Source organism: Neofelis nebulosa, chromosome 14 (assembly GCF_028018385.1).
Source record: "Neofelis nebulosa isolate mNeoNeb1 chromosome 14, mNeoNeb1.pri, whole genome shotgun sequence".
Classification (NCBI taxonomy): Eukaryota; Metazoa; Chordata; class Mammalia; order Carnivora; family Felidae; genus Neofelis; species Neofelis nebulosa.
In genome coordinates this window covers 82,505,487-82,610,260 of record NC_080795.1, presented here as the reverse complement: position 1 = coordinate 82,610,260, position 104,774 = coordinate 82,505,487, and the positions used below count along the sequence as shown (strand labels likewise).

Sequence of the window (104,774 nt, the reverse complement as noted above, 5' to 3'; positions counted from 1 at the left end):
ACAGCCCCAAAGCGGAGCACAGACGACAGACTGGGACTCGCCCCACAGCTGCGGCCTCGGCAGCCGGCACAGGTGAACGAGGGGCCACTGGGAGCCTGACGCTCCCACCGTCCCACTGCCACGAAGCGCCAAGGTGGCCCACTGGGATCGGCCCATAGCTGTTGTCAGAGGGAATGTAGCTAATCGCATAATTCTGCGTTGTTCGTATTTAATTCCACACCATCGCATCATGAAGTGAAAGACGAAAAACCAGAAACCGGTGACCCCGACACACAGCCAGCCGGTTTCTGCAGGATACAGCTCAAGTCCGTAGCACGCCTGCCTTAGCGCTTACTGCCCAAAGATGGGGAACGGGCCAGTAGAACCTGCACTTGGATGTCCCGTGAAGGCCCTTACAGCTCCACAGGTCGGGGGCAAGAAACCGGGCACTCCCCTGCCCGACTGCGCTGAACTGGAAAAGAAATACAAACGCTGCTACAAACGTTTGGATTCTATGAACAAGAGACACCCACGCACTCCGCTGGGCGGATTTCCATTCATTCTGGGGGCCTCAGGACCCAGGCCCTATGCTTCAGTAGCCATGCTGCGCCTGTCCTGCAGGAGCAAGGCCTTCCCCAGCTGGTCTGCGGGCCAGGACTGACCCAGGGAAGATTCTGCTATGGAATGAGTTGTCTCCCCCCCCCCCCCCCCCCCGCCAAATTCCTACACTGAAGCCCTAACCCCAATGGGATGGTACTTGGAGGTGGGGCTTTGGGGGTGATTAGATTAGATGAGGTCATGAGGGTGGGGCACCCCCGACGGGCTAAGTGCCCTCATAAGATCAGACACCAGAGCTCCCCCCACCCCCTGAGCCCACAGCGGGGAGGCGGCCGTCTGCACACCAGCAAGGGGGCCTCCCCCGCACCCGACCGTGCCGACGCCCCGCTCTCAGACTCCCAGCCTCCAGAGCCGCGAGAAACAAACGTGTGGCTTACAGCACCCGGTCTGTGGTGCTGTGTTCGGGCCGCTGACCGAGCCGAATGGCCCAGCACTGTCACTTAAGGACTTAACGGCTGTTTTCGATCATCTTCAGTACATACTAATGAACTGAAAATATAAACATCCAGTAAAAGAAGAAAAAAGAAGAAACTTTTCAGACACAACTAGTTTCAACAGCTCATACTGCCAATATGGTTTTGTCTGTCTTCTTTTTATTAGAATTTTAAAGCAAATCCCCGACACCTTGTCATTTCACCCACAAATAGGTCAACATGCAAATGCGTCCCTAATACGGATTTTTTTTTTTTTTTTTTTTTTTTTTTTTTTTTTAGGTAGGCTCCACACCCAGCATGGAGCCCAATGTGGGGTTTGAACTCACGACCTGAGATCAAGACTTGGAGGTTTACCCGCCAGAACCACCCAGGCTCCTGCCCACACAGGCCTTTCTGACCACCTGCCAGCGTCTGGCCACATAGCACTGGGAACAAATGTTCCCAAAGCGCACACAGTGTGACTGTAGACGAGTAAAGGCATGACGCGGTGCCCATGAGTGAATTCAGTTGGGGAGGTTGCATGGCACGACGGCACTGTCAGCACAGGGTTCTAAGACACCGATGGGGACGCGTGGCCGGCGTGGGCACCAGATGGGATGCCCTGTCCTCATGTGGAGACAGGACCAGGACAGCCCGAACCCTGCGCCCTGCACATGTGAATGTTCTCACGCACCTTCCCATAGACAGGGACCCGTCACTGCCTTCTCCCAAAGCAGGGGTGGGGCAGCCTGTCACTCTTCACTATTCTTCCTCTAGAACTTGTCTGTTGCTCACTGGATTTGGGACTCAGCCACAGCCTCCCCTAAGCTGTGCAGCCAGGGTCTGCTCAGTGCCAGCCTCTGCCCCCAGCTCTGTTGACAGCCATCCTCCTCGGAGTCACCGAGTTTCCTGCTGCCGTGTGCGCCTGTGTCTTTGCTAAGTAAAGGACAGAGCCCCAAGATGCAGGAGAGGTCAGTCCCAAAGATACCCTGAGAAAAGACAAACCACCTGGAGGAAAATGCCTAGTTACCCACCAGGGATGAAAGGAAGAGATCTCACTATAGATCGTACAGACATTAACAGTATCATAAAGAGCCACGAGGAGTAAAAGTATGCCAACAAGTTCCCTTAAAAACACAACATTTGGGGTGCCTGGGTGGCTCAATCGATTAAGCCTCCAACTTCAGCTCAGGCCATGATCTTGTGGTCTGTGAGTCTGAGCCCCATGTCTGACTCTGTGCTGACAGCTCAGAGCCTGGAGCCTGCTTCGGATTCTGTTTCTCCCTCTCTCTGCCCGTCCCCTGTCCGCACTCTGTCTCTCTCAAAAATAAATAAACAAAGAAATTTTTTAATTTTCTGCCTATCAAAAGACAGTTCAATGAAAAAGCAAGTCGCAGCCTGGGAGAAAATAGTCTCAATACACGTATCTTAGAAAAGGCTCCTATCCAGGGGCGCCTGGGTGGCGCAGTCGGTTAAGCGTTCGACTTCAGCCAGGTCACGATCTCGCGGTCTGTGAGTTCGAGCCCCGCGTCAGGCTCTGGGCTGATGGCTCGGAGCCTGGAGCCTGTTTCCGATTCTGTGTCTCCCTCTCTCTCTGCCCCTCCCCCGTTCATGCCCGTTCATGCCCGTTCATGCTCGTTCATGCTCTGTCTCTCTCTGTCCCAAAAATAAATAAAAAACGTTGAAAAAAAAAAAAAAGAAAAGGCTCCTATCCAGAACTAGAAATCCTACAAATGAATAACAGAAATAAAAAGAAAGCTTAAAATGAGCAAAATATTTGAAGGTTTCACTAAAAGACCCACGACGGTCTCTAAACGCCCAACACGCGTCCCCAAGAACTTAGAGGAGAGGAGACACTGAGCTCCCCTCGGGGCTTAATGACCATCCCCGCGAAGTACTGAGCGCAGCCCCACCAACAGGGCGCCCAGGGCGCGCCACCACCGGTGAGACCCCGTGAGCTGAAAACAGGGGGAAGGGGATGCACCGCACGAACGACGGCCGGAACCGCAGCCAAGGCCCCCCGCACCGCAGCCGTCCAGGCCGCGGCGTGGCGAGGAGCGCGGAGAGGGAGGAGCCCCGGAGAGCACCGAGAGAAGTTCCATTTCGGAAAGGTCCCTCGGGGTGGACAACTCGGAGGGCAGCGGGTCGGGTGGGGAAGACGGTGAGGCGCCGGCCGCCGATCCCGAGGGCGGGAACGGGGCGCGCCAGCCGCGAGGACACTAGGCGTCTGCGGTGGCGGAGCGCGGGCGGGAGGAAAGGGCTCCCACCTGGGGACAGCCACCTTCCCGGTGGGGCCGCCGGGAGGAGCAGAGAGCTGGGCGTGGAGAGCCGGGGACTTGGGACACTGCGCCCTTGGCGCGACAGTCGCGGTCCCGGCGGAGCCGTTCGGGCACGCCCTCTGTCCGCGCCCGAGGAGCGCCCCGCCCCGCCGAGGCCACCGCCCACTTCCCCAGCGGAAGTGCTCCTCCCGCCGCCGGAAGCGGCGCTCCCGCCCTGCTCGGAAGCGCGTCTCGGTGGTGCGCGCGGGCGGCCAGGCGGGCGAGGTGGCCGCTCAGTGGGCCGCAGCGACCGTACCCCGGGCCCCCTCCCCGTCCCCCAGCTGTCCCCACCCCCCGGCGGAGCCCCTCCACCTTCCAGCCTCGCTCCCCGCCGCGTCTCTACAGTGGCTGGCGCTCCGGCGTCTCCGGCCCCTTCGCCAGGTGTGCGTGGTGCTGTGTGGACCCGCGACTAATACAGCCATGGCGCCGCTTCTCGAAGCTTTCAGTACCGGGTGTCCCCCCCCCCACCCCCCCCCCCCCGCTCATGTCCAGCCGCTCAGGCCGCGTCTTTCCCCCTGGGTCCTGCGGTGTCCATCAGTCACCCACTGGAGCCCGGGGCCCGTCTCCAGAGCCCGCAGTCCCTCTGGGACCCTCGTGGTGGGCAGGTGGCCGCCTCCCTTGGGGCCACCTGGACGCCCGCTCCGCCGCCCACCGCGCCCTGCGGTGCGCGCTCCCAACCCGCCCGGCCAGTTAGCCTTATTTTTAACTGAAACACACGTAACTTAGAATTGACCGTCTTAACTAGTTTTGACTGCACAGTGCACTAGTATTAGGTACGCCACAGTGTTTTGCATTTAAGCTCCAAACTCCGGATCTCGCAAAAGAGGAACTGTGTATCCATAAAACAGCCACTACCCCCCACTCAGTCCCTGGCAACCATTATTCGCCCTCTGGTCTTAATGGTTAAATGCCTCACATTAAGTGGAATCGTGCAATATTGGGCTCTTCGTGACTGGCTTCTTTCACCCGGCAGAAGTCCTCCCCTCTCATGTTGCAGCCTGTGCCTGGAATTTTGTTAAGATTGAGTAGTGTTCCATTGTATGGATAAGCCACCCTTTGTTTATCCACTCATCCCTTGAGGACAGCTGGATGGCTTCCGTCGTTCGGCTGTTGTGAATAACGGTGCCGTGGACCTGGGTGTGCAAGTATCTCCGCACGTCCCTCCTTTCGCTTCCGTATGTACCCAGAGGTGGAACTGCTGGGTCGAATGGTAGTTCTATTTAAACATTTTTGAGGACCAGCCATACTGTTTTCCAAAGGGGCCGCACCTTTATATTCCCCCAGCAGCGCACGAGGATTCCGATTTCTCCACATCCTCGCCAGCACTTGTTACTTATTTTTCTCACTAGCCATCCCAGTGGGTGTGAGGTAGCATCTCATTGTGATTTTGATGTTCATTCACATAGTGATTAAGGATATCAAATGTCTTCTCGAGTGATTATTGGCCGTTCAAGTATCTTCTTTGAGGCGCTCTTGGGTGGCTCATTTGGGTAAGTGTCCAACTCTTGATTTCAGCTCAGGTCAAGATCTCACGGCTTCTTCACTTGATCTTAGCCAAAAGGTCGAGAAGCGGTAAGATCTCACGGCTTCTTGAGTTCGAGCCCACATTGGCTTCTGGTGCTGACGGCGCAGAGCCTGCTAGGGATTTTCTTCTCTCCCTCTCTCTGCCCCTCCTCTGCTGGCACTCACGCTTTCTCAAAATAAATAAGTAAACTTTAAAAAAAGCCCCACAAATATCTTCTTTGGAGAGATGTTTGTTGAAGTCCTTTGCCCATTTTCAAATTCGGTTTTGTTGTTGCTGTTTTTAGGAGTTCCTTATATATTCTGGGTATTAATCTTTTATTAGATATGTGATGTGCAAATATTTTTCTCCCATTCGGTTGCCTTTTTATTTGTTGATAGTGCCCTTTGATGCACAAGTTTTTAGTTTTGATGAAGTACCATAGATCTATTTTTGTTTTTGTTGCCTGTGCTTTTTGGTGGCGTATCCAGAAGTCATCACCAGATTCAGTGTCGTCAAGCTTCTCCCCTATGTCTTCCAGGAGTTTTATGGCTTTAGCTCTTAAGTTTAGGTGTTTGATTCATTTGCAATTAATTTTGATGTTTATTTTTATTATTTATTTTACTAGTTAAGAGACTTTAGTAGCTATAATTACAGTGCTTGTTTGTCGAAATGAAAACTGGAAATGAGTATACAAAACAGTTGATTACCGATCGTGTATTGAAAGCAGTAAGAGGTTCCACGACACCAAATAAACCAGTTCTGAGGATTTCCCCAAGATAAAGTTGAGCGGCTCCAGCTTCTTCAGTGTTTATCAAAATAAGAGAGAAAAAAGTAGAGGTCGTTGTTTCGTTGGCAAACCTGACCCTTGCAGGCTGAGGGAGTGAAAGCACATGGGGGGGGGGGGGGGCTGCCTTCTGGTTCTGGAGCTGATTGGATAGCCAGTCCAGTCCCTCATAGAGCCTGTCCCTGCTGGTGGCACAGGTGGCCCGAATGTACCGGTTCCTGTGGCACAGCGAGTGCAGGCCCAGCTTGTCCATAGACTCAGCCGCCTTCATGGCCTTAGGGAGGTCCTGGTGGGCGAGGCCCGGCGACCTCGGGTCAGCGGTCCACGGGGACCACCCCTCCCCACCTCCCACCCCGCATGGCCGGGGCACACGGGCGCACACACCTGCTTGCTGGTGAACACCAGCCGGACGGCATCCCTGAGCTCGTCCCCCGCCAGCATCGTCACGAGCTCCTCACAGGCCTCCTTCACGCCCTCTCTGACCTTGCTGTCCACCAGGAGGATGAGGCCTTGTGTGTTCCGGAAATAGTGGCGCCACAGGGGCCGATCTTGTCCTGGCCGCCCACGTCGCGCACGGTGAAGCGGATGTTCTCGTACTCCACGGTCTCCACGTGGAAGCCTGTGGTGGGAATGGTGGTCCCCATCTCACCCAGCTTCAGTTTGTACAGGATGGTGGTCTTCCCTGCAGCGTCCAAGCCCACCATGAGAATGCACGTCTCTCTTTTGGCCAAAAAGGCCCTTGAAGAGGTTTGCGAAGATACTTCCCATGCTGGAGACTGGGGTGGGGGCAACACTGGCTGGAGGACCCCTCGAAGGCCACTGCGAGGCTACTGCTCCGAGCCAGCCGTTGCTTTTGCCCCCACCCGCAGTTAATTTTTACATAGTGTTAGATAAGGGCCCAATGTCCCTTCTTCGGCATGTGGATGTCCAGTACTCCCAGCACCATTTGTTGAAAAGACTGTCCTTTCCCCACGGAATGTTCTTGGCACCCATGGTAAAAATCATCTGACTATATATAGAAGAGTTTATTTCTGGGCTTTGCTCTACTCCAATAAATGTCTGTTTATGCTACTACCTACACCAGATTTTATACCCATGGAAGCTGGAGGTAACCTGGCCCCAACAGGTCAAGTCCATAATACTGTATGGTTCCATTTATATAACATTGTTGCAATGACAAAATCATAGACACAGAAAACCTTAATGGTTGCTAGCTGAGAAGGACGGGTTGAAGGCAGAAAGGAAGTGAGTACGGATATAAAATAGTGAGAGTTCTTCCTGGAAAGCAACTCTTCTGTATCTTGAAGATGTCCATGTCAATCTCCTGGCTGTACTGTTGCACTGTGGTCTTCAAGATGCCGCCATTGCCATTGGGGTAAACAGAACACGGAAACTCTGTATTACGTCTTACACACGGGCATGAATCTACCGTTATCACAAAAAGTAGAAGATTAAAAACGTGACTGTGGAGGATGCCTGAGCTAATTACATCAGCCTGGGCTCCAGTAGGGCCACCCCAGGGGCTGTTAAAGCCCCCCAGGTGATGCTGAACCAGAGCCAGGGCCAATCTTATTTCTCCTGAGGTCTCTACCTCATTCCCTCTGCACGGGACACAGCTGCCGTTATCCCAGTACTTGCCAAACGTCAGGCAGCTGGGGAGACCTAGCCCACCAAGTGGGAGTGGGGGACCCCCAGAGGGCTGACCTAGAGGGCTAGAGCCATCCCAGGAAGAGCTGGGAGAGGGTACAGACCCCACACAGAAAGCACAGCGGACCCGGTTCACAGACCGGAGACCCTCCCCAGGAGGGCACACGCTCAGGCATGTGCCTTTGGCTCCTTCCCTTGGTGCGGGGACAGTGGCATAAGGAATGACTGGATTCCAGCGGTCCAGCGCAGTGGGAGACCTCTTAGCCCAAGTCCTGATCAAAGTCCCTGTATACCCTGGGGTCCGTAGACTCTAGCCCCAACCCCCTCTTTCCCCACCTAGGACTACATGCGCTCAGCTCCCCCCTTGTGCCACTTCCCAACAACTTGGTCCATAGCACGTGCCCACCACCACCACCCCCCAGTGCAGGAAAGACTTAGCTGCTGTACCACCCAACCCCACCCACCACCACACGGAGCCTGTAACGGAAAACATTCAAATTTGACGACAATAATAAATCCAAAGCCAACAAATTCGAAACCAATAAACTCCAATCCGGATAGTAACAAAAACACAGCAAGGCACATCATAACCAAATGGCTGAAAGCCACTGATGAAACCTTTTTTTTTTTTTTTTCCTTTTTTAAGTTTATTTATTTTGAGAAAGAAGCCCAAGCTGGGGAGGGGCAGAGTGAGAGGGAGAGAGAGGGAATCCCAAGCAGGCAAGGCACAGTCAATGCAGAGCCCGACCCACGAACCAGGAGATCATGACCTGAGCCAAAGTCAGACAGTTAACCACCCGAACCACCCAGGCACCCCTCGTTGATAAAAACTTAAAAGCACTTAGAGGCAAAAAAGACATTATGAAAAGAACAAAGGCAGAACGACTGCAACATTTTCATCAGAAATAATGCAAGCCCGGGGCGCCTGGGGGCTCAGTTGGTAGAGTGTCTGAGCTTGGCTCAGGGCATGACCTCATGGTTTGTGAGTTCGAGACCCGTGTTGGGCTCTGTGCTGACAGCTAGGAGCCTGGAGCCTGCTTCGGATTCTGTGTCTCCCTCTCTCTCTTCCCCTCCCTCACTCATGCTCTGTCTCAAAAATAAATAAGCATTAAAAATTTTTTTAATACACTTTATTTTTAAAAAATGTTTATTACTTTATTGAAAGAGAGAGAGAGAGAGAGAGCACACATGTGGGAGGGGCAGAGAGAGAGAGAGAGAAACCCAAGCAGGCTCTGTACTGTCAGTGCAGAACCCAATGCAGGGATCAAAGTCACAAACCATGAGATCATAACCTGAGCCAAAACCAAGCATTGGACACTTAACCAACTGAGCAACTCAGGCATCCCTCCAAGAAATACACTTTAAATACGCTGACATACATAGATTAAAAGAAAAAAGTACAACTGTATCCTAGAAGCACTAATCATAAGCGTAAAACAGCTGCATTAGCATCAAATTTTGGGTTTTTAAAAAACACCAAAGATGGATACTTTTATTTTTATTTTTTATTAAAAAAAAAAAATTGGGGGGCGCCTGGGTGGCTCAGTCGGTTAAGCGTCCGACTTCGGCTCAGGTCATGATCTCACAGTTCTTGAATTTGAGCCCCACATCGGGCTCTGTGCCGACAGCTCAGAGCCTGGAGCCTGCTTCGGATTCTGTGTCTCCCTCTCTCCTTGCCCCTCCCCCGTTCACACTCTGTCTCTCTCTCTCTCTCTCTCTCTCTCTCAAAAATAAAGATTTAAAAAATTTTTAAAAACTCGGCAAATCTAAATGTTTATGTAACTGAAACCAGAGGTGCAAAATACATAAAATTTGACAACATCAAAGGAGAAAGACAAATCCACAATTATAACTGGCGAGTCCAACATACCTCTCTCAGTGACAGAAAAGTAGAAAGAAAATCAGGAAAGATACAGAACACATGAACAAGCCTATCAGACAGACTGACCTGACGTGCACAGAATCCTAACATCTGACACCAGCAGGATGCAAGTGTGTCACAGGGGCACGTGGGGCACTCAGCAAGATAAGCCACCATCTGGGCTGTAAGACAAGTATTAAATCGAAAAGAGTTAATACATGGAACATGTTGTCTGATTAGACAATGGAATTAAACTAGAAATCAGTAATAAAAATAACTGGAAAATGCCCCGAGTATTTGGAAGTTAAACAGACTTCTACATAAGTCATAGTCAAAGAAAAACTCCCAAGAGAAATAGGAAACTAGGAATGACGACGAAAACAACGTGTCAAAATTGACGGAGTGCAGCTGGTACAGTATTTAGAGGAAAACCGCTCTCGGTGTTCACATGAGAAAAGAAGAACGACCTAAAACGAATGCTGTAAGCTTCCACTTCCATAAGCCAGAAAAGGGGAAATTAGTTCAAAGCGGAAGGAAACAAATAACGATTCTATTTCGATGACACACAAAACGGACAAACAATAGAGAAAGATCAAGGAAAACAAAAGCTGTTTCTTTGAAAGCAGCAATAACATTGGTAAATATCTAGCCACGTTGGTCAAAAAGTGGAAGATACCAATCACCAATACCAGGAAGGAGGGAAATCATTTAAAATGTAACTAATTCTCTCCCTCTGCCCCTCTCCCCTGCTCATGCACTCTCAAAAAAAAAAAAAAAAAAAAATTTGAATTTCTAATGTTCTCAGAAAGAAATCCCCAGGGTTTCACTGGTGAAACCTATCACACATTATTTAAGGAAAAAATAAATTACTATGCAAACGACTTCAGAAAATAGATGTGGGTAGGATGCTTCACCACTCTTTGAAAGCAACATTATCCTGATATCAAGACAAGACCAAACAAGGATGTCTTCTCATCACTTCTAACGCAAATCGTACAAGACGCTGTAGTCAGCGAAATAAAGCAGGGGGGATAAGGTCTATAAAAATTATACAGGAGGAAGGAAAATTCTTTGATTATCTGCATAAGAAATGCCAGAGAATCTAGAAAATCATTCATGGAACCAGTACGTGAATCCACCTGGGTTGCAGGATGCAAGGTCAGCATAGCAAAATCAAATGTATTTCCACACACTAACAAGAACAATTGGAAAATAGATTTTTCAAAACCGAGACAGAACTCAAGAAACATAAACAAGAGATGCATTTTCCATAGTGGCAGTTCGAGTGGCCAAAGCAAGATAGGTCAGTCAGAGTGGTGGTCATGGCCCTGGAGGTGGCAAGAAGGATGACAGGGACAAGAAAAAGAAACACAAACCTCCTGTGCCAACTAGAGTGGGGAAAAAGAAGGGACCAGATGCTGCCAGCAAGCTGCCACCGGTGACACATCACACTCAGTGCCGCTTAAAACTACCGAGGTTAGAGAGAGAATGACTCTCTTCTCAGGGAGAATGAGTTCATTAGAGATCAGGAACAAACGAAGCCTTTAGAAGAAAAGCAAGAGGAAAAAAGGTCAAAGGTGGACGACCTGAGGGGGACCCCAGGGTTGGTAGGAACACTGGAAGAGATCATCAAGGGCAATCGTGCCACTGTGTCCACATCTGTGGGCTCAGAACACTGCATCAGTATTCTTTCCTTTGTAGACAAGGACCTCCTGGAACCAGGCTGCTCAGTCCTGCTCAACCACAAGGTACAGGTCATCGATGACACAGATCCCTTGGTCACAGTGATGAAGGTAGCAAAGGCCCCCCAGGAAACCTGTGCTGACACTGGGGGGTTGGACAACCAAACTCAGGAAATTAAGGAATCTGTGGAGCTTCCTCTCACTCATCCTGAATATTATGGAGGGATGGGTATAAAGCCCCCAAAGGGGGTCATTCTCTATGGACCACCTGGCACAGGTAAAACCTTATCGGCCAAAGCAGTAGCAAACCAAACCTCAGCCACTTTCCTCAGAGTGGTTGGCTCTGAACTTACTCAGAAGCACCTGGGTGATGGGCCCAAACTCGTTCGGGAATTGTTTTGAGCCGCAGAACAACACGTCATCCATCGTGTTTATTGATGAAATCGACACCATTGGAACAAAAAGATAGGACTCAAATTCCGGTGGTGAAAGAGAAATTCAACGAACAATGTTGGAACTGCTGAACCAGTTGGGTGCATTTGATTCAAGGGGTCACATGAAAGTGATCATGGCCACAGAGCAAACAGAAACTTTGGATCCAGCACTTATCAGACCAGGCCGCACTGACAGGAAAACTGAGTTCCCCTCGCCTCATGAAAAGACTATGAAGTGCATCTTTCAGATCCACACGAGCAGGAGGACGCCGGCCGATGATGTGACCCTGGACGACTTGATCATGGCTAAAGATGACCTCTCCAGGGTTGACATCAAGGCAATCTGCACGGAGGGTGGTCTGATGGCCTAGAGAGAATGCAGAATGGAAGTAACAAATGAAGACTTCAAGAAGTCTAAAGAAAATGCTCTTTATAAAAAACAAGAAGGCCGGGGCGCCCAGGTGGCTCAGTCGGTTAAGCGTCCAACTTCAGCTCAGGTTTGTGAGTTCAAGCCCCGCGCGTTGGGCTCTGGGCTGACAGCTCAGAGCCTGGAGCCTGTTTCAGATTCTGTGTCTGCCTCTCTCTCTGCCTCTCCCATGCTCGTGCTCTCTCTCTCTCTCAAAAATAAACATTAAAAAAAATTTAAAAAAGAGAATCAGGAAAAAAAAAAAAAAGGCCCTCGAGGGGCTCTACCTGTAGTGACCATATTTGCCTTCAAGGAAACGGTCGGGAGTGTCCCGACTCCTCAGAGGGATGAGGCTGGGAAGCCGCCCAGAGGAACCCACGTTCCAGTTGATCTTTCTTAGCAGAACTTCCCGTGTCCCTTTCTGAGCTGACGTGTAGGGTGCCTACTGGGCTGCCTTCATTTGTTGGCCACGTGCTGTGCTCCCCCCCCAATAAAGCAAGCTCCTCCTCCTCCTCCTCAAAAAAAAAAAAAATAAAAGCACAAACTAGAAAAGTTTGGTAAACTGTAGACTTAATAAAATGGTTTTTAAATCTGATCTTTAAAAGATACCATTTGGGGCGCCTGGGTGGCGCAGTCGGTTAAGCGTCCGACTTCAGCCAGGTCACGATCTCGCGGTCCGTGAGTTCGAGCCCCGCGTCAGGCTCTGGGCCGATGGCTCGGAGCCTGGAGCCTGCTTCCGATTCTGTGTCTCCCTCTCTCTCTGCCCCTCCCCCGTTCATGCTCTGTCTCTCTCTGTCCCAAAAATAAATTAAAAACGTTGGAAAAAAAAAATTAAAAAAAAAAAAATAAAAGATACCATTTGGGCTAAATGAGTGGTGGCGATTAAGGAGGGCACTTGTTTTGAGCACTGGGTGTTACATGTGAGTAATGAATCACTAAATTCTACTCCTGAAACCAATTGTCACACTACATGTTAACTAACTAGAATTTAAATACAAATTTGAAGGAAAAGAAAAAAAGATACCATTAAGAAAATGAAAAGGCAAGCCAAAGATTAAAAGTATTTGTAATGAATATATATTTGGAAAAAAGACTCTTGCCTACAATATAGAAAAGACTCTTACAAGTCAGTAATAAGACAAACTACCCAATTTAAAAAATGGGCAAAAGGTGGGGCACCTGGGTGGCTCAGTCGGTTAAGCACGTGACTTCAGTTCAGGTCACGATCTCGTGGTGAGTTTGCGTCCCGTGTCCAGCTCTGTGCTGACGGTTCAGTGCCTGGAGCCCACTTTGGACGCTGTGTCTTCCTCTCGCTCTGCCCCCCCTCCCCCCAAAAAATAAATAAAACATTAAATGAAGTTTTTAAAAACGGACAAAAGGTGTGTAGACACATCACAAAAGATGATAGGTAATGGCAACACGTACACGAAAAGATGCTCAATGCTATCACTGAGCGGACAAATACAAGTTAGGAACACAAATACACCATCACACACAACTAGGATGGATTACATTTCAGAGGAGTGTGGCAGGAGTACGAAATGGTATAATCACTATTGAGAACTTTTTGGCAATTTCTCATAAAGTTAAAAACACACTGGAGCTTCTGGGTGGCTCAGTCGGTGAAGCGTCCGACTTCGACTCAGGTCATGATCTCACGGTTCATGAGTTTGAGCCCCGCGTCGGGCTCTGTGCTGACAGCTCAGGGCCTGGAGCCCGCTTGGAGCTGTGTCTCCCTCTCTCTGCCCCTCCCCCACTCACGCTCTGTCTCTCTCTCTCTCTCTCTCAAAAACACACATTAAAAAAATAAATAAAAATAAATAAAGTTAAAAATACACTTATAACTCAGAAAGTAAATTCCTAGGCATTCACTGAAGAGAAATAAAGAGGCATTTCCAAATAAATACTTTTACACAAATGCTCATAGCAGTTTTATTCGTAAGAAATCTGGAAACCCAAATTTCTATCAACATGTGGATGAGAACAAATGGTTTGTCCACACAACGGAACACTACTCGGCAGAGAGATACCGAAACACATAACTACTTGGTCGAGTCCTTAAAACATGCTAAAGCAAAGGAAGTGAAGACACGCGGTATTATATACTGTTCGGGTCCATTTAACGTGAAGCCCTACAACAAGCAAAACTAATCTACACTGACGGAAAGCGGTTACTTGGGACCAGGGTAGGATTAACCGGGAAAGGGCAAGAGGGAACAATGCTGTGTGATAAAAATGTTATTTTTCTTTATTCTAACGGTGGTTACACAGGTATACGGTTTCTCAAAACCCTGTACACTTTAAATAGGCGTTTTACTGTCTGCAGACTGGACCTCACCAAAGGTTACGCGAGTGGTCCGGGACTCTCTTCTGTACCACGTGAAACATCTCTAGTGATGAGGAGTTTTCCAGAAGATGCAGCGCTGTATGCCCCCCTTGATCACTTACCCCTGGAGGCTTCTAGGGTTGCTGGAATTTAAGAACTCAAAATCTGCCCTCACAGGCAAAACAAAATTGGTTTAGGTCATTTCAAAACCGGTCGTTTTGGTTCATGTCAGAGAAAAGAAATTCAGAGGCAAACAACCGTCAAGTTCTGCGCTGTTAACTACCGTGCCACGAAAGCTGCGAAAAGAGGAGTCCACCGCCTCCCTGTCCTGCAGGGTCCTCTCCAGGTCACTCTCTTTCTCGAGCTGCCACGGTTCTTTCAGTCCCGGCATCACCTCTTCTGTGAAGCTGTCCCAGACCCTCCATGCCCAACTAGTCCCCTCCTTACCTGCGTCCTACACAACCGGGGACTTCTACTTCAAACTTAACGCTGTGTGTGATCTGTCTTCCCCAGCAGACTGAACAGCTTCATCTGTTTTCCTAGGGTTCGGCACTGGTCCTTCTAAATCACTACATTTTCAAATAAATGCCAAAGTGAGCCACAAAGCAGGTGGAGAGACCAGAAGCGATGAGGTCAATCACGGAACTGAGACAAAACCTCGTGCGGTGCGTTGGATCAGAGCGGATCAGAGCGGATCAGAAAGATACACAGGCAACCAAGTGAAGACAGCACTCCCCAAAACCAAGTGGACAAGTCAAGGGTGAGCTCTAAAGGCAATAAATATGAGGTGTGCTAGTCTTACACTAGCTGTTGCTTACCACTTCTAAGGACAAGCAGAAGGTATCAACAGGGCTGAGAGACAAGATACTTCCTGTAGACCAGCGAACTATGCTGTTACGAAACAAGAACTAAAAATTTCAAACATAGCAGTACAGAAAGGACAAAGCAAGAGGGGTGCCAATCACACACAGATGTGGGGTGTGCTCTTTATTGTCCTGCACCAGATACAGGGACACATAAGTCAGTCAGCTACGGTCATGTCCTTAAGGAGCCAACAGGGTAAGGATGACACAGATAGTAGATAAACAACGTAACTTTGACAGAACAAAGGGCAGTAACAGAAGTGCTCCCAGCAACACAAGCACAGAGGGAGAGTGGCTGGCTGAGCCTGACGCGATACCTGAGGAGTCAGTCAGGTGGGGGGCAGGGAGCACTCAAACAAGGACAAAGACGAGGAGCAGCTAGGCCCAGTGGGAGCGTCGAGCAGTTAGCGTCGCCACAACACCAATCACGTGGCAGGTGGTTACACAGTGGATGCAACTTCAGGAAGCAAAAAGGTCTTAGAAAGCAGGAGTGGGAGCTTGGGAAGTATCCTAAGGACGACAGGGAGCCAGTTTGTGGTTGTAAAGAAGAAAGATCTTTCTCAACTTGCCTTTTTAATAGATCAAAATTTACTATGTAATATTCTCTTAAGTATTGAGATTAGATTCAGAATTCTGCCTTAAAAAGGCTTTAACTCGGGGGTGACCTGTAATTGTGCAATAAAATACAGAACCTTCTCTGAGACCCAGCTCCTCCCCCAGCACCGTTCCAGGCCAGAGTCACTTGTGCAGTCTCGTGGCTCTCCTGAGGTCACACATTCCTAGCTGAGGACAGCAGCCCAGCACCGCTGCACGCCAGCAGGGGACAGCCCACTCTGAAAGCAGCCCCGCCTAGGACTTTGGAAAATGCTGACACATCCCGAGTCACATGAACGGAATCACGTGACCTTGTGCCGCTCCCTTCTAAACATCACCCAGTGAGTTGGAGAATGGCTATTTTATAAGTCAGCTGTACATTCCCCGTGACCTGCAGACTTCTCACCCAAGTGTATGGTGGTCTTATTCAAGGGAAGTCCCTCCTGGTGAACACTTTGATTATTTTTAAAGTTTGGGGTCGAGCTGAAATCTTTCCCATACTGACTACATTCATAGAGTTTCTCTTCAGTATGAATTTTCTGGTGTTGAAGGAAGTTTGACCTCTGAATAAAGCCTTTCCCACAATAACTACATACATAGGGCTTCTCTCCAGTATGAATAATCTGATGTAGAAGCAGTTTGGAGCTCTGAATGAAAGCCTTCCCACAGTCCTTACATTCAAAGGGCCTATCCCCAGTGTGGATTTTCTGATGTTCAGTGAGATGGGCTTTCTGGAGAAAGGCCTTCCCACATTCCTTACATTCATACACTCTCTCTCCAGTGTGGATTTTCTGGTGTCGAATAAGGTACGAACTCAGAAAGAAAGCTTTCCCACATTCATTACATTCATAGAGTTTCTCTCCAGTGTGAATTCTCTGATGCTGAGTAAAGTTTGACGTCTGGCTGAAGCGCTTCCCACACTCATTGCATACATAAGGCCTTTCCCCAGTATGGATTCGCTGATGCTGAATAAGCTTTGAGCTTCGAATGAAGGCTTTCCCACACTCGTTACATTCAAAGGGCCTCTCTCCAGTGTGAATTCTCTGATGTTCAATGAGGTCTGAGCGATGACGGAAAGCCTTCCCACACTCCTTACATTCGTACTGTTTCACCTCTGTGTGGATCTGATAATGTCGAATAAGGCTTGAGCTCCTAATGAAGGACTTTCCACACTCGTTACATTCATAGGGTCTTTCTCCTGTGTGAATTCTCTGATGGCGAATAAGCAAGGAGCTCTGACTGAAGCCTTTCCCACACTCCTTACATTCGAAAGGCCTCTCCCGGGTGTGAACTCGCTGGTGCCGAACCAGGTCTGAGCTGTGATGGAAGGCTCTCCCACACTGCACGCATCGGAACGGCTTTCCTCCCACATGTGCCCTCTGGTGCTCAGCGAGTTCTGCGTAGTGAATGAAGTCCTTCCCACACATGTTGCACACATAGAGTCTTTCTCCAGTGTGAGCTCTCTGATGCTCAGCAAGGTGGGAGCTCTGGCTGAAGCTTTTCCCACAGTGCTCACACCTGCAAGATTTCTCCCCAGAATGAGCAATCTGATGTCCTACAAGGTCTGCGTTAAATGGGAAGGTCTGGCCGCAAGTCTCACACTGGTGGGCTTCCCGTTCCACAAGCTCTCTCTGGAGGAGGAGGAGGTTTGAGCCCAGAACTGGGCTTTCTCCTGATTTACTGCCCACCCGAGCTGTCTCTCCTGCTTGGATCTTCCAGTGGGTAACTGTCACCTGCCTGAAACCTCCCTCCTGAGGGGGACAGCTCCGCAGGCTCTGCCCTTCTGGGTTTCCTAACAGCTCCCCCAATCCGGGTTCGGGGAGTGTCTGAGACTCAGTGGCAGGGGGCTCCATCACTGTGAGTGTTTCTGCCATTGTCTTAGGCAGATTTCCATCCTCAGAAATTCGGGCTCCAGAGTCACCTTCTTTGTCACAAGTTCCTAGGTCAGAATCTGAAATAAAGGAGAAAAGATCATCTTTTCCCTTTATCAACAGACAGGAATCTGCTGGAGCAGTGGACGATAACACACATCCAAAGAGTGGGAGGGAGGAATGTTTCCCCTGCTCACACTCCCCACCCAACATGTGGACATCCCAGCATGCATCTCAGCCACCTGCCTCACCCACCTGAGAAGGCTTCTCTGGGGTTCCACCTCCAACACCCAACTCTGGGGACAGACTAATGGGGAGGGATGTGGCTTGGATCCATTAAAAAATTAAGACATATTTCCAAAGAAACAAAAGTATTGACCTTACCACCCCTTCACTGTCCTCCCTTTCCTCTGTACCCAGCTTAGATCACATGGTCTATGGTACCGTGTTTCTCTTTGGTCATATTTTATAACCATCTTCTTGCATATTAGTCCTAACTCTCCCTGCCCCTCCTCTACCACACTTTCGTGGGAAAATCCCGATGTGGGTTAAATTCCACTTGCTTCCTGTTCTGCGTCTGCATCTACGCCAACTGAGCTCTCTGTACATTTACAACCCCTTGCCTACCAGGGCCCTGAGAGCCACCAGCAATCTCTACTTTCCTTATTCTCCTACAAGACCACCCCTTTTGTCCTCTCTTCCCAAATGTCCAATACTCCCCCTCCTCCCTCTCAGCTGATGCCCTTGCTTATTTCAGTAAGACAGAAGCAATGAGATGACAGTGTCAACTTTCTCCTACTGCATCTACCAGCCTACCTGTCTATACCCACATCAGGCCCTCCCTTCTTATATGGTCACACTGCCCTTGATCCTGGGCACTACCTGGGCACTAAAACCCACCCCTCTCATCCGCTCAATGACACCAAGCCTCTCCTGCACAAGTCTAGAGCTGGAATGTTCACAGCAGCACCATTCATAACCTCCAAAATAACCAACAGAGAGATGGATAGACTGAGGAGTACTCCCTCAAGGGAAGAATACGCAGCAATGAAAGAAACCTGCTAGATACAAAAGCAAAGATGAATCTCAAGATGCAATGTTCAGCAGAAGGAGCTGGTCACAAGAGAGTTCGTACTGTAGGGTTCTGTTTATATCAAGTTAGAAGAAAACAACAGACAAAAGTGATCCGTGTGGGAGACCTAAGACCCTGATGACCTTTAGGGAGAAGGTAAGAACTGGAAGGGGACGCAGGGGCACAGGGTGCTGATGGCCTACATGGAGCTCTGCGTCCCGCTGGTCTGTTGCTGTGGGAAAGCTTGTGCAGTCAGGGGTGCCAGGGTGCCATGCCCACTCCCATCCCCAGCTTTGAAATTCTCACACTGGGAACCAACTGTAGGCAGGACTCTGCCTCCCCACAAGGTCACGACCCTCCCTTTGAAGGCCCGCTCTTAGTTGTCCATCACTTGTGACAATGCGCCACGAACACAGCACAAGACAGCACATCTGACATCTCACACCTCTGAAGGTCAGAGCGCAGCCCAGAGTGACTGAGACCCCGGTTCAGGGCCACACAAGGTGTCAGCCAGGCTGAGGTCACATCTGGAAGTGCTGGGAAACCTGTTTCCAAACTCACTCAGATGTCAGTAGAAATCAGTTCCTTACAACCCCAGGACTTTCCCTGAGTCCTTGCCAGCTGTCAGCTGGAAGCTGCTGTCAGCCCCCAGGGACACCTGAATCTTTCAGGCAGGAACAGTGCATAGAACCCCTGACTTCTTTTCTGCCACCACCTGTAAAAAACTACTTTCCAAGGGCATGCATGACTCGGTCAGTCCACCTTGAGAGCCTCCCCGCCTTACACCGGCTGACTCGGGACCTCAAACACAACCGCAAAATCCCTCCAAGGCAGCTGGGAGGAGGTGTGTGCACCTTAGGGGCCAGGGATCTTGGACGGCCGTCTCAGATGCCTACCACACCACAGCCAATGCTTGGCCAATCACAGGAACCCAGAGTGTAGGTCCTTGTTTCCATCTGGGGCACCTGAAGTGTGGTCCCAACCCCACAGCTCCACCGGGAACGGCCGCAGCCTCAGTTTCAACCCCACCGCCTGATCCAGCCCTTCTCACAGATGTATCACCTGAGAACTCTACAGAGTAAGCCCACTTCCAGGGAGCTCCATCCAAGGTGACCCCAAACAATCACTTCTTGCCCCTAAGCTGCACCAGTGGGAAGCAGACCTTGCTGCGCAAACCTGTGAAGGGACGCCCTCCAGACCCACTTTCAACGCGGCCATCAAGGACAAGGACCTGCCTCTGAGGGCGAAGCTGGGGGCCGGGTGGAACAGGAGCAGAAAGGAGAGGGAGCGACCAGGCAACACGTGCTCTCTGGCCCAGGAAGGGCGTCTTTTCAACACAATTTTCTCTTTGATGCGAACCGCAGCTTGTACAAAGCGCACACATCTCGACGAACTCCTTGTGACACCTGTTTAACGACACCAGGCCAACACAGAACATTTCTGTCTTCCCAAAGGCTCTCCCTCCAAGGGCAACCACTTCTGTAAGTAAAGGAGAACTGTGCCCATTTAATGGCTCAGTCGGCAGAGCCTGCAACGCTTGACCTTGGGCACGTGAGTTCAAGCCTGATGCTGGGCACAGAGTTTACTTAAAAATGAAAAAATACAGGGGCGCCTGGGTGGCTCAGTCGGTTGAGCGTCTGACTTCGGCTCAGGTCATGATCTCACAGCTCGTGAGTTCGAGCCCCGCGTCGGGCTCTGTGCTGACCGCTCGGAGCCTGGAGCCTGTTTCGGATTCTGTGTCTCCCTCTCTCTCTGCCCCTAACCCACTCGCATTCTGTCTGTCAAAAATAAATAAACATTAAAAAAAAATTTTTTTTAAAAAAAGAACAAACAAATGAAAAAACACAAACACGATATTTCATTTAAATGGAATCATACGTGTTTGTGTCTGCTTTTTATTCGACACACACCCATTTTTTTTGAGTTATAACTCACAATCTTAAACGTGTTATTTTGAGAAACAGCACAAGAGTGCGCATGCGCCCAAGTTGGGGAGGAGAGAGAAGCCCAAGCGGGCTCTTTGCTGTCAGCGCAGAGCCTGATGCAGGGTTCGATCCCACGAACCATGAAATCACGACTGAGGGGAAATCCAGAGTTGGACACTTAACTGACTGGGCCACCTATGCACCCCTAAACTCACCATCCTGAAGTGCACAAGCAAGAGTTTTTTAGAATATTCCTCAGATTGCAAAACCACCACCACTGTCTACTTCCAGAACATTTCCATCGCTCCCCCAGCAACGTATCTGCTTTGGCTCAGTACCACGCCCGTGAAAGTCATCACCACGGCAGGCAACGACAGCTCACGCTCTCCAGTGACACGCAGCATACCGCTGCACGAACAGGTCACAATTCGCTTCTCCACGTCTCACCAACGCCTCAGGTGTCTGTGGTCTGGATGACAATTAAAGCTGCGGTAAACACTCCCGGAGATGCAGGTCGCTTCTGCCGGGTATACACCCAGGAGTGTGACTGCTGGCTCACGGGTCCTAGAACTGCTTCAGTGGCCGCCTGTTCAGGACACGTTTGCAGATTCCACTGGGAACCCGTGCAGGCGTAGCATTCAGGGAAGCCAGGACTCGCGTGAGTTTTGAGTACAAACGACCGCACCGGCGCCTGGTGGAGAAAGCCACGCCCGCCCATCTGGGCCAGAGGAAGTGACTGGTGTGTGGGACAAAGCAGTGGGGGAGAGGGTAAGCTATGGCCTCTTCATCCCACAGTCTTCATCCCACAGTCTGAAGACTGCCCAGCATCCCTGCTTCCCACCTAACATCTGAGCGGGCACGTGGCCGCCCAGCAAACGACTGCACTCGGTCGAGTCCCGAGGTCAGGTTCCAGCCAATGACACGGGAAGGGAACGGATGTGTGCGGGGTCCCTACCTCCACCCATGGTGACATGTGGATGTGGCAAAGCAGCCAGGCCCCCAGAGGCCTTGAGGGCCAGAGCCGCCTAGGTAAGTGAAACGCAACGAGAAGTTTTTTTTTTTTTTTTTTCAACGTTTTTTATTTATTTTTGGGACAGACAGAGACAGAGCATGAACGGGGGAGGGGCAGAGAGAGAGGGAGACACAGAATCGGAAACAGGCTCCAGGCTCCGAGCCATCAGCCCAGAGCTGGATGCGGGGCTCGAACTCACGGACCGTGAGATCGTGACCTGGCTGAAGTCGGACGCTTAACCGACTGCGCCACCCAGGCGCCCCGAAGTCAAGTTTTTTGAATCTCTGTTACGGCAACTTGAATAATGCCTAAGTAACGCTAATAAACGACCCGAACTCAGACGCGGTGCTCCCAATGATGAAAAAGAAACTGAGCCCACGTACCAATAACTGGCGCTGAGGACAAGGAGCTGAGCACAAGTGTGTGTCAGGCACTACGTCTGCGTGAGGTCTGCCAACACGGTTCCCCGCAGCAGCGCTGCTCGGCACAGCGCGGACCCGGGCCACGCGAGGCCGGCCTGCTGGCGCTCACTGACCGTGTTCTCCTGAGCCAGCTCACTAACATGATTTAAAAATATCTTGCTCCTGCTTATAAAAATTACTTTTAACTAGTTATTTTTTTTTATAATTTTTTTTTTTTTTTTCATTTTTGGGACAGAGAGAGACAGAGCATGAACGGGGGAGGGGCAGAGAGAGAGAGGGAGACACAGAATCGGAAACAGGCTCCAGGCTCCGAGCCATCAGCCCAGAGCCTGACGCGGGGCTCGAACTCACGGACCGCGAGATCGTGACCTGGCTGAAGTCGGACGCTCGACCGACTGCGCCACCCAGGCGCCCCTTAACTAGTTAGTTTTTAAAGGTACGAGATAAATTATGCCAACTGAGAAAACGGAGACAATGGAAAGACTGAAAACAAAAAAATAAAATGATCTTTAAACCTAAGATTACCAGTTAGCACTTTCTCTCTGGTATTTTTTCTGCACTAGTATTTTTATGAAATCAGGACCACACGGCTCAGTTTTACATCCTGTTCTACTTTTACATCCTTTTAATTCTCAGCCACTGCAAACGTAAGATACATCCCGTGAGAGTATTTCAAATAATAAAGTGTAGGCGATATAGACACAGAAAAAACCCCCACCAATTCAACAGGTTGCCCCCATTAGCTGTTCTGGTTACACGCATTCACTCACATTTTGCTTGCACAAATGCCGTGCACTTGTGCAAAAACATATCCACTTACTCAGGCACACACGATTTTCAAAAATAAGAACGGAATTCACCATCTGCAACCGTCCCATTTACAACAGATCGTGCGACGCCCCAGTCCATCCACACAGATGTCACCTCGTTCTCTGAAGGGTTTCACCACCGTAGGTAGTAGGTAGTGACTGAATCCATATTCGGTTCTGACACGAAAGGCACATCCGTCCCCGTGCCCCTGGGGTGCCAAGCTGCGCCCCTGGTGTCCCGAGGAAGCACGTTCCCTGAGGTATTCTGCCCACCTGCCTGGGGCTGTCTGCCCCCCAGAGATGGAGGGAGTCAGCAGGATCCGAGGGCTGGGGAAGAGCAGGCGGGCTCGCTCGGCCCGGCCGGCCCCTCCCCTCTGAGCCGCCAGGGCTTCCCGGCAGAGGGCGCCACAGTCTGACTGTTGCTCTGGCCCAGCCTCTGCCAGTGGGAAGGCGGCGGTGGGCTCAAATGCCTCATTGGTTCAGAGCTCAGAAGGGGAGGAGGGGCACTATTTATTAGGGCCCCTCGAGCCCCACCAGGCACAGTGCCCAGCACCTGACTCCCACTGTGTCACGCGCTCCTCTAAGCCTTATGAGGCAGGTGTTCCCTGGGTATTTACTCTAGTTTACAGATGAGGAAACAGAGGCTAAGGGAGAAAGTCCATTGCCCAAGGTCACTAAACTAGTAAGAGGCAGCATTGAGGTTCAAATCTCGATCTGTCTTCCTCCAGCGCCCATGTCCCTAACGCAAAAGATTTTTTTTCCCAAGTGTTATCTGTCGCCATTACGGATGCTATGCTTTGCTCGGATCACGTGGAATGAGTATTACAGAAGTAAGCTTATAGATTAAGTCTTACTTATCCTAATTAACAAAGGTGGCAGTAAAATGTTGGGGTTTTGTTGGTCTTGAAAGTAATGTCCTCTGATTTTTATGCTTAAAAGGACTGTTGAACTCCCTGCAAACAAGCTTTCATCTGTCTACGAGAACATAGCTTTAAAAATGTGTTTTTTGCCTTGCCTGGGACCCTGTGATGACAGCTGAGAGCCTGGAACCACTTTAGATCTGTCCCTCCCTCTCTCTGTGCCCCTCCCACGCTCAAGCTCTCTCACTCTCAAAAATAAAAACATTTCAAAAAAAAAATTTTTTTTTAATTAAAAAAAAAAGGGGGGGGGGCACCTGGGTGGCTCAGTTGGTTAAGCGTCCGACTTTGGCTCAGGTTATGATCTCACAGTTTGTGAGTTCGAGCCCTGCATCAGGCTCTGTGCTGACAGCTCGGAGCCTGGAGCCTGCTTCGGATTCTGTGTCTCCCTCTCTCACTGCCCCTCCCCCACTCATGCTCTGTCTCTGTCTCAGAAATAAACATTAAAAAAAAAAGTGTTTTTTAATGGTGTTCAGAATTTTTTTAACGTTTATTTTTAAGAGAGTGCGAGCACGCGTGTGCATGCCAGGGGGGAGGGCAGAGAGAGAGGGAGGGAAAGAGATAATCCCAAGCAGGCTCTGAGCTGTCAGCATAGAGCCTGACAAGGGGCTCAAACTCACAAACCGTGAGATCATGACCTGAGCCACCCAGGTGCCCCTCATATTTTTTTCTTAACATCAGAGAGCTAAACCTTGCTTTGAATAAACATTTATCTGAAAATCAGCCTTCTTTCGGTTTCTGCTTAGCTGTTTTCCTCTGTGAATTCAAGCAAAATTACACCGATACACTTTCACTTAAAGAAACCTGAGTGACATGCACAAAAGGAAGTAAAAATACAGCATGCTTTTGACCCCACAACACACTGAGCTAACATGGCCCACCTTTCTGTTAGAACACATAGAATCTGCCGGGTAAAATGTAACACGTGTAAATACACACTTGACGTTGAGAGAGAAGGGAAAATCCTTGGTGTTGGAAAAGAAGTGGGATCTTAACCTGGAGCAGGAACCTGTGAGCAATCCCAAACGGCCCTGGGGTGGAAAGAGAGGGGCACTGAGGCAGGCACTGGTCAAGGGTACCGTGGCCCCGGGCTCACAGGCTCCCAGAGTCGCCGTCTGCGGCTTACAGCCTAAAGAAAGGAAGCACTACGCTGTCCGAGCTTCACCACTGGTAATAACGGGGGCAAGGGGCACCTGACCGAGACACGAAGCACAACTCCTGGAGAACCTGCACCTCTGTAATTAGGGAGGAAACGGAGAAGCTGGTACGTGCCGGTCACTCCGCAAGGTGTCTTGTTTCTGGTTTCCTCGTGTTCGCCTCACAACTACCCAGGAGGTCCAGGCAGGTGACCGGCTTCAGGCCAAACTAGCTGCTGTCCCCTCCTCCCCACCCCACCCCACAGTCCTCTGGTTCCTGCTCCCCGGGCTCTGCCCGAGGATACTGACGGCCTTCTCCTCTCCCGACAAGTCCAGTGACCTTACGCCAGTCACCTTCCACGACCTGAGGCGGCAGTGGACATGCCTGACGGCTCCCTGAACCGCTTCGATGGCACTGCCCCGCTCTGGGTCAGCTGCTTCCCCCACCGCCCCTTCCACCTGTGGCTCACGATTGTTGTCTGGGCCTTTTCAGCTCCGTCCTGTCTCCACATCACCCCCAAGACCTTTCCAGGAGTCAGCCATCCATCCCCATCACTTCAGGAGAGGCCGGGGCTGCGTGTGCAGGCTTGTGAAAAAACGAGCAATCCCTCCCCCTAATTTTTCTCCACATCTCCCTTAAAAGAGATTCTGTGGTTCTTGGCGTCGTGAACACAGTTACAATACTACATCTCTAACAGGGTCAAAGGTTCCATATCTGTGGACAGGGAGCAGGCTATCACCTGAAGACTAGGTTAGATGAGGATCTCGGATCCCATGCGGGCAAGAGACACTTATCTCTATCATTCACTGGGACTGGCTCACGGGGAAAAAAGACATGCCAAAGAGCGATTATGAGCACAACCTCTACACACAAACTTGCTGAGGTCCAAGCCTGCCTCCCGCTAACATTCCTGGGAAACCTCAGGCGTGCTCCCGGTCGAGGATCTCGACACCATGAAGTAACCAGTCTCTGAGGGGGGGACGGAGGGGGCGAGGGTAAACCGTTCCTGACATCAGCAGTCAGCCACTGGGATTGATAGACTTCTAGAGGGATGGGAACCCTTAGGAAAGAGCTAGAACAGCGCAGCCAACCACTTCTCCACGCCAGAGAATTCTTCAGGCCCAATTCCCTTTGCACCCTACCCCCGCCAGGGCACGGGGTGCTGGCTCTGCACCCCCACCAGCACAGAGGCCCCAGAGAGAGGGGACAGGCTGAGAGCGCAACAGCAGCGCTACCTGCAGCCCTCACCTCCTCCCCCAGGTCACCCCGGAGGAGCTAGCCGACTTGAGCACTGCGGCGCAAGGCGCTTAAGCTGGAGGCTCCACGGCCTGGGACCCGAATATCTGCTCCCATGACGGCCCCCAGGGAGAGAAGGTGCGGCCCCGGCAGCCGCGCGGGGGAGGCCGCGACGGCTGCTCGGAGGCGGGCTCACCGAAGCCCCGGCTCCGGGACTCCCGCGCGGGGCGGGCCGCGCCCGGCGCCCACGACACCTGCCGGCCTGGCGGACCCCACCGCCCCGCGCCCGTCCTCCGCCGGACACGACCCACTCACCCGGCGACCAGCGGTAAAAGCACGGCCCGCCGACAAAGCCCGCAGCGCCGCCCGCACGCCGCGGCCGGAAGTTGGCCGAGGCCCAGCCCCGAGGACTTCCGGGGCCGCTCTAGGTGCAGCGGGGCTGACGGACTCTCGCTGGTGCGCACTTCCGCCCGGGCGCGTGTGTGCGCGCGCGCGTCGCCGCCGAGACGAGGCCGCTGTCCGGCCCCCGCGCTCCCGCACCCCTAGTGCCGCCCGTTACCGAGCGTAGATGCGCGCGAGGGATTTCGTTGCCGGCGAGCTGTAAACGCTGGCGTCGGCGCCGGGTGGAGCGCGGGTCCCGCCTCCAGCGGGCGGAGCCCGGGGCCTCTCTTCGCGGCCGCTCCGGGGCAGCCGGTGGTGGTGAGAGCCGACGGCCGCGGCGCCGCAAGGCCCTTACCGGTGGAGACGGAAGCCGCAGCAGCCGGGGCCGCGCTCTTACCTGGCTGTGTGGCTCGTGCTGCGGGGGCACGAGTAGCCTCCGGACACGGTCCCGCGGAATCGGCCCCCGCAACTCCCCCCCCCGGAAGAGCCGGTGTCGAACGGCCGGGCCGGGCCACGCGGCGGCGGCGGCGGGCCGGTCGGGAACTACCGAAGCCACGGCGGTGCCGCGGGCGCTCCTGCCCCGCCTGCAGGGGGTGCAGAGGACCCCTGGTAGCGAATGGAGCACAGCGTTAGGAGCGCGCAGGAGCCAGGAGCATATCTGCTGCCGGTCCCGGGAACCGCTGGAAAGTGTGGGCAGGCGCGGCAGGAGCACAGCTGTTGGTATCGCTATGTGCGTGCGTTTTGAGCACTCAGGGAACAGGCGTGCCAGTCATTGTGCAGTTGGCTGCTTTTACTCGGCATTGTTTTAAAATCACCCCATGTTAACACACACAGTGGGTCTGGTCCACCCACTCCCACTGCATTCCGCCGTGTGTCTACACTGCTCCCCACCCCTCCTTATTGATGAACGTTCCGTGTGTTTTCTACTCTTCTCTGTTGGGAGTGATTGAAGAGAGCACATCCGCGTACGGTATTTCCGTGTCTGAGCAAGGATTTCTCTAGGTGACAGGTCTAGAAACGGGATCCAAATGTGCAGATTTTAGTGTTAGCGTGTTGCCACATTGGCTTTTCAGTGGCTGTCCTCTAACTTTCGCTCCGTCTATCGCAGTGGGAGACTCCGTTCCCTGCAGCTTCACCAACCCTTATCTGGCCTGAAATTGGCCGATCTAAGGGGTGAAAAGCAGCATCCTGGTTTTTGTTCTCAAATTCAGTGAGACCTAACTTAGCAGCAGATGCATTTGTTTTTAATGAGTACATGTGATAAATAGCTCTGCCAAATGTATCCTCCTACGTGACCTCCACGATCCAGACAGAACATCTCCATCCTCCCAATGCTCCCCTGCACTCCTCCCCCCAGGTCTCACCCCTCTAGCTGCTTCAGTGAACCGACTGATTGCTAGTCAGGCCAATCCCTCGTGCTTATTAGCCATTTGAGCCCCTTGTTAACGGACTAAAATGACCTTGGCCCGCTTTTCCGCTGAGCTTGTCTCTTTCCTTGCGACTAGGAGCTTTTTAGGGTGGATACAAATCATGTGCCTGCTACGTGTACTGCAAACGTATTGCCTTTATTTCTCCACAGTTCTGTGTGCCCTTACTAACCCTGGTGCCCTGGGGTCTCTTTTCCTTTGTGATGTTCACTGTCCGTTCCTCTCAGAGAGGGTTTTTGTTTTTGTTTTTGTTTTTGTTTTTTTAAGATGTTGAAGTACTCTCTACACACACGTGGGGCTCGAACTTACAACCCAAGGTCAAGAGTCGCTGGCTCCACTGACTGAGCTGGCTGGGTGCCCCTTTTCTCAGGGAGGTTTAACGCTTTTACTTTCCATGCTTAGGTCTTCCAGCCATCTGGAATTTATTTCTGAATATGATGAGATGTTGGAATCTGACTCTTTTCCATATGGTGAGCCAGTTTCCCCATAAAGTGAGTTAAACACCCCGCCCTTGTACACACTGTCCTGTCGGAGAAAAGTGTCTTGAGAGTAATCGTACTGAAAAGACACGACGGGCGCCTGGGGGGGCTCAGTCGGTTGGGCTTCCAACTCTTGATTTCAGCTCAGGTGACGGCCTTGTGGTCATGAGATCAAGCCCCACATCCTGGTCTGCGCCGAGCACGGAGCTCGCATGGAATTCTCTCTCTCCCTTTGCCCTCCCCCCACGCACTCTCTCTCTCTCTCTAAAAAAAAAAAAAAAAAAAAAAAAAAGAAAGAAAAGAAAAGAAATGAGTGTTGCAGCCACAGTGAGTGGAGGTGTGTGAGTAAACTTTGAAGTGATGGCCTCATGATACATAGGAGGTTACACACAATGTAATCACGCGATGCAGGTTGTCAGCTGGCCAGCAAAGGAGGACTGCACAGAACCCCCCCCCCCCATCCGTATTTGAGACTTGGCGGGGGGGCGCCTGTGTGGCTCAGTCAGTTCAGCATCTGACTCTTCATTTCGGCTCAGGTCATGATCTCACAGTTCGTGGGTTCAACCCCTACACTGGGCGCTGTGCTGACAGCAAGGAGCCTGCTTGAAACTCTCTCCCTCCCTCTCAACATAAATAAACTTAAAAACAAACAAACAAAAAAAGATTTAGGGAGCGCCTGGCTGGCCGGCTTGCTCTATAGAGCATGTGGCTCTCGATCTCAGGGTCATGAGTTCTAGCTCCACGATGGGGGTAGAGATGACTTCAAAAGAATTCAAAGAGACTTAGAAATAGGATGATGTTGAAGCTAAGGGGTCAGAGCAGAGCCAGACCTCTCCCAACCTTCAGCACAGGCCTGGGGGACCCGTGAAGCAGGGCTGGTCAGTGGGACCCTGGGCTCCCCGTAGAGGAGAGGGAGGCTGGCTGGGAGTAGAGCCTTTCCTGGATCTGCAGGGGCAGTGGGAGCTGTCCTGGCTGAGGCCTCCAGAAATGCCACCTTCACCCAGCACAGGTGCCCAAGACACAGCATATGCTTAATCTCAATTCCATCCAAAACCTCGCTGGGGTTGCATGGCTTCTCTTACAGGCCCGGCTCCCAGGAAGGACACTGTGAGGATGCCTGGGGGGTTAGCACTGTGGGAGGGCCACCTGCCTCTGCTCACCAGGCTCCTGCAGGAGTTAATTCCTGTTGCCCGCCCCCCCCCCCCCAGACTAGCTCTCTGATACTGGAGTCTGGCTGCAGAGCCCTCGTTGCCATGAGAACTTAGTGGCAGATGAGAAACACCATGCAAGGGGACCAGTCAGCTGCCTCAGAGACCCACCCTCTGCTTAGCGGCTGGCAGCTGCCCCCTCCCTGCATTGCAAGGTGGACCTTAAGGCCACGTCTGGGTTGTGATGACTATCATAATAGCCCAGCCAGAGCAAGGTTTTAGAAGCAAAAGAAAATCTGAAGGAAGTTGAGGAAGGACGATATTCACAAGGGGTGAGATGCAGGGAGTGAGGATTCACAGGGAATTGTAACAATCAGAAGTTGGAAAAGGGGCTGTGCCCCTGGGCCCCCTCAGCAAGGCAAGGAAAGCTTCCCGGAGGACAAGGCCTCACAGATGCCTGAGTGGAGACAGGACTGCCTCTCTTAAAACATGGACAAGATTGGGGTGCCTGGGTGGCTCAATTGGTCGGGCGTCTGACTTCGGCCTCGGCCATGATCTCACCGTTCCCGAGTTCAAGCCCCGTGTCAGGCTCTGTGGTGACAGCTCAGAGCCTGGAGCCTGCTTCTGATTCTGTGTCTCCCTCTGTCTCTGCACCTCCCCCACTCATGCTCTGTCTCAGAAATAAATAAACATTAAAAAAAGGTTAAAAAAAAAGTAACTCTGTTTGCCACTTGGGACCGTGATTTGCTCTTTGGGAACCTTCCGCTGTCTTGCTTAGGTCTTCAGCCTTCCGCTATCTAAATTAAATATATGTGAAGCCCATAGTCAGCACTCCTATCACATGTCCAAGGTTGATGACAAGGTCAAATGTGATGTGGTTTTCCAAGACGTTTCAGCTTTGGGCAGATCTGGAAAATACTGTGTTCGATCTAGAGAATGTCATCATGATCAGTACAGTTAAAGTCAGGTCTCCCTGTGACATGACATGTCGCACAAAAAATGCTCCTGCTTTTTTGGCCAAAATTTCTGGCTCGTTCACTTTTATTTTCTCCAACCATATCGGTGCCAGTGGTATCTACTTGCCCTCAATAATTTTTTAAATCAATCCCTAAAACCGTATTTTGCTTGTTCCCAGTCCTTTCCTTAAGTCAAATGTGTGTTTCATCTATGCGTACATATATGTAGATTTAAGACAAATATGAATTGATGTTGCAAAATATTCCTCAGCCACTATTGCAAATTCTGCATTAATTTCTGGGTACTCTTAAAATCCCAGATTGGAACAGGAAGGAAAGCAAGAAAGATCTGACTCGCTAGTTTACCTTTTTTCTTACCTAAGTGCCTCCACCATTCAACTTCCCCTGTACAACCCACAGATATCCTGCTCTTCAAAATTTTTTTTGTTTTATTTTTGAGAGAGAGAGAGAGAGACAGCAAGCAGGGGAGGGGCAGAGAGAGAGGGAGAGAGAGAATCCAAGCAGTCTCCATGCTGTCAGCATAGAGCCCAACTCGGGACTCGAACTCACAAACTGTAAGATCATGACCTGAGCTGAAATCAAGAGTCTGACACTTAACCAACTGAGCCACCCAGACACCCCAACAACCAATGTGTATTATCTATAATGATGAACTTCCAAAAATGAAAATGAAAACTTGATAAGTATTTCACTGATTTTACTCATTTTGAAGTGGCTCAGGTTTTGACTTAAGTGAAAAGCTTTTTTTTTTTTTAAACCTTGAATTTGGGGGCACCTGGGGCTCAGTCAAACATCTGACTTCGGCTCAGGTCCTGATCTCAGGGTTCACGGGTTCGAGCCCCACGTTGGACTCTGTGCTGACAGCTCAGAGCCTGGAGCCTGCTTCAGATTCTCTATCTCCCTTTCTCTCTGTTCTTCCCCCACTCATGCTCTCTCTCTGGTTCTCAAAAATAAATGTTAAAAAAATTAAAAATAAAAATAAAAAACCTTGAACCATATGCACGGATTTAAAAGATTGTTGAAGGCAAACCTAAGAAAATGGAACTAAAATGGTTAGTAGAGAAAAAGGTGAACCAGCCAGAACTTAGGCTGGAAAACTAGATGTATTACTGTGTCCTCTGTGGAGCATCATTTTATCTGTGCTTGAGGTGTGGCCTCAGTCGTGCTGTTAATGCTCCTTAAAATAACTCAAAATCAGGGTGTTTTTTGATTTAGCCCAGAAATAGAACACCTTGATGAAATATGGATCGATTTTGACCTTGAATCTCTCCCTGCCTAAGACACATCCCGGGATCTGGGGCTAAACACTAAAGGAATTAGGTTTGGTGTTAAACATGTGGAAGCTCTAAGAGAGAAGGCACACAAAAGGTGCTCACAAGAACCGACTGTCTTTCCTAGAAAAGAAGATCAGTTTTGAATTCGTGCTGCCTCAGCGATTTGATATGAACTGTTATTGGTTGTTTCTGATATTTGTAAAGCTGACTGAACCCTAAAGAGAGCTAAGGTTGATAATTCCACTTTCAAACGGAGTTTTAAAATGGATTGTTTACTTTTAGAGAAAGTGTTTTTCTAAACTGACAGAAACAGAACATGAAACACACAAGAGTTACATTCCGATAAATATGTGAAATGGAAACAACGAGAAACAAAAATGTTTGCATGACCACCAAGGAGAACATTCTCACAAAAATAAGCCCAAATGTAATTTTAGTAGAAATGATTTTCTGATTGTTACAGATGAAACTATACTACCAAGAAGAGTTGTAAATAGGGGTGCCCTGGGAGGCTCAGTCAGTTGAGCGTCCAATTTCAGCTCAGGTCAGGATCTCACGGTTCAGGAGTTCAAGCCCCTGCATCGGGCTCTGTGCTGACAGCTCAGAGCCTGGAGCCTGCTTCGGATTCCGTTTCCTTCTCTCTCTGCCCCCCGGCCGCTCACACTCTGTCTCTGTCTGTGTCTCAACGATGAATAAACATTATTATTTTTTTTTAAAGAATTGTAAATTGGATGTCATTTGCTATTTTTTGTCTTCTTTATAATATTCCAGCATCAGAAAATGTGAAAGAGCTTACGAAATATTGCATTGCTGTGATAGTAAATGACACTCCGTAGCGGGGGACGATTTTAAATCTGAAAGCATTTGCTAGCATTTTCTGCAATACCAATACATTACCATATGCAACCCTCTTAGAGTATGGGAGTGTGATATGTAAAAATCCTCGGTCCATTTCTGAATCTAAATACTGCTTTATGGATTTTTCTTGTCAATTCCAGCTGCTACGGCCTCAGCAAAGCAGTTTCTCCAAATCGAAGCAAACTAAAAAACAAAAAAAGAAACCCAGAAAACTACAAAGACTTAGGAAAGACCGTCTGATGTGGCATTGTGGTCAAAAGAATACAAATTATGTGACAAATTTTGATTATAACATCTGGCTTAGTAACTGGTGAAATGCAGACAAGAAAACTAAATTATATAGGATGACTATGCAGCAGTGTGGGAAGTGCGGTATGTTGTTTTTTTTTAATTTTTTTTTTTTATTTTTGGGAGAACGCAAGTGGGGGAGGGACAGAGAGAGACAGAGAATCTGAAACGGGCTCCCGGCTCTGCACTGACAGGCTGACAGCAGAGCGATCCTGGAGATGGTGACCTGAGCTGGGGTCCAAGCTCAACGGACTGGGCCACCCAGGCGCCCCATTAGCAGTGCTAATTATTCGTCCGTCTCTGACAGTTTCTTGACTTCTAGGTATATAAAATTTGTTTATTTTTAAAGTTTATTTATTTTGAGAGAGAGACAGAAAAAAAAAGCACGTGCAAGGGAGAGACAGAGAGAGAGGAGCAGGGGAGGGGCAGAGAGAGAGAGAGAGAGAGAGAGAGAGAGAGAGAGAGAGAGAGAGCGCGAGTATCCCGAGCAGGTTCCCCGCTGTCAGCGCAGAGCCGGAGGTGGGCCTCCAACCGGGAACCATAAGATCATGACCTGAGCCAGCCTAACCCAGTGAGCCACCCAAGCGCCCCCAAATTTATGGATGTTTTTTAAATGGAATATATTTTCATAATAATATGTTGTCAAGGTCGGAGGGCACAGCACATTCTGTTTGCCAGCGTGTTAGCAAGGTCGGTTGCTGTTAAATATCTGCATTTAGCGAGAAGGCCCGTGGGCCTCCACGCGACCTCTCACCCCGATACCCGGAGGTCCGAGACCCGCCCGTCCCCGCGGCGCTCGAAGGACGGCGCCGGCCAGCGCGCCGGCCGCGGTCTGCCCTTCGGACCCCGCAGCTCGCGCCTCAGCCCCCGAGGCCGGCCCGCGGCCGGTCGCTGTCCTGCAACCGCGGCCGGGCGCCTGCCGCTCCCCCTTTCTGATGCTGCGGAGTTTCCGCGTACACGCGGCCTCCGCGGCTCTCCCACCACCCACCCGCCCCGGCGGAGCAAACGGGGTCTCTCTGTCCGGTACCCCCCTGAGGCCTCGGGGAGGCGGAGCACCGAGAACTACATTTCCCAGGCGGCTGCGCGTTCCCGGACTCCACTTCCCGGCAGCGCCCGGGGCGCCCCCGGGACTGCATTTCCCAGAGTGCCGCGGGAGTGCCCGCCGGGTCCCTCCCGGTTCCGCCCCCTCCACCTGGCCCCTGCACGCGGCTGGACGCTCAATCCGCTGCCGGAAGCCGCTCTTCGGGCGACGGGCAGGTGGGGCCGTGCACAGGTGAGACGCCGCGCGGCGGCGCCGAGGATCCCGGCGGGGACCCGGCGTGGCGAGCTGCGGCTCCGGCTCTCGATGTTCCGTGACAGCCGCAGAACCCTGAGGGGTGTGGGGACTCCGAGGGCGTGGAGGTGTCCCGGGGATCTGGGAGAGGAACGGGGCGTGGGAGGAGTCCCGGCCGCGGTGGTGTTTCCCCACCGACCTGCTGCTGGACTATAGGCGCGGTCGGGAGCAGCCAATGTCGCGGCAGTATCCCCTCCGGTTGATGCCGGCCATCAGGCCCTGCAGCTGGGTCAGAGCCGTCCTGTAGGGGTCCGAGCAGATTTCCAGCCCCTAGGCTAGGGTTCTTGAGGGTGGTGGCGCCCCGAGGCTTGTCCAGTTCTGAGCCGGAAGTGCCACCTGCCTAGGAGGAACTAGGCTGGCAGAGGCTCTCCTGGAGCAGCTGGCTGCCACTGGGCACCGGACTGCAAACACGGGCTCTCCTCTTCCTTGTCTATGGCCTGTGAGCTTCTAGGCAGAAGGCTTCCTAGGGAATGGGGCGGGGAGGGGGAGACTCGGGTGGTCCCCAGCAGGCTCTCTCTCCTCCCCTGCGGGTCTCATCCTGTCCCAGTTGCCCCAGGAAACCCTGGTCTAGCCTTTGGACAGTTGCCCTGGGGCCCAGTGCTAACCAAGGGCAGTGCCCCACGCAGGGACATCTCCAGGGAGTGGGGCTCCATATGCCTCCCACCATTTGCCCCCACAGGTGCAGCCAACATGAGTGAGCCTGGGGGGTCAGTGCGAATCCTAGTGACAGGTGGCTCTGGGCTGGTGGGCAGAGCCATCCAAGAGGTGGTAGCAGATGGAGCTGGGCTGCCTGGAGAGGACTGGGTGTTCGTCTCCTCCAAGGATGCTGACCTCACGTAAGTGGACCCATCCCTGGAGCACACTCACCCACACCCTCTCTAGACCCAGAGCTCCAGGCCAGGCCTGTCCCTGAGCCTGGTAGCCTCCGGTCTGGGTCCTCCCTGCCAGGTGTCTGGCCTGGCTCGGGTGTGTGCAGCTCTGTTCCTAGGCAAACATCCTCCTATCTCTTCTGGAGGTCCACACCCTCATACCGGCCAGCGCCTGCACGGGCCACTTTCCTTTGTGGCAGCCTTTCCTGCCATCAGCCCTGTCTACTCCTGCCCCCGTTACCCCACCCCCAGGGTGCTAGTTCCTTCCCCGGCTCCTCCCAGGGATGCTGCACAGACCCGAGCCCTGTTTGAAAAGGTCCGGCCCACACATGTCATCCACCTTGCTGCAATGGTGGGGGGCCTGTTCCGGAATATCAAATACAATTTGGACTTCTGGGTAAGTGAGAGGGCCCCGTGGAGCACTGGGAACTTCTTGTTGGCTTTTCATGTTCATTTGTCGGCCCCAGGAAGTCCCTGAGGGTCAGGGCTTGGCACAGCCTGGTGGGGGCAAGTCCCCATGGGGTCCCCGGTGACCCACACTCGCTTTGTAGGCAGATGGGCATACAGGTGGGTGGGGGCATTTGGCCCCACAGGAAAAGCCATGGAGTTGACTGTGGGTTGGAGGAACTGAGAGTAGCCAGCCTTCGCTGTTTGACTTCGATAGGGTTGGTTTCTACCCGCTGAGCCCCCCCAGGTCTCTAGACCCTTCTGCTCCCAGGATCTCTGGTCCAGCTGCGCTGAACCAGGCCCACCATGCATTCTGGGGCACAGAGGTGTGAGCTGGGCTCAGGGTCTGAGGTGTCTGACCTGGGGGCCTGGGATGTGGTGGAAGGGGCAGGAGGGGAGCAAGGTTCTGCCTATAGCCCTGCTCCTGCCAGGCTGCGCCCCTGAGGCTTGGACCCACCATTGCTGGGCATCTGGTCTTTATGGCGCAGGGATGGCAGAGGCTCAGATCAGATTCTGCCCCGGGGCGCCCCACCCCAGGGCTTTCCTTGTCTCAGGCCAGTCATCCAAGAAAGCTGCCTAGTCGAAGCCTCTCCACCTCCAAATGTCTGGGCCATCTCATGCCCAGTCTCATCCCAGGGTCTGGGGAAAGTGGGGTCTGGGGAGGGGTGGGGCTGCTCAAAGCTTCACTGCTACCGGCTGATAAAGTTGGGTAGTCTCCTTGGGCTAGGGGAGTGGAGGGGCCCCTTGTCTCCACCCTTGTTGGGGGCTAGATCGGGCCTGCCCTCAGCAGCCTGTGAGGGTAAGGCCCAGCCCTGAGCTAGGGAATGTGGTCCTCTCCTCCAGCCGGCCCCACCCCACGGCCCCAAGGGTGGGGAGGGGGGGGGGTCAAAGGACTGCCTGCCTAGGATGTAACAGGCCCAGAGGGGGCATGGTTGCTGGGAGGTCTACGCTGGGAGGTCTAGCCTTGTCCCCAGGAGCAGTTAGGATAAACTGGCTCAGGTGCTGCCCTCGTGGGAGGGGCCAGGGTGTGTCCTGCTTCTGTCCCTGGAGGAGCAGGTAAGGGCTGGGGTCCTGCCAGCAGATTCAGAGGGGCTTGAATCTGCCCTGCCCACCCCCCTCACCCCCACGCCAGAGGAAAAACATTCACATCAACGACAACGTCCTGCACTCGGCCTTCGAGGTGGGCGTGCGCAAGGTGGTCTCCTGCCTGTCTACCTGCATCTTCCCGGACAAGACCACCTACCCTATTGACGAGACTATGGTGAGGGGCGGGGCCAACGGGGGGCGGGGCCAGTGGGGCGGGGCCAGGAAAGCAAAGCCTGCCTCTGCTCCCCTAGATCCACAATGGGCCGCCGCACAACAGCAATTTTGGCTACTCCTACGCCAAGAGGATGATCGACGTGCAGAACAGGTCGTCCGCCCGCTGGCCCGGCTGAGGCCGGACAGGAAAAGGGAGGAGGGCCCAGTGGGTACCTTGGCACAGCTCCCAAGCATCGTGCCCTCTCTTTGCGGGCCTCGGTTTTCCCCCCCTCAGAGGCCAGGGCGGGTGTGGTGGGGTCAGCGGTCCCAGGCGAGCGCCGCAAGAGACGCTGTGACCCTGCAGGGCCTACTTCCAGCAGCACGGCTGCACTTTTACCGCCGTCATCCCAACCAACGTCTTCGGGCCCCACGACAACTTCAACATCGAGGACGGCCACGTGCTGCCCGGCCTCATCCACAAGGTGCACCTGGCTAAGAGTGAGTGCCTGCTTGGTGAGGTCCGGGGGGGTGGGGGGTGGGGGTGGGGGAGGCTGGGGGGTGGCTGGTGGAGTCCCCTCTGACACCTGCCCCCTCCCTGAATCTGCAGGCAGCGGCTCAGCCCTGACGGTGTGGGGCACTGGCAAGCCACGGAGGCAGTTCATCTACTCACTGGTTTGTGCAGGACTGGGCCTAGCTCTCTACTAGAATGTTCTCTGGCCTGCCATGCTGGCTGTGGGAAGGCCATAGTGTGAGGGAGCCCCAGAAAGGAGTGAGGGTCCAGGCTGAGCCTCTGGAACAGCAGCCACTGGTCCTCGCTGGGTCCCTATAGGTGCCTGGCCCCATGGGAGTCGCTGGGTGCAGCTCTGAGCTCAGTGAAAGATAAGACTCTCTCTGTCAGGTAGGCTGGGGTGGCTAAGCTGCCCAAAGGGAGAGACTTCCCCCCCGGGGAGCCCAGGCTGTGCCCTCACCGAACAGGGCCACCCAAGAGAGGTGGCCTGTGGCTCCAGGTGGCCGTGACTTGTGTCCTTTGACCCTGTCTGACTTCCAGGACCTGGCTCGGCTCTTCATCTGGGTCCTGCGGGAGTACGACGAGGTGGAACCCATCATCCTGTCAGGTGGGCACCCTGTGGTCCCACTGCCCCTGCCCCGGGGCAGAACCCACGTCTGTGCCGAGGGCAGCTGGGGCTGGGAATGGGAGTATGGCGGGGGGCTGGGTAGCTGCAAGGCCGGGTGGAGGAGGCCTCACCTGGCTGTTGGTCCCCCCCGCTCCCCACAGTGGGCGAGGAGGATGAGGTCTCTATCCAGGAGGCAGCCGAAGCCGTGGTGGAGGCCATGGACTTCCGCGGAGAGGTCACTGTATCCTTTGGCTCTGGGGCAGGACGCTGTGGGGCTGATGGATGCAGAATGGCTCTCGCCTGGCAGCTGGAGAGGAGGGGCGCTCTTCTGTCCCCAAAGCTCCCCTGGGAAAGGCAGATTCAAGGGCAGGCTGGTGGGGTGGGTGCCCCTTGTGCTGTGGCCTTGACTGGGCACCTAGTTTGATACAAGCAAGTCAGATGGGCAGTTCAAGAAGACGGCCAGTAACGGCAAGCTTCGGACCTACTTGCCCGACTTCCGGTTTACACCCTTCAAGCAGGGTGAGCCCCCGGCCCTCCCGTGGCTCTCCTACCCCCTCCCTCGGGACCTCCCAGCCCCTCCTTCTTGGCTTTGGGTCACTCCTGCCCCTCCTTAAGCAGTGGCTTCCTTGCTTGGAGCTGAAGACACCCTGTAGATTTGGTGTCCAAACCCTTGTCGGGGAGGTAGGACCCAGAAGGGGTGACTGCCAGTGTCCTGGGGTCTCCACCCTCCGCATCTCCTCCAGTGGAGGTCAGCGCAGCCTCGGCCCTCACCTGCCACCACCTGTCACCCGCCCACCTCTGCAGCTGTGAAGGAGACCTGTGCCTGGTTTACCCACAACTACGAACAGGCCCGGAAGTGAAGCACGGTGTGGGAGCAGGTGCCGGCTGCCCCCGAAGCCCCAGAGATGACACCCTCAGACCGTGCCGGGAGCCAAGGGCACTGCCAGCACCGGGGGGCCACATTCTCACCCCTCTGCCAGGGCGGCTCTGAGCAGCTGTGCAGTGAGGCCACCATTCGTGTCTGTCCTCAGGGAAACCAAGGCCTGGCCAGGCCCGGCACCTTGCTCCCCAATGCCAGTCTCTGGGTCCTAAGTGTGTCCACTTCTGATCCTGCTCTCCCATTCCCTGGGAGCCAATAAAGTCTATTTTCCCAGGCCTACCCCCAGCAGCTCTGTGCCAGCTGTGTCCCTCCCACCATGGGCACTGCCTCCCTGTGCCTGGCTGGCCCCAGGACCCACCATTCACCTGCTGGTTCCTCGGAAAGCTGCTGGGCTAGGATGGCCAGCTGGACCTGGGTAGGCTGCAGGGCGGAGGCAGTGGACAGTCGAGTGGTGGGGGTGCAGGGCAGAGCACCTGTTAGTGGTCCCAGCTGGTGCTGTGGCCACCGCTTAGCCTTTCCACATGAGGTCATATGCAGGCCTGGGTGGCCTGAACCCCCGGGGCCTGCCTGTTTGCCCCAGGACCCTGGGGCATGAGGTTGTTCTGGAGTTGGACAGGCTGAGTAGGCATCTGGATGGATCCAAGGGGAGGGTGGTGATTGGGACCCCAAGAGAGAGCTGAGCCAGGCCTGACCCCTCATCTCCCTAGCCATCAGGTCGCAGCTTGTGATGGGGCTTGGCCCGACCTTCTCCCTGGACAGTAGCAAAGGTGTCACAAAGGAGGGTCTGTCATAAAGGTGGGTAGGGGAGAGCAGCTCAGGCCTCCCCATTCTCAGCAGGAATACAGCAGAGTCCCCCAGCCAGCCAGTCAGTGCTGGGGTGTGGACCCAGGAGTACCCAACTTGAAAACCCTCAGTACTGCCTAGCCCAGGACCCAGACACCTTCCCTGGCTTTGGGCCCGCCTCCTCTCAGGTCCCCTCTCTCCTGGGTCACCCTTGGCCATCCTCATGCAGGTGGCCCCCAGCTTCCTTCTGACCCCAGATGTGCCTGCCATGTTAATTCCTCCCTGTGTTCAGGCAGTATTGGCTGTCTTCTCAGTGCCAGGCACACAAATTCCCACCTCTGTCCCTGTACCTAGCTGGTCTTTCATGGCATTTGTCCCCACCCCTTCTCCATCAGGCTGTGTGTTTATCCCACAGGGCTCTGCTGGGGCTGGTCCAGGACCCTCATGTCAGTGCCTGTCCACCTTTTAGGCCTCAGTTGACGTGTTCCTTTCTCTGAGTGCTCACTCTGCTGTGGGACTCCTGTGTGCTCGTCTGGGAGCACCTGGGAGCCTGCTCCTCCCCCCAGGACTTGAGGTCTAGGACGTGGGTCAGCCCTGTATTCCCTGGGCTCCAGCCCTTGTGAACAAAGAAGGCTCTGCTCAGGAGTTCAGGGAGGGGGTGGTGCCTGAGATGGAGCTTGAGCCAGCCACGTGCGCACATACAGAGGGAGGCCCCTGCAGAGCAGAGACCTGCACACACCTGGCAGGACACAAAGAGTGGCTGTGTGTCCTGAGCCATCCTCCGTACTGTTCTATGTGTGTGTGTGTGTGTGCATGCGCGTCACAGAGGGGCTGCATCCCCAGCCAGAATGCAAGTCCTCAAGGAAGGGGTTCCGCGGCCCAGTCTGCTGCTCCATGGCTTTCCTCGGAGCAGGACTCACACCCTGCAGGGGCAGTGCTGAGTGAATGAGGGGATTTCATCGTTGAAGAGTTTAGAATGTGTCAAAGTAGAGTTTAGAGTAACCAAACATTTTTTTAAATTTTACTTACTTTAGAGAGAGAGAGCATACGTGCGGGGAGGGGCAGAGGGAAAGAACGAGAATCTCAAGCAGGTTCCACGCTAGGTGTGGAGTCTGATCCCGTGGCCTTGGATCACCACCCCAGCCAAAACCAAGAGTCAAGCTGAAATCAAGAGTTGGATGCCCAACTGTGAGGCGCCCTAAAACGTTTTTAAAATGCAGTCTCAAACAGAAAAACTACAATCTTCACTCTCCAAGCTTTATTTTTCCCATGCCAATTAAAGATTACAAGCATTTGGGACACCCGGGGGGGCTTAGTTGGTTAAGAGGCCGGCTCTTGAGGGGTGCCTGGATGGCTCAGTCGGTTGAGCGTCTGACTTTGGCTCAGGTCACAATCTCACGGTTCATGAGTTTGAGTCACGTGTCAGGCTCTGTGCTGACAGCTCAGAGCCTGCAGCCTGCTTCAGATTCTGTTGTCTCCCTCTCTCTCCCCCTCCCCCTTTTGCGTTCTCTCTCTCAAAAATAAACATAAAAAAAAAAAAAAAAAAGGAACCCTGCTCTTGATCTCAGCTCAGGTCATGATCCAGGATCATGGGATCGAGTCCTGAGTTGGGCTTTGTGCTGACAGCGTGGAGCCTGCTTGAGATTCTTCTCTCTTCTCTGCCCCTCCCCCAGGCTCACTCGCTCTCTCTCTCAAAATAAATAAATAAACCGAAAAACGAAAAACAAGTACTACTACCCCTACCCTCCCATCAGTTTCTAACATGGGCCCTGGCGGTGGCCAAGCACTCCCATCTCCCCCAGGACCAACAACAAGATGGGCCAGGTCTCTGCTGGGGAGCAAGGCCTCAGGAAGACCTCTCCTGCCTTATCGCAGCAACCTGCGAGGCCCATGAAAACCAAGATCCAGGCTGGCTGGAGGAACTTCGTTAATGCAGTCAATGCATGCCCTATTCACACATTTCACTGGCAGTGCTAATGTTATGCTGTCACCTGGACCTGCTGAAGCTTGGACAGGGGCTGACAACAAGCCCTGGCCAGGCAGCCCTGCTTTCCCCACCCGAGTCCACTCCCAGGTTCCAAAGAGAGAACCTGGGTGCCCCTGAGAACGTGGCTGCCACCCAGAGAAAGCGGCCTAAGGCTGGTAGGGCTCCACTCCCTAGCTCCTGACATGTCGTAATGATTGGCCAGGGTCAGGACCTCGCCCGCCCGGGCCCTTCATCGGAATCAGGACGATGCTTTCACCTGGAAGCTAAACTGTCCAGCGCCAGTGGTTTCCCGGACTCTGCGGCGTTCACGCGAGGGACACCCAACCAGTCACGCTCCAGGGCACAGACCTCCGGAAGGACTCGGAGGAACCCCCACCTTTTCCAACCCTTGGCCACTGAACGTAGTCTCTCAAGCTCCGATCAGGATCTGATCGACACCAGGCCTCCAGAATCCTGCCACGGAAGCTTCATCCACCTCGCCAGACGCGGCGCTTCTGCCAGACTCCAACGCGCGGTGGAAGATGGGGCGCGGCGCCCCGCCCCCCGGAGCCGCAGCGCCCCGCTCTCCCGGACCAATGAGCAGCGCGGGGAGGGACTGGAGCAGTACTGCTAGTCGAGCGGTAGGGCGCAGAGCCCGGAAGGGAGTGGGCGGGGCGTGAAGTCCAGGCAGCCAATAGACAAGGACAGGGCGGGGCGGCGTAGCCCATTGGCGGGGCCGAGGGCGTGGGGCGGAGCAAGGCCTGGCGGGGCGGTGGCGAGATGGCGGTGGTGGCGGTTCCCGGTCTGGACCAGTTACGCGTGGGCTTTGTTGGCGCCGGGCGTATGGCAGAGGCCCTCGCGCAGGGCTTCATTCGAGCAGGTGGGGGCCTCGGGCGTGGGGGCGCGTGGGTCCCTGGGCCTGGGGACCAGCGGGCGTCCGACACCGGCCGGTTGTGCGAGGGAAGGGTTTCTCTGCGTGGAGGGATGCATCCCGCAGAGCTCCTGGGCGAGGAGCGAGGGCACCGTGGGAGCGGAGCGGGGCGGGTCCGGCCCGGCGGGCGTGGGCCCGGGCGGAAGGCGGACTCTGCTCCTGGGGACCCTGCGTCCCTGTGAGCACAGCGGGGACGGCTGTGCGTAGGAGACTTAGAGTTGGTTGTCCCCGCACTGGCCAGGAGCCACATGGGGCCATAGACCGCCCACCATGGAAATGTGGATGGTTCGCGTTGAGATGTGGCGTGAGTTTATGGCATGAAATCTACGTCGGGTTTGGAAGATTTAGCACACAAGAAAAGAGAAAGTAACATATTTTAGTAACTTTTAATGCTGACTGAAACGAAGTTTTGGAAGAATAGCATTTTCTTTATATCATGTTAAGTCAAATATGTTACGATTGATTTCATCTATTTTCCTTACTTGTTTAATGTGACTACTAGAAAGTGTGAAGTTCTCTACGTGGCTTCAGTGATATTTTTCTTGGACAGCCTAGCTTAGAGCCCGGGATCTCCTACTAACTACCTGGTCTGCCTGGGTCCAGTTGCTTGACCTTTGAGCCTCCTGTTTCCTGTTTGTTTGCCGACGCTACTCTGGCGTCGCGCTGCAGGTTTTCACAACCTCCGCAGCACTGTGGACATTTGGGGTGGGATAATTCTCCATTCTTCACATTGTAGGGTGTTTAGCCGCGTCCTTGGCCTCTTCCCACTAGATGTCAGTAGCATCCCCTGTTGTGAGAGGCAAAACTGTCTCCAGCAGTTGCCACAAGTCCCCTGGGGTTGGAAAGGGGCAGAGACTTCCCGGATGGTGAACCACTGGTTTGCAGCAAGGCTGTCCTAAATTTACTCCACGGGATTTAGAAATCTTTAGGTGTAGATTATAGGCTGGCTTTCTCCCTTCAGCCACAGTCAAGGTTCAGTGGGGTCAAAATCATCAGAAAATACTTTACTGCAAAACTCTCAAGTGTTTTACCTGTAAAACCGCCAGTATCTCCTTCCTTCCAGGGTGGTGCAGATTCAGTGTTGAACACAGTAGTGGTAGGAATGCATGGCACTTGTCATTGTCCTGACTAACTGGCCTTGTGTTTGGGTTGTGGGGTGCACTTCTGTCTTCCTGTTAGACCTTACAGAAACTTAATCTCCTCAGCCCTGTACCCGACAGGTGCAGATGATTTCTACCAAATGGGCGCTTAGCCCCAGCTCGGACATCCCAGCACAGATATACCCCCAGCTCCCCCGGAAGCTTGCCCCTGTTTGGCCTCCCTACCCACCATGGACCCCTCCTCCCCTGCCTTCCTGTTCCTCGAGGTATAGGCCCCTGAGATCCATGTCCTCATGAGACTACGCAAGCTCCTGGCCCCTGTGTCTAGCGGGGCCTGCGGCCGCGGCCACAGATGGGTGGTGGAGACTGACAAGTACCACAGGATGGACGTGATTGGCTGGTCCCGGCCGAGTGGAACACCCCTGCCACGCACTTCGGTTCTTACAGAGTCTCAGGCAGCCAGCGGCCAGGATGGCCCAGGCATGGCTGAGTGTGAGAGACCCTTTGGTGAGGGGCAGGCCAGGCTGGCCCCTGTTCCTTCCTTCCACCCCACCTCCTCACTGACCCTTCTGCTCTTTGCCTTTCTCTCCAGGAAAAGTCGAAGCTCAACACGTACTAGCCAGCGCACCAAGTGACAGGAACCTCTGCCGCTTCCGGGTGAGCTGGTCCCCGGCTCTTCTGAGTCGAGGCTATCCTGGTGGGGGGGAGAGGGGACTCATGGTGGCTCTTGGCTCCTGTTCCTCTGAGACACTTCCTGGGGGCAAGGGGATGCTGCTTAGTTAGCTGAACTTTTGAGACTGTCTGGGTTGGGGAAAGAGGAGGTCAAAGACTAGAAGGAAAGTCAAGGTTGTGGAGAGCAAGGGTGGAGTAACGGGGCGTGTGTGTGTGCACGTGTATCTGTGTATTGGGGTGGGCAGAGATGGTTGTGGGCACTCACTGGGGTCAGAGGGCGTGAGGAGGTCCTGACATCAGCAAGGCCCGTGAGGTGCAGGTTGGGTCCTGAGCAAGAACCCGTGGTCTGGGTGAGTCTTGGGCATTGTGAGGGGGCTGGTGCAGGTGTTTGCAATGGGAGGAGAGATCCCTGGGGACCCCTGGGGATGCAGGGTGGCCTCTAGCAGGAAGGGCCATGGTCTGGGAGGCTGCCGCACTTCACCCCGCCATGATCCCGCTGTCCCCACTGCAGGCTCTGGGCTGCCAGACCACCCACTCCAACCAGGAGGTTGTGCAGAACTGCTGGTTAGTCTTCTTTGCCACCAAGCCCCATGTCCTGCCAGCTGTCCTGGCAGAGGTGGCCCCCGTGGTAACCACTGAGCACATCTTGGTGTCTGTGGCCGCCGGGATCTCTCTGAGTACCCTGGAGGAGGTGAGTGGGGGTTATGTGGGAGGTGAGGCTTTGCCCCCAGAGTCAGTTCTGCTGGCCAGGCTCTGCTTCCCACCCCTTGCCATCCGAGACTGGTGCCAGCCTGACTCTAGCCCTTTAGGGAGGCGGGATGGGCGAGACATGTGACACTTGGCCTTCCAGACAGCCCGAACAGGGGGTCAGGGGGCCGAGGGGCCTGAGGTTCAGGCTCCTCCTGGCACCGCGCCCAGGACCCGGGGAGGGGAGCCCACAGCTGGCGGAGGCGAGGGCCTGCCTGGCAGCGCCGACCCCACCCGTTCCCTGACCCCTGCCTCTCTCTGGCCAGCTGCTGCCACCGGCCACACGGGTGCTGCGGATCTCCCCCAACCTGCCCTGCGTGGTTCAAGAGGGCGCTATGGTGATGGCCCGCGGCCGCCACACTGGAAACAGCGACGCCGAGCTCCTGCAGACCCTGCTGGAGGCCTGTGGGCAGTGCGAGGAGGTACCTGAGGCCCACGTGGACATCCACACCGGCCTCAGTGGCAGCGGCGTGGCCTTCGTGAGTGTTGTCTCATCCCCCGCCCCCCCAGGCCGGCCCTTGACAGAGCGGAGCCTTTTCAAGTCCCTGCAGTGACCCCTGCCTTTGGGATCACATGGCTTGATCCCCGAGCTGCCTGTATCTCTGCTCTTCCCCACCTTTGAGGCTCAGGACTCCTCCAGTCGGAGCCCTGGGCTCAAGCCAGACCGGGTTCCTGCACTGGTGGCCAGTGCTCTGGGCCTTGTTTCTGAAGGTTCTACGCTTTCTCCAGACTGGGTGCTTCATCCAGGGAGAGCGTCAGCTTTGTCAGTCCCCACCCCTCACTGCTGCAGGTGTGTGCCTTCTCCGAGGCCTTGGCCGAAGGTGCCATCAAGATGGGCATGCCCAGTGGCCTGGCCCACCGCATTGCTGCTCAGACCCTGCTGGTGAGTGAGGGCCGCCCCCAGGGACTGTGTGAAGAGGGATAGGCTGGGGTGTCTGCAGAGCAGCGGGAAGGGAGACAGCAGGCCCGGGAAGCCTGAGTTAGGATCTGGGATGGCAGGCCGAGCAGGCTACACAGTGGGACTGAGCCTCCCTCGAGTCACCGCCGGTGCCCCTCTCCCCAGGGCACAGCCAAGTTGTTGCTGCAGAAGGGGCAGCACCCGGCTCAGCTGCGGACAGACGTGTGCACGCCGGGCGGCACCACCATCTATGGGCTCCACGCGCTGGAGCGGGGCGGGCTGCGGGCGGCCACCATGAGCGCCGTGGAGGCTGCCACCTGCCGGGCCAGGGAGCTGAGCGGGAAGTAGGGAGCGGGCACTGGCCGTGGCCGCCCCCAGGCCCTCCTTCCCTGCCCCTTCCCGGCACTGCAGCTCTCCCTCCAGGCCGGAATCCCCAGGGCTGCCCCATCCCTGCGTGAGGAAATGAGGACAGGACCGGAGGGGTTGGCAGGCGGGGAATCCCCTCACCTATAGGAACCGCCCCCGTGGGGCAGAGAACACTGTGGTGGTGGGCCCCCTTCGTGGGTGGCCCGGGTTCTGGGGGCCTGAGCGTTGGGACGTGGTGGGCTGGCTGCGTGAGGCAGGAGCAGAGAAGCTGGGCGGGCCCTTCTGACAGCCGTGTGACCACCGCCAGCTGGGGGGGCGACGCAGAGACTGCACAAAGACTTGCTCTGTGCAGTGAAGCCAGCCACATCCGTCTCGTCCCCAGGTTGACCTGCCATTAGGTGGGGCTACCCACAGGGAGCTGGGCCCTGACCCTGCCAGGCCCCAAGAAGAGAACGGGGCTGGGTGTCCTTGCCCTGGCTGAGGAGGAGCTGCACCCAGGTCCTTCCCTTGGGACAGGATGGCTGCAGTGCTCCAGCTGGCAGCAGGCCACGGGCGGTCTGGGAGGGTGGCCCGGCCCGCTGCGGGACAGAGACTTGGCTTCAGCTGGCCGTGGGCCCCCTGCCCCTGCGGAGCTCCTGGCAAGTGGCAGGATCTGGGTGATCTGCCCTGATGACCCTTCCATGGGTTGTCCTGGAGGGTCTCGTGGCCTGGCCTCAACTGCAGGATGTGGCTCTTCGGCATGTCCCTGAATGGAGCAACCGGCCCAGAGGGCAGGGAACTCAGGCCCCGAACTGAGGCTGTGGGGCCTGTGGTGGAGGGTGGGCTGCCCGCGCTGCCCACGCCCCTCCCCTGGCCAGGCCCTGGAGTGCTGGAGCTCCCCTCCCCTCCCCCAGTGGCCTCCTGACACTGCCGGTCACGGGGTGGAGCTAGCTGATTGTGCCACCTGCAGGCAAATCAGTCCCGTCTGTAGGTGGCCTGGTGGCACCCCCCCCCCCCCGCCACTGTAGCAGTGCCCACCCTGCTCTAGCTCCTGCCCTCCACCCCACCCCCCCCCCCCCATTCCATCTTGGCACACTGGCCCTCCTGCCTGTTAGGAGGGTCAGCCTGAGGCCATTTCCACACCTGACTTCTCTGAGATGGGAATAAAGACGCTGCTGTCCTGTAGCACTGAGTGACCATACTTGGGCTGATAGAGCCAGACGGATTCCAAGGGCTTAGAGGTACATCAGAGCTGAGGCTTGGGGCACGGGGCTCCTGGGGAGCCGGTCGAGCGCAGATGGCGTGGGGGCAGAGGCGACCCGCCCTGGCTGTACGTCACCATCACCGGAGAACTCTGTTCGGGCCGAGTCGCCGGCTTCCCGACACCCCAGCCTCACCCTCCGGTGTGTCGGCGGGCTCCAGCAGTGCATCTCCCCACGCGGCCCCCGAGCACCTGGGCGGGTTGGCTCGCGGGGCAGGGGACGAACCTGTGACCAGCCCTGCCACGAGCAGGCCACTCGCCGAACGAGAGGCGTCTCCCTGAGCCCCCAGCCTGGCTGGCGGGGCAGCCTCGCCCCAGATGGCGGTGGCCCTGGACAGGACGGGAATGAGAGTGGCTTTGGGGGCCGGGGCGGCAGCCTGATCATTGGCTGGCCAAGCCCACTTATACCACAAGGCTAAAGTTAGGTTTTCAAGAGACTGGTGGGTCTAGTCTCTCCTTTCATCAGTTTTTTTGTCTTCCTCACTTTTTTGAATCATGAGGTGTTCTAGATCTAAGTATCGGATTGAAAATTATAAAAATAAGACTTTACAGGTACCTGGCTGGCTCAGTCCTACAGAATGAAACTCTTGTTTCTTGGGGTTAGGAGTTCAGCCCCCGTGTTTCATGTAGAGGTTACTTAAAAAAATAAAATATACCCCAAATTCAAAAAAATATATTAAAAGAAGACTTTAGAACAGGGGTGCATATGAAGTTGACACGAACTTTTATTATAAAGCGCATTGGGCTGACTGGGTGAACACCTCCGGCAAGGATGGGTGTGAAAAGGCTCAACTGCGTGCACCCCATAAGCCCACGGTCCCCTCGAGGACACGCCTCTGGAGATGAGCCTCACCAGGGGACACCCCTATCTGGGGACAAGCAGTGCCCAGCGCCCATCCTAGGGCTCCACATAGCAATCCTGACCTACACTGGGTGGAGGCGTGGGCTGGGGGGTCCCTGGTCCCCTCAGCTCACGGGCGCTCCGTTCCCCTCCCCACATGGTGACGTTGCACCTGCAGTCCACTCCATGTGTGGGGGTCGCTTCCCAAGCACGTAGCCCCCTTGGGCAAGGCCGTGCGTCTCGGATGGGCAACTCTCCCCAAAACACAAGTTAAGCGTGGTTTTAATAGGAGCCCACACACCCACTTCCCAGTGCCCCCTTCTGCAGCCCACTGCCATGCCCTCCGGACACCCCAGTCAGGCCCAACAGCCTCTTCCTAAGAGTAACAACCTTTGCTGCTTTGAGTATTCAGCCGTTCTCCTGAAGACACTCTTGGAGCCCCAGGTGCACCCCTCCTAGCGCCCACGGGCTCCCAGCCCTACGTCCCTGAGCTGCCATCAGGTGGTGGAAGGAAGGCTTCCTGAAGCTCTGTGCCAGCTGCTTGGGTTAGAGTCCCAGGGCCAGCCACAGCCGGCCACCGGCTCCTCTAGGGGTGCAGGCTTGAGATGAGCGAGCAGAGGTGCCAGCTGGGCCCCTGCCTGGTCAAGCTTCCAAATTCTCCACTTCTCCCCTCAGCTCTCGGATTTGAGACCCACGTATGTAACACGCACACACCTCGACTGAGGACAGCTCCAAGGAGCAGTTTATGTTCTCAGACTTGGGGAGCTGCTCCGGGGGCTCCCTCACCAGTGCATTGCCCCTCCCTCCCACCAGCACACTGCCTGTGTACAGCCTCCACAGTGTCCAGCCAGCACGCGGGGCGGTGGGGGTGTGGACCGCAGACCCAGCCCCCGCCCTCCACGAGAGCTCTGGGCAGCAGCTCCCCAGACAGTCCCTGAAGGCCCTGGGCGCCTCCGGGTCCCAGACCACCCGCAAGACTGAGCCCAGAGCGGGGCAGTGACACACCAACACTTGCCTCCCTCTCTCCAGCTGGGCCACTCGGAAGCCCAATTCCTGGGGCTGTGGGAAGCCGCTCCTTCGTCACGCCCCTGGCAGTGCTGGAGTGATGGAAAAGCCTTGGAGGGCACTAAGGCACTGTGGGATTGTCCTGGTGTGGCTGTCAGTGCCGCAGGCCAGTGCCGAGGTGGTGGCGTGGCTCTGGGCCCTGGGGCTGGACCGAGTGGGCTGTGGCTGGTCTGGGGAGCTCATTCAGCCATTGGTCAAATCACCAGGGCCCAGAAAGGCTAGAAGGCTGCCAACCCCACAGAATAGGTGTGATTTTGGAATGGAATCTTCCTAAGGAAAACTAACAATCCCAGTGGAACAGAAATCTACACTCCCTGTTGCACCCGGAACGTCCGGTCCCCCGAGTGCCGGGCACCATCCTCCCTTCCCAGCCGACACAGCCAACCTCCAAGGCCGGCCCCAGGCTGGGGGGGGGGGGGGGGGGGGGGGTGAGACGCCACCCTGGCTCCCATGAGGGGTGTCTGTAAAAATGGACAATGTGCTAAACACCAAAACTGAGTGGGGTGCTTCCCCATGGAGACGATCACATGGCTGTAGCACGGGAGCCACAAAGCACCAGGGCTCCAGACTGACAGGAGTGCTGGACCCTCGTCCAGGGCACGTGACGGGCCCCTGGGGAGGAGGGCCAGGGGTACAGACAGGCACAGGGCTGAAGATCTCAGCTCTCAAAGGCCGGGGCGGGAACGCCGACAGCTGCCCTGTTAAGTGCGTGGTGTCGTGTGTGCGGCAAGGACCCTGGCTAGAACCACAGACCCCACGAGTGTGCTTGCCCAGGGAGGTGTATGAGCCCGAGGCCTCTCTTCTAGCTCCCCCCTCAGGAGATGGGGGACCAGTGAGCAGAACGACCCTTCACCAACAGAGCCCCTCCAAGCCAGCCCGTGCTGGGGTCCCTGGAACCCCCTGAGCCATAGGGTGGGCCACCTCTGGGGAGGGGAGGAGAGGAGATGGAAAGACTGTGTGTCCCCTCCCTCCAAGTGCAGCAGGAGAACAGCCACTGGGGGGCCACTTGGGCTGGCTTGGTCACACCCCGTCCTCGGGGACTGCGGGAGAAGGACCAATGCCTCCCAGCCTCCGGGCCATGCTGATCAGTGAGCGCAGCTGCACCAGCTTCGGTGGCCCCACCTCCCGGGGGTCCTGGTTCTCCAGCCACCGAAGAGCTGTCTCTAGTCCCCGCACCGCCTCCCCAGCAGTGGGCACCGCGGCCTCCTCCTCCTCCTCTCCACCCCCCATGACAGAGGGTAGGCTGGCGGGGGGTGGAGGGGCAGCAGGGGCCAGCACCGGGGGCCGGCCAGGGCCTGCCTCCTCTCTGCAGCTGTCCGGCAGCCCCCCGTCATCGTCCAGATGCAGCCACTTGGCCACTTCCTCGGGCGCCAGGCGCTTGTAGGCCAAGGCCGCCAGGTGCGTGAGGTCGCTGAGCACCCGGCTGTGCTCCGCGGCCTCCTCGGCCTGGCCCGCTGGCTGCCCAACACACTCCTCGCTGGGCCGAGGCTCGAAGGCCGCCCGCAAGCCGAGAAGCCAGCACCGCTCAATGCTGCCAGCCTGCACCAGGTCCCAGGAGAGGCCGGCCAGGTACAACATGTCCTTGAGCATGAAGCTGCGCATAAAGTCCAACGGGGAGCCCCCCGCACAAGACACAGCTAGCCTCAACAGCTCCCGCTTGTACAGCTGCTTGAAGGCGGCCACCACTCCCTGCTCCAGGGGAGCAGGGATGTGTGCCCGGCTGCTGCCCTTGGACAGGAACAGCACCCGCACGGCACCATCCGGGGTCTGCAGCTCTTCTGCGGAGCTGAGGGGCTCAGGCCGACACCGCCTGAGGGCCTCCTCATTCTCCTCCAGGGCGGGCGTCCTGGCGGCCGGGCTTGGGCAGGGCGGGTGGGCCACCAGCAGCACAGCCCTCTGCTGCAGGCAGCTGCGGCGCAGGTAGCGCCTCACGCCAGGGACGAACTCCTCGAAGAACCAGCCCCGCAGCAGTGGGCGACTGAGCCAGGCATCCGGGCTGTAGCGGTAGGAGGCTGGGAACTTGTCCTGGTTGTGGTGGCGCAGGCTGGGCGGGTCTGGCAGCTGCCCGATGACCAGCGGCTTCAGCTTGTGGCTGCCGGTCAGGTTGGCGGCCAGCAGCACTGTCACCCGGTCGCCCCGCCAGCGGCGGCCGCAGCCCCCCGCGCCGGGGTCTCCCGCGCCCAGGGGCGCGGCCTGCTCCGGAAGCAGCTTCCAGTAGAGGCCAGTGACGTTCGCGTTGTAGATCTGTTCGTCTCCGTAGCCGCCCTCGGCGGGGGGCGGCGGGGCCGGGGCCCGCTCGGGCAGGGGGCCAGAGCTGGAGCCGGGGGGCTGCGCGGGCTCCTGCTTGACGGGCGGGCCGGGCGCGGGGCCCGCGGCCAGAGGCTCGGCCTCGCCATAGATGCGCTGGCTGGAGATGCCGTGGCGCTTCTGCCAGCGCCAGAACCAGCCGTGGCTGGCCTTGAAGGTGCACTCGGGCCCGTAGATCTGGCGCGCGAAGGCCTCGGCCTGAGCCTGGATGAGCGGCCCTGACAGCGGCACGCCGTGCTGGCGCAGCGCCAGGAACCACGAGTAGACGGCGCGGTCGATCTCCTCCTCGTTGGCCAGCCGCATCTTCTTGCGCTGCGTGCCCACCTCTCCGCCCAGCTGCTCCAGGAACCAGCGCAGCTTGGGCTCGTCCTTGAGCCAGCCGCGCAGCGTGCCGCCCGGCACGCCGAAGTCTCGGCACACGCTGGCCTGCCGCTCGCCGCCCTTGACGCGCTCGATGGCCTGGAGCTTGTCCTTGATGGAGTAGGCCTTGCGGAAGGCCATCTTCACGGCCACGCGGGGCCGCGGCCCGGGCGCGGGGGGCGGCGGCCTCACGGCGGGAGCCGGGGTGGGTGCGGTGAGCCGCGGCGGCTGCGCCGGGCGCCCGGGCAGGGGATGGCGGCCGCGGCGCGGGGCTGGGCCGGTCGGGGGGCCCGCGGGGTACATGGCGGCTGCGGCGGCAGCGGAGGCGGGGGCGCGGGGGCCACACGCCGGCCCGGCCGGCCGCGCGGGGCGGGGCGCTGGGGGCGGGGCCGGCCGGGCCCTCCCCTTTGTCTCGCCAGCTCCGGGGGCGCAGGCGCGCTGGCCCGGCCACCCAGCCCCGCCCCGTGCGTCGCCCAGCCCCGCCCCGCGCCGCGCCGCGCGCCGTCCGGCGCGTGCCGGCTCAGCAGCCCCGCCCCACCCCGGCGAGCCCACTGCACCGGTAGCGCAGGGGTGCGAACGAGCTGCCGTCCTGTTCGCGGCTGCTAGCTCCAGCTTCTCTGGGAAACTGCGAGCCCCGTGGTGACTCCCACTGGCTTCTGTCTTTGCAGCCGCGGGGAGCGTTGCGTCGCGCGGAGGGCTGTGACGGCCAGGCGGGACGTGCGCGGAAGCCGCTTCCCCTGCCGCGGCGCGTGGTGCATCCCTCTGCTTCATTTCCCGTGCGCGGCCGGGGCGACTCTCCCTTTCCTCCACCGTCGCACGCCACGAGCCCTCCTTCTTGGTCGCCGCGTCCTTGGCTGGCGTGAGTACCGCAGCCCGCGCCCGCAGGAGCGGCACGCGCCGCGGAGGGGCCGGGGCGGGGGCGGGGCGGGCGCCCGGGCCGGGGCGTTAGTGCGGCCGGGGTGCCGGCGTAGGGACGGTGGGACGAGCGCGGCGCTAGGGGCGGGCGCAGGGGGGCGGGGCGCGCGGGCCACGTGGCCGGCGGGACCCCCGACTGCGGTCCCGGCGGGAAGGTGGCGGCCGGGAGGCCGGGGACCGCGTGGGCCCCTCGGTCTCGGTTGGTCCCGGTCCTGTAGCCCTTCTTTTGTCGGGCACGCGTCTGTTAAGCACCTGCTGCACGCCGGTTCTGGGCCAGCGGGACAGGCTCGGGCCCAGCCCTCGCGGAGCCTTGAGGGTTCGTGAGCGCGGGAAAGAATAAGGGAGTGACTGCTGAGTGACTGTTGAGTGACTCAGAAGAAATCTTTAGGGTTCTCGGAGTGCTCGGGAGTCCTGACTTGGATAAGGGTCCCGGCAGGAGGCGACGTTGAAGCCGGTCTCTGTAGGGGTGGGTGACGTCTTCCCGAGAAATGGGCACCGTGATTGGAAGGAAGAAGGGGGCCAAAGGAGTGGAGTGGTGTGGAGGCTTGCGTGAATGAAGGGCCACCCTTCAACAAGACAAATATTTGTCCGGCTAAGCTTTGGGGTGATCCCTGCCAGAAGGGGAACACCTCTTCAAATTGACTCTGCCGTGTATCTTCTCTGAGGGCTCAGGCTTGGCCCGGGGGCGGGGAGGGACACTCTCAGGACGCTTCTGCATGGGCAGCTCTGACACCCCAGCCTTCTCTGGGTACCCTGAGCCTGGCTGAGCCGCCAGTGAGCTGGCTCACATGGGATTCGAGCGTTCCTGTGCCCTGCCCTGTGAACAGGGAGTCCCAAGAAAGTGTCATCTTGCTGAGTGACTGGCACCCGAGCTGAGGAGCAGGCTTTTTCCGTCACCTCTATGGGGGCAGTCAGTGTTCTGGGCCTCATGCCAGTCCTGGGAAGAGGACTTTTACCGGCCAGAGACAACTGCCCTCTGGAGGATCCTGGTGCAGGGCCACCCCCTCCCCCTCAGCTTTGCCCCTGCGGAGCAGGGTGAGGCTGCCAGGGTTCGGCACAAGTGGGCAAATGTGCTTGAGCAGCGTTTCTGTGAAAGAAGTGTCCTTGCAGGGACGTGTGTGCGCGCGTTTGAAGATTGACCAGAAAAATACCTCCAGCAAGTTGTGCGTTGGTGTCGTATTTTGGGGTTCCGCAGGCAGGAAATGCTGGCAAGCGTATTTGTTGAGCCTCCGCCCCGCACCAGTATTTTAAGGTGACATGTATGTGGTCAAAGCAGGTGGCAGCATGGCATTGAAGCTCCGTGCAGGCGATGGAGGGAGACACGGATCCCGGGCTCTTCCCCTCCCTGACTCGGGGGCCTCCCTTCTCCGCTCAGTCCTCCAGCTGTGTGAGGCCCGTGTGCACAGAAGGGTTGAGGAAGCACGTGCAGTCCTTGGGGTCACCCCGAGGGAAGGGGGCATAGGCCCGGCTGGTTAGGTTAGACCAATCTGGTAGGCTGTGGCATCTGAGGCGCGGACATCGTTGAGCCTGCCCCGGGGTGACCTAGGTAGCTGTGGTGTGAGCCTGGAATCTGAGGGCTTGGGGCCCCCTTTCTGCTGCCAGGACAAGCCGGTACTTCTAAGCGGGGCTGACATCAGGAGTCAGGTTGGGAAGCATGTGGGGCTGTGGAGTGCCCCCTGCAAGAGTCAGGTGGCATCACCCCATGCACGTGGAGACGCGCCGTTGGGTAAATTTACCCCTCTGTGTGCCTTCCCCCCGTGACTCACGGTTCCAGGCGTCACAGCGCTCTCAGACATCGCAGGTACGGCAGGCTTTGTCGTGAGGAAGACGGAGCTGGCCTGCAGACCCCGCCCCCCATTCACCTCTGTGGGTTCCCCCTTCCCCTGGAAGGGGCGCAGACCTTTGCCCTCTGGGTGGACAACTGGGGGGCTGGTCCGGGGGTGTGGCTGTGACGGGGTGGTGTCCAGGGGAAGGTATTGTTGGAGGGCAGAGTCTGGTGAGGGGCCAGTTCCTCCCAGAAACCTACCCCATTCCGCTAGGCCCCAAGAGACTTACAGGCCCTGGCACCTTGTGGGCACAGTGCCGGGGGCCACATCCTCGACTTCCGTCCAGGCCGTCCAGCCAGGGGTGTGCTGTGGGGGCTGCTGCCAGGGCCGCTGTAAGACCTGCCCTCCCAGCTCACGTGCTTTGGAGCACGTCTCCACGGGGGTGCTGGGACCGGTTGCAGGGGAGGGGTCGTCTGTGGCCAGGAGCAGCTCTCCTACATGGCTCACCTCACCACGGTCCCTGGTGGCTAGGTGGGGCATGGCCCCTGAGTACCCCCTCCCGTGGGCGAGGTCTCAGCCTGCCTGAGGCGCGGGGGCTAAGTCTTGGTCACGGGCAGCCCAGCTGGGCCCTGCAGTGAGCAAGCAAGTAGATGATGGCAGCAGGCAGGGACACCTGGGGCCCCCTCCTCCCGGGTCTTCGCTTTGCTGTTCTGGGGCCTTGTTCCTCATGCATCCCTGTTATGGAGCCAATGCTGTGTGTGTGGAGAGAGCACGGGAGAGAGAGGAGGGTCCCCACTCTGGCTGGAGGCTCGGATGTTCGTGTTCTCAACGGGGATCATTTAAACTCAGATTTGCTTTTCTACCAGAGAGAGGGGTTTTCAGTTCAGCAGGTCCTCGTGGGACGTGGAGCGCTCGGAGAGCGGGGAGATTGAGGCAGTAAAGGTGGGGGGCACTCTGCCGCCTGTCCTGGGAGATGGAGAGGCCGGGGGCAGGAGAACCCGGCTGCCTGGTCCTGCAGCAAGTGTCCCCGGAGTGCTGTTGGCCTGTCACCACACCGGCTTCACTGCCAGCAGGGCGGCTCACCGCCATGTGTGCAGGTCGGCTGCCCAGGGCCTGCTGTGTGCTCCTGGGGGGGCAGCTCCCTGTCCTCGCGCCAGTGTCCTTGTGTCTGCCGCACCCGCGGGCACCTTGGACGTCCCTGTCAGTGACTTGGGGCAGACGCGGGGGCCAAGGGGCCTGGCTGGCAGATCTCTGGGTTCCGGTGAGTGAGCAGCTGGGGGGGCTCCCGGTGCAGGGCGGGCAGGGCTGTCCGCCGTGCCCTGCAGGCTTTCTCAGAGATGGCTTCGTCTGCGTGTGGCTTCCTCGGCTCCTGGACTGCTACCTCTGTCGGAGTTGGGGCGGGGCACTTAGTGTTTCTGGCCCGTTTTCCCATCTGTGAAGGGACTGAAAGCCCTGTCCTTTTGTGAACACCGTGGGGGCTTTGTGTCTTTGTTCACGTGTGGAGCGGTGGCGGCTCCCTGCCCCAGCGTGGGCTCCAGGGCTGCTGGGCCCCATGGATGGTCCTGGTTGTCTCGTACCTTGTCCGGCAGCCCTGGACTTAGGGCAGCACGACAGCGGGGCCAGGTAGGGATCCCGTCGACAGCTGCACGTGGCAGTGGGGGCACTGAGTGCTGGCTCCTCTCCCCCCAGAGGGCTTGTGCTGGAGTGTGGAGCGGGTGGGAGCGGTGCTCAGATGGGCTTGCCCAGTCCAGCTAGTGCGAACCATAGGAACTGCTCATTTTGTGGTGCGGGGGGGGGGGGAGGGGTGCTGTCCCGAGTGGGTGGGCTTGGTCGCCTTAGGGGATTTGGGTGGTGGGTCTTCGGTGCTCATCTTCAGTTTGCTCGGCCAAACCTCATGCCACCTTTCCAAGCACCTTCTGCAAAGACCTTCCAGCCGCTGTGCTGCCCTGACTGCCTCTAACCTTGCTGCTTTCTCTTCATGCCATCCCAGGAGACCAGAGGGAAAGTAAGTACCCACCTGTCCCGTGCCCGGTGTTCCCTTCACCTCAGCCAGGGAGCCCCTGGCCCACAGCGTACGAGGCATCCCGGCGCCTGTGCAGGGCCCGGCTTGGCCAGGCCGCCAGGCCTTACTTTCCTTGTCTGCAACACAAAGGAGTTGGCTTTGCTGTCGTTGGGCTTTGAACCTGCCAGGCAGGGCAGCGCGTGGGTGTCTCAGTGCATCCCTGGGTTGAGCCAGGTTGTGCCTGTGGTGGGGGGCACTCCCCGAGCAGGCCGGGGCTGGCGTGCTGGCCCTCCCCTCTGGGCAGAGGACACCGGGGACACCCCCTGCCACAGGCCACACCCCTTGTTCTTGAGAAATCTTCAGAAGCAGTCTCTCCCCGCCTCCCCCCAGGTGTGGCCCCCAGAGCTCTGAGCAGGGCCTGATCTGATGTCAGGAGACAAGGACAGCCTTTAGGCCAGTAGGTTCCAACAGGACTTACCCAGTGGGGCGTCAGCCTAGTGGAGCTCAAGGGGCTGAACCAACCGAGCCCTGGGCTCCTCTGCTGAGGGTCTGCTGGGGGCTCGTTGCCAGAAAGTTTGAAGGGCGGACAAGCCCTGCCTGATTGGCCTGCAGTCCCCTCAGGGACAGTGGGTGATGTCACAATGCCTTGCCTCTTGAGCACACGCTCCTCACCTCTCACCACTGCCTCTGTTGTCAGCCTGGCCTTGGTAAGGACTGCTGCCGGCCTGGGGAGGAAGGCACAAGGGGCGTCCCAGGGGTCTCTCCAGGCCTGGGGCTTCCGTCCTGTGGCTTGTGCCATTAGAGGCCCCCAACACGTCCCTTCACAGTTCAAGGGGGAATCTTCCCCCACGTCTTGAGTGGACGCGGCGCTTACACAGCCGGCATGTCCCACGGGGTCATTAGAATCAGGTTTCAGTTTTGTTTCGGGGTGTCAGGAAAGGGATGTCGATGCTGCTGCAGGTGACGGGAAAGGTTTGCCGCCTTCCCTCTGGAGACCTGGTCTCCTGGAGACAGGGCCCAGCAGGTGCGTCCCCCCACGTAGGCTACTGACTGACCCCGCAGAAGCTGGGATGGTCCTGGGTGTTGGTCATCTGGCGTGGGCGCTTCTGCTTTGGGGAGCAGGGGCCAGAGTCCAGCCCGTGTCTGGACAGGATCTCTGCCAGCTACGGCCATTCCTCTAGAACAGGCCTGTGGAGTGTGAGCTCAGACCACTGGGCACGTCTTAAGGGCAGACGGGCTACTGGGGCTTTCTGGGCTTGAGCCGTTTCTGGCCAGAGGCTGCAGAGGTGGTGGCAGTGGTGGCCCAGACTCCTCTATTCAGATGACCGTGGTCTCCAGACTGAAGGGGACACCACCTCTATTGAAGAGGCTGAGGTTCTCGGCAAGGGTTTGTCCACAGTGGCAGATGGGACACACAGTTCCCCACCTGCCTCCCTCTGTTCTAGGGATGGGGCCCCTCACATCAAATGGTTCTGTGACTAGAGGCGGGTGCCCTAATGACCCCGGGGCCCAGAGTTTCCCACGTGGTCCCTCCTGTATTGCGGGTGCGCCCAGAGGTGGCTGTGGCTGACCCGGAGCCTGCTTCTCACTTGCTGCCTGAGCCGCCAGGCTCCTTCTCTTCCGGATGGTCACTAGCATCCTCCCTGTGTCTCCCCCAGTGTGGCCCCTGCAGGGCCGGGCCCTCCACCCTGTGCTCCCCGAGACACTGCTGCTCCCCGAGACACTAACCCTTGTCTGAGACCCTTGCCAGCTCCCCTTGGAGCATGCGCCGCTGCAGGCGGTGGTGTGGCTGCGGCAGGGGTATGCCGCCACGGGGCAAGGCCCCCGGGGTGGCCTGGCCGTGATGGGCTGGCCTGGGAGACTGCCGCGTATACTTCTAGAGAGCGGAAGCACCAGTGCCTCAGGCAAGGTGGCCAGATTCAGCAAAGTCAAAGGACGTCCTGTTAAAATCCTAGATGAACGACGAATAACCCTTCAGTGTAAACGTCTTAAATATTTCGTGGGACGTGTTAGAATTCTAAGAGTTATTTGTTGTTTATGTATCAGCCAAGTTACCTGGGTGTGGTGTGTATTTCATTTGGCAACCCCCTGTGGAGGCTCTATGGGAGAAGGCTTCTGTGGTTGAGGAAGTTTGGAAACCGTTCTCTAGACCCCTCTGGAGAGCCTGGGCGCATTAGGAAAGATTAGCTTTACAGCTAAAAAAACGCATACGTACGCACATGCACGCACGTAATTGCTTATTGCTTTACTGAGCTTCCCGTGGACTTGACTTCGGGTCCTTGCTTGTGTCTTCCTGGCACCCCCATCGGGGAGCACTCCCAGGCCCGGCCAGCCCTGAAAGTCAGGCTGAGGAGGGGGGCGGGGCGCCATCCCCATGGCCCGCGGTGTTGCAACTGCCTTCTTGTGCTTGCTTTTTAACGCTGTGCGGAAGATGAGGAGCGGGAGAGCCGCCTGTGCCCTGGAGACCGTCTGGGAGGACAAGCAGAAGTATGGGGAAGCCGAGCGGCGTTTCTACGAGCACGAGGCCACACGAGCCGCCGCCACCCAGCAGCTCCTGGCTGAAGCGCCAGCCGTGAACGGGCCCGGGCGGGAGGACGCCGAGGAGGCAGACGCCCCTGACAGCGGCAGCAGGAGCGACCCCAGGAGGAGCCACGACGGAAAGAAGCCTCTGCAGAAGAAAAGGAAGCGCTCACCAAAGAGCTGGTTCGGCCAGGCAGACCTGGCCCTCGTGGGCCTCTCGGCCGACCACGTGTGGCTGGACAAGCCAATGTTCGACCAGGCAGAGAGCTCCTATCGCCAGAGGCTGGCGGATGCGGCTGCCCAGGCGGCCCAGCGGGTTGCCCTGGTCCCCCGAGGCCCCTGCACCCATGGAAGCCAGGTGGCCTGCCACCATGTGACCTGGGGCATCTGGGTCAATAAGTCGTCCTTCGACCAGGCCGAGCGGGCGTTCGTGGAGCGGTCGCAGGCCTCGCTGTTGGCCGCGGAGGGGAGTGGCAGGCAGGGGGCTTCTGACACGGGCCAGCAGGCAGCTGCCCCCGATCTGGCTCTCGCCCGCCAGCCTGGCCCGCTGGCCAACGGCCAACCCCCGCTGGGCAGTCTGCAGGCGCTGGTGCAGGAGGTGTGGCTGGAGAAGCCCCAGTACGACGCGGCAGAGAGGGGCTTCTACGAGGCCATGTTCGACGGCCACCCTCCTGGGAAGGTGCGCCTGCAGGAGCGAGCCGGCCAGGCTGAGGGGGCCAGGCGGGGCCGCAGAGACCGGCGAGGCCGAAACGCCGTGGGAAGCAAACGGGTCGGGCCTCGGCGGGTTGACGGGGAGGCCTCCTCTGCCCTGCCCTACTGGTATCTCCTGCACAAAGATGCTGAGGCCCCCTGGCTCAGCAAGCCCACCTATGACAGCGCAGAGTGCCGCCATCATGCCGCAGAGGCCCTGCGAGTGGCCTGGCGCCTCGAAGCTGCATCCCTGGCTCACCGACCTGGTGCCCGGTCTGGCCCGACCGTGTCCAGCCTGAGACCCAAGTAGGAGAAACCTGCCGCGTGGGTTCCCGGCCCGGGCTTCCCTGGGCTGGGGCCCTGGCTGCTCTTCTCCCCACCCCCCCCCCCCCACCCCCCCTCGCCCTGGCACGGCTCTCCCCAGCACTCCTGGACCCGGCTAAGTTGGATGCAGGAGTGGGTTGGGCAGAGGTAGCTTTCTGTTCCTGGGGCAGTGCAGCCTCCAGGGCCACCTCTTGGGGATCACAAGGTTTGGGGCTGTCGAGGGAGGAAAGGGGTTAGCACAGAGCAGACTGTGCTTGGGTAGGGTTTCCCTTTCTGCCGGGCAACTCCCAGTGCCCCTGGCTGTCGCAGGGCAGGGCAGGGCCAGTGTTAGAGGCTTCTGGCCCGAGCCCTGCTGGGGAAGACGCGGGAGCTGGCACGTCCCTCCTGCCCCTTCTGTCCGTCCTCCCCTACCTCCCGTTCCACAGTCACCTCCAGGGAGCGGTGAGTGTCTCAGGCACACCAGCGTGTTGTCAGTCGAGTGGCCTATGTCTGAAGGACACCTACTGCGTGAGGCTCACTTGCCTTCGGCCCCAGGATGGTTCCATGCAACACCGGTGTCTGGACGCCAGGATCTGGAGAAGGGCAGGGGGAGAGGCAGGCGGCCGGGCAAACTGCAAGCGTGGCAGCGGGAGGGCCCAGGGCGTGGGTGGCCGTGCGGAAGGCCGGGCCCGAGGGAGCGGTGCCACCCTGGGCCCCACACGCCCATCAGCAGCCTGTTAGCTCGGTGTGAGCGGCGGGGTGTGGGAACCCGTGTGCAGGGGCGTCCCCGTCAGCAGCCTAGGGTGAGTGTGGAGCCAAAACTGTTCACGGTGGCCTGGCTGCACCTGATGGCTGTGTAGGGGTGGGTGGAGGAGAGTCACGGGGCCCGGCTCCTTTCCTGACACCAGGGGCGCACTCGGTGTGGTCCAGTGATAGCCTGGGGCCCTTGGCACAGAGGATTGGTAAGATCGGGTCCGTTTCTGTCACCGTTGCTCAGGAACAGGAGGGGCCATGCCAGGTGGAGGGCGGTGGGCACAGCCGTGCGGCTCCCGCTCTAGAGCAGCAGTTCTCAAACTTCAGGTCTCTGGACCTCACACGGTTTTTGTGCTGTTGATTTTTGTCACGTTAGCAATTAAAATAGAAACGCGGTAGTTCTTCAGTCGTTGAATAAGAAGTCGATCACGCGTTAACATAACGACTTGTTCCTATGGGCAGCAGTGTTCCCAAGACAAAAAAATTCAGTGAGCAGAGCGGCCTTATTCGACATTTTTGCAAATCTTAGTGGCTTGTTTAACCAGGAGGCACCCGGTTTGTCACACTTTCTTCTGCACTCAGTCTGTTGGTGTGTATTGTCCGATGGACATAATTGTGCCTTGCACAAACGTGTAGTTGGACAGGGAGGACCCCGGGGACCCTCAGGGGCTCCTCACCACACTTTGAGAACCAAAGGGGCGGGAGCCGGGAGTTGGGGGGGTGCAGATTACAGACTTGGTTCGGGCAGTGCCAAGGCACCTGTGCTCCGACCTGGACCCCTCGTCACCTTGCACCCTTGGTGTCTGGGCCGTTGTGGGGCACTCACGCAGGCCAGGCCTGGGGCCTTAGGGCACGTACCCTCTCCTCCCAGCCAGGCTGTCTCAGTCTCGCCTTCCCTTCCCAACAGGAAAATGGCTACAAACTTCCTAGCGCACGAGAAGATCTGGTTCGACAAGTTCAAATACGATGATGCAGAGAGGCAGTTCTATGAGCGGATGAACGGGCCCGTGGCTGGCTCCTCGCGCCAGGTGGGGGCTGCCCTCGGGGCACCGGGGGACTGTGCCAGCACGGGGTGGGGGCGGGCAGAGGCACCTTCGGCCCCAGCGGCTCTGCTCCAGGCGCCGGTGGTGGGGTCTTTGCGGGTGCGTCCCTGGATCTGCTCGAGATGGGACGGGGCACCTCCGCCGTGTCAGACCAGCAGGCACACCGGTGCCCATCAGGATGATGGGGTGTGGGCCTCGGGGCCGTTGTCATAGCTCCTTGCCATCCCACTGAGCCTTCGGTTCTGTGCAGCTCTTGCTGTCTGTGAGGGTTCGTTCCTTTTTCTCCGCTGAAATTGTTCTAACGAAAAGAAAAAAGCGGTTCTTTCTGCACGGTCTATAGGACAACGGTGCCAGTGTGATCCTCCGTGACATTGCCAGAGCCAGAGAGAACATCCAGAAATCCCTGGCTGGGGTGAGTACCTGCAGGCCCGCATCGGCACTGCTGCCCGCCGGCCTGGCTGCATGCCTCCCAGCCGCCCCACTCCGGCCTGGCTGCATGCCTCCCAGCCGCCCCAGTACCCCCGTACCGCTGCGCTCATTTGGGCCTTAGGAGCACGGTTGGGGCGGGGCGTCCAGCACGGTGTTCCCGCCCCAGCGGGCTTCGGTGACTCAGACTGCCACAGGAGCCGATGGCATCCGCGCTGCTGCCCGGGGGTCACCCAGGACTCCCACCTGCCCTCACCCTGCCCGTTGCTGTGGCGCCATCCCCAGGCTGGGCCTGGAGGCCTCCTCCCCTGCTCTGCACTCTGTGTGGGGAGGAGTGGGAGAGGCCTTTTTCTCTTGCTCCCTAGGCCTTGCCTCCCTGGAGAGATGGGGTCACAGGACGGGAGTCCAAATGCTAAAATTTGAGGCCCAGAGAGGGGCCGTCCAGCTGCGTTTGGCCCCCAGGTCCCAGATTGGGTCACAAGAGAGGAAAGCAGGTCCGTGTCCAGCTCTGTCCCCAGCCTGGCTGGGCAGATGTCCCCAGGAGGAGACAGACCCGCTGCTCTGCCTTCTTAGCGAAGTCGAGACCTTGTCTTCTCTCTAGGACACATGGTGTCCTGTCCTTGAGGGTCGAGGATCAAGCGGAGTTCTGCTCCTAGAGACTTCAGGAGAGAATCCTTTCCTTGGCTTTTCCAGTTTTGAGAAGCCGCCCACATTCCTTGGCCTGTGGTTTCTAGCCATCGGAGAGTCCTGGTTGATGGCTGTTTCTGTTACGTTTCCTTCTCCTCTCCCTCTTGGGTACACGGAGCCTGGTGACGACGCTGAGCCCACCCACATAATCCAGGAGGATTTCCCCACCTCCAGAGCCTCCGCTTGATCACGTGCGAAGTCCTTTTTGCCATTTAGGTCACCTTTTTACAGGCTTGGGGACGACTACGTGGGCACCCCTGCCTGCCCAGCTACTTTGGCTATACTGGCTCTTGGGCCATAGGCTGGACAGCTGTGGGGGGGAGGGTCCCTGCTTGGGCCAGGCAGCTGTGGGGAGGAGCTGGCGCCAGGTGCGGGGGGTGCCAACCCCGAGAAGGCCAGGGTGCCCAGTGGCACTGAGGTTTCCGGGCCACAGGAGCCCCCCCCCCCTCTGGCCCTCAGGGGGCCCTGGATGTGTTGGGGTCGACCTCTGGCTCCGGGTCGTGGGGAAACCATGTAGGCCCGCTGGGAGGGCTTGGGGGAGCCCCTGTGTGCTGGGGGTGGCACCGCTGGAGTCCACAGCATCACAGACCAAGAGCTTAAATGGATTCCTTTCTCAGTCTGCAGGCTAGAAGTCCAAAGTCAAGGTGTGGGTAGGTTCTGAGGCCTCTCCTGGTTTTCCTTTGCCTTTACATTGTTTTTTGTGTGTTGTCTGTATCCAAACTTCGTTTTATAAGAACACCAGTCAGAATTCGGGCCACTCTCCCGACTTTGTTGTAACTGGATTAGCACCATAAAGACCCAGTTTCCAAACAAAAGCCCCTGTTCTGAGAGCGGCACGAAATTCAGAGGAGTATCGTTCAACTGCTAATGGACCGGGAAGGACCTTGCTGACCCAGCCCCAACGCTTGGGTTTGGGCTCGATAGGGCTCAGCAGACACTGGGCCTTTAGAACCAAGGGGTTCCTGGGAACCGTGCATGCTGCCAGGGACAGGGTCGGAGATGGGGTTGGAAAGGTCTGGATCCCAAACCCTGGCATGTGGCACTGTCCTCTGAGGCTACTACGTGGCTGGCTCCTTGTGACCCACCGTCACAGGCTAGGATTAGGGTAGCCTAGGTCTGCCTTATTGAGGTTGGGGTTGGGGGGGGGGTCGCTAGAGTCCCTGGCGAACAGGAGGAGGATGGTCAGGGCCTCGAGGGAACAGGAAGGTCTGGATTTCATCCCTGTCTGATGGAAACTTTTGGAAAATCCTAGTGAGAACGGCATTGCAAGCTGGGGCGCTGAGGAAACAGGTGGAGAGGAGGCCATGTGGCCGCAGCCAAGGGTCGGGCGAGTCCAGCACGGGTCTCCTTTGGCAGGGAGGTGGGGGGGCTGGTTGGGTGTGGACACTCAAGTTGAGCTGAAAGGAGGGGAGTGGTGCCAGCCACCCCTGGTTCCAGTGCTCTGACCCCAGCTGCATAGCAGCATCCCGTTCCACCTTTGGCCAGCTCTACTAGGAGCCAGACAAGGGAGCTGCTGGGTCACAACGGGTAGCATTGCTCTCCGATCCCAGGGGCAAGGAAGCCAGGCACCTGTCTGCCTGTACTTCCTGGGGGTTTTTAGCTTGTCTGGGCTCCGGGGGTACATAGAACAGAGGAAGCCACGGGGCTCGTTCTGTGGCTGCTTGGCAGGTGGGCTCCGGGTCCGAGGTCTTCATAATTGGACACAGGGAGGGAGGGTAGGGACAGCGGTCCTCAGGGAAGGGCCAGGTACACTCCATCGTCCTAGACCATTCTATCAGGGTGTGTAACTCGGGCGTGGACTGCGGCGCTGTGCTGAGGGGCTCCCTGGGTGGCACCGCTGGAGTTGGGTGATAGGGATTCCCGGTCAGGGAGGAACCAGAGGGAGGCTGGCAGGCAGGATGGGACCCCGGGTCACTCAAGCCTTTCAAGGGCAGGCTTGGTGAGCCAAATGGCAGGTGCGTGGCCTGGGGGAGGCAGGGTACTACGCACGGAGTGGCCGCCCCCTGTAACAAGCACTCCTGACTCCCAGTGACTCCTCAGCTGCTCTCCCAGCCTGCTTCCGGTTCCCAGCTGCGCTGCTGGGCCCTGCTTTGTGGCCCAGGCCTCCCCTGGTGCTTCCTCCCACCCGACTGTGGCTGTGGGCTCCGCAGTAGCTCCGTGCTGGGGCTGCCCTGGGCCCTGTGCCTTCCGCTTGGCCAAGGACGTCACTCACTGCTCTCCTGCTTACAGGGCCTCCTCCCACCCTCAGGTGCAGTGTCATAGGTGGACCCAGTGGGCTGACAGGAGCTGCTTCCTAGTGTCCAGCAGTTTTCCCACCTTTCTTGGGGCCCTGATTCTCAGTAGCTGTGACTGGGGGGAACCCTGGAAGCAGGCAGGGGTGCAGAGTCTCACTCTCCCCCTGCCTTGCAGAGCTCAGGCCCTGGGGCCTCCAGCGGGCCGGGCGGAGATCACAGTGAGCTCGCCACCCGGATCGCCAGCCTGGAAGTGGAGAATCAGAGCCTGAGAGGCGGTGAGGCCCTGGGCCTAACGGGTGGGGCACCGCACCCAGTCCCCGCCGTCTGACCAGCGGCCCCTTTGCTCCTGCAGTGGTGCAAGGTCTGCAGCAGGCTGTCTCCAAGCTGGAGGCCCGGCTGAGCGCACTGGAGAAGAGCTCACCCACCCACCGGGCTGCAGCCCCACAGACCCAGGTGCGCGCCCTTCTCGGGCCCTTTGGGGAGGGGGTGGGGGTGGGGGGTGTTCCTGTCCCCCTCCCCGCCACAGCCTCTTAACCAGGGTGCAGAGCTGGGGCCCCGGGGGCGGGGCCCTCAGCCTCCCTCTCCCACGGCAGCACGTGTCCCCTATGCGCCAAGTGGAGCCCCCTGCCGGCAAGGCGGCCACCGCCGCAGAGGATGACGAGGACGATGCCATTGACCTGTTTGGCAGCGATGACGAGGAGGACAAGGAGGCAGCCCGGCTTCGTGAGGAGAGGCTGCGGCAGTACGCGGAGAAGAAGGCGGGGCGGCCCGCGCTGGTGGCCAAATCTTCCATCCTCTTGGACGTCAAGCCTGTGAGTGACCCCACCCCCGGCCTCTGCCCCTGGCCCTGCCCCGGGCTCCCGGTGGGCTCGGCGAGCTGGCCGGGTTCAGCCGAGAGGAGAGCTGCCTGCCCTCTGTGCCCTGGGGGGCGAGGGCGAGGGCAGGGGCCGGTGGGGGGGGGGGGGCACTCCCTGGGGTCTGCAGCCTCCTGACCCAGCCTCTCCACCCCTTGATCTCCCAGTGGGATGACGAGACAGACATGGCCCAGCTGGAGGCCTGTGTGCGCTCCATCCAGTTAGACGGGCTGACCTGGGGGGGCTCCAAGCTGGTGCCCGTGGGCTATGGCATCCGCAAGCTGCAGATTCAGTGTGTGGTAGAGGACGACAAGGTGGGGACGGACCTGCTGGAGGAGGAGATCACCAAGTTCGAGGAGCACGTGAGTGGCAGGCCCCCAAGGGAACCCCTGGCCTGGCAGGGTGCTGGAGTGGGTGGCTGGCTGGGTCTTCGGGAACCAAGGCCCCACGTGACCGCGGGCCTCCCTCCTCCTCCTCAGGTGCAGAGTGTGGACATTGCTGCTTTCAACAAGATCTGAGCCCCAGCCTCCGGCCGTGGGGTGTGGGGCCCTCAGCCATTAAAGACTGAGATTCCACTCTGGCTCCTGTCCTGGTCTGGGCCCGGTGGGTGGGCACATTCAGGGAGCAGCACTGCTACACCCCAGGCCTCAGACGTGGCCCGCACCTCGGTCGTGTCCCACGCAGGCCCCTACACCCAGGAGCCCACGGCGCCAGTGCCGTCCTCCCCCTCCTCGGTTTCTCCACGGCACTCTTTTCTTTTTTCAAGTGTGTTTATTTTGAGTGAGTGGGGCTGAGTAGGGGAGGGACAGAGGGAGGCAGAGAATCCCAGTCAGGTTCCGTGCTGTCAGCATGGAGTCCAAACCCAAGAACCTGATAGATCATGACCTGAGCTGACATCAAAAGTTGGACACTTAACCAACTGAGTCTCCCAGGTGCCCCGTCTCTGCCGCATTTTGGTGTGTGACTGAACCCCGCCTGCCCTCTCCCCTCGCTTACAAGTGCCGCGAACGGTTCAAGCTATTGAGGCAGAAACAGCATGCGTGGCTCCTTCCTTGTGTGGATTGCTGGCCCTCCGAGGCCCCCGAGGCATCTCTACTCTGCCTTCTCTGGGTTCCATTCCCAGCCAAGCTGTCCCCATGGGGGCTAAAGTGTCCGCCTGAAACTGTCCAGGAACAAAGGTCCCAGTGGCTGACCGGGCCCTGCTGCTGTGACTACACGGGCCCCCCAGGTCTGACCTGCGTGAAACCTGCCAGGCCTCCCACCACATCCAGGGACAAGCCGGGCTGCTTTCCTTAGATGCGGCCGATCCCTCCCTCGCTGGAGACCTGGACCCTGGACAGGCCCATGGTTAATTCGTGCCCACTGTCCTGCGCGGGCAGTATTTGGGCCACTAGTGGCTTCTCTCCGGGACTGCTGGCCAGTGTGGCTGGAGAGCCCACCATCCTCACAGTTGGGGAGAAATGAATGGTGTGGGCTGTGGCCTGTCACGGCTGCTGTCCTCCAGGGTGCCCAGCCACAAGGGGAATGGACTGGCCCCCTTGATGGTGGGGACCCGGCAGGCTACCCGTTCACCCCCTTGCTCTTTGTCAGCACCCCACTGGTTCCCTAAGCCGTATGGTGTGGCACCACGTACGTGCCCAATTGGAGGAAATTCTAGAATCTCTACCTGCTGCCCTGCTCTGGGCCTGGGCTGGTGCGCAGTTAACACCGCCACTTACCCCTCCGCCGGCTGGTGGGGGGAACCCCAGATCAGACCAGGCCCCAAGGGGGGGAGGGGCCCCTCCGCTGACCCGCCCCGCCCGTTTCCGCGGCGGGGGAGGGGAGGCTCCGGGCGTGGGGAGCGGCGTCACGTGGGCCAGGCGGGGCGCGGCCAGAGTCCGGGCGCGGGGGCGGAATGGCGGCGGAGCGGGACCCCGAGGCGAGCGCGGCGGCCCGGCCGCTGCTCACCGACCTCTACCAAGCCACCATGGCGCTGGGCTACTGGCGCGCGGGCCGGGCGCGGGACCAGGCCGAGTTCGAGCTCTACTTCCGCCGCTGCCCCTTCGGCGGCGCCTTCGCCCTGGCCGCGGGGCTGCGCGACTGCGTGCGCTTCCTGCGAACCTTCCGCCTGCGGGACGCAGGTAGTAGCCCCGCGGTTCCCGGCCGCCCCCCCACGACCCCGCCAGGACGCCCCCCACTTGATGAGCTGTCCCCGCCAGGACAACCCACCTCCTCGGGCCCCAGCGAGTCCCCCACGACCCGCAGGGCCACCTGCTACCTAGATGACCCGCCCTTGCCAGGACACCCCACCCCGGCCAGGCGAGCCCCCACACCCCCAGGACACCTGCCACCTAGATAGACCAACCCCGCCAGGACAGTTTCCCACCCCACCCCACCCCCAACTCCCGACCTGGCGAGTCCCCGACCCCTCCAGGCCACCTGCCGCCTAAGCCAGCTCCCCCCGCCCCGCCCCAGGCCTGATGAGTCCCGGACAAGACTCTCGCCTGACGAGAGTCTTCCATGGCCCAACAAAGGCCCCCAAAGACCCCCTACAGGCCCCTTTCTTTACCGCGGTCCCAGCCCCGACGAGTCCCCACGGCCTGCGCTGGCTCCAGCCCACGAGGGCCTCTGTCACCCCCAGACGTGCAGTTTCTGGCCTCGGTGCTGCCCTCCGACACGGATCCCGCATTCTTCGAGCACCTTCGTACCCTCGACTGCTCCGGTGTGACGGTGCGGGCCCTGCCCGAGGGCTCCCTCGCCTTCCCCAGCGTGAGTGCAGGGTGAGCTGGGGCAGAGGGGCGCGGGACCGAGCGGGCCGGGCGGCGCCCAGCTGACCACCCTCCCCGCAGGTGCCGTTGCTACAGGTGTCGGGGCCACTCCTGGTGGTGCAACTGCTGGAGACGCCACTTCTCTGCCTCGTCAGCTACGCCAGGTGGGGGGGGGGGGGGGGGGGCCGCCGGCCGGAGGAGCCCGGGGAAGGCAGGGCCCCGGGAGAAAGAGCGGCGACTTCCGGGGGGGGCGGGCCTTTGGGAGGGGCGTGGCTCCGTGGGTGGGGTGGGGCCCCTAGGCTCTGTGGGTGGAGCGCAGGGCCCTGGGGAGCGGCTTCCGGCTCCCACTGTGGAGGGCCTCAAAGAGGGCCGGGGTTCGCGGTGACTTCCGGACCCTCACCGCAGGTCCCCTGCTCCTTTGCCCCCCACAGCCTCATCGCCACCAACGCTGCGCGGCTTCGCCTGATCGCGGGTCCGACGAAGCGGTTGTTGGAGATGGGGCTGCGGCGAGCTCAGGGCCCCGATGGAGGTCTTACGGCCTCCACCTACAGTTACCTGGGCGGTAAGAGCCCAAGGAGGGAGACAGGGATCAGGGAAGGAGGAGGCCTGCCAGAAGCCCTCTAGCCAAGTCTGACGCCCGACTGACGCCCCCCGCCCTCCTGGCCCCTGATGCAGGCTTCGATGGCAGCAGCAACGTGCTCGCAGGACAGCTGCGGGGCGTGCCCCTGGCTGGAACCTTGGCTCACTCTTTCGTCACTTCGTTTTCGGGCGCTGAGGTGCCCCCTGACCCGGTTAGCATCCCTCTCTCCTCCGCTGTCCTCCAGAGGGCAGTCCCCGAAGCCAGTCCTTGCCCAGGGGAAGGAGGGACTGCCATGCCCCGCCCATCTGAGCCACCCTAGCAGGTAGCTGCAGTCCTGTGCTCAGAAGCTGGCAGATGGTGGCAGGCATTACCCCTGCTTAGACCTCAGCCTGGGGGAACCAGCCCTCGCCCTGCTCATGCACTAAGGGTTGTCCATCCTTCGCTGACCCGTTTCTATAGATGTTGGCTCCAGCTGCCAGTCAGGGCCCCAGGGTAGACCTGGCTGCATGTGTGGAGGCATGGCTGGAACGCGTGTGTGCCCATCTGGGGCTAGGGGTGCAGGAGCCCCACCGGGGGGAGCGGGCAGCCTTCGTGGCCTATGCCCTGGCTTTCCCCCGGGCCTTCCAGGGCCTGCTGGACACCTACAGTGTGCAGAGGTGAGGCCCAGGCACCCCCCTGGGTGGGCTCTGCCTGAACACCTATGGCCCCTCCACCAACCCTTCTCATCTTGCTGGCAGGAGTGGTCTTCCTAACTTTCTGGCAGTAGCCTTAGCCTTGGGGGAGCTGGGCTACCGAGCCGTGGGCGTAAGATTGGACAGCGGTGACCTTCTGCAGCAGGCCCAGGAGATTCGTAGGGTCTTCAGGACCGTTTCGGCCCAGTGAGTCCCCTGGGAGGGGTTGTGCCTGCTGAGAGACCCTGTTGGGGGCAGGAGTGTTGGGATGGGGCAGAGGGAGGGAGGGATTTGCTCCTCCCAAATTGAGGAGCTCTGATCTGGCGGCCACCACAGTGGAGACATCGGGGCTCTGGGGGGAGGGGGGAGGAGTGGTTCACCCAGGGGCTTGTAAGCAGAAGGCAGAGCCCATGTGGCTGAGGCCAAATTCTCAGGTGGGGAGGGTGGGGGGAGGTGCATAACTGAGAATGGAGAATGACCAGGTGAGGCAGGAGCACCTGAGGGCCGTCCACCCGTCACAGGTTCCAGATGCCCTGGTTGGAATCAGTCCCCATCGCCGTCAGCAACAACATTGACGAGGAAGAGCTGGCCCGGCTGGCCCAGGAGGTGGCGGGCAGTGGGGAGCAGGGGCAGGGGTGGTTAGGAGGGCTCTGGGCCTGCAGATGTCAACCAAGCTCAGTGCCGCCTTGTCCCTCCTCCTCCAGGGCAGCGAGGTGAACGTCATTGGCATCGGCACGGCCGTGGTCACCTGCCCCCGCCAGCCTTCCCTGGGCTGCGTCTATAAGGTCAAGACGGGGTCTGGGGTCCAGTGGAGTGGGCCAGAGGGGCCATGGGTTTGGGGGGAGATTCCCATGGTCCCAGCACTTGTCTCTGCAGCTGGTGTCTGTGGGAGGTCAGCCCCGAATGAAGCTGACTGAGGACCCCGAGAAACAGACACTGCCTGGGAGCAAGGCCGCTTTCCGGCTCCTGGGCTCCGATGGTGAGGCCCCTCCCACTCCCCACGGCCCTCCTCCTCGAGTCCCCAGGCCCCCCACGTTATTCCTCCTGCACACACAGGGTCTCTGCTGATGGATGTGCTGCAGCTGGCAGAGGAACCACCACCCCAGCCTGGCCAGGAGCTGAGGGTCTGGCCTCGAGGGGCCCAGGAAGCCTGTATTGTGAGGCCTGCCCACGTGGAGCCCCTGCTGAGGCTCTGCATTCAGCAGGGACAGGTAACTGCCTCTGCTCCCTCAGTCTGCACGATGAGCCTGAACTGAGCCCTGGCACCTGCTCCTGCTCCTGCCCCAGCCTCTCCCTTCCCGCTCCCCCAGCTTCATGGGCCTCTCTCACCTCTCCCCTTCCCTCTCCCCGCAGCTGTGTGGGCCTCTCCCATCTCTGGCTGAATCTAGAGCCTTTGCCCAGCTGTCCCTGGGTCGCCTGAACCCTGAGCACAAGCGGCTGGAACAGCCCGCACCATGCCAGGTAGATAGATGCCCGCCCCCCCACATCATTGTCCCTTTGCCTTGTGTGCCCTCTGTCCCTACAGCCACCCGTCCATTCTCTCTTTTCCCTGTAGGTGGCGCTGTCTGATGGGCTACAGGCCCTGGTGGACCGACTGAGCACGGGAGGGTCCTCGTGAGAACTGTGGTGGAGACTGCCTGGAATCAACATGAGTCACTCACCGTCCTGCACAACTTGTCCCGTGTCATTTCTTCACTCAGCCTGCCACTCACTTGACCCCCAGGGCCTCCAAGGGTGGGTTGGAGTCTGGGGTCAGAGCACGGGTTCATGCTCCCAGGGGAGGCCCAGGCTCTGCCAGGGTGGGGAGGCTGTCCTGTGCTGAGGTCTGAAGGTCGCAAGGAGTTAGGCCAAGGCTGGGGAGTGTCCAGGGCTTGGGGAGCTGGACTGTGGGGGGGACAAGGCTATGGGGAAAGGGAGGCTTTGGTGCCCACCCAAGAGTTGTTGGAGTTGCTGCAGGCAACTAGGGAGGGGGAGCCACAGGGCAGGGACGGGTGCCAGAAAGAGGCTCTTGTATCCAGGCACGGCCCCAGACTCCCCTGCCAACCAAGGTCCCCACCCCGGAGAAGTCAGCAGGGCACCCCAGCTTCCAAAGCCAAAGAAGTGCAGGTGTCCCAGGCCACCGCTGTGGCCAGGCCTGCAGGACTCTGCCACTGGGGACGCTGGGCTCACGGGCTGCACCCAGCCGGCTCTCTCCAGGCCCTGGCATCTGTCACAGGGTCAGCAGGGCCTGGGCCCCAGGGGAGCCGGCTCCTGATGCAGCAGCCTTGCAGAGAGAAAGGCTCAGGGGTGCACATGAGAGCCCGTGAAGAGATTCAGGGTGCTGGGCTGGCCTTGCCTCATGCACACGAAGCTGGTCAGGCTTCTGGCAGCTTTGGCAACTTGCGTTCCGGAGAAACCACTCACGAGAGACGTTCTAGGCTCTGGGGGACGTAGGGCAGGGGTGCCGGGCGCCTCTGATTGGTCCGGCACAAGGTGGCAAAGGCAGGTGAGGGCGTGTGGAGGGGAGCGGGCTTCCCGGGGGTGCTTCCTAGAACACTTCCGCCTCTCCAGGTATCTGACCAGACTGGCTTTTCTGGATCCCTAAGCTCAGGGCAGTGCCCATGTCACTGGGTGAGGATGACAGAATTTAGGGCAGAGGCCCTGGGGAGCAAGAGGCTTCGAGAGAGACAGACTCACGAACACCCACATGGCAGAACACACCCGCCCCAGGTTCCCCAGGTCAACACTTCTCAGATGCGCACTTCCCAGGCGCCAGGACCCGGGGGACCCACCTCAACAATGGCAGTCACCAGCAAGGGCACCTGGGAGGCGGCCTCTGCTCCACCCCGAGGTTGCCTGAGCCGGGAGGTGGTGACGGCTCTCCCAACCTTCCTCATCCCCCAGATGTCTGGCTCCGTGGGAATGCAATGGGGACAGCCCAGTCCCTGACCCCAGGCCCTGCCCGGACACATCTGCTTCTTTAGGGCTGAATCAGGCAAGGCTTTAACTTAGGATTGGGCCCAGACTTCTGGTCCCTGCTGGGGCTTCTTCAGGGCTGGGCACACTTCCATGAGGTCTCCCCGCCCAGAGGGGCTGGAGGTCAGGGGTAAAGGGCCCTTCTCCCCCTCTCCTTGCAGATCCGCATGCCAGGGCTCTTATCCGTTCCCCAAGGCCCTGGTGGGCTGAGCCAGATCCCAGACGCTCAGGTATCAGGCTGGCTACTCGCTGCCAGCAGCAAGGGCAGGAGGGCCCTTCACAAGCCCCTGCTGTGTGCCACACCCGGGGACGCCTCGGCGCGGCTCCCCAACCCCCCACACGCACAGAGCATGAGCTCACAGGCATGCGCCACCACGCCTGTCCCGGGTCCTGTCTGCCCAGGGCCAGCTTCTAGGTCAGGCCCGCGCATGACTTCCGGGGAGAACCAGTGGCAGGTGCCGTAGGCTGGGTCCAGCTGAGGAGCTTGGGGTGTGCGGCAGCCATGGCTTGCGGGGTATGGGGCAGGGCTCGGGGGGGCCCTGTGGGGGCCCTAACCCTGACAGCTCTGGCTGAAGAGATCCGGGCCAACCAGGGGCAGCCCCCAGGACCCTCTTCCATTGACCCTCAGCCTGAACCTGAACTTGAACCTGAGGCAGAGCCTACGGGTGTCACTGCCATCCCCACAGCCCGCCCTGTGCCCTGCTCTCTGCCCAGGGTGCAAGAGCCAGCCCCCAAGGGGCTCTATCAGGTGAGTGGTAAGGGAAAAGGGGGCCGAGGGGACCACAGGGAGGAGGCTGGGGAGGTGCTGGGGAAGAGAATTGGGAGAGGCAAGGGGACTTCGTACATCCCACCCACCCTGCCCTAGGAACCCCCAAATTCCTGGGAGGAGGGGCCCCTGGCTGACCTGGCATTGTATGCGGCTGCCTGCCTGGAAGAGGCTGGCTTTGCGGGGACCCAGGCAACAGCCCTCACACTGTCCTCAGCCCTGGAGGCCCGGGGGGAGCGTCTGGAGGAGCAGGTGAGCCAGCACCCCCTCCCTGCCCCCAGGCTCCTGCCGTGGAGTCCCCAGGTTGGGGGATCCCAGTGAGCAGCCTGTCAAGCTCGCTCCCTTCGGGTGGCACCTGCCCAGGGGGGGTCCAGAAGGTCTCCCACTGACGCGGGCTCCCTCACGCCAGGTGTATGCCCTGGTGCGCGGGCTGCTGGCACAGGTGCCCAGCCTGGCCGAGGGGAGGCCCCGGCAGGCGGCCCTCCGGGTACTGAGTGCGCTGGCCCTGGAGCATGCTCGGGAGGTGGTGTGTGCGCTGTTGCCCAGCTCGCTGCCCCCGGACCGGTAAGCCGCCTGGCCCAGGCCAGCCCCGCGCCCCGAGGCACCACGCAGCTTCCTTCCCTCTTCCAAATTGGCAGCAGTCTGGTCCTGGAGGGGCAGGCTGTGGAGAGGGCCTCAATTCCCTCCGTGTGACTCCCGCCCTCCACCTAACCCCCCCCCCCAAAAAAAAAAAAAAAAACCTCGGGGGCCTGCCTTCTCCCTCCGGGTCACACTAGGAGCCCAGCCTGGGGGTAAGCTCCCAGGTGGGGTCAGCAAGCCTGGAGCCCCTGGTCCTGTGGTTACCCTGCCCCAGGAGAAGTTCTCTCTGGTTTTACTCTCCACAGTGATCGTCTCCACTATCGGGTCTGTTTGGGGGTTGCTGGCCCGACCAGGTTCTGAACGGTCCCTGCCAGGCAGTTAAGGTTGCAGGCTATTTCTGCACAGATGCTGGTTATCTTGCTTCTCTGGGATTTGGGGGTGGAGTGTCGGGGGGCGGGGGTTTACCTACTCTCCCACGCGGGAGTCCCAGTGGCCACCTCCCACCCGGCCCCGGGGACCCCCCCCCCCCACATCAGACCGAGTCTCGGGCGCTCCGCACCCCCAGGGTGGCTGCTGAGCTGTGGCGCAGCCTGAGCCGAAACCAGCGCGTGAATGGGCAGGTGCTGGTACAGCTGCTGTGGGCACTGAAGGGCGGAGCCGGGCCCGAGCCGGAGGCACTGGCGGTAGGTGACTCCCTTGGGGCCCCGGGGGGCGCCCAGCGCATGCATGATGTTCCTCAAGCATCAGCCGCTTGTCCTGGTCCCTGCTCCCTGCACCAGAGCCTGAGATGGGCTGCTTGTTCCACAGGCCACTCGTGCCCTTGGGGAGATGCTGGCTGTGTCCGGCTGCGTAGGCGCCACTCGGGGCTTCTACCCACACCTCCTGCTCGTGCTGGTCACCCAGCTGCACCAGCTGGCGCGGCGCGCGTCCTCCCCTGACACCCCCAAAGCTTGGACCCCATCGGACCGAGGGCCGCCACACAGCCACGCCAGGTGAGGGCACACACCAGAGCGGAGTGAGGCCTGGGCCGGTGCCCTCCCGGCCCTCACCCCCCGCCCCCCTCGCTGCCTGCCCCCACCTCCAGCTGCGCTGTGGAGGCCCTGAAGGCCTTGCTCACCGGTGACGGCGGCCGCATGGTGGTCACGTGCATGGAACAGGCTGGAGGCTGGAGGAGGCTGGTGGGAGCCCACACCCACCTCGAAGGCGTCCTGCTGCTGGCCAGGTGCTGGGGAGGGGGTGGGGGGGGGGAAGAGGCAGGGGCAGGAGGGGGGTCGGGCGGAGACGTCTCCCGGGGTGAGGCGCCCAGAGGAGGGAGAACGCCCGTTTCCGCCCCATTCCCAGTGCCATGGTGGCCCACGCGGACCACCACCTGCGAGGCCTGTTCGGGAACTTGTTGCCCCGGCTGCGCAGCGCCGACGACACGCGGCGCCTCACGGCTATGGCCTTCTTCACCGGGGTGAGCCTGCGTCCACACGGGCGGTGAGGGGTGACCGTAGACCCGGCCTCTGGGCGGTGCCTGGGGACCTCGAGCATGCTGACCCCGCGTCCCCGCTCAGCTGCTGCAGAGTCGGCCCACGGCAGGGCTTCTGCGGGAAGAGGTCATCCTGGAGCGGCTCCGCGCCTGGCAGGGCGACCCCGAGCCCACCGTGCGCTGGCTGGGCCTGCTCGGCCTAGGCCACCTGGCGCTGAGCCGCGGGAAGGTGAAGGGCGGGGCCCCGGGCGGGGCCCCGGGCGGGGCCTGCGAGGGGCCGCCCACGAGCCCCCCCTCCCCCCCACCCCCCCTACCCCCGCAGGTGCGGCACGTGAGCAAGCTGCTGCCCGCGCTACTGGGCGCGCTGGGCGAGGGCGACGCGCGGCTCGTGGACGCCGCGCTGGGCGCGCTGCGGCGGCTCCTGCTGCGGCCTCGGGCGCCCGTGCGGCTGCTGAGCGCCGAGCTGGGGCCGCGCCTCCCGCCGCTGCTGGACGACGTAAGCCCCGCCCCGCCAGGCTGCCTCCCCGCCCCTCCAGCCCGCCCGGCCTCAGGCCTCTCCAGACCCCCTGCCAGACCGCCCTTCTCCCTGGACCTGGGTTCCCGGTGTGCCCTGACCCCTTCCTCCCACGCAGGCCCGGGACTCGGTCCGCGCCTCGGCTGTTGGACTTCTCGGGACGCTGGTGCGGCGGGGCCGGGGCGGGCTCCAGGTGGGGCTCCGCGGCCCCCTGCGGAAGCTGGTGCTGCAGAGCCTCGTGCCGCTGCTCTTGCGCCTGCAAGATCCCAGCAGGGACGCCGCTGAGGTCAGCTGCCCCCCAAGACTGTCCCGCTGCTGTCCCCATCCAGCCTTCTGCATCCCCACCCTGCGCAACTCCAAAGAGTTCTACAAGGACGTCAGGTGCAGGTGTCAAGGGCTCCTAGCTTCCTGGTCTTTCCTGGACCACCTGCCCTGGGCTCCTCCACCCCTCGTCCTGGCTACACCCCAGCCACCTCTTGCCTCTCCCTGGACCCCTACCCCTGCTCCCTTCGCCCGTCCTAGAGTTCAGAGTGGACCCTGGCCCGCTGTGATCACGCCCTCCGTTGGGGCCTGCTGGAGGAGATGGTCACCGTGGCCCACTACGACAGCCCTGAGGCCCTAAGCCGCATCTGCCACTGCCTGGTCAGTAGGGGGAGCACCCACTCGGTCCCGTGCACCCCAGGGCCACTCTCCCAGCCAAGGTGGTGGCAGGTCTAAGACCTCAGGCCCTGATGCCGTGCGTTGAGGGTTTGCCAGGGGGTCCCAGCTCCTGGGCTCACCTTTGCCACCTTCTCTCCATATGGGATTGGCCCTTCCATACTGCCATAAGCCTGTCTGTCCCCAGGTTCAGCAGTACCCGAGTCACATACCCAGCTTCCTGAGCCAGACCCAGGGCTACCTGCGGAGCCCGCAGGACCCCTTGCGCTGGGCAGCTGCTGTGCTCCTAGGTGAGGCAGGACTGGAGTCACGCTGTCTCTTGAACTCAGAGTTCTGGGAGCTGGACCGGCCCCTCCCCGGTGGGGCCTGGGGCCGGCACTCACTGGTTTGCCTTGGTCCAGGCTTCCTCGTCCATCACACAAGCCCCAGCCGGGTCAACCAGGACCTGCTGGACTCCCTGTTCCAGGGTAAGGACCCAGCTCGCTGGCCAGGTTGGGGTCCTAGAGAGGCTGTGGGTGCTAGGACGGAGTGGATGGGAATGGATGGGTGGAGGGCCAGGAGTCTGGGGTACTTAGCGGTTCTGAGAGTCTTGCATCCCTGCCCGAGCCGCCCTGTCCCTGCAGACCTGGGGCAGCTGCAGAATGATCCAGAGCCAGCCGTCGTCGCCGCGGCTCAAGTGTCCGCCCAACAGGTGGCGCTGCTGGCCCGCGCACAGCCGGGGCCGCGCCTTCCGCGTCTCCTCCGCCTGGGCCTCTGGCGCCGCGCGGGTCCCCACCGACCCCCACCAGCCTACGCGAGCAGTCCATTCCAGCCCCGGAGCGTCGTGGGGCGCTGGGGCTGCTTGGGATCCGGCTGTGCCTGACCCCAAGCCAGCCCGCGGGGTACCTGGGTCTGAGGCAGGCACCGCACTGCTCTGTGGTTCATCCTGGGTGGGGGGTGGGGGGAGCGATCCGCAGAAGAGGCTCCGCTCCAGGGGCCCCTGGGCCCGGTACCAGATGCTGTGAGCAAGCCCCCTCCCCCTCTCCTGCACACAAATCCTCCAGGCCCAGGGCCACGACGGCCACGTGAGCTGGGATGGAGACGCCTCCTGTCCGAGTACTGTTTCAGCTTGGGTGAATCCGTCCCCACTCAGGCCAGACCTGTTGCTCTCCAAGCGCCCAGGAGTGTGCCCCCACCTCCGCCAACCTCAGCCTGGATGGCACCTGGGCTCCCGAGCTGGGGTCTGGTTGGGGACACTGTGAAACTAGCCCAGCCCGGGGAGCTGGTGCCCTGGCAGGCTGCCTGCTCTCCAGGTCTCTGTCTCTGCGCACAGCCTGGCTCGGGCTCCCCTGCCTTCCTTGGCACCCCCGCCCGGCAGCCCATCATCCTCCATCATGTGTCCACTCATCACCGGCCTGTCCCCACATCCCCCACACCCTCACCCCTGCTAGCCTGCCAGACCTCACCTGAACCTTCTCCAGGAGGTTCTCCTGACCGCCCCACGGGACACCACAGGCTTGGGATGGTACCTGTGGGCTCAGGTGTGGGGTGCCGACATCTGCACCCCACTAGACTGAGCCCTCAAGACGCTCCCCCGTGCCCTGTGTGGGCTCGAATGAGGAGAGCGTGACCGAACATGCAGAGAAACAGCCCCTCTGTTGTGACTGAGCCTCTCTGGGCTGTTCAAGGCCCTCCACCTAGCCACTTCAGAGAGGCCTTGGCTCACACAGCCTTTTGGAGGAGCTGGGAGCAGTCCCCCCAGACTGGAGACCCCTTGGGGTCCTGTCCACCCACTACGGAAAGTGTTTAAAATAAACACAGGTGGATTTAAAAAGTCTGGCGTCTTTCTGGAGACCGGGTCTGAGCCAAGGATGAAGTTCTGATGACCGTGGCCTGGTCCAACATTGCGCTCAGGCTGGGGTTATAGATAAGGCAGCGTGTAGCCAGGAATGAGGGTCAGCCAGGTTCAGGGTCCAGGCTTGTGACTCAGGGCTTACCTTGAGTCAAAGAGCAAGTTTGAGGGATGCCTGGGTGGCTCAGTTGGTTGAGCATCTGACTTCGGCTCAGGTCAGGATCTCGCGGTTTGTGAGTTCGAGCCCCACGTCGGGCTCTGTGCTGACAGCTCAGAGCCTGGAGCCTGCTTCGGATTCTGTGTCTCCCTCTCTCTCTGCCCCTCCCTGTCTTACACTCTGTCTGTTTCTCAAAATGAATAAACATTAAAGTAAAAAAATTAAAAGGAAAAAAAAAGCGAGTTTGGGAGCTCAGGCAGGAAGGAGGTGGGGTCTCTCTTTAGAGCATTTCTAGGGCCAGGCAGGGTCAGGCCAAGGCCATGTGTGGTTTGGTGTATTTGTTCAGAGCCTCCAAAGCAGATGCTAGAACAAGGTTAAAGTACGTAAAACCTTGGGTTGCAAGGAACTTGTTCTGCAAGTGTTCCGCAAGACAAGCAAACATTTCGAATAAATTTTAACTTGACAAACGAACGACGTCTTGCAATACAAGTAGTATGTGATGCTGAATGTCACATGATCATAACTGAGCCAATGGTTCTCTTCTCTCTCTCTCTCTCTCTCTCTCTCTCTCTCTCTGTGCAACTGTGGCCCATGCTTGGATGCTCGGTCTCAGGCTGCAGTCGTTGACAGAAATCAGTGATTTTTCAGAATGCTGGAAGGTGCCCACCACTGGAGCTAGTGTATTTTCCGTCACTTCAAAGCACCTGTGGACAGTCCTTTGCTTTTTCAGACAAGAGTGAGCTTAGGAATGCTTTGCCTCATTCTAGGTCAGGCTGCCTTAGATAGAGACCCTTTCCTCTGCTGCTGTTGAGTAAGAAGTTGCTGTGGCCGAGGTCAAAGAGGTTTTTGCCTGCTTTCTCCTCGAGGATTTTGACGGCTTCCTGTCTTACGTTTAGATCTTTCCTCCATGTTGAGTTTATTTTTGTGTCTGCTGTAAGGAAGTGGTCCAGGTTCGTTCTTCTGTGTGTCGCTGTCCAGTTTCCCCAGCACCATTTGCTGAAGAGACTGTCTTTATTCCATCGGATAGTCTTTCCTGCTTTGTCAAAGATCAGTTGGCCATACGTGTGTGGGTCCATCTCTGGGTTCTCTATTCTGTTCCATTGATCTGAGTGTCTGTTCTTGTGCCGGTACCATACTGTCTTAATGATGACAGCTTTGTAGTACAGCTCAAAGTCCGGGATTGTGACGCCTCCAGCTTTGGTTTTCTTTTTCAGGATTGCTTTGGCTCTTCGGGGTCTTTTGTGGTTCCATACAAATCTTAGGATAGTTTGTTCTAGCTCCATGAAGGATGCTGGTGTTATTTTGAGAAGGATCGCATGAATATGTAGATTGCTTTGGGTAGTGTCGACATTTTAATAATATTTCTTCTTCCAATCTATGAGCATGGAATGTTTTTCCATTTTTTATGTCTTTTTCAATTTCTCTCACAAGCTTTCTATAGTTTTCAGTGTATAGATTTTTCACCTCTTTGGTTAGGTTTGTTCCTAAGTATTTTATGCTTTCTGGTGCAATTGTAAGTGGGATCCATTCCTTGATTTCTCTTTCTGCTGCTTCATTATTGGTGTATAGAAATTCAACCGATTTCTGTGCATTAATTTTATATCCTGCAACTGTACAGAATTTATGGATTAGTTACAGCAGTTTTTTGGTGGAGTCTTTTGGGTTTTCCATATAGGGTGTCATGTCGTGGGCGAAAAGTGAAAGTTTGACTTTCTCCTGGCCGATTTGGATGCCTTTTATTTCTTTGTGTTATCTGATTGCTGAGGCTAAGACTTCCAATACTATGTTGAATAACAGTGGCGAGAGTGGGCATCCCTGTCTTGTTCCTGACCTTAGGTGGGAAGCTCTAAGTTTTGGGTGGTATTAGCGGTGGGTCTTTCGTATATGGCTTTTACCATCTTGAGGTATGATCCTTCTATCCATACTTTCTTGAGGGTTTTTGTCAAGAAAGGATGCTTTATTTTGTCAAATCCTTTCTCTGCATCTATTGAGAGGACCATGTGGTTCTTGTCCTTTCTTTTATTGATGTGATGAATCACATTGATTGATTTGCGGATATTGAACCAGCCCTGCATCCCAGGTATAAATCCTACTTGATCATGGTGGATAATTCTTTTAATGTATTGTAATTGGCCTGTCATTCTCCTTTCTGGTGGGGTCTTTGTCTGGTTTTGGAATCAAGGTAATGCTGGCCTCATAGAGTTTGGAAGTAGTCCTTCCACTTCTATTTTTTAGAACAGCTTCAAGAGAATAGGTGCTAACTCTTCTTAAATGTTTGGTAGAATTCCCCTGGAAAGCCATCTGGCCCTGGACTCTTGTTTTTTGGGAGCTTTTTGATTACTGATTCAACTTCTTTACTGGTTATGGGTCTGTTCAAGTTTTCTATTTCTTCCTGTTTCAGTTTTGGTAGTGTATATGTTTCTAGGAATTTGTCCATTTCTTCCAGATTGCCCATTTTATTGGCATATAATTGATCATAATATTCTCTTATTATTGTTTTTATTTCTGCTGTGTTGGTTGTGACCTCTCCTCTTCCATTCTTGATTTTATTTATTTGGGTCCTTTTTCTTTTTGATCAAACTGGCTAGGGGGGTTGTCAATTTTGTTAATTCTTTCAAAGAACCAGCTCCTGGTTTTCATTGATCTGTTCTACTCTGTGTTTGTTTTCGATAGCATTGATTTCCGCTCTAATCTTTATTATTTCCTGTCTGCTGTTGGTTTTTTGGTTTTATTTGCTGTTCTTTTTCCAGCTCTTTAAGATGTAAGGTTAGCTTGTGTATCTGAGACCTTTCTTTCTTCTTTAGGAAGGCCTGGATTGCTATGTACTTTCCTCTTATGAACGCCTTTGCTGGATCCCAGAGGTTTGGGGCTGTGGTGTTATCATGTTCATTGGCTTCCATGTACTTTTAAATTTCCTCTTTAACTTCCTGGCTAGTAGGATATTCTTTAATCTCCAAGTATTTGTTGTCTTTCCAAATTTTTTCTTGTGGTTGATTTCGAGTGTCATAGCGTTGTGGTCTGAAACTATATATATGGTATGATCTCAATCTTTTTGTAATTGTTGAGGACTAATTTGTGTCCCAGTATGTGATCTATTCTGGAGAATGCTCCATGTGCACTCAAGAAAAATGTATATTCCTCTGTTGTAGAATGAAATGTTCTGAATATATCTGTTAAGTCCATCTGGTTCAGGGTGTCATTCAAAACCATTGTTTCCTTGTTGATTTTCTGTTTAGGTGATCTGTCCAATGTTGTAAGTGGGGTGTTCAAGTCCCCTACTATTATGGTATTATTATCAATGAGTTGCTTTATGTTTGTGATTAATTGATTTATACGTTTGGGTGCTTCTTGTTGGGGGCATAAATGTTCACAATTTTTAGATTTTTTTTTTCTTGGTGGGTAGACCCCTTAATTATGATACAATGTTCTTCTTCATCTCTTGTTACAGTCTTTATTTTAAAGTCTAGATTGCCTGATAGAAGTATGGCTACTCTGGCTTTCTTTTGTAGACCATTAGCATGATAGATGGTTCTCTATCCTCTTACTTTCAATCTGAAGGTGTCTTTAGGTCTAAAGTGGGTCTCTTGTAAACAGCATATAGATGGATCTTGTTTTCTTATCCATTCTGTTACCCTATGTCTTTTGATTAGAGTGTTTAGTCCATTGACATTTAGAGTGCGAACTGAAAGATATGAATTTATTGCCATCGTGTTGCCTATAGAGTGGGAGTTTCTGGTGATTTTCTCTGGCACTTTCTAGTCTTTGTTACTTTTGGTCTCTTTGTTTTGTTTTGCTTTTTTTCTCCCCTCAGAGAGTCCCCCTTAAAATTTCTTGCAGGGCTAGTTTAGTGGTCATGAACTCCTTTAGTTTTGTTTGAGAAATTCTTTTTTTTTTTAATTTTTTAATGTTTATATATTTTTGAGAGAGAGAGAGAGCGCACAAGCAGGGGAGGGGCAGAGAGAGAGGGAGACACAGAATCTGAAGCAGGCTCCAGGCTCTGAGCTGACAGCACAGAGCCCGATGTGGGGCTCAAACTCACGAACCTCAAGATCATGACCTGAGTCGAAGATGGATGCTTAACCGACTGAACCACCCAGGCATCCCTGTCTGGGAAACTCTTTATCTCTCTTTCTATTTCAAATTATGGCCTTGCTAGGTAAAGAATTCTTGGCTGAATATTTTTCCAATTCAGCACGTTGAATATATCCTGCCACCTCTTTCTGGCATGCCAAGTTCCTGTGGATAGGTCTGCTGTGAACCTCATCTGTCTTCCATTAAGGTTAGGGACTTTTTTTTTTTTTCCCTTGCTGTGTTCATAATTCTTTCCTTGTCTGTTTATTTTGTGAATTTGACTCTGATGTACCTTGCTGATGGTCAGTTTTTGTTGAATCTAAAGGGAATTCTCTGTGCTTCCTGGACTTTAGTCTGTGTCTTTCCTCAGGTTAGGGACATTTTGTGCTATAGTTTGCTCACATAAACCTTCTGCCCCTTTTTCTCTCCCTTCATCTTCTGGGACTCCTATGATTTGGATGTTATTCCTTTTTAATGAGTCAGAGTTCTCTAATTCTTATATCGTGCCCGTTTGCCTTAGTTTCCCTCTTTTTTTCTGCTTCATTATTCTCCATAATTTTATCTTCTATATCACTGATTTGCTGCTCTGCTTTATCCATCCTTGCTGCTGTGGCATCTATTCAAGATTGTACCTCAGTTATAGCATTTTTAATTTTGTCCTGACTAGATTTTACTTCTGTTGCCTCCACAAAAAGGGATTCTATGCTTTTTTCAACCCCAGTTAATATTCTTAATATCGTGATTCCAAATTCTCGTTCAGACATTTTGCTTATATCTGTGTTGATTAAGTCCCTGACTGTAATTTCTTCCTCTTCTTTCTTTTGGGATGAATTTTTTGTCATTTTGGAGGAAGAAAAAGAATTAATAAAATAAAATAATTAAAAGCAACACAAAAAATCAAATAAAGGAAGCTAGATCCTAGGTGTGTTTTGGTCTGCTTGTTGAAAGAAGCTTGATAGAATAGAGAAAAAAAGGAAAGAAAAGAAAAGAAAAAAAAAGAAAACGTTTAAAAATTTTTAAAATGTATACAATAAAATAGAATTAAATGAAATGAAGAAGGTAAAATAGAATAAAAATTTACAAAAAAATACAGTAAAAAAGTTTTTAAAAATTTTACAAAAATGGAAAATAAAAATAATTTTTTTTCTCTTTCTGTATCCAAGATTAAGAAAAGAAAAGAAAAAAACAAAAAAAAATACCCCCCAAATAGATGAACCAAGAAATAGAATGAAATTACAGCCAGTTTCCCCTAGAAGTCAAACTATGAAGCACTTTATAGTCCGTACACTAAGCAGGGGAAGAGACTTGTTCTGGTCCTCTGGGGCCTGAGCTTGGTTGGCACAGTTGAATGGGCTTGGTGTAACAACTCGGTTCTCCACTAGGTGGCACTGCTTAGCTTACTGGGGTGGATTGGTGTGGCACGTGCGTGTGTGTGCACATGTGCAGGAGAGGTGAAAATGGCTTCTCCAAGGTTCCCGGTCTCTAGCAACAGAGCTCTGTGCTCTACCCCACCGGCCATCAGGTACCCCTCCTTTGTCTCCGGCTTCTGTCCACTCCCCGCTTCTATGCTGTCCGCCTCCAAGCCATTGTCCTGCTAGGCGGCACCTCCCTCCTGAATTTTATCTCAGATGGAGCTGTGTTTCCCAATCCCTCACTTCTGAGAACCCTGCAGCTTGGACCCGGTCCAACCCTCTCGTTGAGCAATGGCCGGGTGCCAGCTTGCCCCAGAAACGTTCGTGCAGAGGTTCAGAGGTGATGGTAACCACAACACACAGCAGGCACCAGGTTTCACCGCACCCTGGTGTCTTTGTTCCAGTACCAGTAAAGGTGGCTGTTCTCTGGTCCACTGGGACCTTTGCCTGTGGGGAGGCCGTATGGCCTCTACCAAGTGCCCTAGCTCAGCAGGGGGAACCTCTTCTTCCTGTGTGGCCCGAGGACCCCAAGGACCTCAAGGACCTCGCTGTCTGCTCCTGGGGATTCGCCCTTCCCACCAGAGCACCCTCGGGTATTGAGCTGCGGAATTTCTGACTCTGCTCTCCCCTGTTTATGGAGTCCTAATGGTATTGAAACCCTCTCCTTTCTCCCTTTCTTCTTCAGTCACTTGTGGGTGTTTCCACTCTTTCTCTTCCTCTCCAGCTACTTTTGGGGGGAGTGCTTTTCCTGTACTGTCCCCCGTTTTTCTGCCCTTTCTCCATAAATACAGCTCCCTACCCTTCAGGGCTTCTCTGTCCCCCAGTTCACCTCTCTGTGCCGCGTCCCTGCTGAGTTCTGTGGCTCAAGTTATACAGTGTTGTGTTAATCCTCAGATCAGTTTCCTAGGTGTGCAAAATGGTTTGGTGCTGACCCAGCTGCGTTTCAGGTATGAGAGAAGCAGAGAACTTCCATGCTGTTCTGCTATCTTGGCCCCTCTCTGCTTTAGCAAATTTTCAACTGCTATGAGATGAGGTTTTTTGGAAGGGGATGCCAAAGAGAACGTATGTTACAGAAGAAGAGAACGCAGTGCCCGTCACAAGTCCGTGAAAGACCGTCTCACCCTCTCGTTTTGCGCTAACGCAAGCAGGGGTTTCAAAGTCAAGCCACTGCTTGTGTGTCATTCTGAGAATCCACGAGCCTTCAGGAAATGCAAGATGTAGAGAAGCCAGTTAAACGTCATGTGGAGGTCCATCAGCAAGGCTTGGGTCACTCGTATCTTGTTCGTTGAGTGGATCAACGAGGCCTCCGGTCCTGCAGTGAAGAAATACCTTTTAGAGAAGAATTTGCCGCTCAAAGCCTTGCTGGTTATGGGTAATGCCCCTGCTGAGCCTCCAGGCTTTGAGGACGACTTACCGGAGGAATTCGAGTTCATTAAGGGCAGGTTCCTTCCTCCCAACACCACTCCAGTCCTCCAGCCCATGGAGCAGCAGGTCATTTAGAACTTTAAAAGGCTTTACACCGAAGCCCGATTTCAGCGATGCTTCGAGGTGACCGAAGGATAAACCTCACCCTCCAAGTTTTGGAAAAATCATTTCCACACCATGAACTGCCCCAAGATCATCGATAAAGCCTGGGATGGGGTCACCAAGAGAACCTTCAATTCTGCTTGGAGAAAACTGTGGTCCGATTGCGTTCTTGGACATGACTTAGAGGGGCTTGTTCATGAACAGCAGCCACCAGTTGTCGACGAAACTGTGTCCTTGGGGAAGACCAGGGGACTGGAGGTGAACAAGGACGACATTCAGGAGCTGGTGGAGGAGCATGGCCAGGAGCCAACCACCGACGAACTGATGGGTCTGCATCATGAGCAAGAGCTGAGGTTATGGGGGAGATCTCGTCTGCAGAGGAGGAGAAAAAGACCGAGGAATCCCTCACTTCAAATGAGATTAGGGAGATGTGTAAGATGTGGGAAACAGTGAAACATTCCGTAGAAAAGCACCACGCGAACAAGGCTGCAGCAGTCCGAGCGATGAATCTGTTTAACGACAATGCAGTGTCACACTTCCGCCAAATCCTCAAAAGGAGGCCAAAGCAGGTGTCATTGGATAAAGTTGAATGGAGAGCAAAGGATCCCATTGAGCCAATAGGTGGCAGTGATTCCGTTAGCGATGGTGAAAGTCGTCCTACACAATAACACTCCTCTCTCGTCTCCCTCACACCAGCCACGGAGGTTTTCAAAAGAAAGTAGGTTAATTTGTTTATTTTTCTTTATATTCCGTATTTTCTTTATTATTTTGTATTATATTACAGTATTATAATCATTTTTATATGAATATTTTTGGGTGGAACGAATCATCTGAGTTTCCATGATTTCTTAGGGGGAAATTCGCTTTGATATACAAGTGCTTTGCTTTACAAGCGTGTTTCCGGAACGAAATCTGCACGCAGACCAAGGTTTGACAAAACAAGAAATGTATGGCGGATGCTCTGGACAGGTCAGGAGGCCCTCCCACCACCGCGAACGGTAGGAGAGAAGGAAAAGTTTGTCGGTGGGAGCATCCTGCCGGGCTGTGCTGGCCTCGGAGCTCCCAAGCTGGCCACCCGCGGGGAAGGACCGCAGCTCGCAGGACGGCGTGTGGGGCAGGGCCGGGTCTCCCACTTCAGTTTCCCCTCCGTGCAGCCGGTGTGTGCGGGGAGCGTCCTCAGAGCCCCTGGCTGGACCCAGGCCCTGGGCGGGGCCGCACGGAGCCTCACGCCCCCCTCGCCGGTCGCCCTGAGGGCGGAACGTGGGGTAGGCGTCCGGCGCCCGTTCCTCTCGCCAAGCACAGCGCGGCCGGACAGCGATGCCCTCCGGAAAGGAGGTCCCAGACTCGGATGAAGGCTCAGGCAGGCAGCCCCCTGTCCCGGGTCACCCCACCTCGGCTGTGCCTGGGCGTCTCCCACCTGGGGGCCCCACCCCCGCCCCAAGAGCAGGAGCACAGGCTGTCTCCCGAAGGACCAAGGACGCGTCCGCCTCTCGTGGTCGCGTGTCCGCCCCGCCCCCTACCGGGAAGCCCCCCCCCCCCCCCTCCCACTACCTGCCCGCCAGGTGTGAGGTCGTGCCGAGTCCGCGTGGCCCGGAGGCCGGGCTGTGGCCGCCCCCGGGAGTGTGACCCTTCTCAGAGACTGCTCTGCTGGGGTGCCCCGCGGCAGCACCACAGCCCCGTGCCGGGTGAGTGCTTCCGGCCCCGGGGTGTGCGGGGTGGCCGGGTCCCTCAGGTCTGTCCGCAGAGGGCCCGTGCGACTTGCCGGCGTTTCTAGGCTCGGACCCTCTTCCCTTCCGTGCGAGGCCCTCCCGCCTCGGTGGCGGTGCTCAGACGCTCTCGGCGCGCTGCTGCTCCTGGAGCCTGCGCCGTCAATCGGACCCCACAACTGGGGCTTGGCGGGACACCCACGGCCCGCCTCGGCCCCTGCCCAGGTGCTCCTGAGACCCGGGCCGCTCCAGTTCGGCTGGCGCACTGCAGGTGGCCTTTCAAGCGCCCCCAGGGAGGGTTCTCTAAAGAGGAGCAAAGCCCTGGAGAAGACCATCGGGCCTGGGGGCGGAAGCCTCTTACTGGGCTGTGTGGGAGGGCAGCCTCAGGTTGTTGCCCGGATCTGGGAAGTGTGGCGTGCAGTGTCCCTTCTGTCCCGATATTCATTTTACCGCCGGGCTTGGGTGCCAGATACTCCCTGCAGTTAATGCCCCAGCCCCAGCCGGACCTCCTGTCCCTTCTCCTTCTCATGAAGCCGCCTGTCAACGGTGGCCGGGACAGAGGGCGTCAGAAGGCGTGCACCTTCCTCTGCCTTCCACCGCGAGGGCGGTTGACTGCGTTCCCACCGAGGAGAGGCAGATTTCCCCAGAGATGGGGAGAGCTTCCCGGCCGGATCACGTACCCTCTCTCCCTGCACGAGGGGCCGCCTCTGCCACGCACAGCTCAGGGCCTGCCAAGGGCCCCGGATGAGCAGCTCGGGGGCTGCGGGCCCCTCTCCGGGGAGAGACTCTTCCCTTGGAGCAGACGTGTTCAGAGGAGGCCCGACCGAAGGCCCGTTTCTCTGGCTTCTCACGTGGGGCATTGCTTCTCCTGGAGCCTCCCTGCAGCCCCGGGCAGACTGCTTGCCAGCCACACCTACCCCCCACGGCGGCCCCCACTACCTCCTGGCTGGCAGCGGCGCCCTCAGGGTCCCTGAGGCAGATACAGACCCTCTTGGTAAAACCGCTCTGCCCTGTTCTTCGTTGGGCCAGCACAGCGGGGAGGGGCCAGGGCCCAGCCATGCGGCGCTCGCTCCGGAGCGGCCAGGGTCAAACGCAGGGCGGCTCCCCTCAGCCCCCTAGCGCACCAGCAGCGAGACCACGGGGCAGACGCCTGTGCCCAGTCCCCGCCGCTGCTCCCTACCCAGATCTGGGGCCCCTCAAAACCTCAGTGATCCCATCTTTCCTTTACACATCGCATTTATTGACTTTCCCCAACTCCTGGCCCCACGCTGAACCGGCCACGTGGCCGGTCGGGCTCTCGCCTTCCCGGGGCTGGCCGCCAGCTGGGCAGGAGCCCCGCCCCGCCCGGAGCGCTGCCCAGGCGCCCCGGCGGGAGAGCCAGGCTCGGCCCTAAGCGCTGTCCTGGCTCAGATGCGGCAGCAGCACCAGGCAGGCGTACAGGGCGCTCGTGCGGCCCTGCGCGTCCGGCTGCCAGTGCACCTGGGGGACGTCCACCCGCAGCTCCAGGCCGCACTCCTCCAGCAGGACCCAGGCAGGTGCCTTTGAGTCCCAGCTGCTCCCCAGGAGCTCCTGCGGCAGGGACACAGCCCTGTGTTCCTTCCAGGGGGAGCTCTGCTCCAGGACGCTCTGCACCTGCAGGACAGTGTGGGAGGTGGTCGCTGCCCACTCCACTCCCAGCATCCGGCACGCGCCCCCCCCCCCCCCTCCAACAGGCCCAGCCCTGCCCCGGCCACCCACGCTCTCTCACCAGCCTGGACTGCCCGGACAGGTCCCCTGTCTCCAGCACCTCCGCGAGCAGTGCACGCTGGGTTTCGTTCAGCTCTAGGGAGAGACTTCAGGTAAGAGGGGGTTCCAGAAAGCCAGCTGGAGAAGCCCATCTCCCTGCCCCCTACCTGCCCCCCCCCCCCCAGGAGCCTCTCACCAGTCAGTGCTTGTACGAGGTAGAGGATGGGGCGGGCGAGTTCTTCCTCTACCTTTCCAGAGGACTGCACCAGGCACTCCAGGATGGCACCCCCCGGGGCATCGGGGGACGCCACCCACCCACAGCACAGGCCCTGTTCCAGCTGGGGACATATGGTGGGGCGGGTGAGCCCGACGGGCCGGGCGCAGGTCCCACCCACCCTGCCCACTCCAGCAGGCTGCTCACCTCCTCCTGGAGGCTCTCCAAGGCCGGCTCTTCCCGCAACACCTTCATCAGGCCTGCCAGGATCTGCCCGCACAGTTCCCCGGACAAGCCCTTCAGGCCGTCAGCGTGGACACTAACCTCTACCTTCAGGCCCTGGAAGTCTTCAGTGACTGGCATCTGGTCCTCAATGTCCCCATCTGTGTGGAGAGGGCTGGAATTGCCCGGGCGCCCGCAGGACCCTGGAGAGCCCTGGTCAGGAAGGGCAGACTCCCAGGGGGCAAAGGGGAGCCCACCAAGGGTTCTGAGGGTCGTCAAGAAGGTACTGACCCGACACCATGTCCACGGGTGTAGATGGGAACCTCATCTTGAAGTAGCTGAGAGGTATCTGTGACAGGAGACCTGTGCTGCTTGTAGGCTTGTGGCCTGGGTGGGGCAGGGTGGGTCAGTGCAGGGTACAGGTCCCCGAGCCAGACAGGGCTGAAGCCTTCCCCAGACCCCGTCGTCCCTCACCACCGCCCCAGCACTGGCCGCCCAGGGCAGGGAGTGAGGGTGTGCCGGGCCGAGGCTGGTGTGGTGTTGCTTTACGGCCCGTGAGTGTGTGTGCACGTGTACGTGTGTGAGTGCACATGTGAGCGTGCATGTGCACGTGCGAGAGCATTGTGTGAGCGTGCACACGTGTATAGGTGCGTCTGTACGTGTGCAACCGTGCGTGTGTGCGTGAGTGCACTGTGTGTACATGTGTGTGTGCATGTGTGACAGTCCGTGTGCACGTGTGTGCACGTGTGTGCATGTGAGTGCACGTGAATGTGCGTTGTACATGTGAGTGAGTGTATGTACGTATGTGCACACGCGCGCGTGTACACGCGTGCGCACAAGCACACGTGAGCGTGTGGGTACACACCCACGGCACGTGAGTGTGTGTGTGGGTGTGTGTGCATGTGCCCGCGTGTGTGTGCCCGTGCGCCCAGTCCTCGGGAGCCCCCGGCTGAGCCATGCTGTGCGGAAGGCCTCAGCCGCTGGTCGCCTGCCCCGCGTGGGTGGGGGGATCCCCGGTCCTCACCTGTCTTGGGCAGCCTGAAGGTCCTCTCGTCCTTGTGCTGGAGGTGGTGGATCTCTGGCCGCCAGTGGGAGTGGAGCGGGGGGGGGGGGGGAGGTGGGCAGGTCAGCCAGTGACCCCAGCCTCTCCATCACCCACCGGGACCACCCTGCACAGTTGTCCCCGTGTGCCCCAACCCCTCACATGCCAGAGCATTCCTCAGCCACCGCAGCCAGGAAGCTGTGCAGCCAGACCCCAGCCAGCCGGCGGCAATTCCTGGGCCTCCCTGCCTCTCTGCCACGGAGCCCAGGCCCCCCAAGTCACCCCAGTCCCCACTCACCCCAGTCAGGGCCAATAACCAGCAGGGCCGTCTGGAATGCAAGGACGCTGCCTGAGGGGATGGTGACTGTCTTCTTCCGGTTCAGGTGGCCCTGGCCCTTGCCCTGAGGGATGGGCATGGGCTCAGGAGTGAGCTCTGGGTTGTGGGGTTGGGTGGGCTGGGTGCGGGTGCTGGGGGTCTGCCTGGGGGCACTGGGTTTGACCAGCAAACTCTGGGGTGGCCGAGGACACATCACTCCAGACTCCTGAGTCAGAGAAAGGAGAGGGCAGGGGGCCAAGGGCTCTGGCGGTGATGGCCCCAAGCAAAGCTCTTCTCCAGTTTTTTTTGTTTGTTTGTTTGTTTTTGTTTTACGTTTGTTTATTTTTGAGAGGCAGAGAGAGACAGGGCACAAGTGGGGGAGGGGCAGAGAGTGAGGGAGACACAGAATCGAAGCAGGCTCCAGGCTCCGAGCGGGCTCGAACTCACAAACCGCGAGATGGTGACCTGAGCCAAAGTCGGCCGCTCAACCGGTTGAGCCACCCAGGCGCCCCTCTTCTCCAGTTTTTATTGAGAGTCTTATCAGTACAACTGGAGGGTGCAGGGGAAAGGAACGTGTGCTTTCGAAAGCAGGAAGAAAGCAGGCTCATTAACTGTCGGGGATCCGGACGATCAGGGTAGTGACGTGCGTGCGGGCGGCGGGGGGTGGGGGGCGGGGGGCGACGTGACGGGGGCAGTGTATACGTCACAGGAAGGGGGTTGTTCTTCTACCTCAGATTAAGCGTTTACAGAGCGGGGAACACGATCCACGGGCAAGGTGTGGACGTTTCAGAGGAGACCGGCTTTTCTTGGCCCGCTTTGCTGCTTCTCGACCGGGCCGCCAACGTTCCCTTCTTAGATCCCAGCCGCCCAGGCTCGGCCGCTCCCTCCTGCCTCCCCGACCCCTGCCTGCCCACGGCCCACGCCACGCACCTGCACGCGTAGGACTCCGGGCAGGGCGAATTGGCCACAGCCCTCCTGCTTCTGGGCCCGGGTGACCTCCACCTCCTCCTGCGTCTGTAGCACCTCCGTCACCACGAACACGTCACTCCCGCAGCTCCGCAGCTGCTGCAGGATCTTGTGCTCCGGCTGCCGCAGGCGCCTACGGCGGGGGGGGGGGGGGGGTAGGTCTGGAAGCTCCGGGCGCGTCCTGCCCTCTCCAGCCCCGGGCCGTGGGTCGGGCCTCCCTCCCGGGACCTCAGCCTTCGGTGCCGGTGGGGGGCTGACACGGGCTCTGCGGGGGGGCCCGGGCACAGGACCCCCGTCGCTCCTTTCCCGGGGGCTCCCAACAGTGTTTGGGGGCGGGGCCGGATCCAGGGGTGATAAGTGGACACCCACAGACGCCTGGAGGTGCCCCCCCCCCTTGTCGGCTCCACCCCAGTGGCCTGGGCTCTGCCTGACCACCCTGGCCCTCAGGAGGCGCCCCCCCCCCCCCGCCCGTCACCTCTGCGGGCTCGGCAAACCCCTGGGGACTCCCCCACCCCGACTGTGCTGACCCCTTGGCCTGGCAGCGACACCCTGTGACTCCTGATGCCCCAAGGCTGTGACCCAGCGGTTGCTTAAGGTTGGAGCCTCCCCGGCCCCCCGCCACCGGCTCACCTTTCTTTGTTCATGGCCCCCCAGGTGTGGAGGGGCACTTTCAGCACGCACACGTCCATGGAGGTGCTGGCTGTGGCCGACACCGCTGCCCCGCTCACAAACTTGCCCTGTCCCAGGGCTTTCACCTCCACGTTGCCCTGCACCATCCCGTCCACGAGGTCTTCGATGTGGAAGGAGGCGACGCGTTCCACAGCTAGAGCCAGACCAGAGCTGAGGCTCCATCCTGCCAGCTGCCCCCCGTCCCCGCCCCCCCTCCCCGGGCAGAGGTGGTGCTTTGTCTTTTGAAAGCACACAGCCCAGACGCCCAGAGCAGGCAGCAGGCCGGCCTGTTCGCTCCCCTCCCACCCGAGGCCCCGACTCAGTGCCCAGCGGGGTACCTGGTTCTGGGGCATCAGGCTCCAGAATGTCCTTGATGGACAGGTTGAGACACTTGTAGCGGGGTTTCCAGAACCATGAGCTGGAGAGCTTCCTGCCCAGCAGGCAGTAGGGCCGGAAGCTGGTGGAGCTCCGCAGGCTGTCCACGGGGATGAGGTCTCCTTTGGGGTCCAGCTCCCGGACCACGCTCTTGACCACCCTTTCGAAGGTGGACGTCATGCTCCCGAGGGGTACAGATGGCTCAGGCGTTCTGCGATCAGGGCTGGAAGAGTGGGAGGGGGCACGGGGCCAAGTGGGTACTTGGATGCCTCCCACGACAGGGAGCTCTCTTCCTCCACAGGCCAGTCCTGAGATGCTCCAACAGGCAGCAAGCTCCCGCCGCTGATCATCACTCAGCACCGTCTACCCTGGCATCCACTCGAACCATCTCTCCTTGGGGTGGGTGAGTGCCCCTAGGCTGGGACGGCATTCGCAGCCCTCAGTGGGACTCAGGCCATTCACACCATCTGTACCGTGGCCAGAGTGCCCGCAGGACGCCCAAGAAAGCCCAGGGACTCTCAGTGCTCGGGGAGGGGTGAGGCAGGGCCGCCCTTGGCTACCCACAGAGGCCTCCGTTGTGTTGTCAGCCCAACAGCGCTTAGAGCCACTCTTGAAAAGCAGCCACCGAGGGAGGGCAGGGCGGGGGCCTCAGGGTGAACCCCAGGCCGGTGCTCTCTCTGCTGCAGCAGCTGTCTCCCTGGCTGAGGTGTTCAGGGGGCAGGGGAAGAAACAGGAGCCACCGAGTTCCTGGGCACTTGGCACAGGGGCCACAGCGAGGCCCAGTCAGAGCGTCCCCAGCTTCCAGGTGAACCCTCTAGGGCTTGTTCTGTGCCCAGAGTCTAAGGCTGAGGCTTCAGGGGTCAGAGGCCAAAGCAGGCCTGACCCGGCACCCGGGAGCCCTGGGTCCCAGACAGAGGAGCTCCCGTCGGTAGGAACCTCTGAGCCTCGGTGCCCGTCTGAATCGGGAGCGGACCAAAGGGTGACCGGAGACCCAGATGGGCTGGTGAGGGCGCTGCCTTCCCAGAGGCCTCGGGCTTCCCCAAACTGGTCTGGGATCATGGGGAGTCCTGGAGGGTGCTGGGACCAGCACCTCCCAAAAGGGCCGACGTCCTCCGCCCCTGGTGTGAGCCACCCCCACGCCCCCGCCCAGCCAGCAAGGAACGGCACTGGGTGTGGGGCGCAGCTCACCGTGACCGTCACCCCAGGCTCCGGGCCCACGACGTGAAGCAAGGCCTTCCTGCAGACCAGGGCTGTGCCGGGAAGCTTCTGAGCAAGTGCACAGACCCAAAAGTGAAACTGTGGCCTAGGGAGGCTGGCCGATGCTCCCGGAAACGCCCCAGGCAGCACACACCCCGTGGGGCCCCTCTGCCCGCCCAGAGTGGAGCAAGCCAGGGGCCACGTGGCAGCCCACGGCCTCCCCCTCCAGCCGGCAACACCTCTCGTGGTTTCTTTGTTACGACTCGGGCGATGGCAAAGGCTCCATTAGACATTTCTGTAAGGAAAATGTACAAACGGGCAGCAAGCACTGAAAAGCTGCTCACGTCATCAGCCACCAGAGGCCCGCGCATCAGACCACACCTGTCGCGACCGGCGCGACAAACACCGAGGTCAGGGTCCTGAGGGTAGGGGAATGCAAGAAAAAAGAGAGAGAACGTTTGGGAACAGGAGGGTCCCCTGGGCTGATGGCCCAAGTGACGGCTTTATTGTTGCCGTACGCAATCTTTTATATCCAGACTCTTATGGGTCAGGCCATTCTAAGAATAAACGGGTTTCACCTAATCGCTGCCAACCAAAACATTTAGTTGTGTGTTTCTTGTGAATTTTCTTTTTTTTTTTTTTTTTTTAAATTTTTTTTTTTTCAACATTTTTTATTTATTTTTGGGACAGAGAGAGACAGAGCATGAACGGGGGAGGGGCAGAGAGAGAGGGAGACACAGAATCGGAAACAGGCTCCAGGCTCCGAGCCATCGGCCCAGAGCCTGACGCGGGGCTCGAACTCACGGACCGCGAGATCGTGACCTGGCTGAAGTCGGACGCTTAACCGACTGCGCCACCCAGGCGCCCCTCTTGTGAATTTTCTAGACGGGTCACAACAAGACCTTGTTGATAAGATTGCTAGCAAAACACAATTCCCATGTTTGTTTCTATCTGACTCGGGGTAGAAAAAGGAGGAGCATTACTGCCAACACCCGCAGACCGCAGGCTTCAGGAATTAACTTTCTCAGCCTTGACAAGGCTTTCGTATGCCCTTGAGAGTGGGGGAATGGGAGGGGGAACCACCGGGTTGGCTGAGTCAACAGGGAACCATTGCTCGACCGGGTCTCAGCCTGGCGCCGGGGCCCGGCCTCCCACATGAATGGGAGGGGGAACCACCGGGTTGGCTGAGTCAACGGGGAACGTTGCTCGACCCGGTCTCAGCCTGGCGCCGGGGCCCGGCCCCCCACATGCCCCCCTGTTGTTTGTAATTGCAACACGTGCATCCTGGCCTGGTATGTGGTAGAGGCAGTGAGACCCCATCTCCAGAAACAACACAGCAAGACAAGTATAACAGATATTACGGAAACAATTCCAATAAAGATCCCAAAGGAATGCTGAAGAATATTAAATGGCTTGAACCCATTAAGTTGGTGCAGTATGGTTCCAGCGAGATCTCCAGGGTCAGGGAAACCGAGCGAGCTACTGGCAACAGCATTTATCTCTTCTTGTAGCTGTGAGAGGTCTAAGCTAGCGTTAGCATCATGCCAAACCCCTTGTAAATGACGACGCACTTGTCCCCATGTCACATTGGTATCCTCTAAAGGGGTAACACAGATATGCTTATATGCATCATGACAAATTAAAGAAAGTCTGGTACGCAAAACAGCAAACTGATCACCGGGATACATCAATGCTTCTTGTAGTGCCTCTAACTGGGCTTCCAATTTACGGTCTATTCGTTCTTGAGTGGCAAGCGCCTTGGATACATTATGAGCCAATTCATTTACATGGGATGCCGTTTGGGCACTTTCATGTAAGGATATTACAGATACAGTTGCAGAGGGAATTACAGTCACTGCTGCTATGAGTCCAGCAATCAAGAGTCCAAGAAACCGCCTGGTCCTGCGCAGCCGTTCACTGATTTCTAAGGCCAATTGCATCCCATAATTAGGATACCAAGGTCCTGTAACATGTACTGGCAACATCCAATAGGGAGGTGGTAAGAGCAGATAAACCTTCATTCCACTTCTAGAGGGTCCATCTACTGGGAGACAATTGGTCAAAGCACAAGCAGGACACGTCAGCCGGTATAACTGATGACCATCTTCTTTCGCTGGAGTAACGGTCCCATCTCCAACAATCAGATTGGAGGGCGGAGGAACACAGGCACGCAACTGCAGAACTGGAGAAACATAATATTCTGGAAAACGAAAGCTGTCATTAGTATATATTTTATCAAAGGTAGCATATAACTTCCAAAGATCAGAATGAATTCTTCCTTCAGGGGTTGCAAAATGGTTTGTGGGATAATCTTGTGGTGTACCTGTACCTCCTTAGGAGGTGGACCCACGACCCTGGGATCAAGAGTCCCATGCTCTACCGACTGAGCTAGCCGGGCCTTTCGGGAATAATCTGTAATGGTATAGTTTACGTCTTTAGGAGTCATCCTCAGTGAAGAGGATTGGGCACATTTACCCCAAGGTGAGTCCCCAGTAAGGCCTCGACCAGCTGAGGGACATGTAGGAAGATTCTGAGGGGGATCACGCGGCCCAAAAAACATCCATTCTCCTCCTAATAATTCTCTCTTTTGCCAATAAGCGGCCACGGAGCGGGGTACCCGTTCCGAAGGACGCTTGTCATTTTGCCACAGTGTATAAGTAATAGACCGCCCTACTGGTTTCGTACCCAAACACCCATAAGCAAGTTTGTACGGCGTAGACTCCCTTTGCAGGCAGATGGGTGTTCCTGCAGAGAGTGCCGTCCAATTTATAGAGGCCGACACAGTGGGCAAAAACCCTGCGCCTTCCCCTCCCATAAAGGTGAGACTGGTGTATACTCTGGGTGTGGGGTCTCTCCATGTACTGTAGGAGGACCTACCACGTATGCCCAATAGAGGACAGACTCCCCGGCTGTAGTGAGAAGGCACAGGCCAAGAAGACATGTGTGGTCGCTACCGCTCCACCTGAGGCCATCACTACATCAGCGGCCTGGGTCAGCAGGTTCTTTATCTGTCCCCAGGTGGCTGTACCCGCCTTATGACTCCGCCGTCGTCGCTTCTGGGGGGGCTCCGTCGCTGTCAATTCGGCCATTTTTCGGCACAACCGTAACGTCTCTGAGGAGCCGAAGCGGGACCCGGCGCGGCGCCTCTTCATCCTGTGGAAAAACACAAGCACACCCTCGCCCTTTCCGAAGGACCGGGTCTGGGCCTCGCCAAACGCCTTCGGCATATCTTTGCATCTTGCCATCAAGAGAGGTTCTTGACTCCTTCGCCAGCGATGCTCTGCGGCAGTCAGCCCTGCTTCATTGACATTAAAAAAATTTAAAACATACAACACAAGAGTGAGATGCACATGTGGGGAATACTTGATCTTTCCCTTTAATATCTCCCCCTCTTTAAGTTTTCGCAGATACTGTTTTAGAGTCAGATGAGCTCGCTCAACAATAGCCTGTCCTGTGGAATTATAAGCAATGCCGGTGGTATGCTCAATTCGGAGTCGGCGGCAAAATTCTGCAAAAGATTTAGAAGCATAAGCACTACCACTGTCAGTTTTTATTTTACGAGGTTTGCCCATTGCTGCAAAGGCAGAAAATAGGTGATTTTGAACAGCAACAAATGCTTCTCCTGAGTGGGCTGAAGCATGTATATAGCCTGAGCAAGTGTCTACAGACACATGTATACATTGCAATTTCCCAAAAGGTAAATATTGGGTGACGTCCGTTTGCCACAAGTCATTGGGCCGAAGACCTCGGGGATTAATGGCATAGACCGGCTGTGGGAAGAATTGCGGACAGATGCCGCGCTGTTTAACAATTTGGCCGCTTCACGAGATATTTTGAATTCTCGTCGAAGGGCTGCCGCATTCTGATGAAAATTATCACGACTCCTTTTGGCTGTTTCCCAAGGAGTGGTAATGGGCAGAACTTGCGATAAATGGGTTGCCGCATCGGCTGTCCGATTCCCAGCAACTAGGGGACCGGGCAGATCGGTGTGAGCTCGAATGTGGGAAATATAAATTGGACTGTGCCGTGAATTAAGAAGTTTTTGTATGGCACGAAGTCGATGATAACGTTCCTCATCTGCTGTCAGTATAAAGGCAGTGGGAAGCTGCAACACGGCTTTGACCACGTATTGACTGTCAGAATAGACATTTATAGATTCTGGGTAAGTTCTTAGGGCTACCTGAACGGCATAAAGCTCGGCCCTTTGGACAGATTTAGTCGTATAATTTTTTTTTTTTTTTTTTTTTTTTTTTTTTTTTTGGACAGAGAGAGACAGAGCATGAACGGGGGAGGGGCAGAGAGAGAGGGAGACACAGAATCGGAAACAGGCTCCAGGCTCCGAGCCGTCAGCCCAGAGCCCGACGCGGGGCTCGAACTCACGGACCGCGAGATCGTGACCTGGCTGAAGTCGGACGCTTAACCGACTGCGCCACCCGGGCGCCCCTTAGTCGTATAATTTAAAGCGATCAAATTTTTATGTTGGGAAGCGACATCATACCCTGCAATTTTACCCTCTTTCCTAGCATCCACAAAAAATGGAAGCAGCATCTTCCATCGGCTGACAGACAATAGGATTATAGGGCAAAATATCTATAAGACTGAAACCTTGTATTAAAGAATCAGAAGGTAAATGAAATTTAATTTGACCTGTAAAATTAGCCAAGGCAAGTTGCCATTCGACGGACTGGGCAAAAGCAGCGTCCACCAGCTTCTGCGTCAGAAAGGCACAGGCAATAAATTCTGGATCGTGTCCAAAGAGCCGAACAGCTCGGGATCTTCCTCTAATGATAAGAAGACAAACCATAGATAGCAAAGGATTAATGCCATGCAGAGAGTGTAAGGCTAAATGTAGCCATTCAAGTGGGCCATGAGATTGCCACAGAGTTGCAAAGGGGATGACCTGAGTTTTAATATTATAGATTCAAAGGCTGAGAAGGGTCAATTCTAGTGACTTGGGCCTGCTGAATGGCCTGTTCTATATGTCTTATAGCTTCTTTAGCTTCTTGAGTGAGACTTCGCGGGGACGCTGGAGAACTATCTCCTTTTAGAATATTAAACGAAGGCAATAATTGTTCTGGGGTGACCCCTGGTGTGTTTTTTAATCCAGTTCATATCTCCTAATAATTTCTGAAAATCATTTAAAGTAGTCAAATGTCCGGTCCTAATTGATACTTTCTGAGGCCGGACAGTTGATTTGGAGATGAGATACCCTAGGTATTCAAAAGGTGCTTCCCTTTGAGCTTTCCCAGGGGCAACAATCAAATTATATGCTTTAAGGCATCTTTGAAGAGAAATAAAAGCCTCCTGTAATAATCCCTCAGTTTCAGCAGCCAAAAGTAAGTCATCCATGTACTGGATGCAATATACGGGGGGAAAACTCCGTCTAAAAGGGGCAATTGCTCTGGCCACCAACTCTTGACATAAAGTCGGACTGTTGGCCATGCCTTGCGGTAAGACCTGCCACTGATACCGCTTAGCAGGTTCCTGTAAGTTAGTGGAAGGCAAGGAGAATGCAAAATGTTCTCCGTCGCCAGAGGCCAACGGAATGGGAAAAAAACAATCTTTTAAGTCCAAAAGTAGCAATTGATATTGTAAAGGAAGGGCCGATGGGGAAGGGAGGCCAGGCTGCAAAGCCCCCGTGGGCTTCATGACAGCATCAATTGCTCTCAAATCCTGCAGCAACCTCCATTTATTTGACTTTTTTCTAATCACAAAGATTGGGGTGTTCCAGGGACCGGTGGAGGGAACTAAATGACCTAATTGCAGTCGTTCCTCTATGAGGTGAGCAGCAGCCTCCCTCTTAACAGTAGGTAAGGGCCATTGGTCAACCCACACTGGAGTGGAAGTCATCCACTGGAGAGGCATAGCGTGGGGAGTTTCCAATGGCCCTAGGAAAAACCCAATCCGAAATGGTCTCTTTTGGGCTCGGGGACATACGGCTCAGGATTCCCCTGCAACTCCTTCCCTAAGCCTTTCCCCTCAATATAGCCCATTTCCTTCATAAGGTGCGTAGCGAGATTAGTCTGTTTTTGAATCGGGACTGCCTTAGTCTCCAGAGTCAGATTCATTGCAGTTAATATGTCCCTGCCCCAGAGATTAAGATCTATCTTCAAAACAAAAGGCTGAAAAGTTCCAGTCGTACCATCAGGCAGTCTCCGATGTAAATAATCAGAGATTTGCAATGGAGCAGAGGCGTAAGCAACACCTTTAATTGGAATATTAGTCACTTGAGTAGGCCACGTGACAGGCCAATTTTTTTGAGCGATAACTGAGACATCTGCACCTGTATCCACTAGTCCCTCAAAAGGGACTCCTGGGATATGCAATGTAAGCATGGGCTTTTCTACAGAGATCACTTTAGCCCAATAAAGATCTGTGGAGCCGAACCCCTGATTTCCCCGGTAAGCTTTAACAGCCTTATTATTGGAGGACATCCGGGGTATCAAGATCAATTGTGCTATGGGAGTCTTGGGCTCAAGCACCAAAGTTCCCATAGTTAAGCTGGCCAAAATTTTTATTTCTCCGGTGTAATCTTCATCAATGACTCCAGGATAGATCATCAATCCCTTAAGAGTCCAGCTGGATCTTCCCAATAATAACCCCCAAGTATTCCTGGGTAGAGGCCCCCATATCCCTGTGGGGATGGGTTTCGGGGGCTGTCCTCCTTCTAGGTAAACGGACTGAGCTGGGGCAAGATCTAGTCCCGCACTGGCGGGGGTGCCGCGGTGTAGCTGGCTGATACCTGGGAGGTCTCCAGTGTTGGACACAATGGGTGGGAAGGCGCCTGTGGGGACATTGGCGCAATTGTTTGAGGGGCCTGCGGCTGGCCCCGCTTCCAGTCTCCCTGAAGAGGTTTGCCATTACAATCAGTTTTAGAGCGGCATTCATTGACCCAGTGACACCCCCGTCCACGTCAGGGACAAATAATTGCCGGCTTATTACTAATGTTAGGGCCACTTGGCAAACCGGGGGTGGTTGGAATTATTTCTTTACTACGACATTGGGCCTTCATATGGCCCTTTTGGCCACATTTGAAACACACTACTCCACCCAACTTCCTTGGATTAGTTCTTACGTTTTTACCCTGAAGCTGGGCATGCACCTGTAAGGGGTCTATTCCCTTTAAGGCGTCTGCCAAAGTAATGCCCTGAATATAAGATGGTCCAATCTCAGGACATAGCCTGATATAATCCTCCAAGGTACCCTGATTTTTCCAAGGACGAATGGCTGCCTGACATGCAGAATTAGCATTTTCATAAGCCTGTTTTACAATAATGGTACCTGCCTCCCCATCAGTAACCATACGACTGACTGCAGTCAAGAGGTGCCCAACGAAATCCTGGTACTTCTCATCTGGCCCTTGCCTAATTTTAGACAATTCCTCAGTTCTGCCCCCTGTGGAGGGGAGTTTTTTCCAAGCTGCAATGGCACAGGTATTAATTTGATTATACGCAGCTTCAGGATAATTCAGCTGGAGGCCCACATCATAATATCGTCCTGTACCTGTGAGCATGTTGAAATCCACTGGTATGTTAGTTCTTTTATTATACATAGCCTGTTTTTCAGCATTCTCTGCAAATTCTGCTTTCCACAAGAGGTTATCTCCCACACTCAAACAAGCCTGAGCAATGACCTTCCAATCTCCTGGGCACAACGCCTCCCTGCTCAAATTATCAAGCATAGACAGGGTAAAGGGAGCTGTTGGACCATACTGGGCTGTAGAGGATTTCAAATCTTTCAGCAATTTAAAACTTAGGGCGGAGTACACTCTCTGTCCCCCCTGCTGAATAACAGGGTCAGCGTGAAAAGCAGAGGTGTCTTCCCCATGCTGTTGCGCTTGGTACAGAGTCCGCTGCAAAGGAGTGGCTCCCATAACGGGGTAAGGTTCAGTGGACTGTTGATTCTGAGTAATAGGGAAAGCCAGCTGAGGTAAGCCTCTATCTGGTGCCTGAAAAGAAGTCGTTTTAAAGGTACCTTCTGGACCAGAGGGGCCAAGAAGGCAGGCTTCCTCTGGTCTTCCAAATACGGCCCATCATCCCCCTGATCCCCAAAAGGAGAGTCATCATTATTTTCTGGATCTTGCACAGACAACTGTTCTAGGAGGGGGAGAGGAGGCAAAGGTGAAGGCACCCGTGACTGTCCCGAAAGGGCATTGAAAGTAGTTTCTGGAGGGAGAGGAGCATCTGAAGTCACTAAGGGTTGGGCTGCTTCCGAGCTAAGAGAAACTATTTCAATAGAATCCTGCGGATCAAGGACCTCCTTAATACAGGTCCAAGTAGACCACAAAGCCCCTGGAACTGCAGCCCCGCAAACCTTCATCTGATTCTTAAGTTCCTGACCAACTCGCTGCCAATCCTTTAAATCAACTGTACCCCCGTCTGGAAACCATGGGCAATAATCATGCACTATGTCAAAAAATTCCCTAAGGGCTGACTGAGAAACCTTAATTCCCTTCTCCTTCATAAGAGCCTGCAAGGCAGTTATAAAATATCCCTGTTCCATAGACTGTTTCTGTCCCATAGTTTTACTCCCGTCGTCTGTGCTGCTGGCACAGTTCCCTTACCTGAATTAGACGCCGCGCGGTCCGCTTTTGGTTTCCTCCTCGTTGTCTCAGGTCCCTGTTCGGGCGCCACTTGTCGCGACCGGCGCGACAAACACCGAGGTCAGGGTCCTGAGGGTAGGGGAATGCAAGAAAAAAGAGAGAGAACGTTTGGGAACAGGAGGGTCCCCTGGGCTGATGGCCCAAGTGACGGCTTTATTGTTGCCGTACGCAATCTTTTATATCCAGACTCTTATGGGTCAGGCCATTCTAAGAATAAACGGGTTTCACCTAATCGCTGCCAACCAAAACATTTAGTTGTGTGTTTCTTGTGAATTTTCTAGACGGGTCACAACAAGACCTTGTTGATAAGATTGCTAGCAAAACACAATTCCCATGTTTGTTTCTATCTGACTCGGGGTAGAAAAAGGAGGAGCATTACTGCCAACACCCGCAGACCGCAGGCTTCAGGAATTAACTTTCTCAGCCTTGACAAGGCTTTCGTATGCCCTTGAGAGTGGGGGAATGGGAGGGGGAACCACCGGGTTGGCTGAGTCAACAGGGAACCATTGCTCGACCGGGTCTCAGCCTGGCGCCGGGGCCCGGCCTCCCACACACACCTGAGATGCCACTTCACGGCCAGCGGGACCCCTGGGACAGGATCCACGAGCTGGGGACGGCTGGAGCTTCTGAAATCGGAGCCTCACACGCTGCTGGGGGCTGTGAGCTGGAGCAGCCCCCGTGGGGGACAGTGTGGCGGGGCTTGGACGGGTTCCACGGAGGACTCCCCTAACGCTCATCCACTCCACTCGTAGGTGGACGCCCCGAGGCAATAAGAACGTACGTGCGTACAAAACCCTGCACGCGAATGTTCACGCAGGACCGTGTCCAAGCACCAACACGTGGAGACAACCCAGGTGTCCAGCAACTGATGCACGAGTGCACGCGTGGGGAAACCCACACAAAGGACGACAGGTGACAGAGTGCTCACGGGCCGCGAGAAGGAAGGAAGTACTGACACGCAGAAAGGTGAACGAAGCTGACAGAGAAGACACATCCCCTGATGTGCGGACGTGACACGTCCATGACGAGCCAGGCCATACACAGAAAGCAGGTGACCAGCTGCCCGGGGCTGGGGGTGGACAAGGGGGAGGGACAGCTGATAGGCACATGGTTTCTTTGGACGTGATGGGAGGCTCCAAAATCAATCGTGGTGATGGTTTCACAGCTCCGAATATGCTAACGCCCGTGGAGTTTTATACTTTAAACGGGTGAATTGTGTGGTATGTGAATTATGTCTCAATACGCTGTTATAGAGAAAATGTGGAGTCCAGTAAGGACATCCAACCGGCCACAAGGGCACTCCTCAGTGCCCTTCCGGTCCTGCGTCACGTGTGAATCACAGCCCGTGCAAGGCAGCCGGGAGCCCCACACCCTTCCTCCACCATCACATCCTGCCTCTGGGCTCTTGCCGTGTGCCACCCTGGAGGCCACACCAGGGCTCCTCCGTCGGCCTGAGACTCACCCTGAAGGCTCTGCCACATTCTTTCACTGACCCACGAGCCTTCCGTCCGTCCGTCCGGGGGGTGTGGGGGGAGGGGCAGGGTCTCTGTCTGGGTCTGTCCCCGGGCCAGGAGTCTGCGGTGCAGGCCCGAGGGCTGTGCTGGCTGAGGGCCCCTGGGGCCGTGGGCACATCTTCAGCTCGGTGTGGGGCTCCCAGCTCCAGTCCAGCCCCTGGAGCCCATTTGCCGGTATAGACAGGGCGTTCTTGCCGGTAGCAGTAGGAGGCTCCGAGAGCCTGGGTAAGGCTGAGTGCGCGTGTGCTCATGCGTGTGCGTATGTGTCTCCACA

At 57.0% G+C, this 104,774-nt stretch overlaps 9 protein-coding genes, 1 long non-coding RNA gene and 2 pseudogenes across 21 annotated transcripts; 6 read left to right on the top strand and 6 right to left on the bottom strand.

Moving 5' to 3' along the window:
• Nucleotides 1–4,029: 4,029 nt before the first annotated feature.
• Nucleotides 4,030–7,645, bottom strand: LOC131494758 (ADP-ribosylation factor 1-like; annotated as a pseudogene).
• On the top strand, nt 6,712–11,625 carry LOC131494557 (26S proteasome regulatory subunit 4-like; annotated as a pseudogene).
• A 1,925-nt stretch (nt 11,626–13,550) lies between these two features.
• On the bottom strand, nt 13,551–26,704 carry ZNF623 (zinc finger protein 623). 2 transcript variants are annotated; one of them, XM_058699330.1, is made up of 2 exons: nt 26,609–26,704; nt 13,551–17,380 (listed from the first exon to the last, which is right to left on the bottom strand). In XM_058699330.1, exon 2 carries the CDS (start codon nt 17,301–17,303, stop codon nt 15,792–15,794), a length of 1,512 nt encoding a protein of 503 aa, XP_058555313.1. In that variant the 5' UTR covers nt 17,304–17,380; nt 26,609–26,704; the 3' UTR covers nt 13,551–15,791. The 2 variants fall into 2 exon arrangements, with proteins under 2 accessions (XP_058555313.1, XP_058555312.1); XM_058699329.1 differs by lacking the exon at nt 26,609–26,704 and adding an exon at nt 26,146–26,269.
• A 7,113-nt stretch (nt 26,705–33,817) lies between these two features.
• Nucleotides 33,818–38,824, top strand: GFUS (GDP-L-fucose synthase). The gene is made up of 11 exons (XM_058699328.1): nt 33,818–33,935; nt 34,675–34,831; nt 35,147–35,261; nt 36,444–36,572; nt 36,649–36,722; nt 36,915–37,048; nt 37,158–37,222; nt 37,599–37,665; nt 37,827–37,906; nt 38,085–38,184; nt 38,470–38,824. Exons 2-11 carry the CDS (start codon nt 34,686–34,688, stop codon nt 38,523–38,525), a joined length of 966 nt encoding a protein of 321 aa, XP_058555311.1. The 5' UTR covers nt 33,818–33,935; nt 34,675–34,685; the 3' UTR covers nt 38,526–38,824.
• Nucleotides 38,825–42,029: 3,205 nt separating this feature from the next.
• Nucleotides 42,030–46,517, top strand: PYCR3 (pyrroline-5-carboxylate reductase 3). 5 transcript variants are annotated; one of them, XM_058699326.1, is made up of 6 exons: nt 42,030–42,174; nt 43,918–43,982; nt 44,509–44,688; nt 45,011–45,223; nt 45,535–45,627; nt 46,391–46,517. In XM_058699326.1, the coding sequence occupies exons 1-6, from the start codon at nt 42,075–42,077 to the stop codon at nt 46,487–46,489; spliced, it is 750 nt and encodes a 249-aa protein (XP_058555309.1). In that variant the 5' UTR covers nt 42,030–42,074; the 3' UTR covers nt 46,490–46,517. The 5 variants fall into 5 exon arrangements, with proteins under 5 accessions (XP_058555309.1, XP_058555308.1, XP_058555305.1 ...); XM_058699325.1 differs by having other exon boundaries at nt 45,808–46,514; XM_058699322.1 differs by having other exon boundaries at nt 45,474–45,627; nt 45,808–46,514.
• A 1,438-nt stretch (nt 46,518–47,955) lies between these two features.
• TIGD5 (tigger transposable element derived 5) lies at nt 47,956–52,592 on the bottom strand. Its single transcript, XM_058699297.1, has one exon. The coding sequence runs from the start codon at nt 52,590–52,592 to the stop codon at nt 50,175–50,177; it is 2,418 nt and encodes an 805-aa protein (XP_058555280.1). The 3' UTR covers nt 47,956–50,174.
• Nucleotides 52,563–66,589, top strand: EEF1D (eukaryotic translation elongation factor 1 delta). 2 transcript variants are annotated; one of them, XM_058699304.1, is made up of 8 exons: nt 52,563–52,680; nt 61,678–61,798; nt 62,154–62,225; nt 65,336–65,435; nt 65,513–65,613; nt 65,754–65,972; nt 66,182–66,376; nt 66,494–66,589. In XM_058699304.1, exons 2-8 carry the CDS (start codon nt 61,682–61,684, stop codon nt 66,530–66,532), a joined length of 843 nt encoding a protein of 280 aa, XP_058555287.1. In that variant the 5' UTR covers nt 52,563–52,680; nt 61,678–61,681; the 3' UTR covers nt 66,533–66,589. The 2 variants fall into 2 exon arrangements, with proteins under 2 accessions (XP_058555287.1, XP_058555286.1); XM_058699303.1 differs by lacking the exon at nt 52,563–52,680 and adding an exon at nt 58,450–60,020.
• LOC131494754 (uncharacterized) lies at nt 65,867–68,662 on the bottom strand. Its single transcript, XR_009253586.1, has 2 exons — nt 68,563–68,662; nt 65,867–67,176 (listed from the first exon to the last, which is right to left on the bottom strand). It is a non-coding gene; the product is annotated as an uncharacterized LOC131494754 (long non-coding RNA).
• On the top strand, nt 67,884–71,685 carry NAPRT (nicotinate phosphoribosyltransferase). The gene is made up of 13 exons (XM_058699314.1): nt 67,884–68,134; nt 68,635–68,762; nt 68,843–68,925; nt 69,193–69,323; nt 69,437–69,552; nt 69,801–69,997; nt 70,079–70,219; nt 70,534–70,618; nt 70,717–70,797; nt 70,889–70,991; nt 71,069–71,223; nt 71,366–71,473; nt 71,568–71,685. The coding sequence occupies exons 1-13, from the start codon at nt 67,909–67,911 to the stop codon at nt 71,628–71,630; spliced, it is 1,617 nt and encodes a 538-aa protein (XP_058555297.1). The 5' UTR covers nt 67,884–67,908; the 3' UTR covers nt 71,631–71,685.
• Nucleotides 71,605–78,767, top strand: MROH6 (maestro heat like repeat family member 6). Of its 6 annotated transcripts, XM_058699301.1 has the most exons (16): nt 71,605–71,746; nt 73,129–73,197; nt 73,560–73,715; nt 73,833–73,985; nt 74,143–74,297; nt 74,878–74,995; nt 75,120–75,304; nt 75,397–75,534; nt 75,654–75,768; nt 75,869–76,012; nt 76,106–76,279; nt 76,416–76,583; nt 76,820–76,939; nt 77,142–77,244; nt 77,356–77,421; nt 77,646–78,767. In XM_058699301.1, the coding sequence occupies exons 2-16, from the start codon at nt 73,135–73,137 to the stop codon at nt 78,020–78,022; spliced, it is 2,235 nt and encodes a 744-aa protein (XP_058555284.1). In that variant the 5' UTR covers nt 71,605–71,746; nt 73,129–73,134; the 3' UTR covers nt 78,023–78,767. The 6 variants fall into 6 exon arrangements, 4 of the variants coding, with proteins under 4 accessions (XP_058555284.1, XP_058555282.1, XP_058555281.1 ...); XM_058699299.1 differs by lacking the exon at nt 71,605–71,746 and having other exon boundaries at nt 72,952–73,197; XM_058699298.1 differs by lacking the exon at nt 71,605–71,746 and having other exon boundaries at nt 72,954–73,715.
• A 10,109-nt stretch (nt 78,768–88,876) lies between these two features.
• On the bottom strand, nt 88,877–94,507 carry GSDMD (gasdermin D). The gene is made up of 11 exons (XM_058699315.1): nt 94,376–94,507; nt 93,151–93,410; nt 92,774–92,966; nt 92,108–92,276; nt 91,160–91,262; nt 90,844–90,897; nt 90,111–90,206; nt 89,805–89,980; nt 89,580–89,721; nt 89,406–89,479; nt 88,877–89,290 (listed from the first exon to the last, which is right to left on the bottom strand). Exons 2-11 carry the CDS (start codon nt 93,365–93,367, stop codon nt 89,048–89,050), a joined length of 1,467 nt encoding a protein of 488 aa, XP_058555298.1. The 5' UTR covers nt 93,368–93,410; nt 94,376–94,507; the 3' UTR covers nt 88,877–89,047.
• A 913-nt stretch (nt 94,508–95,420) lies between these two features.
• On the bottom strand, nt 95,421–103,039 carry LOC131494751 (uncharacterized). Its single transcript, XM_058699319.1, has 3 exons — nt 102,948–103,039; nt 97,262–97,892; nt 95,421–96,584 (listed from the first exon to the last, which is right to left on the bottom strand). Exons 2-3 carry the CDS (start codon nt 97,323–97,325, stop codon nt 95,602–95,604), a joined length of 1,047 nt encoding a protein of 348 aa, XP_058555302.1. The 5' UTR covers nt 97,326–97,892; nt 102,948–103,039; the 3' UTR covers nt 95,421–95,601.
• Nucleotides 103,040–104,774: the final 1,735 nt, after the last annotated feature.

Coding starts and splice junctions, on each gene's coding strand:
- ZNF623 (XM_058699330.1), bottom strand. CDS start 17,303: ATGGCAGAAACACTCACAGTGATGGAGCCCCCTGCCACTGAGTCTCAG.
- GFUS (XM_058699328.1), top strand. CDS start 34,686: ATGAGTGAGCCTGGGGGGTCAGTGCGAATCCTAGTGACAGGTGGCTCT. Junction 36,573..36,648: donor ACCCTATTGACGAGACTATG/GTGAGGGGCGGG, acceptor CTGCTCCCCTAG/ATCCACAATGGGCCGCCGCA. Junction 37,049..37,157: donor CAAGGTGCACCTGGCTAAGA/GTGAGTGCCTGC, acceptor CTGAATCTGCAG/GCAGCGGCTCAGCCCTGACG.
- PYCR3 (XM_058699322.1), top strand. CDS start 42,075: ATGGCGGTGGTGGCGGTTCCCGGTCTGGACCAGTTACGCGTGGGCTTT. Junction 43,983..44,508: donor GGAACCTCTGCCGCTTCCGG/GTGAGCTGGTCC, acceptor TCCCCACTGCAG/GCTCTGGGCTGCCAGACCAC. Junction 45,628..45,807: donor TTGCTGCTCAGACCCTGCTG/GTGAGTGAGGGC, acceptor CCCTCTCCCCAG/GGCACAGCCAAGTTGTTGCT.
- TIGD5 (XM_058699297.1), bottom strand. CDS start 52,592: ATGAAGCAGAGGGATGCACCACGCGCCGCGGCAGGGGAAGCGGCTTCC.
- EEF1D (XM_058699303.1), top strand. CDS start 58,879: ATGGCCCGCGGTGTTGCAACTGCCTTCTTGTGCTTGCTTTTTAACGCT. Junction 65,436..65,512: donor GAATCAGAGCCTGAGAGGCG/GTGAGGCCCTGG, acceptor TTGCTCCTGCAG/TGGTGCAAGGTCTGCAGCAG. Junction 66,377..66,493: donor TCACCAAGTTCGAGGAGCAC/GTGAGTGGCAGG, acceptor CCTCCTCCTCAG/GTGCAGAGTGTGGACATTGC.
- NAPRT (XM_058699314.1), top strand. CDS start 67,909: ATGGCGGCGGAGCGGGACCCCGAGGCGAGCGCGGCGGCCCGGCCGCTG. Junction 68,135..68,634: donor CTTCCGCCTGCGGGACGCAG/GTAGTAGCCCCG, acceptor TGTCACCCCCAG/ACGTGCAGTTTCTGGCCTCG. Junction 69,553..69,800: donor CTGAGGTGCCCCCTGACCCG/GTTAGCATCCCT, acceptor CCGTTTCTATAG/ATGTTGGCTCCAGCTGCCAG.
- MROH6 (XM_058699298.1), top strand. CDS start 73,470: ATGGCTTGCGGGGTATGGGGCAGGGCTCGGGGGGGCCCTGTGGGGGCC. Junction 74,298..74,877: donor AGCTCGCTGCCCCCGGACCG/GTAAGCCGCCTG, acceptor CCGCACCCCCAG/GGTGGCTGCTGAGCTGTGGC. Junction 75,769..75,868: donor CTATGGCCTTCTTCACCGGG/GTGAGCCTGCGT, acceptor GTCCCCGCTCAG/CTGCTGCAGAGTCGGCCCAC.
- GSDMD (XM_058699315.1), bottom strand. CDS start 93,367: ATGACGTCCACCTTCGAAAGGGTGGTCAAGAGCGTGGTCCGGGAGCTG. Junction 92,967..93,150: donor GCCTGATGCCCCAGAACCAG/GTACCCCGCTGG, acceptor GTCTGGCTCTAG/CTGTGGAACGCGTCGCCTCC. Junction 91,263..92,107: donor CCGGAGTCCTACGCGTGCAG/GTGCGTGGCGTG, acceptor CCCATCCCTCAG/GGCAAGGGCCAGGGCCACCT.
- LOC131494751 (XM_058699319.1), bottom strand. CDS start 97,325: ATGTCTTCTTGGCCTGTGCCTTCTCACTACAGCCGGGGAGTCTGTCCT. Junction 96,585..97,261: donor TCCTCTATTGGGCATACGTG/GTAGGTCCTCCT, acceptor TTCGTTTTCCAG/AATATTATGTTTCTCCAGTT.